This window comes from Acomys minous (assembly GCF_964271855.1).
Source record: "Acomys minous genome assembly, chromosome: 3".
Classification (NCBI taxonomy): Eukaryota; Metazoa; Chordata; class Mammalia; order Rodentia; family Muridae; genus Acomys; species Acomys minous.
The window spans coordinates 67313433-67454267 of record NC_140485.1 but is presented as its reverse complement, the minus strand read 5'-3'; the positions used below and the strand labels follow the sequence as shown (position 1 = coordinate 67454267).

General features: G+C 52.8%; 3 protein-coding genes, 3 long non-coding RNA genes and 1 pseudogene across 8 annotated transcripts; 3 read left to right on the top strand and 4 right to left on the bottom strand.

The window, feature by feature from the left end:
* Positions 1-1284: 1284 nt before the first annotated feature.
* LOC311594957 lies at positions 1285-3927 on the bottom strand. Its single transcript, XR_014778256.1, has 2 exons — positions 2757-3927; positions 1285-2399 (listed from the first exon to the last, which is right to left on the bottom strand). It is a non-coding gene; the product is annotated as an uncharacterized lncRNA (long non-coding RNA).
* A 27150-nt stretch (positions 3928-31077) lies between these two features.
* UBE2V1 (ubiquitin conjugating enzyme E2 V1) lies at positions 31078-56655 on the bottom strand. Its single transcript, XM_084777205.1, has 4 exons — positions 56494-56655; positions 41427-41575; positions 33711-33836; positions 31078-32474 (listed from the first exon to the last, which is right to left on the bottom strand). Exons 1-4 carry the CDS (start codon positions 56513-56515, stop codon positions 32328-32330), a joined length of 444 nt encoding a protein of 147 aa, XP_084633331.1. The 5' UTR covers positions 56516-56655; the 3' UTR covers positions 31078-32327.
* Positions 56656-65970: 9315 nt separating this feature from the next.
* LOC311594952 (small ribosomal subunit protein uS15-like) lies at positions 65971-67453 on the bottom strand (annotated as a pseudogene). Its single transcript has one exon. The product of its transcript is annotated as a small ribosomal subunit protein uS15-like (transcript).
* Positions 67454-70099: 2646 nt separating this feature from the next.
* PEDS1 (plasmanylethanolamine desaturase 1) lies at positions 70100-87675 on the bottom strand. Its single transcript, XM_084777192.1, has 6 exons — positions 87458-87675; positions 79534-79653; positions 73966-74057; positions 72741-72885; positions 71572-71784; positions 70100-71044 (listed from the first exon to the last, which is right to left on the bottom strand). The coding sequence occupies exons 1-6, from the start codon at positions 87579-87581 to the stop codon at positions 70923-70925; spliced, it is 816 nt and encodes a 271-aa protein (XP_084633318.1). The 5' UTR covers positions 87582-87675; the 3' UTR covers positions 70100-70922.
* Positions 87676-89344: 1669 nt separating this feature from the next.
* LOC311594960 lies at positions 89345-101964 on the top strand. Of its 2 annotated transcripts, none has more exons than XR_014778259.1 (3): positions 89345-89542; positions 98852-99013; positions 99662-101964. It is a non-coding gene; the product is annotated as an uncharacterized lncRNA (long non-coding RNA). The 2 variants fall into 2 exon arrangements; XR_014778260.1 differs by lacking the exon at positions 89345-89542 and adding an exon at positions 96328-96464.
* A 46-nt stretch (positions 101965-102010) lies between these two features.
* On the top strand, positions 102011-105200 carry LOC311593924. The gene is made up of 3 exons (XR_014777868.1): positions 102011-102078; positions 102182-102354; positions 103825-105200. It is a non-coding gene; the product is annotated as an uncharacterized lncRNA (long non-coding RNA).
* Positions 105201-110381: 5181 nt separating this feature from the next.
* On the top strand, positions 110382-112036 carry CEBPB (CCAAT enhancer binding protein beta). The gene has a single exon (XM_084775323.1). The coding sequence runs from the start codon at positions 110652-110654 to the stop codon at positions 111546-111548; it is 897 nt and encodes a 298-aa protein (XP_084631449.1). The 5' UTR covers positions 110382-110651; the 3' UTR covers positions 111549-112036.
* Positions 112037-140835: the final 28799 nt, after the last annotated feature.

Below are 140835 nucleotides of genomic sequence, written 5' to 3'. Positions count from 1 at the left end.
ACACATAGTCACACAGGCACACAGTCACAAACACACATACATATACACAGACACACATATGCATAGACAGACAGACAGACACACACACAGAATCACATACACACATATACAGATATATACACATATACAGATATACACACATAGTCACACAGGCACACAGTCACAAACACACATACATATACAGATATACACATGTAGTCACACAGACACACAGTCACAAACACATACATATACACAGATACACATATGCATAGACAGACAGACACACACACACATATACACAGACACAGAGTCACATACATACACAGACATATACACACATACACATGTATACAGACACACACTGTCACATATACAACACACACATATACACACAGTCACACAGACACATACAGTCACAAACACACATACACACACATAAATATATATAGACACACATATACATAGGCATACACACACACACACACACATATGGTGTGTCACCTGTGAGGGCCATTTCTCCCTGATCGGCCTGTGGGATACTGGTCAGAACTCAGCCAGTGACTCACTAGGACTTGCTCTCCTCTGGGACACACTCACAACCCTCCATGTCTGGACTGGAAACCACCTCTGACTTCCTGGGGGGACAGGAGCTAAGCAGAAAGGGCAGAAGAGCCCTGGGCTGGGCCAGGCAGCCTGCAGGGACAGGCACAAGGAAGACCCCAGGCTTGCCATCTGGCCTGTGAGGCCCTCCTGGGCTGAGGTAGCATCGGGAAGGTCCCAGGCACTCTGTTGGATCCCCAAGCACAGCCCTGGTGGGGTGTGTGGGTCCTCACGATGTGTCACACCCACTCATAATGCTTTTCTCATCCTTCGTGGGCTCTGGTCTATTCTAGCATCTTCCATTTCTTTCTATTCTGTTGTCTACTTAGTTGACAAATATTTATTGAGTACCTATTATATTCCAGAAAGTAGGGTATATTTGTTTGTTTACTTATTTTTAAATTTTTATTTATTTATTTATTTGCATTGGTGTTTTGCCCACATGTATGTCTGTGTGAGCATGTTGGGTTCCCTGGAACTGGAGTTACAGACCGTTGTGAGCTGCCATGTGGGTTCTGGGAATCGAACTCAGGACCCCTGGGAGAGAAACCAGTGCTCTTAAGTGCTGAACCATCTCTCCAGCCTCCTACTTACTTATTTTTAAGATAGGACCTCAGAGCTGGGCATGATGGTGCACGCCTGTAATCCTAGCACTCAGGAAGGCGGAGGTAGGTGGATCTCTGTGAATCTTCCAAGTGATGAGTTTAAAGGTATGCACCACCACACATGGGCCAGTGAGTAGTTTTTTGATTGTTTATTCTTTTTTTTTTTCCCAAGATGTATTTGTGTATCTGAGCATTCTGTCTTCCTGTATATCTTGCAGGCCAGAAGAGGGCATCAGATCTCATTATAGGTGGTTGTGAGCCACCATGTGGTTGCTGGGAATTGAACTCAGGACCTGTTGAAACAACAGACAGTACCCATCTCTCCAGCCCCTGATGGTTTATTCTTTTGTTTTATTTTTAAAATGAAGTGTCTCTCTTTAGTCCAGTCTCTCTGCAGTCTCGAAGTCCTTATTGCATTTGTATTATGTTATATTGTTGGTTTGCTTTTGAGAGAGGGTCTCCCCACGTAGCCTCGGATGTCCTGGAACTTGATACCTTAGCCCAGGTTAGTCTCAAACTCATATAGGCCACCCTGCCTCTGCCTTCCAAGTGCTGGGATTAAAGGTGTGCATCACCATGCCTGCCTAGCTTCAGGTGAAGGTCTTGACACGGGCCACAATTTTAGAGGAGCACAGGTCATGTCCCCAGGAGATGGGTGGGGAGCCTCAAAGCCAAAGAGAACGTTCTCACCCTCTGAAGTGATGAAGGAAGGACAGGTGCCCCTCATCTGGAAGGACGAAGGCTCGGGATGACCTCGAGACAAGCACCGAGCAGGATCCTGAAGGGAGTGGGTAAGAGGAGGGAGGCCCTCAGACACCCGAGGGACAGGAAAGGCTTCCAGCCACAGAACAGCAAGTGCAAAGGGCCTGGGGCTGGAATGTGCTTGGTGTGTTCAGGGAGCATCCGGAAGGCTGGAGTCAGAAAGCGGACAACTACGGAGCCAGCCGGGACACCCAGCGGAGGGATGCTGCCTGCATTTCCTACACTCTAAAGGCTTTCAAGGGTCATTTTGCCTTTTCCATCAGCTCTAGCAGCCAGCTCACCACTGAGGATGTGTGGGCAGGCGAGGCCGGAGCTGGACCTGCACACCCGGTTGGTCGGGCTTCCGGCTTCCTTCCTGACCTGGTCAGCTGTCCAGGGCCGGGACTGACACGCCACTCAGTCCTTCCGTCTTCCATTCGGCTCATCCATTCTTCCCCAACTCCTCCTCAGCTGCAGAGTGACAAATGGCTTCAGGGAGGGCTAGGGAGGTAATCGGTATTTACCTACGGTGTACAAAGCCCTGGGACTCTTACTAGTAAAAAAAAAAAAGCTGCATGTGCTGGTGGCACACACCTATTAGCTGAAAACTAGGGAGCCGGAAGAGAAAAATCAGAAGTTCAGGGTCATCTGGGCTACAAACCTTGTCTCAAGAAAAAAAAAAATTATTATATAATTGGGTGGGGTCGTGCACTTCTGTAATCCCAGCAGTGGAGAGGCTGAGGCAGGAGAATTATAGTGAATTTGAGGTCACCTCTGTCTTAAAAGAGCAAAAACAGTTGTTGCAGCACTGCCAGAGAACACCCCTACCCCTGTGTGGGCTCATATCCCTGAGGCCAAGTAAGCTTGTGTTCCAGTTGGTCCTGCTGGCCTGGCTGGTGGTCCTGTCTGTGATGCCTGTGTGAGGAATGCAGGTGTGACAAATGCCAGGCACCTGACTCATGTCACACAGGGACATTTGGCATCGGCTCTGGCTTCATTTTTACATCTGAGACTCCAGGGCCCTAAAAGGGAAGAGCATTGCCTGGAAACTGGCTGCCAGGAAGTGGCTGACCCCAGACTTGAGCCTCCCAAAGTCCTCACACCTAAGTGTAAGGCGGGCAGGCAGAGTCTGGCCCAGAGTGAGCACTCTCAGGCAGGTCTGGCTGAAGGAGGCCTTTGGAAGCTCAGCAGAGCCCCGGAAGTCCCAGGGGCTCCCTCCTTACCGAGCAGAGCTCAAGACACTCAGTACACTTCCTCCTGTGAGACCAGCACCTGCTGTCCCTTCCCCTGCTTTCAGCAGGGTCAGGTACTCGGGCCTGCAGGTGCTCCAGAGCAGGAAGGGCGGGGCAACGGGGAAGTGGCCGCTGCCATGGAAACCAGACAGTCTGAGTATGGCTGGGAAGCTCGTAGGCTAGGATATTTAGCTGTAGGCTCATCAAGGTCAAAAGGGTCCATTCCCCACCCCTGTGCCCCAGGGACTCTGCCTTGGTCTCAGGACTCCCTGGGTGTGGTCCCTGCCAGTGGACTGAGGTTGGAGCCTGAGCCCCCTGGGCACCTTAGAGAAGTCCCGTGTCCCCCCCACCCACCCCAACCCCCCACCCCACCCCATGCTCTCAGAGCTGTGTTCTCTGAGCCAGGCCTGGAGACTTACATATGGAGAGCCGGGATGCAGAGATCCAGGCAGACCAGCAGGGAAGGGCAAATGTCAGTGTCCACCTCAAAGGTCCAGAATGTGGCCAAGGAGGAGGAGCTCCAAAAGAAGCTGGCTTGGCAAGAGAAGGCAGTGATGACATCACCTTGGTCACTTCTGTACACCCAGTTTCCAAGGCACACCCTGGTAGACACTCTCTAAAAATGTGTAAACTAGCCAAGCATAGTGGGGCACACCTTTAGTCCCAGCACTTGAGAGGCAAAGGGCAGGAAGGTTTCTGTTAGTTCACAGGCAGCCTGGGGTGCGTAGCAAGTGCCAGCCTCGTGACAGCCAGGACTCCATAGGGAGTCTCTGTCTCAAAAAGTTAAATAAATAAATAAAATAGATTTGTAAAATAGGCCAGGTGTGACGGCTCAAGTGTGTGATTCCTGGACTCAGAAAGTGAGGCAGAAGGATAGCTTTGAGTTCTAGGTCAGCCTGGACTGCGGAGTAAGACTCGTTGTCATCTCAAAAAACAATAATTGTAAAATAAAACACCATCTGCTCAGACCCTGGGCTATTCCTGTGAAAGAAAGTCATTTTATGTATGAAGAAACTTCACACAGAGAGGTTGAGGAATTTGCCCAAAGCCACACAGCTAGCAAGTAGTAACCAGAGCTTGGACACAAGCTTATTTGCAAAATGCTGCCCTTTTATTTTACTTTAGTTTGTGTGTGTGTGTGTGTGTGTGTGTGTGTGTGTGTGTGTGTGTGTATGTATGTGTGTTCGCATGTGTGTGGAGGCCAGAGGCTGACATCAGGTACTTTCCTCCATCACTTCCCACTTATATATGAGGCAGGACTCTCTCTAGCTGAACCTGGAATTCAGTCAGTCAGTCACCTAGTCAGCCTGCTCTGGGAACCTGTCTGGGCCAGCTCTGTGACAGGCTGGGTCATCTCACCTTCTTTAAGTGGCTGCTGGGGATTTGAACTCTGGCCCTTATGCTTACCCATATAGACACTCAACTCGCTGAGCTCTCTCCCTATCCCTTGTTTAATTGATTAATTAATTAATTAATTATTTTTTAGACAAAGTCTCACTATGAAGCCTTGGCTGTCCTAGAACTTGTTCTGTAGACCAGGGTGGCCTTGAACTCAGAGATCTGCCTGCCTCCGCCTCCTGAGTGCTGGGATTACAAGTGTGTGCCAGCACGTCAGCTGGGAATCCAGCCTAGAGCCCAATCAATCACTCTGCCACTGAGTTATGCACACATAACTCTTTGTTTGTTTGTTTTTGTTTTTACTTTTTATTTTGAGGCAGGGTCTCACAAAGTCACCCAGGGAGGCCTTAAACTTTTGATTTTCCTGCCTCAGAGTGTGCCACCAGGAATAACGACTATTTTCCATGGGCAGGGCTGTAGGGGTTCACATACGCTCTCTTACTTGTTTTTGTCTCTGTGTGTCTATTTTTACTTGGCACACGTTTATATAAATTACAAACACCCTGAGAAGTCGCTTCTTTCCGAGCCCAGTTTCCTCCTCTGTGAAATGGGCTCACTGCAGGGACCGCTGTGGTTTCTGCCCTACAGGGTTGTCTTGACAGTGAGATTTGAGTTGATGAACTGTGTCTCGTTCTAGTCCATCCAGCTGTGTGACTCTGGGCCTTCTCTGAACCTCCTGCGTGAGAAGGGGGATTTGGGTTCTGGGACACTGAATTCTCCCAGATTTGTCTGAGTAGACAGCAACTGGCTTGGGGCTGAAGCTCCTAGCTGGTTCCCTTGACCGGACCCTCCATCCACCCTTGCAGGGTCTCAATCCAGCCGTGACCCCAGAATCCTCCAGGCTCCCTGGGCCTGATCCAGGGCTGACACGTTTGCTGGTACTGTCCCGAGGCTCCCAGGCACTGCACAGCCTCTGAGGTGGATGAACCTCTGGCCTTGTGTCTATTGAGACCAGCCTGGGACCCCCACACCTCCTGAGTGCCAGCCGTCCTGAGAGCTAGGAAGCCTAGAGGTTAGCGTCATGCAGATGGGGAAACAGAGGCTCACGGTCATCCCAGAAGCCGATCCGAAGCCTCCCTTTCCCCACTCCTCCCGCTCCTTACCACCTACCCCTGTGGTTCTGACCACGGCCTAGCCTCTCCTTATATGTCTGAGGTAATGTGCCACCACTGTTATTTTGCTGGCAGAGTCTCTGTCCCCAGATGTAACATCAGGTTGGCCTTAGTCATGCAGTGTCCCCAGACCTTGCACAAGGCTCCACAAGTCCCTGTCTATCGAATGCGCTTGGACGTGGCTAAATGCCGGTATGCAAAACCGCTAAAGTGACATCAGCTCCCTACAGGGAGACAAGTTGGAGGAAGTGGAAAGACACGATCTTGGATTCAAATTCTGCTTGATGTGTGAACATGGGCAGGTGCCCTGTCCTCTCTTTCTGGACTCCCACTGCCAAAAATCAGAGACCATCGGGTTGCTAGGAGGCAGCCTGTCCTAGCAAGTGTCTGTGTGTCTGCACACACCCCATAGCCCCCCAAATTAAAGGGTCCCTACCTGCCTAGGTGATGGGGAGCTGCTGCTGGTGGAGTCTTCAGGGAGCAGGTGGGCCAGCTCCCACCTGTGTCTCCTCCCTAAGCCATCCCTGCACCTGCCCCAGGTCACAGAACACACTGCAGGGAGATGAGGGGGTGAGTGTCTCTGAGAACAGCCTGCCATTGTGCCCTGTGGGTGTGGAGGACTTGGGGGGAGTACTTTGGAAGGGGACCACAGGGCCTGAATGGCTGGGGTGGGGGAGGGGAGGTGGGACAGATGCAGGGCAGGTGCCGAGCAGGTGTCCATAAGCATCGCCCCTAGGGAAGTGCCCTCATGTGCGTGCCCCAGAACCGGCCCAGCTGGTCAGACACCTGCACCAGTAGCTTCTTGTCCAGAGCCAACACAGGTGTGAGCTGGGGGTGGGGAGTGGGATTGGGGGCAGGGCCTAGGGAAGAGGCCATGGGGTCTGAGGCCCTGAACAACCAGTCTCCTCCATATCCTGCATAAAGGAGCTACAGGTTCTTGTGGGCAGCTTCATACCCCAGGGGCCACAGCCCAGCGGATTTTCCAGGCACATGTGTGTGGGATGGGGGTTTTGATATGATAGTGGTTTTGGCTTTTGCAGGTCTGTCCTCAAGGAAGATTTGATCCTTCTCCCCACCCCCACCCCTCTCTCTCTCTGGAGGCGGAGGTGGTGGTGATGGTGGATGGTGGTGGTAAAATAGGGCCTCACATAGCCTAGCCCAGCCTCAAACTCTTGGTGTAGCTGAATTGATCCTCCTACCTCAGCCTCCTGAGTGTGGGGCATGTTCCATCACATCCAGCCTAAGATTTTTATCTTTCACTCAAGAAGCATTTGTTGAGTACCTGCTGTGTGTCGGCTAGGAGCTGGGGGGTGGCTTAGGCCTCTGCGCTGAGGAAGAAGGAAAGCGGTCCATAGGAAGAAAAAGCGGAGAACCTTCCAGCCTGGGAGTGAAGACAGAGATTGAAATAAATTGCTTGTACTCATACGGGGGTGGGGAGGGCTACTCCATCCCGAGAGGAGAATGGAGCACCCTCTACAGAGACGTGGGGAGCACTGAGGGTGAGCCTGGGTCAGGGTCAGCCAGGGCAACAAGGGCACAGACAGAGGTGGGCATGAACTCTCGGCTTCAGGGCCCCACCCCCACAGGGAGCATCAGCTTGAGGGGCTGCTCTGTTCCCAGGAGCCAAGGCCAAGGGCCAGGCTGGAGGAAATGGGGCTGAGGCCCAGCAGCAGACTCTCCCGGGACAGCTAATATCTCTGAGTGCCACTGACAGGACGCAGCCCTGGGTGGCGCGGTGGGGGCCGGGCACTCCATAAACAGCCAAGGCTCATAAAGCTGATCAAAGCAGCAGGCCTGCCCCAGCCCAGGCCACTTCCTGCAGGGGCCCAGAGCCCCTAACTTGTGGGGAGATGGATGTACGGGGGACCCAGGAAAGACTTTCTCAGACAGGGGGCTCCTTGTGTTTAAGGACAGGTCCCTGAACCTATGAGGCCTCAGTTTCCCGGGTTTGTCTTACAAGTCTGGGGACCCACAGTCCCTGGACAGCCTGTTTCTGGGACAGAGGGGCTGAGGGGCCTTCGAACACAGTCCCATTACCTTGTGACCTCAGTCAGAGACACCCCTCCCCTGCACCCCATCCTCAGCTGGAAGATGGGGGTGCCATTGTCCCTCTTCAGTAGCCTCAGGCTATAGAATTTTGTCATTATGACTTATAATTATAGTTGATTGTTGGTAATGCCACTAGCCAGGCCCTGACCGAATGGAGAGGCTATGTCCCCACATTGAGGCTTAGGTGTGTGATACCCACAGCAGGCAGGGACAGAAAGGAAGGTCCTTCTTGGTCCCCTCAGAGTGGGCCTGAAGGTGGGAGCTCCCTAGGCCTGGTAGGTCTGTGCCTCAGCCTGGGAACTCCAGGAACCCCAGGGGTCTCACCAGAACTCGGGGCTCCTCTTCTCCACTGATAGGTAGGATGGAGTTAACTGAGGCTGTGTTGGTGGCACAGGCCTGGAATCCTAGCTATTGGGGGAGGCTGAAGCAACATGGGAAATTCCAGAGCACTCTGGGTAGCTTTTTTTTTTTTTTTAAAGTCCTACCTCAAAGCCAGGTAACACCTGCCTATAATCCCAGGACTCTGGAAGCAGAGGCAGGAGGATTACCAAAGGTTTGAGTCTAGAGTGGACTACACAGTTACTACCGGGTTAGTCAGGGCTGATGAGCAAGACGTTGCCTCTAAGAATGAAGGAAAGCAGGTGGATCTCTGAGTTCGAGGTCAGCCTGTTCTACATAGTGAGTTCCAGGAAAGCCAGAGCTACACAGATTCTGTCTCAGACAATAACAACAAAAGCAAAATTAAAAAGGAAGGAGAGGAAGGAAGGAAGAGGGAGAGAGCTCACTTTAAAATAAAACCTAAGCTGGGTTGTGGTGGCATACGCTTTTAATTTCCAGCACTCGGGAGGTAGAGGCAGGAGGATCTCTGTGAGTTCAAGGCCAGGCTGGTCTACAGATAGTTCCATGATAGCCAGGGCTACACAGAGAAAACCTGTCTCAAAAAATAAAATAAACCCTTAAAAAACAAAGAAAGAAAGAAAAAAAAAAAGAAAAGAAGGAAGGAAGAAAAAGGACAGCTTAGTTTGCTGGTAAAATACCTGCTTAAGGGCCTGGGTTCAGTCTCCAGCACCAAACCTCAGGAGAGTGGGAAGTGACCACTTGCCAGCTGCCCTCCTGCCAGCTGAGATATCACAGTGGCTCCCACCTCCTCCCAGCTCTTCCTCTTATGCCCTCCAGTGCATACTGGGTGGAGGTGCTGAGTCAGATCATATCTCTCCTCAGCTCAGAGCCCCCCCTCTGGCTCTTACCTCAGCCGCAAAGCCAGAATTCCCAAAGCCTAGGCCCAGTGCAACAGACACGCCCTCAGCTCTGTCCCGAGCTCCTGACATCCAAAGGGATGAGCAAAGCATGCTGAGAAGAAAGCTCGGAGCCCAGAATCTCAGCACCAGGCACCTTGAGTCAGGACACTGACTACCTGAGTACCTACTGTGTGCCCAGCCCTACTGTGTGCGCCCTTCTCAGTGCTGGATGGTAACAAAAGAAGTCTGCGTTGGTGGACAAACTCAGCCCTGTGGGGCTCTGCACAGGTGCTCATTGTGTGAAGAACCCAAGTCCCCAGGACCAGACAATAGATATCCACTGACAGCAGCTATGGTCCTGGCTGTCTGTGGCTCTGAGTATGAACTTGGGATTCCATTTCCCCCAGTAAAGGGAGGCCACAGCCAATCACACAGTTCCTCTGTCAGTGTCCTAGTGTCTGGGAACAGGGCCATCTTCACGTTTAGAACCCTTAAGGAGTTTCCCTGCTTTGGGGGCAGGAGGTCTTTTATTGTTTGAAAGACAGGGTCTCACGCTGGCCTGGTTGGCCTCAAATTCACTATGTATATAGAAGGTGAACTTGCCAGCTTTCTGCCTCTTTTGGAGTCTGTGACTTCCCACCATGCCACCTCTGCCACCTGCTGTCACCTGAACTGCCAGTGACTCCCAGCAATAAATCAGTCACAGGTTGACCTCTTCTTCTGAGGGGATATTGAGGCATCAGGGGAGCAGAGTGGCCCAAGGAATTAGAAACCATTTGCAGAGGTCTGGTAATGTGTGTGTGTGTGTGTGTGTGTGTGTGTGTGTGTGTGTGTGTGTGTGTGTGTGTGTGTTGGGGGTGGGGCAATGCTGAGATGGAACCCAGAGCTTCTCACATGTTAGGCAAACATTCTAACACTCAGCAGCCTCCCCGGCCACTGTCTTTTCAGAGCCCAGCCATTCCCTCCCCTGTCCTCAGTGGATGAAGCATGGAAGAGAACTGGGCTGGACTTCAGAGGGCCACAGCCACTGCCCAGGTCACACAGCCCGAGGTAGCAAAGCTTGTTTGGCAGAGCTGCAACTGGGGACTAGACAAGCAATGGGGAGACCAACTGACTGGGGCCCAGAAGGTCAGGCAGCCCTCCTGGGCCCAGGCTCCCGCAGAAACTGGCCCAGAGCTGGCCTCCTGCCTGGCAACCTTGCAGTCTTCCCACGACCCTGGTGGGGGTGGGGGACCACCTGGCATTTCCTGTTTGTTTGGGCAGGGCCCAGGCAAAGCCTGAGGGGACATGCAGAGATTTCCAAGGTCCTGTCACTCAGAAACTAGGCCTGCATTGAGGAGGCAGGGCTGGGTCCCACATTCTGGGTCCTACTCCCTCTCCCCCACTTCAACAGGGGACTTTGTCCCCCACCCTTATCCCAGACTCCTAGTCTCAGAAATTCCCCAGTTCTGGGGATTTACCATCCAACAATCTAATGAACTGACCTCAAGACCCTGGGAGGCCCCAAGGCCATGAACACCCCCCTTCTCCGTGCCTCAGTTCCCTTCTTTGTTAAACAGGGTCATTTTGAGGATGAAGTGAGGAACTGCTCACACAGTATTTGGGGCGCTTTACCCAAAGAGGGGGTTCTGACTTCCCAGACAGAAAACTAAGACCCTGAAGTCAAGGAGGGACCCTACCTAAGGACCTACCTGTTGTCAACCTCCAGCCCCTAGGAGGCTCTGTGGTGCCAAGCAGGCACACCACACGGTGGTACCCAACACAAACAACTTCAAACCCCTGCCCTGCCATTGGCTGGCTGGGTGGCCCCAGGCTGCTTACTCTTAAGTCTCTGAGCCTCAGTTTTCATTTCTGTAAAATGGGAGGGAAACTGACCTGACAACGCGACCTATTGAAAAAACTGGTAGTGCAACAGCCGAACCCGGGCCAGTGACTCACAAACAGCATTCTTCCCAGAAGGAAGCATAGTTTATGCCCTGGGTGGCCCAGGCAGCTGGAGGAAGCCCCCGGTCTCAGCCCACCCCAGCCGGCTTTGTTGGAGGGCCAGCACATCATCTACAGGGTGACTGTCCTGTTTATGCTCCAGGGTGGCCTGGCTAACAGACCTCTCCCGCCCTTCCCCCACCAGGCTGTTACTCAATCACTGTGGCCTCTCCCAGCTCCTCCCTCCAGACTCTGTCACCTTCCACATCAGCACCTGCCTGTCCCTCTCCCTGGTCCCCCCACATTCCATCCTCACTAGATCTTATTTTTATCTACTCTCATTAGAGTCTCAAACAGCATCTCTAACAGATTAAGCAGTCCATAAATATTTGCCCAACAAACAAGGGGTGGTTTTTTTTGGTTTTGGTTTTGGGGTTTTTTTTTTGTTGTTGTTGTTTTTTGAGACAGGGTTTCTTTGTGTAGCCTTGGCTGTCCTGGACTGGCTTTGTGGCTGGCCTCGAACTCACAGCAATCCTCCTGCCTCTGCCTCCAGAGTGCTGGGATTAAAGGCATGTACCACCACACCTGGCCTTTTTTTTTTTAAACTGTGTTTGCTCATGCAGACCAGAGGTCAAAAACAGAGCCTTGAGCGCGCTGCAGAAGTGTTCCATAGTGATCAATAACCCTCCAGCCCCGTAGACCATGCTGATTTTGAACTCATAAAGATCCACCTGCCTCTGCCTCCCAGGTTCTGGGATTAAAGGTGTGGCTGCCACACCTGGCCCCTTCCTTCCTTCCTTCCTTTTTGAGACAGGGTCTGGTTGATTTAATCAATTTATATTTATTATTAGCCCTGTGTCACCTCAGTTTTCTGCTGAATGAATGAATGGATGAACAAGTGAACAAATGAACTCTGGGCTGCCAGGGTGAGATTGGGGCTTTCCTCAGCTTTCTCAGACTATCCAGGTAGAAGATGAAACTGAGCTGGGCCTGTTGCCTCACATCTTGGCATCCCAGCACTCCAAGCCTCAAGCAGGATGAGTGCCATGAGTTCGAGGCCAGCTTGGGCTACCTGTTAGGCCCTGTCTCAAAAGCAACTATAACAACGAAAAAGGACACGGTAACACAGGTTAGGAGGTGTGTGCCTTGGATCCCAGGACTCAGGAAGTGGAGACAGAGGAAATAAGCCGGTGGGAGTGGACAGGTGAATCTCTGAGTTTGAGGCCAGCCTGGTCTACAGAGAGTTCCAGGACAGCCAGCACCACACACAAAAAACCCCTATCTTCAAAAACAAGACAAAACAAGAGTTCAAAAATCATACTCAGCTACATTGTGAATTTTGGGCCACTCTGGGCTGCAGGGGACCTTGTCTCAAAAGAAAACAAAACAAAACATGGAACCAGGCCCCTCCTAGCCCCTCACCCTGTAAATGTTTATTTCACAGCCCTATAGTTAGACAAGGCCTTGTTGACCACACCCACCTATGGGTGGGGCAGGAGTGAGTGTGCAGATGTGTTTAAGAGTGTAAGTATGTGTGTGAGTAGAGTGTGAGGGATTTGTGTGGGGGATGGGTGTATATATGCATATGTCTGTAGGTGTCTGTGTATGTGTGTGAGTGCGTGTGAGTGGGTATGCCTCATCCTGCCTGCATTGCCAGCAGCTTCAGTTTGGAGTTCCTGGGTCTGGAGTCCAGTTGGCTCTCCTGGCTTCCCCCGTGACCTGGCCTTGGCCTTGCTTTCCTCTTAGCCGCCATTTACTTCCTTACTTGTAAAGCGTGGGTCCCACCGGCTGCTTCCTACCTTGCCTGCTGAGAGAACCAGGCAAAGCAGCTGGGGTCAAAGGGCTCCGCCCAATGCCCAGTCCAGTGTGAGTGCCCAGCAAGGGCCAGAACCGGCCTCGCTGTGGCTGTGGCCTCAGTTTCCTCCCTTTGTAAAGGAGACTGAGCAGCCATTTCCTCCTGAGAGGGTGAGGTCCGCTCCACCCACACCGGCTCTTTTCACCTCAGACCAAATGGGGCTTCAGAGAGGCTGGCCACCAGGAGGAGATAGAGGCATCAGCCTTATCTTTCCACACAATGGGAAAGGAAGGCTCCTTGGGAGGTGGTGAGCCACAGCACGCCTTTCCCAGCCTTCCCCACGCACCTGCCATTTGGTCAGACTGGGGCAGCTGGGGACCTGGCTGCTGGAGGAAAGGTGCTTGGCCCTGGGGTATCCCAGCAGCTTAACGATGTTTCCTGCTGCCTGCCTGGAAGGCTCTTGTTCTTTTCCCACAGAGGAGAAATCCAAGGCCAAGGGGCAGTCCCACTGGCCACCCACTCCCAGGGGTGGTGACTTTCTTCCTGCCTCTGCCCCAGCTTTGCCCCGGCTGGGAAAGCTCTTCCTCTAGCGGCCTTCAGATATGTCCCCTTCCCAGTTCAGCACACGCCGTCACTTCCTCAGGGACCTTCCTGATCAGGAACTGCTCGGAGCCTTCAGGGTTTCCGCTTTCATAAGGAGTGCCCTGCTTGAGCGAAGGTCCGGGTCACTGGAGTCGTAGCCTTGGAGCTCTATGCTGGAGCTGGTGTTCACCTGCCCTGTGGGGGTGGCCCTGCCCCTCACTGCACCATCCACAGCTGGACTGTTGCTGCTGCTCACTCCACGAAGCACAAGAAATGTCCGTTCTGAACACCGTGGAACCTCTGATGTGCCTAGCACACAGTAGGTGCTTAACAGCTATTTGTGAAGGTGATAAATCGCTACAATCCTTTTGTTCGGTTTTCCTTTCCTATTTAGAGACGATCTCATGTAGCCCAGGCTGGCCTTGAACTCCTGATGCTCCAAGTTGAGATTACAGGTGTATGAAACCACACCCAGCCACTGTTCAGTTTTTCATTTCCTTACTTGGTACTAAATGCCAGCTGGGCTGGGCTGGGCTGGGCTGGGTGACTCAGGCCTAAAATCCCAGAGCTGGGCAGGCTGAGGCAGAAGAATCGCCAGAACTTTGAGGCCAACCTAGGCTACATAGTACAGCCAGCCTGAGCTACATAGTAACACCCTGTCTCAAGAAACAAAAACAAAAAGAAAAAAACAGGTGCCATCTGGTTCCAGGGAAAATGGTAACAAACTGACCGCAAGAGCCCTGCTTTCAAGGCTCTGACTTTCTCGTCCTTGAAAACAACCACTGTCAGGAAAGGCACATGAGGCAGTCTCAGACAGGGCAGGGAGGGGTGTCCCGTGCTTGCTAGGCTGTCAGAAAGGGTCACTGGCAGAGGCCAGACTGGCTCAGAAACCCCACCCCACCCCCCAGCTGTCGTAACTGTGGACAGATGGAGTTGCCAAACTCTGCCACAGCTGCGTCACCAAGGGCCAGGTTGGACCCAAGGCAGAGGGGGACTGGGCAGGGCCCACACCCAGGCTGCCTTCAGCCATAGAATTAGCCAAAGGCTTGCCCCACGTCCTCTGTTAGTCACTTTGTGGTAGGGCTACGTGGTCGACTCTTTCGACTTGCAGCAAAGTTCAGGAATGGTGTTTGAGCTGCCCGCTCCTGGTTCCCAGGGGACAGAAAGCTGCTGGCCTGCCAAGGCTATGGAAACCCTGAGCATTTCCTTGCCTTATGGGCCCCTTTTCCTCCCTTCAAAAGCTGTGTGTCTATCTCTTCCTGTCCTGGGCCAGTTGTAGCATTCTCAGCCCTGGCTTCCCCATCTGCAAAATGGGATAATAATTATTAGTCCTCACTTTGGAGGAGTGAGCTGAGAATTCAGTAAGAGTTCCTGAGCGGGATATATACTATCACCTGTTGGCCACCATCCAGGAGACCCACAGCTGACAGAGTTTGCCTTTTTTTTCCCTCTAGCTTTTTCTTTTCGCCCCCTCCCTTCCCCCCACCCCCCCTCCACCCAGGCCTGGGTTTTTCTGTGTAACAGCTCTGGTTGTCCTGGAACTAGTTCTGTAGATCAGGCTGGCCTCGAACTCACAGAGATCCATCAGTCTCTGCCTCCCAAGTGCTGGGATTAAAGGCGTCCGCCACCATTGCCCGGCTCTCTTCTCTTCCTCTTCTTTGTTTTTGTTTTTGCTTCCCCCCCCCACCTTTTGTTTGGTTTTGATTTTAGTTTTTTGGCTTTTGAGACAGGGTTTCCCTGACTGTCTTGGACTCACTTTGTAGACCAGGCTGGCCTTGAACTCACAGAGATCCACCTGCTTCTACCTCCCAGAGTGCTGGGATTAAAGGTGTGCAACAAATGGCTTTTTTTTTTTGGCTTTTCGAGACAGGATTTCTCTGTGTTAGCCTTGGCTGTCCTGGAGTCACTTTGTAGACCAGGCTGGCCTCGAACTCACAGTGATTCACCTGCCTCTGCCTTGGGAGAGTGCTGGGATTTAAAGGCATATGCTACCACGCCTGGCTCGGCTTTCTTTTTTCTTTCCTCTTCCTCCTCTTTTTCTTCAGGTTTACTTGTTTTGTTCTATGCATATATTTTGCCTACCTGTATGTATGTGCACTGCGTGTGTGCCTGGTGCTCTCAGGGGCCAGAGAGGGCGCTGGAGTTTCTGGCTGTAAGATGGTTGTAAGCTGCCATATGGATTCTGGGAACTAAACCCAGGCCCTTTGGAAGAGCAGCCAGTGCTTTTAACCACTGAGCACCTCTCCAGCCCCTTTTTGTTTTTTGAGACAGGACTTCACCTTGTTACCCAAGGGGCCACCCTCGAACTTATAATCCTCCTGCCTCAGGCTAGGTGGAGGCTAGCTGATGGTTCTAGTTCATTCTGTTTTTGCCTCCTGGGGGGTTCACCCTGCAAACTAGGCCCAAAGGTCTTGTTCTGTGCTGCCACCAGCCCCATTGGCTTCTGGAAGGGTGGGTTTGTGGTGTGGCTAGGGACTCTGGCCTGGGGGACAGGCCTGACAGGCTATGGGGAGGAACACCTGCTGGGTACAGTGGGCACTTTATAAACCCTTTGTGTCATCCCCTCCTTCCCACCCCTGCTCCTGCCCTTCCTGCTCCAGGGCAGCCGCCTGGGGCCCGGGTAGGGTGGGTTCCCGTACCAATTCCTTCCCTTATCCTTTATATTTCTGGGAATGGAAGCCGGGGCATGCTAAGTAGGCCAGACAGGGTCACGCTGTGTAGCCCTGGCTGGCCTGGAACTCAATATGCACACCAGGGTGGTCTTGAACTCACAGAGGGACACCTCCACCTTGACCCTGGGTACCTCTGCCTCCTGAGCGCTGAGACTACAGGTCTACAGCACTCGGCCCAGCCCTGTGTTGACTTTTTATTTTGACACAGGTTTTAGTCAGTTGGTTGGCTGGTCTTGCCTTACTGTGTAGCTCAGGCAGGCCTTGCTGTCATCCTCCTGTCTCAGCTTCTTGAGTGGCTGGCATGGCAAGCTGCATCCTTGCAGGGGGCGGGGGGGGGGGGCTGTTAGGGGACATACCAGGCTCTGCTCCAGGCCTTAGGACCCATGTAGAAGGGATAGGGAAGACTTTTTGAAAAGCCAGCGTTGCCAAGGACACACTGTGGTCAAGGTTACCTGTACCCTACAGGAAGGCGCTGGCCAGAAGAGGAACTTGTCTTGAGGGGAAGCTCAGGTGGGAGATTGTGTGTGTGTGTGTGTGTGTGTGTGTGCGTGCAGTTTCTACTTTAGCTTTATTTCAATTTATGTGTGTGTGGGTTTGTGTGCGTGAATGTGGGTACCCACATAGATCAGAAGGGGGTGTCAGATTTTGGTCGTGAGTCACCAGGCATGGCTGCTGGGACTTGAACCTGGGTCCTCGGCAAGAGCAGCCAGTGCTGAGCCAACTCCTCAGCCCCTCCCCCTTCTGGGCTGTCTTCTCTCTGGCTGGAGTGGGAGCCTGGGATGGGGAAAGGGCTGCACCAGGGAAGCTGGGGGGGTATGAAGTAAAGAGCCTTGGTGTGGAGGGAGGGAGTCACTTGGCTACATGCCCTGAGGTCTCTGGAAGTGAGCCTAGGACATGGGATTGAGGGCAGGGGTCCAGGTCAGCATCAACAGCACCTCCCCATGGAGGACACTGGGCGGATGGCCCTCAGCCCAGGAAATGGTCACCATGGTGACAAACAGCCCCTTCTGGGAATGGAAACACCCCCGCACCCCTACCACTGCCACAGATGTCATCTGGCCAGCCCACGATGGAAGCAAGCCAGCTGTGCACCACTGGAGGCCTGTCAAGACACCAGTTCTCTCCCCAGAACGTTCTGCAGTCCAGAGAGAGAGAGGCAACATGGTAAGGGTGTCTGGAACTCAGTCCTGGGAGCTCTGCCTGTCAGTCACCCTGTGTGGTATCTCAGAGGCAGGTACCTCACCTGCCCACTTGTTTCCTCTAATGGAGGCAGCGAGGATAAGGACAGCTTCCCGACAGGATCTCCCACCCACGTGATTGGTGCGCGTGGGAAACATCCAGATGTATGGGCTGTGCAGCAAGACCCCACCCCCATGCCTCATGCGGAAGCCGCTAGCTTCACTGTCATGAGCGGCAGGAGCAGCACGGCGGATTCATTCAGGGTCGAGGCAGCCAGGTGTGGTAACACAGGCCTAGGATCCCCCAAATTCAGAAGAGGCAGGAAGACAGTGCAGGCTAGCCTCGGCTACTTGGCGTGATAGCTTAAGGAGCAGCTGGTACGCCTCACAAGTAGACAGCTTGCCCAAAGCATCAGCAAGCCTCTGGGTCCCGTTCCCAGCACCGAAAGAAAAGACAGAGGCTGGAGGCGTGGCTCCCTTGGTAGAGAGCTTGCCCGCCATGCACAAAGCCCTGGATTCCATCCCACACAGCAGAAACCAGTCTTAGTGGCTCAAGCTTGGAATCCCAGCATGCAGGAGATGGAGGCAGGAGGATCAGAAGTTCAAAGTCATCCCCAGCTACATAAAGAGCTTGAGATGAGCCTGGGATACACGAGGAAGGAAAGCTTGCTGGTTTCTGTGGGTGGCTGTTCCCACCAGAGCAAGCGCCCCCCAGCCCCCTGGTGACAGTGGCTTCTGCTGTCTGCCTCTATGCTTTGCAGATGGAGCCAGTGTTCCTTTCTACTTTCAGATTCTGAAAAGGCGTTCTTCCCTCGGGAAAGCCCCAGATCCTGGCCCTCAGCTCCACCCAGAGCCCTGGCCTTCATGTGGCCTAGTTCCTGCCACTGTGGATCATGGGATTCTGAGCTGCTTGGCCTCAGAGCGGGAGTTGGGGGGAAAGGAGGGGGGGGCGTCTCAGAGACCCCCAGCACAGCCTGGGAGCCAATGGTGCAGGGGTGGGCCGTGGATCCCACCGCTGATGAGAACTCCTAATACCCCTTGGCCCAGCTGCTAATCACTTCCAGATTGGTCGGGTCAGGGCCAGGGCCGCAGCCGCCCGGCTCCATAAACAGCCCCGGCGTTCCAGATGGCGGCTGGCTCCAGCCTGGCGAGCAGGTTCACAGGATCGGGGGGGGGGGGCCAGCAGGTGGAGGACCCTCCCCACATCTTCAGGCCCTAGCCAGTCAGGGACCATGGGTCAGAAAGGTACCTTGGAGGTCAAAACTGTTGCTCAGAAGAGGGAAACTGAGCGAGAAGAAGCGGGGGGAGAGGATGGTGAGGCAGAGGGGAGGGCTCCGAAAGGGAAGCTTGCTTCAGTGCTGCGGACCCAGCACACCGCGGACCCAGCACACCGCGGACCCAGCACACCGCGGACCCAGCACACCGCGGACCCAGCACACCGCGGACCCAGCACACCGCGGACCCAGCACACCACAGACCCATGACAAGGACTGGCAGGGAAAATGCCTAGGCCCAGATCTCCTCTTAGGTCAGCCAGGAAGACTGGCGCTGCACCAAGTGTCCAAGCAGTGCTGGGTAAACAGCTGCCAATCATTGCCCTCTCCTCCTCCTCCAACCCCGAAAGCCCAGGCCGCTTCTTCCAGGAAGAGCCCTGACTGCTCCCACATCACTTCCCTTTGTGCCAACCACCATCCCACCGGTGCCCGCTGTCTTAGAGTCTCTCTGAAGAACGAAAACAAAAAACAAAAAAAACCCAGGAGGTCCTGAGGCAGCAGAATGTGCTGACGGCGCAGTGCCTGAAGCCAGCAGACCCTGGGTTTCCTCTGGGAGCAGATGGTGAGGTCCCAGGTCTGCTGTCCCCCAGGCTGGACCTGTGTGATAGATAGTTCACCAGGGGAAAGGACAGAGAAGCCTGCCTGTTTTCCAACAGGGCCGGCTGGAGCAGTCTAGTCCCGGGGTAGCCAGCTGCCAGACAGGATGGAGGTCTGCTCTGAGAAACTGACACATCTCATCAAGGGCTGTGCCCCACTTTGCACCACTTCACCCTAGTGTCTGGCACAGGCTTTGGGAGAGCCCCATGGGATCAGCCACCTAGGGAGCTCTAGGCTGGTCAGCTCCCTTCCCAGCACATCATTCATGGTAACTTCTCGAAGCTCATCAGACCCTCTCAGTGCAGAACAGCTGTATGCCCGGTCTGAGGCGGAGCCGCATCTTTCCAAAGGGCACCACAGCTGGAGCCGGGATCTCAACCCTGTAGGAACTCATGGACACCTTCACCCTCCCACACACACACCCATTCTGGGGGGGCGGTTTCTGAAGCACAGTCAAGGCCTGGCAGGCTCTGGGAGACACTTCCCGGAGCCCCCCTCCACCACAACCTGCGCCTGCCGGGATTCGGATTTCAGCCAGCCTTGGGGTGAACGGCCTGTTCTGCCCTGTGCCCGGGAGGAATGTTCGCGGTGGCATGGGCCCGGGTCCGAGAAGAAAGGCAGCCTTGTGGGCGAAAGGTGAGCCGCTGGGTGGGCGCGGGCGTGTTTACCCAGGGCCGGGCGTGTGGCTCGGGATGGCGCCGCTGTCAGCCGCCGGCTGCCTGGGCCTCTGCTGGCCTCCAGATGTGCGCTGGCTCCAGCCGGCCGGGCCCCCACCCCACGCACAGAGGGGCTTTATCAAAAGCGGCTGTGACGAGGCCCGGGAGGCTGCCTGGCTCCAGCCTGCTGGCTCTGCGCCCCACCCGGCCTGCAGGAGCCAGGCAAGGGCCCAAGCCAGCAGCTCCCCTCCACACGCAGGGCACTCCGGCTTGCGGGGGGTGGGGCGGGGTGGGGGGAATGGACTGGGGAGGGAGAGAGGGACCCACAGAAGACGGGATTTAGGGCTGTGGGGTGGGCCAAGGCCGCCCAGGACTCGCTGGCTGAGTCTCCAGGCTTCTGTGGCAAGAGGTCCCCTCCCTCCACTCTTAGATTGGATGGGGCTGGCAAGAATTCTTTACAGTTTCTTGGTAATAATAATAACTTATAGCCAAAAGGTAAATAAACAGAGACCAGGACTCTTGCCTGCTGCAGCCTCAGCCAGGCTACCATGAGCTAGCCGCTTTCTGCAGCTAGTCTGAGCGCACCACGCACCTTTTTCCTGTTTTGGCTTTTAAGGTATAAAACACAAAATGTTCAAGGCTATGGGTGTGGCAGGGCGGCAGGGACCTCACTCTGCAGGCTCGAGAAGGCCTGAGCTCCACGTGCACGTTTCCTGCTCCGAGTCTGCTCATCTATAGCTCTAAAGCTAAGTCATTTTCACAGCTGTATAGTACTCCACGGTGTGAATTTCCCTGCTTCCTAAGCCTGTGGTGATAGGCGTGTAGGTTGCTCCCTGTGGCACACACTGCAGACTGCCCGCAATGTGCCCTCTGGGTTTACCTTCTGGGGCTGGGCAAGATTTTTGTGAGCTTTATTGGCCGGGTCTCAGCAGTGTGGTAGGTCCTCAGCAGTGTGTCCTCCTCTGAGAGCAGTTGGGCACGTAGCCTCCCTGAAGCCTGGGATCTCAGGCTTGCAGTGCCCAGTGCAGGAGGGGGAGCAGGAGAGAGGTGCTCCCTGCTAAAAGACCCGCCATTGAACCTTTCTAATTTGTTTGAGACAGAGTCTCACTGTGTAGCTTTGGCTAGCCTGGAATTCAACTCACAAGAGTTTCTCTGTGTAGCCTTGACTATCCTCTGGACTCTCTTTGTAGACCAGGCTAGCCTTGAACTCACAGCGATCTACCTGCCTCTGCCTCCCAAGTGATGGGATTAAAGGAGTGCACCACCACTGCCCAGGAGAGAAACTTTTAAAAATATATTTATTTATTTATTTATTTATTTATTTATTGGGGTTTATTTTTGAGACAGGGTTTCTCTGTGTAGCCCTGACTGTTCTGGAACTTGCTCTGTAGACCAGGTTGGCTCCAAACTTCCAGAGACCCACCTGCCTCTGCCACCTGAGTGCTGGAATTAAAGCCCCACCACGCATCAGCATCAGCATCAGCATCATCATCATCATCCGATGAATTAATTAAAACTATGTGCATGGCTGCCTGTTCCTGTGAGCCCAGCTGCCCACAGGGACAGGAAGAGGGGTGTCAGGTCCATTGGAGTGATAGGCAGTTGTAACCAGCCTGACACGGGAGCTGAACTTGGGCTTCCTGGAAGAGCAGCAAGTGCTCTTAACCACTGAGCCAGCTCTCCAGCCCCCAAACCGTTCTTTTGTTAAGAAATAAGTGCTTCCAAGTGGGGCTGGGTGCTGTGGCTTAAAAAACCTGTGTTCTGACTTGTGCAGGGCTCTGAGTTCCATCCCTGGTAACCCACACGTAAAACCCCAGGTCTGTGAAAATGTACATCCCTGTGGACACTGGGAGAAAAACGGAGGGAGCTTGGGAAGCTGGAGGGAAGGGGAGGGCAGGAGAGAGGAGACATAGGTCGAAGGAACCGGCCCGTGTGGAAGGCTGGGCCTATCCACCCACAGGTCAGCTCTTGCCTGGTGGCCTGACCAGGCCAGCCATGTCTCCCGTGGGGTCGGTCTCAGAAGCTATAATCAAAGCCTCATTCAGTTCTGTAATTGTTGGTTCCTCCCCTGCTGGCCCCTTCCCGGAACTGGCTCTCCAAGGCAGACCCCAACCAGGCTGCCCCTTTCCCATTCCGTCCCAGAGCACACAGTAGGTGCTTGTGGCTGGTTGGACTGTGTTTCCTCCAAATCCATGTGCGCCTGGAGCCCCAGGAGGGGCTGTATTTGGAAATAGACTCTCACAGACCTATTCACTAAGGGTCCCAGGACAAGGTTACGTAATTGTAGACCGTGACCCCCACTGAGAGGGAGGACACAGAGACACAGAGAATTGGCCTTGAGGAGATGAGGCAGCAGGAAGCTGGTGTGCTCCTGCTGCAAGCCAAGGAGTGCTAGGTGCCACCGGGGGATGGGGTAGGGGTGGAGGGAGCCTTGAAGGAGCAGCACCATGCCTCTAAGCTTCAGGTTCTTGGCCTAAAATCACGGGGAGAAATGTTGTCTCTGTGGGTCTCTGTTTCTTTGTTTTGATAAGGTCTCCGGTAGCCCGGGCTAGCCTCTGGACTCTCTATGGAGCTAAGGATGACTCTGAACTTCTGACCCTCCTGCTTCTACCTGCAGAATGCTGGGATTGCAGATGTGTGAAGCAGGAAGCGTTTCTTTAGATTCCTGCCAGCTTTTTGTAGTTGCCCTAGTCAGTGCTGTGGGGTGGGGGTGGGGCTGGGGGTGATGTGTCTCCAGGAGGGCCAGGACACTGACTGATGAGTGGGGCAGGGCTGAGGTGCTCACCCTCACCGGGGGACTGTGGCGAGCTGTGACAGGGCTGACCTAGTGGGGAGCTGGATGGGAACCAGCTGGCTACACACTGCGTATTACGGTTAGGGCGTGACCGAGGCAGCACCCACTGACAACCTCACGGCTCTTCTCTCCTGTCTCCTCCAGAGAAGCTGCAGCTAGCTCTTGGTCCCTTCAGGCGCAGCCCAGAGTCAGGCAGGTGGAGGGAAGTTCCCCACCTGCCTGCCCTTAGCCCTTCTTGCTATGGTTCTGGAAGGCAGCAGAAGGCAGTTGGAGAAAGGGCCCCAAAGCCTGACTCTGTCCTGACTGTTTCCCTTCTAAGCCTCAGTTTCCCCCCACTTGCAATGGAGAGAAAGGTTCACCTGACTTGGCCAAGGCTGTTGCGGAGAGTGGAGGCTAATGGCTCTGTAGGTGCTCACTGAGGGACAAGGGTCCTGGAGTTTGCGCTTCCTGGACACGAGCCTGACCTATAACAGGGAGTGGGCTTGCCAAGTTCGGATCTGCCTCCTGCCTGAGGCCTGTCCTGGGGCCCCTCCTGACCTCACAGGGATATGGCGCAGGAGCCCTTGGAGGGACTCAGTCTCTGTTTCCTGCTGTAGAAAGCCTTGGAATCAAAGCTGGCTTAGGTCAGGAGGGTTTTGAAAGTGGCTGAGGTAGGGAAGGGGGTGTAAAACGGCCACATGTCTGTCCCTCTGAGGAGCTTGCTGGCAGCAGACGGGCAGGACTGAACTAGCCACGGCTACTCAAGAGCAATTGAGTTCTATCAGATTCGGGGGGCAAAACTCCCAAGTTTTAGACACGTGGCACAAACATACCTTCCTGGTTTTAGGGCATTACAGGGGGCACTGGTTGGAATGCAGACGCTCAACCAGGCAGGACTCTGGTCTCCACTCTCCACCTGGACTTGCTGTGCAGCGAGGATAGGCTCCTTGACATTTCGTGCATCAGCTTCCTCATCTATCACATGCAGGGAAAGGACATCCCTTCCCTCAGGCCTGTGCTGTGAGTGGCTGCTTGGGACCGCCGGTGTGGCCTCTGGGTCTGCTGGGACTGCCCTGTTAATTTTCCTGCCTCCGCTAACTCCATGGAGACCGTCTTACTAACCCCCTTCAGCCTTGGAGGTGGGACCCTGCACATGCACTGCACAACACACACACACACACACACACACACACACACACACACACACACACACCCCGTCTGTCGTTATGGAAACGAGTGATGAGAGGGGGAAGGACGCCCCGCCTGGGGCCCAGAGCAGGTGGAAGGCAGGGCTGAGGTTCGAACCCTGTTCTAGTTTTCTTTGCGTTGTTCGGATAAACACTGTGACCAGAAGCAACTTGGGGAGGAAGGGTGTATTTAGTTTACAGGTCACAGAGCATCCTGGTGGGACATCAGGGCAGGAGCCTGAAGCCAGGACCACAGCTTACTGCCCACCTTCTCCCCCGCCTAGAAATGTTTTTGTCACATTGTTCATCATATATGTGTGTGCTCGCACATGAGGACACACATGTATGGGAGGTAGAGGACACCTTAAGGGACTTGGTTCTCTCCCTTCCACCATGTGGTACCCAGAAAACAAACTAAGGTCCTTAGCTTTGGCAGCAAGGCCTTTACGGGCCCTGAGTCATCTCCCTGACCCTCAATTGTTTTATTTTATTTTATTTTATTTTTTAATTGTTGCTGTTTGTTTGCTTTTGTTTTTTGTTTTTTGTTGTTGTTGTTTTTTTTTTTTTTGAGATAGAGTTTCTCTCTGTAGCCTTGGCTGTCCTAGATTCACTTTGTAGACCAGGCTGGCCTCGAACTCACAGTGATCTGCCTGCCTCTGCCTCCTAGAGTGCTGGGATCACAGGTGTGGGCCACCGGCCCCGCCGCCGCCCACAGTTGGCTGAGGTCTCCTTCATCAATTAACAATTAAGAAAGTGCCCCACAGACATGGCCACAGGCCAATCTGATCTGGGCAGTTAGTTCTTCAGTTGAGGTTCCCTCTTCCCAGGTGACACTGGATTTTGTGTCAAGGTGACAGCTGAAGCTGACTGTGACAGTCCCTGCCCTAGCTGCTCATGCACACCCCTGCTCCTTTAGGACATGTACAGAGCTCGACAGAAGAGAGCCTTGCTCATTAGCTGTGTTGGCTCAGACCATGCTGGGACTAGGTCCTCTGTGTGTCTGTGTTTGGGGGGTGGGGGTGCTGCCTGGGCACCTGGGGCTCATAGCATCCTTGGTTCCTGCACACTGTAAGCAGTGCCACAGGGGTGACAGCTGACTGACCCTGGAGAGGCTGCTCTGGTGTGGCATGGTTCACAAGCCCCCTAAGGGCCCTCTTCTTGCAGCACGACCCCACCTTAGCCTGAGTCCAAGAAGTCCCTGGCAAGTGAGGTAACAGCCTTGAGACCGTCAGAGGTCCAGGCCCAAACCTGTGGAATACAGTGAGTGTCACACCCGGGGCTGTGTGCCAGGTGTCTCCCTCCGACCCCAGGGCCTGTAGAAAGTCCTGGTTTCTGGGTCAGGGTGTCAAGAAGGAAGGGAAGGTGGCAGAGAAGAAAGGCCAGTCCCCTGTAGCAGCTACAGGACATAGTTCTTGGGGAGACCTTTGCAGTGTGAGGGATTCTGGGGGGCCCCCACCACACTCAGGCCACTGTCACTCAAAGGCCTGCAGAAAACCTGGGTTTGGGACCCCAAAGGTCATGTTCACCATGTCACAGAGCTTATAGACAGAGGTGTGCTGTCCCAGGGTCCTCTGAAGGATGGGGCACGCCAGCCAGCTCTCAGGCCCGTACTCAAACATGCTGTGTCTCTGAGCAAATGGCGCCCCTTCCCGGGGTATCAGAGTCCTTGTTCACCCCAGGTGCAAACAGCTGGCTAAGGCGTTGCTGAGCTCAGGCCAGGAAGGGACAGACTTCAACCAGTGATGGGGTGGGTGGGATTCAGATGCCACCATGACAGCCCTGCATCCACACAGCCCTGTTGGGTCCGTTGGACTCTTGAGTCCCCAGGGCCCCCTGCCCTACTTGGCGGTAGGGCCACCTGGTTCCCAAGTCATCGGTAGCTCTGGCCTTGGGAAGAATGGCTGGGACACCAGCGTAGGTCCCAGCCTTGCTTCAGGGAGGGACATGCTTACTTCCTCGTCCCCTGCCTCCTCCCTCCTGGCTCCCTCCCAGCCACAACTTCAAGTCTAGCAGGCTTCTGCCTCAGGCGCTTTGCGCTAGTTTTCATCCATCTGAAACCTTCTTTTCCCAGATGCTGGCGGACCCCCTCATACTCACATCTTTGTTCAAATACCTCCTGCCTGGCTTTCTCCAACGGGTGACACCTCGGCCCTCTGTCTGTCACTCACTTCCCTGTCCTTATTTCTCCTGTAGCATTTGTTCCTATCATATTCCTGTCCCCGCAGGGCGTACTGCCATCCTACGTCACCTCTGACAGTATAGTGTGTCTGCTGGTCAGCTCTGCTATACCTTTGGACTACTGGTGCGCGTGCGCGAGCGTGTGCACACACCCACACCCACACCCCCCCACAGTAGCTGCTCATTAAACACTGGTGGAACAGGTGAATCCAGAAGTAAGTGTCTGTGTGTTCCTGGCTAAATGAAGTCACTGTAATATGGGCCACTGAATAAACTATAGAGTGCTGTCCTCTGTGGGCCACTGTACAAACTATAGAGTGCTGTCCTCTGTGGGCCACTGTATAAGCTATAGAGTACTGTCCTCTGTGGGCCGCTGTATAAGCTATAGAGTGCTGTCCTCTCTGGATTCAAAGGCAGTGTCAGCATAACCAGAGCAGGGGTTCTGGGAAAGACCACAGCTGAGGACCTGGATGGGCAGGTGGACACAACCAGGTTCTTGGGGCTGGGCCAGGAGGAAGGCCGGGGGCTTTGGGGCAGCAGGTCTCTGCCCTGAAGCATCCACTGTGGCAGAGGGGTCAGGGAGGGAGGTGGTGAGGGCAGTGTGGCCCGAAGGGGCCCAGGAGTCTCCTGGCCTGAACTATCCGGGAGAGAAAAAAAAAAATTAAGTTCCAAGGAAGCTGTGGTGTAAGCAAATGCCAGAACCACAGGGTGCAGTGGGAGGCTAAAGAGGAAGGTGACCCTGCCCAAGGAGTACAGGGTCAAGCCATGGGTTTCAAGTGGGCCAGGAATGCTGGGAGTTCACCCTGATATGGTGAGTGGGTAGGTTTGGCAGCCCCAGCTTCTGCTGTGGGGGATGGGCAGAAGCTCAGGTGTCACCTTGCAGTGTCCATTAAGACAATGGGGGGGGGAGGTAGGCTGGGGGGTGCTGCCCAGCTTGTCAAATGTTCATGTATCTGCTCTTCCTCTGGTACCTGCTCAGTGCTGTATGCTGGGGAATTTGGTGTGACAGTGTGACGTGCACCCTTCAACCGGGGCCTGTGTTCTCAGCCTTCCCCCACCTGTCCTATCCCCCAGCCTCCGTTCTCCATGGGGTACTTGCCGGCCACTGCTGAAGCCACACTGTGTGCACCTGTCTCCGTGTCTCCTACCCTACCTTCCTGTTCCAGTTCACACAGCTCTTGCTCAGCGCACAGGCTTTTACATACAATGAGCACACACACGAAAATGCTTGCTGGGTGAGTGTGTGGAAGGAAGCCAGTCTCCTGGGGGCAGGCGGTTCAGAGCCTGGTCCCATACCGGATGGAAAAGGGGCTGTTTGCCTGGGGAAGGGCTGTTGGGCAGGTGGGAAAGCAGAAAGGGGTTTCTTCTCAAACATTTGCCTCAGGGGAGGGTGAGGCAGCTCAGGCGTGGGAGCAGTGGAGATGGCGACTGAAGCGAAAATACTTCTGACACACTGCTCCCCCCCCCCCCCCAGCAGACACCTCAGCTCACCTGGCTTCTCTCCGTGAGGGGAGAGGCTGGCCCATGGGGCCTGTGTTCCAGACACCCACATTCCCTCTTCTCTGGGCTCCCCCCCCAACCCCGCCCTGTCTGGCTCTAGGTTTTTGACTGCAGTCGACGGCCATCAGAGGCCCCCAACCCCACCCCAAGACCCCACCCTCACTGGAATCTCAGGGTGCTGAGAACAGCACAGGTATGGAGGCGTGGCCTCCCTCTGCTGCTTTTTTTCTTTCCTGAAGGACACCCAGGAGCCATAGACTCCTTTCCTGCTCAGAGGCCACATCTGTCCCCACCTGTCCCTGTTTTAGTCCAACTGGCTAGGAAACGATTCGGGCGAGGTGGCGATCCGCAGCAGTGCAAGTTCGCCCTCTGCTGGCCTCAGTGCGTGCAAAGGCTTGAGCTGAGCCTGGAGGCTAGTATCTCCTATAGACTCGGGACAAGTGAGTTGACCTTTGACACCAGCTGTGTGTGAGCTCCTCGCCACCTAAAATCCTGTCTAAACATTAGCATGAGGTGTGGAGGCACAGAGTGTTTAGTGCACCTGTCTGGAGTCACACAGCAGAGCCTGGCCTTGAGGCCTGCAATGGAGAGCTGGTGACGGCCTTCCTCACTCCCTCAACAATGCCTGTGCACCCACCCACCTAGCATTTATGGAGTGCTCAGAGGCTGCCAGACAGTGAGCCCTGACAATACAACACAATAGACCCAGCCCTGCTGTTGGCAGCTGACACTCACTGGGGCGGGAGGGGCAAACAATAGGAGTAGCTATGTCCCTATCAGGTGTGATAGAGCCTGCCCGTGTGGAGGTTTCAGTCACAGGCCCACCCTGACGTACTTTTTTTGGACACACCTGATACGGTCTTCCCATCATTGCCACACCCCAGCCAACTAAGGGTCACCTGTCACTGTCCTGAAGGTGGGTGACATCACTCCTCTCTGCTGTACTCAGTGTCTCTGGCACCCAGGGGCAGTGTCCCTGCTAGCACTCTGTGAGGAAGCCCAACTGTCTGCCCAGGATCTGCTGGGGACACTCAAAAAACCAAAAAACCAAAAAACCTTATCTCACAAAAAATGAGAGTGTAAATGGAGTCTGTATGGTCAAAACATAATAATATGCATGAAACTGTCATAATGACCCCCCTTTTCTTTTTGGTTTTTTAAGACAGGGTTTCTCTGTGTAGCTTTGGCTGTCCTGGACTCTTTGAAGACCAGGTTGGCCTCAAACTCATAGCAATCTGTCTGCCTCTGCATCCCAAGTGTTGGGATTAAAGGGATGTACCACCATGCCTGACTAGGAAACTCATTATTGCATGTTATTTAAAAAGAAAACTCAAGGCTGGGCGTGGTGGCGCACGCCTTTAATCCCAGCACTCGGGAGGCAGAGGCAGGCAGATCGCTGTGAGTTCGAGGCCAGCCTGGTCTACAAAGTGAGTCCAGGACAGCCAAGGCTACACAGAGAAACCCTGTCTTGAAAAACCAAAACCAAAAAACAAAACCAAAAAAGAAAACTAAGCTGGGTGTGGTGGCACAGGCCTTTAATCCCAGCACTTGGGAGGCAGAGGCAGGCAGCCAGCCTGGTCTACAAAGCAAGTCCAGGACAGCCAGGGCTACACCACAGAGAAACCCTGTCTTGGGAGGGGAAAAAAAAAAAAAAAAAAAAAAAAAAAAAAAGGAAAGAAAGAAAACTAAAATTGACCTGAGTGTCCCCCTGCCACATACCTATTCTTTTCACTGGCACCTCTAGTTTCTCGAAGAGACTGGCATCTCACAGCTGTGTTGATGATCACACGTTAAAGGTATCTTTGTCAGCTTCTTACCCAGCCTGTGAATACAGGTGCCAAGAATGTTCCTGAAAGAGTCCCTAGATGGGGGGGGGGGGGGGAGAGGGGGAGGGAGGGGGCTAGAGAGATGGTTCAGAGGTCAAGAACACTGCCTGTTCTTCCAAAGGTCCTGAGTTCAATTCCCAGCAACCACATGGTGACTCACAACCATCTATAACGAGATCTGGTGCCCTCTTTTGGTGTGCAGGTAACACACTGTATACTCAACAAATAAATCTTAAAAAAAAACAAAAGTTCCTAGGATGATGGCTCCCAAGAAGCTGAAGGATACAAGCCAATCATTGTGGGAGGGCCTAAGTAATGGTAGGTGTCCTGTGAGGAGGCAGCAGGCATGGCCATGGCTGCCACCCCCTCCCACCCACATGTAGGCTGATATGTGGTTGCTGGGAGACTTCACATAAAATAACATTTGTTTCCATGAAAAATTGTGTTGGCTGAACTCATGTCCCAAACCTGAGGGAGACCCTCACACCTGTGTACAGGGGCCCCTCAGGGACAGATGACAGCAGCTGCTACAAGGCTGGCTCTAGGACCAACATCCTTGCAGCTGGTGGACACCTAGGGACCTATATGGACCCCACAGCCCAGAGCCAGGTCCTGTGACCTCATGCTGGTGCCCCCTCTCAAAGGACAATGTCATGTTTCTGCAAGCTCTGCTGAGTGGAGACCCCAGCACTGAATGAACCCCAAGTCCTCCCATTGGCGAGGAAGTGAAACAAGCCCAGGCCACAAGGGACAGTCGCTATCCTTTTGTTGCATGGGAGTCCCTGAGAGGAAGGGCAAGTAGCTTTATTACAGAGGGACTTGTTGACAGAAACAAGTACAGAGAGGGCAGAGTAGTCATCAACCTGGGGTCTGGCAAAACCTTCTGGAGGGCAGCCTGTGGGGCTGGCCCAGCCTTTTCCCCGTGGCCCCATGACCTGAACTGGCCAGCGCCAGAAGGGTATTTCTGCTCCGGCCACAGGCTAACCAGTGTCCACAGGCTGAAGTTCACAGCTCCTGAGTCAGGGCAGCACGCCTTGCATAGTGGACAGCCGTGAGGAAGCTGTCAATCATCAGATCAAAATTATTTGCAACATCGCCAACACATCAGTCTTAAGTCTAGCCAATGGAGGATCTTCCCAATAAGCCAGGAGCGAGAGTATGCCCCCCCAAAGCTACCTAAAGGGGAGATCGTTTTTAGTCTTCATCTACAGTACCTCCCCATCTGTTTTGTGACCTTTAACCAGACATCTACTACTGTAGCATGCTGGGACTCACCAATGGGTACACAGCTGGGGCCTCCTGCCTCCACCCCTAAACATGAGGCTCACAGGTGTGTGCAACCATGCCCAGCTGTTTTGTTTTTCTCAGGGTCTCCTCTGTGAAGTCAGACTCCCCACCTTGCCTCCACCTCCCCTAAGAACCTTTTGGTGGTAGTGGAGTGCAGACCTTTTGGCCCCCGCATGTGGGAGCAGAGGCAGAGTTTGGAGGCCAGCCTGATCTACAGAGTCCTACATAATAAAGACTCTGTCTCTAAAACCAAACAAAAAACCCCAGTTCTTTTGAGATGGGACAACAAACTGGTGCACAAGGCACCACAGGGCCACTGCTTGCTTCCGACAGTCTCTCAAATGAAGGTCAAACCTTACCCACAGATGCCGCCGGACCTAGCAGGAGGTGCTCCTGTGCTGGGCTTTGTGTCACCAACTGGTGAGAGGTCTGTTCTCTTAGGCAGTGATGAAGAGCCTGGGTGCGGCTGGAAAGCCCTGAAAGTTCTTACGAAAGGCCAAGCCTGCCTTCAGAGACCGTGCTGAATAAGCCGGGCAGAAGAAGGGCACAGCCTGCTCTGTATCGACGCACACTTATTACAGTAAAATCAAGTAATGACTGACAGAATGCTGTGTGTTACTGTGTTAACCAACTCACAGGATGCCTCTTAGTGTGGATTCACACATATCCTTAAAACAAAACAACAAAACCCCTTGCAACACAACGAATTGCCTTTATTTCGGTATGCATCCACATTTCAACATTTAGTGGTCCTGAACAGAGTGGGGAACGTGGCAATGAGCCAGGAGGTCAGGCCCACTGGTCTGCAACACGGTGACTCAAGAGCTCCTCCGAGTCCCTGCCGAGGGTCTGAGGAGCAACACTGAAACCTGAGTCCGCAGGGTCAGGGCCTTGAGTTCCCGCTGTCAGCCTCCACATCAGACCCTATGGGTGGCCAGGGTGATACAGCCCTGTTCAAACCTCTTCAATGTGTAAAAGCAAAGCGATTATGGGAAAAGGAACCAGCTCAGAACCGTGTGCACGCAGGACTCTCTGCACGGCCTTTCTTTAGGCGGAACCACCGAGGACCCTGAGGGCTGGCGGGTCTGAGTCATCCCTGACTGCTCTGTTCACCTCGAGACCTGAGCTCACAGCTCATGGGCTGATGGTGGCGGCAGGGCCGAGGACCCGGCTCCCCCTTCCCAGGCTGGTGGCAAGTGAACGAGGGTGGTCCAGAGCTAAGTGAGGGAGGCCAGGCTCTTCCAATCTCATCTGATGGCTTTTGGCCACAGCAAGTGTTGGGTGGTAATGGGGAACAAGGGAGTTGAGGAGGGGGAAAGCAGCACCCCTTGATAAAGGTGGGGAGACGGGAAGCCCTGAATTCCTCACCCACGGCCAATTTCAGAGGGAGGGGAGGATTACAATCTAAGCTCTGGCCAAGGGTGGGAGTAGAGAAGTGGGGACGATGGCTTGGATGGGGCATCACTTAAGACTTAAGAAAGCAGGGGTGCAGCCAAAGCGCCCCAAGCCCAGCAATAGTCCTACGCCTGCCACCCACAGCCTTCCCATCTATTCTAAGGGCCACCACACAGCTGTGGTGGGAGGGCGGGGTGGGCAAAGGCAGACCCAGGCCACGTGCCAGCAGCAGGTGATTGTGTGACGTGTCTGTTCACAGTTGCGTTAGCTGTGCCCACCGCTCCCAGAGGAAACCGATTTCAACACACCTTCTTGATCCCAGAAGTTCAACCAGGCAGACAGCGGTTACACTCAACAGAAGATGGTACACAGCACAACTTAGGGATTTCAAACGGACAAGAAATTAGTATCAGAACAGTGTCTCAGGATGAAGTCTGAGTAGAGCTTCCTCTTCAGTACTTTGAGGTCTACAGATGTATCTAGAAAATTCACTACTGTGGAAAATGAAGACTTGGGTGGATGGGGAGGGGAGCCAGGGCCCTGGTGACTAGTTGCTGTAACACTGTCCTTCTGGCGGCTGTGGCAGCTTCATGTTTTCTTTTGACATCATCAAGCGTCGAAGTTCCTGCAGGATGACTTTGATGCTGTGGGAATTCTGCCACTTGGCCAGCACTGCTGTGGCTCTTGGGTCCACCTGTGAAGAGGTAAACACCCAGTCACCCTGCACCCTATAGCAGAGCATTCCTGCCTTCCCAAGGCCAAGCTGCTGAGCCCACACCATCCCATCAATGCAGAGGCTGTGCCAAGCTGCTCTCTCCAAAGTAGCCAGCCTCCCTCGTCCGGGTCCCAGCATGAAAAAAAGGACAGAGCCTGTGGTACACGGGAGACTTAATCAGCCAAGCTTGGGCTACCCTGACCAACCTGGTGCCCGCGCCCTATCCTTTCTCCACCATACACCCAGGGTGGGGCTGATAAAGATGGGAGGAAGAAGAGCACCCAGGCCTCTCAGGTCACCAAGGGGGTGATGGCTCCAGTCACACATAGGACACGTGGCAAAAAAGTTCACTTCTACTTCTCTGGCCCATCTTCTGAAGACTTCAAGGACTGAGACTGGGCATGGTGCCTCCAGGCCTCTGGCAAGCAACATACAGATTCAGGATTTAATCCAGGCGTGGCTCAGTGGCAGACTGCCCAAACTTGTGTGTGGCCCTGGGCTCTATCTTAGTGCAGCTTTAGCTGGCAACAGTGCTGCAACACTGACTTCCCAAGGCCAGGCTTTCAATGTAACGGAAAGTGGTAAAGGAGGTGGCTGAGACAGGACTGCTATGGGTAGAGGCCAGCCTGGGCTACATAGCAAGCGCCAGGCCAAACATGGCTACAGGGCTACAGAGCAGAATCATCTCCAAAAAAAAGCAAAAAACAAAAAACAAAAGGCAAACAGTATTAAAAATGTCACACAGTTTTTCAACGCTGTGAAATATAAATAGCCAAAACCACTAAGAATATAACATTTATATAATTCCTCATTGTGTCATGGTTCTTCTTGCTATAGGTAATCTATTGTATATATGTGTAATATATAAATGTATATGTAAAAAAGTAAAAAAAAAAAACCCTAAAAAACAAAACAAAACAAAACAAAACACAACAACAAAAACCAAGCCAAACCAAAAAGTCACACTGCAGTGACTGAGGCACAGAAAGGATGTGGGGAAGGTCTTGACTCTGCCGCATGGTGTCTGAGCACTGAGCACTCTTATCTCAGTGACAGTGCAGGCTCCTGGAGTGAGCTCAGATGAGTGACAAGACACAATGGGAGCAGCCCTACCCCAGAGCTGCAGACACAGTGATAATCTGCAGGGATAAGGCAGAGACAGCAACGCCCACGCGCAGGCACTGGACACGCAGCAGGTGTGCAGGGCGGACTTACCACTCCATTCGAACTACTCACGCCGCTCATGTTGACTTTTGTTACAAATCTTACAGACGGGGGTGCTTCTGGGTATTTAGGCCCACATTCTATTTTAAGGCTGTATATTCGGTTTTCATAAATTGTCTGGGGAAAAAAAGGGTACAGAGATGACAGTTACGAAGAGCTAAGAGAGGTACAATTCCGACGACTTCTGGAACACTGTTGCCCTCAGCCCGCACAGGAATGCTCCTGCCGTGCACAGGGGAGAGGAGAGCAGGAGTGCCTGCGCTGGCCTCTGGGAAACAAGCAAAGGGCAGAACACGGAAGCTTGGGTGTAAAAGTGTCAATGATCCCAATGGAGGCCACTTTTGTAGAAACGCCATCTGCTCTCAGAACCCCCTTTCTCTTTTGTAGCCATGGTAACCTAAGAAGCCACCAGCATCAAGTGAGTGAAGCAGGAAGCCATGCAGTTGAGGTACCTGACTGCCAGGGACAGCGTCAACTCTAAAATGCTGACTGTTGCTAGGCGTGCTAATGTACACCTGTAGCCCCAAGAGAGGCCATCCTGGGCTATGTACATCTCTACCTCAAATAAATGAAAATACAATTGCTGAGGGCTGTGAAGATGGCTCAGTGGGTAAAGGGGCTTGTTGTGCAAGCTTGTCTAGGCAGAAGGAGGGAAAAGACTCCTATCCACACAGTTAAAAAGCCAACCACGCCGCCACCGAGAAACACAGGAAAGCCCACGGACCACTGATTGATGTTCAGCAGTCAAGTATGGCTGGCTCAGGCCCCATCCTGCATGGGGCATCCACCCCAACCGGACCCACCAGACAGCCCTGAAGACCTACTCTGTCTAGTGACAACACTGCTGAGGCCTCCCACATGGGAGCCCTGCCCTGGGCCAGGGGCCACCCTTCTTTTATGAGCCCCTCTCAGGCTGCAGTGCCCCATCCTTAGGAGTCTTGCGCAGACAGCAGTTGCTCTTGTGCCAACAGCGACACCTAGTGGTCTTGAGGTCTTCTTTAAAACCCTTGAGCACATGTAAGCCAGCCTCACTTCTCTTTTTTTGTTTTTCGTTTTTTTGAGACAGAGACAGGGTTTCTCTGTGTAGCCTTGGCTGTCCTGGACTCGCTTTGTAGACCAGGCTGGCCTTGAACTCACAGCGATCCGCCTGCCCTTGCTTCCCGAGTGCTGGGATCAAAGGCATGTGCCTGGGGGCTGGAGACATGGCTCAGTGGTTAAGAGCACCGCCTGCTCTTCCAGTAGGTCCCGAGTTCAATTCCCAGCAACCACATGGTGGCTCAAAACCATCTATGTGATCTAATGCCCTCTTCTGCAGATAAAGCACACATATATAATAAATAAATAAATATTTTTTATAAAAAATAAAATAAAATAAAGGCGTGTGCCACCACTGACTGGATTCCATAGCACATGGCAGCATGACATAAGATTATTTTATACACTACTTTTGAACAATACATTAAAAAAAAAAAAAAAGAAGAGAAAAGAACAAATCTTCCAAATGTGCAGCAAATTCTCAGCATAGCTGCAGGTCACACGGTATGCATTTTCCATTTCCATTTACAGAGCTAAGCACAGTGACTCATGCTCCATACAAGGAGGCAGAGGCAGGGGACTGTTATGAGACCCTGTCTCAAAAAAAATACTAATAACCAGGTGGTGGCACTCAGGGGGCAGAGGCAGGCGGATCTCTGAGTTTAAGGCCAGCCTGGTCTACAGAGTGAATTCCAGGTCAGCCAGGGCTACACAGACAAACCCTGTCTTGAAAAACAAACCAAAAAAACCCCCCAAAATCAAATAAGCAAATACATTAAGATATTATAGCAGAAGTCAATGGGAAACCTGGGCCAAGCAGTACAGGCCTGTGACTGAGTTTAGCTGGCTGAGGGCTCCAGAGAGCTCAAGGCTGACCTGGGCAGTGTGGTGAGGTACTGTCTCAAAAACAAGTACATGGGCTGGGCTATAGCTCAGCTACACAGCACCTGCCTGGCTTGCAGGAAGCACTAATATCCATCTCAACACTGCACTAAATTAACAATAAAGCGTTGAGTCCCTCAGGTGTTCTGTTGGGATGCTCTATGAACTGACCCAGCAAGTAAAGAGCTCAAAATCCCTGGGACCCATAGGGTGCGAGGGAGAACAGATGCTTCAGAGGCCTCTGACCTCCACATGCACACTGTAAAGCATGCATGCAGGTGTGTATACACATATAAATAAATTAATGCAAACACTTTACTATTTCTGTGCATTAGTTTGTTTCTGCACAAGTGTCCAGTATCCAGAGGCCAGAGGGTTGCAGCTGAAAGGGCAGCTGTGAGCAGCACGGACGCTGGGGATGGGATTCTGGCGCTCTGGAGCAGCAAGCACTCTTAAGTGCTGAGCCACCTCTCCAGCCCCATAGAGCAGTAAATGCACAGATAAAATGCTGCCAGCCCAACCTCAATTTCAGCACTCAGGAGGCAGAAGGCAGGAAAACGTCTGCCAGTTTGAGATGGCACTGTGAGTTCCAGGCTCAGAAGGACTAAGACCCTATCTTAAATTAAAACAAAAAACTATGTCAGAGCAAGGTGTGATGGACATAGCCACAACATCAACCCTCAGGAGGCAGAAGCAGAAGTTCAGGAGTTCAAGACCAGCCTACAGTACATAAAACAACTCAAAACAACAACAAAAACCAACTCGGTTTTTAGTTTAAGAGCACACACCTTACGAGCCAATCAAAGAGCAGATCAATCACACGGAGAACCTAGGAAGAATAGCTTTTATGAGTTTGTTTTTAGCCTCAGAGAAGAACTAAGTTAACCACAACTTTAGGGATGCCGGAGATGGTCACTTTTGACAATAACCCCATCTTTGGGAGGTTGAGGCAGAAGGATTGCTCTAAGTCCCAGGCTCATTGGGTTTCAGTGAGGCTCTAAAATGGCTCATAAAGCAAAGAGAGCAGCAGAGAGAGCTAGTGACAGTGGGCAGCACACCCCACACACGAGAGAGCTAGTGACAGGGGACAGCACACCCCACACGAGAGCTAGTGACAGTGGGCAGCACACCCCACACACGAGAGAGCTAGCGACAGGGGATAGCACACCTCACACAAGAAAGAGCCAGTGATAGTGGGCCTCACACGAGAGAGCTAGTGACAGGGGACAGCACACCCCACACACGAGAGAGCTAGTGACAGTGGACAGCACACCCCACACACGAGACAGCTAGTGACAGTGGGCAGCACACCCCACACACGAGACAGCTAGTGACAGTGGGCAGCACACCCCACACACGAGACAGCTAGTGACAGTGGGCAGCACACCCCACACACGAGACAGCTAGTGACAGTGGACAGCACACCCCACACATGAGAGAGCTAGTAACAGTGGACAGCACACCCCATACACGAGAGCTAGTGACAGTGGACAGCACACCACACACACGAGACAGCTAGTGACAGTGGACAGCACACCCCACACACGAGAGCTAGTGACAGTGGACAGCACACCCCCCACACGAGAGAGCTAGTAACCGTGGGCAGCACACTTCATACGCTGCCAGCACAACCTTGCAGCTCCTCAAAATGCGGAACAGCTACCAACCCCGACAATGCCAATCCTAGGTGCATAACGCAAAGAACAGAAAGCAGCAGTGTACAAAAAGACCTCTGCCTTTTGCCTGTAAGCAACGAGTGGGCACATTGAACAGGCACACCCAAGATGGAGCTCCTCCCAGCAGAGCCAAGGTACAATGGACTGGGTACAGTCGGTAGCTCCATTCACCTCTACCTGAAGCTCAGGGTGGAAGGGGAAGAACTCACCACCAACAGTTCTTTTATTTTATTTTTTTAATTTATTATTTATTTATACTTTATTTAATTTATTATTTATACAATATTTTGCCTGCATGTACACCTGAACATCAGAAGAGGGCACCAGATCTCATTATAGATGGTTGTGAGCCACATGTGGTTGCTGGGAATTGAACTCAGGACCTTTGGAAGAACTGTCAGCGCCCTTAACATCTGAGCCATCTCTCCAGCCCCCATCAACAGTTCTTTAGGGTGATAGTTCTGTTAAGTGACAGATACTGTGGTGGTCTTGTTAACTGAATGCCATTCCCTCCCTCTCTCCCTCCCTTCCTTGCATGTGTGCGCTTGTGTGTGTGTGTGCGCGCGCGTGTGCTCTGGCTGCCAGACTTGACAGCAAATGCATTACCCCCTGAGCTACCCTGGATGTTGGCAACATCACTCCACAGACTGGGGGCCCAGACCATGAGGAGGAGGAGCACAGCACTAGCTCCTCGCTCCACTCCTGCCCATGGATGTAGTGTGTGCAGCAGACTCCTTTGTATGTCCTGTGTCAGAGCAATGAGAAAAGCAAAGGAAAAAGCCTGGTGGACGGTGCTCGTTATGAGCACACTCTACAGCATGAGTGGCGACACACACATCATCTCCGGGCTTCAGAGGCAGGATCCTGAGTCTGAGGGCCAGCGTGCTACATTATCAAACTATATATCAAAAATCAAGGTTTGAGGGACAGAGGAATGGCTCAGCGGTTAAGAGCACTGACCGCTCTCCCAGTGGTCCTGAGTTCAATTCCCAGCAACCACATGGTGGCTCACAACTGTTTGTAACTCCAGTTCAGGGGACACATCAGACAGACATACACACAGGCAAAACACCAATGCACACAAAAAAGTAATAATAAGCTGGGTGTGGTAGTGCACACCTTTAATCCCAGTACTCGGAAGGCAGCAGCAGGTGGATCCTTGTGAGTTTGAGGCCAGCCTGGTCTACAAAGCAAGTCCAGAACAGCCAGGACTACAAGAGAAACCCTGTCTCAGAAAACAGAAAACAAAAAAGTAGTAATAAACAAAGAAGACAGATAAACAGCAGGGGCGGGGGCGGGGTAAATGTGATGGCACAGGCCTTTAATGCTAGCACTTGGGAGAATTAGAGGCCAGCCTAGTCTACAGAATGAGTCCAGGACAGCCAGGCTACACAGAGAAAACCTGTCTTGAAAAACCAACCAACCAACCAACAACCCACCCCACCCCCCAAAAACCAAACAGACAAATAAAAGCTTGCACTGTTCTTCCAGGAGGACCCATTTGGTTCCCAGCACCTCTGTCATTAGATCATAGCCTCATCTAAGTCCAACTCCAAGGCAATCTAAGCCTCAGGCTTCCTTGGACATCAGAAAATGCAGACATGCGCACACCCACATAATTAAAATAAGAAAGCCCACCAGGCATAGCCAGTGGTAGAGCACCTGCCTGCCAAGTCCAAAGCTCTAGGTCCCAGCATTTGGGAAGCTGGGGCAGGAAGATGCCAAGTTTAAGGCCATCCTGGTCTGTACAGCAAGATATTTTTCTATTTTTGAGACAGGGTCTGGGTATGTAGCCCAGGCTACCCTTTAACCAATACTAAACCTCCTGCCGCAGCCTCTCAAGAGCTGGGATTAGGTCTGAGCCATCCCCCTGCCTTAAACAAAAGATGTGCAGGCCTGCCTGGGGTGAGGTTCAGTGGCACCATGCACTGTCTGCTGAGCAAACACCTGTGAGGGCTAAGGCATATGCTGACCACCGGGCTGCAGTGCAAGTCCACACCCCAGGCCCACGGAAAGTACTGGAGCTTTAGTGGCTCATTCTGCCCACGCCGTTTACAGGAGGGTAAGCTCAGGTTCAGGACAATCCAAGTCGCTTTTGTTTAAGAGAAAGAAGAGGCTTCATATGCAGCCCGAGCTACCTTCAACTTGCAGCAGTCATCCTGCCTCACCTTCTGAGTTTACAGGTGTATGCTGCAGCACACCCAGCCTGAACATTTAGGCAGAATATTTTCTTTTTTCTTTTTTTTTTTAAAGATATATCTTTAATTTATGTGCATTGATGTGAGGGTGTCAGATCTTGAGGCTACAGACAATTGTGAGCTGCCATGTGGGTGCTGGGAATTGAACCTAGGACCTTTGGAAGAGCAGACAGTGCTCTTAACCACTGAGCCAACTCTCCAGCCCCATAGGCAGAATATTTTCAATAGCATTTCTGTCTGTCTGTCCTTTTGTCTGACTCACATACATGTGTGTGTCTCGTGTGTGTCCTGGAGCTGGAGTTACGGACAGCTGTGAGCCTTCCCATAGGTGCTAGGAACGGAGCCTGAGTCCTCTGCAAGAAGAACAAGTGCTTTTAACCCCGGAGCCATTTCTGTCTGTCTGTCTGTCTCTCTCTCTCTCTCTCTTTTTTTTTTGTTTTTTTGTTTTTTGAGACAAGGTTTCTCTGTGTAGCCTTGGCTGTCCTAGACTCACTTTGTAGACCAGGTTGGCCTTGAACTCACAGCGATCCGGCTGCCTCTGCCTCCCGAGTACTAGGATTAAAGGCGTGCGCCGCTGCCACCGCCCGGCTCAGTCTGTCTCTTTGAGACAGTGTCTCAAGGATATAGACTGGCCTGAAATTGGTGGCAAAAGTTCAGCGTGACTGGTCCTCCTGCCTTCCCCACCACACGGCAAATTCATGCTTAGCTCTCACGAGAGCCTCCCAGTGCACCCAGCGCAGCTGCGGCTCGTGCTGCACATACTCTGCTCTCAGCAAGTGACTCCCAGGCTCTGCAGCTGTCCGACCCTGAGCCATCCGCACGTGCTCTGGGGAGAAGGCCTCCAGAGAGGCAAAGAAAGATCTGCAGGGCCACCTACATGTATGTCCTGAGTACTCTACAGAGACTCAGCAAGCTGTTGTTGCAGGGAGGAGGGAAACAGGCATAACCAGACTGTACATATTAGCTCTGTACCTGGCAGCCGGCATCAGAGCTGCAGCCCTGACTCTGGGAGCAAGAGTGAAGTGCAAGGCTGGCCAGTGGCCTCCAAGACCAACTGCAAGTGTCTGAACGCTAACGAGCCCCAGGCAGGTTAGCTTCCTCCTATCTCCACAGAGCACAGGCAGCACCTTGCTGTGGCTGAAAAGGAAGGAAGCTGTCACCTTAGGCATAAACACACTAGACAGGTGTAGCCACACTCTGCCATGGCTCGTCTGCAGGAGTGCCCCCCTTTTAGGGTCTTTATCCTCTTGTCTGTCCTGCACCAAGTCATAAAGACCCTACCACTCTAGTGCTGAGCAGCAAGGAGCACAGGCCTGGCAAACAGACCCAGGTCTGTACTCTGGGCAGGTGACTTCACTCCTGGGTTAGCGTCCCCACCGGTGACCTGGAATGTGGTTACACATGAGGATATGACAAAGACCTTGTGAGCACTAAATGACACATCTGGAGGGCTAACCCTAACCCTCAAACGCACGCTGGCCTCACACACCAGCACTCTCAGAGGCTCACCTTCCCTGCTCTCTGGCCCTGGTTTTTTAAAATACCTTTGGACCCAGCAGAGCTGCCAGGCAGGACACAAAGGCACAGCAGAGCTGGGAAGCGGTGGCTGCACCTCAGGAGTGTTGCTGTCCAGACGTCAGCTGGTTCTGAACTTCAGCTCAGGGACAGGAAGCTCAAAGGCCACTGTCTACACTGTCCTGTAAATGCACATTACTGACTCTGGACTGCTTACCAAAGAGCATTAGACTGCACAAGTGGAGCTCAAATGTATAAACTAAAACTGGTCAGAGAAAGAACAGCCACACCTCAGGGAACACCACTGGTGAGCGTTTGCCGACAAGGCTACCACCATTGCGTTAAGAGGAGGCGCAGTGAACTTAAGACAACCACAGTTATAGCCGCAGCTTGGCGCTTACTCTTGGAGGCCCAATTATCATCCCTGTCCATCTGGTAAGCGTCATGTCCTCGTCGTCCTCTAGCCCCCAGCTAACTGTGCCGTCGCCTACTCCTTTCTGGCCTTCTTCCAGCTCTTCCAACAGTCGGAAATTTCGAGGGACTTTTACTCCTAAAACAAATGGAAACAAGTTCAAGATGCTAGCAAGTCCGAGGGCAGCATGCTCACAGCTCCCAACAGCTGCCTCCCACACTGAGGCCTGGGGAGTCCAAGGAGTGCTCACCACCCCAGCCCCTTCACACACAGCACCCCAACTCCCAGGTTAGCTGTTGCTTCCTCTGGGTCCAAGCTGGCTGAGAAGAATGCTCCAGTGCCAGTTACAAGTGACTTCCAGGACTAGGAAGCAGCACAGGCCTAGCAGCTGAAAGGCCCTGGGTTCCACTCTCACCACCAGCCCCAGCCCCAAGAGTAACTTCTTTACTGCTGGGGGCCCAGCTCAGTGGTAGAGCACATGCTGGCTTCTATTTCCAGCACCACAGAAATTTAGGGCAAATAACATTATCCTAACTCCCATTTATAGTGTCAGTAAAGTTCCTTTTTAAAAATTGTATTTGACTGGGTGTACGGGCGCACACCTTTAATTCCAGTGCTCAGAGAGGCAGAGGCAGAGGCAGGTGGATTGCTGTGAATTTGAGGAACAGCCTGGTCTACCGAGTCCAGGAAAGCCAAGGCTACACAGAGAAACTCTGTCTCAAAAATCAAACAAACGTGTTTAAAGCTCGGTGTGGTGGCACACACCTTTAACCCCAGCACTCAAGAGGCATAGGCAGGTGGGATCTCTCAGTTTGAGGATAGCCTGGTCTACACAGCAAGTTCCAGGACAGCCAGGGCTACACAGAAAAACCACATTTTTAAAAGGAAAAACAAAACAAAACAAAAAACCTCACAGAGCTCTGCCTGCCTTTGCCTCTCCAGGGCTGCTGGGATTAAAGGCGCGCACCACCACCACACAGCACTCCATTTTTTAAAAGCAGGGTCTCTCTGTGGCCTGGTGCTCACGGATAGACTACAACGCTGGCCAGTGACCCCAAGATCCTGTCCCCACCATGCCTGCCTGGCTTCTACTTGGGGGTTTCAGCTCAAAGCCGGCCCTCAGTCACCTGAGCCACATCCAAGGATAAGTGTGAAAGTGAAAGAGCCATATGACTGAAAACAGTAATAGTATATGTGACTCTTGAGATTAAACAAACAGACCAGCAAAAGCCTAACTAGCTTGGAAATCATTAGCATCTGTCACACTCAGTGAGTCTGCTGCATTGTTCGGCTCTCTGAGGTGACATCCTACTGTAAACAGGAAGCTGAAAGAGGTCTGGACATCATAGGCAAAAGGGAAGCAACACAATTACTTTGCTCAGAGTTAAAAAAAGAGGCCTGAGAAATAGCTCAATGGCAAGAGCACTTGCTCTGCAGGCATGAGGAACTTAGTTCAAATCCCTAACACCCACATTGAAAGCAGGGTGTGGGTGAATGTGCCTATGAGCCACCAGCAGGGCGGAGTCAGGTGAACTGCTGGTTCAGTGCGACTGTGTCTCAAGTCAGCAAGGACACTAGTCTGTGCTTTGGCTCCATGTAATGTGTACACGGGCAGGCATGCATGCACACTCACACGCTTGCACCCTGCCCACAGATATACAGCTAACTACTACTACTATTACTATTATTAGGGATAGGGTCTCATTATATAGCCCAGGCTGACCTCAAACTCAGATCCTCCTGCTTCTGTTTCCCCATCGCTGGACTTATGCTGGCTGGTAGTGTGGCGCGTGCCTTTAATCCCAGCGGGGCGGACAGAGTTGGGGGCCAGCTGGCTAATTCCCTCCTTTCTTCTGGCTTTATTACCCAGACATCTATTTTCTTCCTGCTTACCCCTCTCTGCTGGAACTACAGAGCGCTCACTCTGTTCCAGACAAGATTCCACTGGCCAGCCTTTGCCTTTCCTGTTCTCTGTGGAAGACTTTCTTTCTTCAGCCCTAAGACATGCTCCCTCGCCCTCTCTGGGGACTCAGTTCTACGACACTTGACCTCAGTAATCTGCTACTTTCTTCTGTCAGCCTGGGGACCAGTGAGTTGGCTGAGCACAGAAAGGGGCCTGCCACCAAGCCTGACTCCCACCCACTTTCCTCTGCCCTCCACATGCACGGCATGGCACGCACACCACACACATACATTACAAGTACACCAACAGCCCTGGGTATTTATTTTTCCCCAGACTGGGTCTAAAGTATCCACCAAGCAGGTCGTCTTTTCTCTCTCTCCTCTCCCTCCCCCTTCTCCAAGACAGTCTCCTGTGTCCCAGGCTAATGTTAAACTCACATTGGGCTAGGGATGACTTTAAAACGCAGAGCCTCCAGAGTACCTGGATGACAGACCGGCCTGCACCCATATGCCTAGCTAGAGTGTTGCTTTCCGATTCATTTTTCCTTTCTCTCTCCCTCTTTGTTGTTGCTTTGTTTTTTAAGACAAGGTCTTTCTACATGGTCCTGGCTGTCCTAGAACTCACTATGATGATCAGGCTAGCTTTGAACTCACAAAGATCTGCCTTCTTTTGTTGTTGTTTTGTTTTTTTAAGACTTACTTGTTTTATGTTTACAAGTGCTCTACCTGCTTGTACACTTGCATGCCAGAACAGGGCATCAGATCATATTTTAGATGTTTGTAAGACCATCAGGTGGGTGCTGGGAATTAAATTCAGGACCTCTGCAAGAGATGGAAGTGCTCTTAACCACTCTCTTGTCCCCAAGATCTGCCGCCTTTCTGCTTGTGCCACTATGCCCAGATACAATTCATTTATTTTCTAAACAACAAACTTTAATTCACATTAAAATTTTGACTAAAAGTTAGAGTTGGGCCCACAGAATTAGCTAGCTCAGTTAGTCTTTCTGAAGACGCAGGAAACCCTTGTGCTCACCATGTGCACTCAATGTGTGTCAAACTCATGGGCTGGAGTGAAAAACTGTCTAGGCTCTTCACTGGCACATGCCTGCCACTCCAGTACTTTGGAGGCCAATATAAAAGGGCCAGAGGTCCAAAGTCATCCTCAGCTATACAAGGAGTTGAAGGCCAGCCTGGGCTACTCAAGACTCTGTCTTTTTTTTTTTTTTTTTAAATAATTAATTTTATTTTATGTACATTGGTGTTTTGACTGCTGGATCCCCTGGAACAGAAGTTACAGACAGTTGTGAGATGCCATGTGGGTGCTGGGAATTGAGCCAAGGATCTCTGGAAGAATAGTCAGTGCTTTTAACTGCTGAACAATCTCCCTAGCCCCCTCAAGACCCTGTCCTTTTTTTTTTTTTTTTAAATTATGTATACCATGCTCTGCCTGCAAATATACCTGCAGGCCAGAAGAGGGCATTAGATCACAGTATAGATGGTTGTGAACCACCATGTGGTTGCAGGGAATTGAACTCAGGACCTCTCGAGGAGCAAACAGTGCTCTTATCCTCTGAGCCATCGCTCCAGCCCTCTTAATTCCTCTGCTGGGATTTTTTTTTTTAAAGAAAAATATTTATTTATTATTTATACAGTATTCTGCCTGCATGTACACCTAAATATCAGAAGAGAACATCAGATATCAGATCACAATATAGATGGTTATGAGCCACCATGTGGTTGCTGGGAGTTGAACTCAGGACCTTTGAAAGAACAGCCAGTGTTCTTAACTTCAAAGCTATCTCTCCAGTCTCAAACAACAGGATTCCTACACATAAATTATCAACACGTTGAGTGTGGTAGCACACACCTTTAACCCCAGCACTCCAGAGGCAAGTGGCTCTTTGTGAGTTCAAGGCCGGCCTGGTCTATATAGCAAGTTCCAGTCGGCCAGGGCTACACAGCTTGTCTCAAAAGACTAACAACAACTGATAACATGACACAAGAGGAAGAAGCATCCTGCTTTTGTGTGGCAACCCTGTACCTAGCACTGCGCCAGACAACACAGGGAGCAGGAAAGAACATGAAGTCTCAGCGCAGAAAGAATGATCAACTGCAGCTCACAGGAGGAAACCGAGAAACACGACCTACAGCTGAGCAGGATTCCTAGCCGCTCGCCTCCCAGGCTCTGAAGCAACAGCCCAAGGTGTGGAAGCCAGTTTCTTAGTGACTGGCTCACCCCTTAAGGGTAATGTGTGCACAGCTGCCTGTGGCTCTGAGCAGTAGCAGAGAAAAGGTAAACTGAGTCTTGGGCCAATGTCAAGATGAGCCAGCAGGCGTGGTCTAGCTTTGGACTGCTTCTGCCATGGCTCTGCCTGGAGAAGAGGAAGTGACAAACACTTGCCACAAACTCCCAGGCCTGGCAAGTAGGGGGCATGTGAATGTGTGAAAGGGCCTATGTGTGGTGTCACTCTGAGGTTGCCAACAAGGCTATAGGACTTCACAGGCCTCAGATACTCACTTGCTGAAAACCAAGGCTGGTATGGCAGCATAGGCCTGCAGGCCATCTGCTCAGGAGTAGAAAGTGGATTGAGGATACATGCAAGTGTGTGTGTGTGTGTGTCTGTCTGTCTGTCTCAAAGGGAGACAGAGAAAGGGAGAGAAAGACAGTGGACACTGAACCCAGGGTGCACATGTGCCCACTGATCTGGACCCCCACCTCGCTTTTATAATAGCCTTGCTGTTAGCTACACGCTTTCCCTCATCCCAGCAGAGTGGAGGTCACAATACTCTGACCCCTATAGAAGGAGTGAGTCTGGAAAGCTCTGTGGTGATGCCTGGCACACGGCCACTGTGCGGTGGCACTACCTCCCTCAGTGCAATGCCTCATCTTCCAATCCTGGAGCAGAACAAGGCGTCTGTCTCCTGAGGCATCCCCTTTCCAGCTCAGCAGTCACAGCCCGAAGAGGCCACCCAGACAGGAGTCTCATCTGTGGCTCTACTTGAGCTCTTCACCTGGTCGTTCACATCAGGACGTGTTGCACCCAAGTCCCTGGCCTGATGTCACTGCCAGTTCCATGCCCCTGCCCCAGGTTGCTGGCTCTCTCCTTCAACTCTGAGCCCATCCCTTGAGCTCCTGGCAAGCAGGCCTCACTGCTCAAGTGCTTCCACAGGAGCCACAGCTCTAACAAGCAGACTTCAGTTTCCATGCCAACACCCTTCCTCCTAGACCCCTGCAACACTTCCAACAGGAACTCTTGCATTCCTCCCCAAATTACATGATCACTCCTAAATCTGGGGATGTGGCCCCAACATTTTCCTGGCTCCATCTCTCAGTTGCAGTAAGAAATCTCTCTTTTATTTCTTCTTGCCATGTCCATCATTCCACTAGTGACTTCTGGGGACCACCTTTGCCTCTTGTCTGACTCACCCTGCCTCCTCTCCAAGGACAATCCTTTGTAGGTTAATAGACACCATCTCAGCCTCCCAGGACAACCTGGTCTCGATCCACTGAGGCTTCCCTGTAACTGCCGGGCTCCTCCATGATGCCACTGCTACAGCAGGTGCTCTTCTGGTTTCTGGGGAAGCCTGTCTCCCTTCAGCCTTTGTGCTTACTATGGTTTCCCAAAGGCACGATGGGCTGGCTGGTTACTAGCTTCTTCCTGCTCAACCTACACTACCTCTCTTGCCTCCTGCTTAGCTCCTGCAGGGTGACCGACACTGAAAACATCTGTCTCACCCCCATCTGAACACACTCTCTGTCTGCTTTGCTCACTGCCTTTTCTGTACCTGATGTATGCTCAGAAGCCCTCAGTCTTACAGATTTTAACACATTTCTGAAAACACACCCAGGAAACACTCACAGGACCATTAAAAGGGAGACTAATTATTATTGCTGGGAGTTATATGTGAAGACAGGGTCTTAAACAGCCCAGGCTGTCCCTGAGCTAGCTATATAAGCAAGGATGCCCTTGGTCCACCTGCCTCTATTTCCACCACGGTTGCCTTGGGAATCTTAGCAAAGCCCTTAGTGTGGATTTTAAGGCTTAAAAAGAAAAAATTACACATAATGTGCAGAGTGAGGCCAAGAGCTGTCAATGTTCTGGCTGCACAGATCAGCAGAGGCCTGTAGCTGTGCACACTGACCTACCAGCCCTGCCCCATACAACACTTCTTTCTGTTTCCAGTCTTTATTGTTTGCTTTTCACTATCTCACTCCATCTCTGCACCTTTCAGACAGACTTGTGACTCAGCCTGCACCCCCCACCCCCACAACTGGCCTGCTGTCTGGCACATAATGGTGCTCAATAAACGCTTCCTGGATGAACAGAGGAACCTTCTGGTTGTACTGTGAACCCTAAGCTGACTGGGACTAAACACTGGATGACGACATCATACAACTGCGGTCATCTGAGTGTTTTTAAGTTTACTGTGTGTGTGGGGTCATCTGACAACTTTGTGAGGACAGCTCTCTCCTTCCTCTAGCATGGGTTCTGTGGACCAAACTCCTGTCTCCAGGCTTACCTAGCAAATGTCGTTCTTTATCCATGGAGCCATCAACTGGCCCAATTGCAGGGCTGTCTTTCAATCACATTTGACTTATTTTGTGTGCATCACACGAAGCCACTGGAAGAGGTGAGTGGACAGCTGTCAGGGCCAGGTCTCTTCTTCCTCCATGGAGACCCCAGGGACTGAACTCAGGCCGCCAGGCTCTGCGGCAGACACCTCTATCCACAGAGTCACTCATGGGGTTTTTTGATGTATAATTTGGTAGCTTTTACAATTAGTACATTTTAGTGATTCGGTGTGCATTTGGGTGCACTGACGGCAGCACGCAGGGCCAGTTCTCTCCACCGGATGGATCCTTGGACTGAACTGGTCAGTTTTGGTAGAAAGAGCTGGTCCTCAACAATCAATTAAGCAGACTTTGAACTCAGAGACCTACCTGCTCCTGCCTACCTAGCTCTGGGATTAAAGGCATATGCCACCACACTTCGCCCAGTTTTTTAAAACACTTATCTTCAGTTTTTTGAGACAGGGTTTCTCTATGCAGCTTTGGCTGTCCTGGAACTCCACATGTAGACCGGGCTGGCCTCAAACTCAAGAGACACACCTGCCTCAGCAGCGATAGAATTAAAGGTCTGAGTCACCAGAGATGGTTCCAGTAGCCTTCCCTCAATCCAAAAAATAAAAACCTAGGAATCTGAGGGAAACTTACCTTTGTGTGTGTGTACGCGTGTGTGTGTGTGTGTGTGTGTGTGCGCGCGTGTGCGTGCACACACTGTACTAGGGACTGCCTAGAGCTTGTCACGTATCAGGCACTTATCACTCTACCAATGAGCTGTATTATTTCCAGCCCTCTTTTGGCTCACGAAGTGTACACTTGAAATGCTTCTGTGTTGAGGTGAGCCTTCAATTTCTGATCTTCCCATCTTTCCCTCCCCAGTAGCTGAGCTGGCTTACAGGCCTAAGGCACTAGGCCTTGATCAATTTTTTCTATAAACTAGTGTGAACTGGTTCTTTACCAAACCTCCACAAGAGAAAAGGCTCTTTTCTGTGCTGGGCCTGAGCCCAGAGCAAGCATTGCACCCAGAGGACATGCTCACCCCCTAGAGAGGGCTACAGGGCACAACTCCTGCAGGTGTGTTACTGGTGTCCTAAGCCTTTAAAAACTGCCCAGGACTCGGGAGGCAGAGGCAGGTGGATCGCTGTGAGTTCGAGGCTAGCCTGGTCTACAAAGTGAGTCTAGGACAGCCAAGGCTACACAGAGAAACCCTTGAAAAACCACATACACACACAAAAAAAACCTGCGCAGGAAGCTAATGTAAGCTAATCCATTAACAGTCTACAAAGCACTAAATTTTTGTGGCCTAAGGTCCCTCAGTACTTGTGAACCCTGGGGCATGAATTCAAACAGCAGAATGAGTTCACTATCCAGGGGCTACCAAGCCTGACTCCCTGAGTTCTATCCCCAGAACCTATGATGCAGGAGCGTCAACATTGCAAATTCTGAGCCCCACCGCTATGATGTGGCAACTACACACACACACACACACACACACACACACACACACACACACACACAGTGGTATAGGGGGATACCAAACAAATGTAGTTTAAAAAAATAAAAAAGCCCCCAAACCAAAAACCAGTAGAAACGCAGGTGCTCAGAGGGTGAAGGCACCTGCCACCAAGCCTGGTGACCTGAGTTCAGTCCCTGGAACCTACACGGTCAACGATGAGACCCAACACCCGCTAAGTTGTCCTCTGAGCTCCATAAGCATACCACAACACATGCCAACCTCCTAAGCAAGAAAAAAACCAACACACACCACATGCAAGTTGTAAAACCATGAGTACTTGATAGTTTTACATGGCGTTCTAGGGAAACACCACAGTAATGTGAAGCATAGAAACTTAGTAAAGTGGTGGGAAAGGGTTTTGGGGTGCATACACCAGCAATCCCAGCCCTCAGGAGGACTGAGATTAGCCAAGGCTAAACAACATGACTCTAAATAAACAAACTGTTAAAGGGCAGAAGGGAGCTGGCTCAGTTGAAGTGACTGCAAGCACAAGGACCCAGCAAAAGCCAGGCGAAGCTGTCTGTGCCTGCACCCTGCATTTGGGGGGTAGAGGCAGGAGGAGCAGAAGTCTTCGGCCATCCTTTCATTAACAAATTAAGAGGTCAGTCTAAGCTCATGAGAAACAGCCTCAAACACAAATAACCCAGGTGAGCCAGACAGATCTCTGAGCTCGGGCCAACCAAGGCACTACACACCCTGTCTCAAAAACAGAGCCCAGGTGTGGTGGCACTTGAGAGGCAGAGGCAGAGGCAGATGGGTTTCTGCATTGAGGTGAGCTAGAACTTCATAGTGAGACCCCCAACTAAAAGGCAAAAACAAAATATCCTTTGGGAGCTTCTTGCAATGTTTCACATATTTTACTGAGCACTTAAGAGGCTGAAGCAGGGGGATTGCTACAAGTTCCAGGCAAGGCTGGAAAAAGTAAAACTTTGCCTCAAAAATAATAAACAGTAGACTGGTTCACAGAGCAAGTTCCAGGACAGCCAAGGCTACACAGAGAAACTCTGTCTTGAAAAACAAAACAATCCCCCAAACAAATAAAATTAAAATACAAACATCTTTGGAGAACCAGGGAATCACAAAACCATAGCTTGGCTGGTGTGGTGGTGTACACCTTTAATCCCATTGGGAGGCAGAGACAGGACAATCTCTGTGTGTTTGAAGCCAGCCTGATCTATCTACAGAGTTCCAGGACAGAGAAATCATGTCTTGAAAAACCAAAATCAAACCAAACCAAAACACAGAAACCAAAACCAAAACCACATCTCTGGCAGACTGTGTGGCCTACATAGCACAGAGTTTATGATGGTAGACTTTTGTGTCCTTGAGAGACCAGCTACTATGGCTTCTGTGCTTACTCTGGGGAGACAATAGTCTGCACTAGGACCAGAGTGCTGCTCCAGCCTCAGGAAGTGTGGGAGTACTGGAAGGTGACCTGGGATGCAGGATTACTGAACTGGACAGTGGGCAGTGACTTATGTTCTGATAGGATGTCCTCCTCTGGGAACTCAAGGGTGGTCCACCAATGTGACAAGGACTCTTGACCGTTGCAGGAAGAGGTAAGTGGGTCTAGGAGAAGACTCCACGGAAACCTACTAATCTTTCTGTTAGATTTATTTTATGTATATAGATGTTTTGCCTGCTTGTATGTAAGTGTACTATATGTATGCCTGGTGCCCTATGAAGTCAGAAGACGGTGTTAGGGTCTCCTGGAACTGGAGTCACAAGTGGTTGTGGGTGCTGGGAACCAACCCAGCCTGGGTCTTCTGCAAGAGCAGCCAGCGCTCTTGACCACTGAGCCATGTCTCCAGCCCTCATTAACCTATCAATCCTTACAGCTCTGTGTGACAGGATGAAAGTGCTGGCAGCTCAGTGACCAAAGGACCCACTGAGTTTCATCCCTTCCCTCAGGGGTAGTCCCACTGTGAGGCTCACACCCCTGGATCACCCTGGCAAACACACTGCTTCTGGGCCCAATTCACACATCTGGTCAGAGATCTCATTACAACAACCCACAGTGTTTACTGAGTGACTACCTGCTATGTCACTAGGCCTCAGTTTCCTCACCTTCCCAAGAGGTATCTGCCTCAACAGGTTCAGGAAGTGAGAGCATGTGCTCAAACCAGTACCTGGCACCAAGTGAGCCCTCCCAGTGCAAGGTCAAGTCTTGGAGCCAGGCGTAGAGTGCATACCTGCAATGCCAGGCTGAAGGACTTCCTGAGTTTGAGACCAGTCTAGTCTACATAGTGAGATCCTGTTGCAAAACAATTAAAAAAAAAACAAACAAAAAACTCAAAAACAAAACAAAATGCAACAACAACTCCAGCCCCAACAAAACCAAGAAGCCTGAAGGCTGGCCCTCAAATGAGGCCAAGGACCTGCTAACTCTGTATGTGACACACAGGTGCCCTCAGCTCAGCAGATGTGCATTACTCAAAGACAGACCTCATGGTGATGCATGAATTTAGTTCCAGAACTAGGGAGGCTGAGGCAGGCAAATTAGAGTTCGAGGGTAGCCTGGTCTGCACAGTGAGTTCCAGGACAGCCAGAGTCACATAGTGAGACCCTTTTTGGGGGTGGGGTGGGTCACCCCATGCCACACACTGCTCTAGGCATCACGGTGCCTTTTAGGATTAGACCGAGGGCTCCTGGATTGTATTTCCACCTCATCAAAGTCTGTGGAGTTTAACAGAGAGGAAGAAAGGGAGGGAGGACAGAGAGGAAAGGTTGGTGTGATTTTGTTGTTGTTGTTTGATGCTAGGGACCAAACCAAATACTGTGCTAGCCAAGTACTCTACATGAGCTAAACTCTCAGCCCCTTAAGTTAGCAGGAAGGGGTAAAAACTCCATGAAAACTCACTTGGCAATTCTCAAGAGTTACTCCCTGCCCTTTTTTTTTTTTTTTTTTTTTTTGAGACAGGGTTTCTTTGTCCTGGACTCTCTTTGTAGACCAGGCTGGCCTCAAACTCATGGAGATCTGCTTGCCTCTGCCTCCTGAGTGCTGGGATCACAGGCTTGTGCCACAGCACCTGGCAAGTTTCATCTTTAAAAAAAAAAAATGTACGTGTGTAGGTGACACACCTGTGTAGGCGCCCATGGAGGTCACAAGAGAGCACTGAAGCCTCTGAAGCTGGGGTCAGAGGCAGCTGTGAACTGCCAGATGTGGGTTCTGGGAACAATGCTCTGGTCCTCTGGAAGAGCAAAGAACCTTAGACACTGAACCACCTTGCCAGCCATCACCCGGCAATTCTTTCCACACACACAACGCACCTCTCCCCTGCCCCTCCGCCCCACACCCCTGGTTTTTCAAGACAGGGTTTCTCTGTGTAGTCCTGGCTGTCCTGGCCTCACTATGCAGACCAGGCTGGCCTTGAATTCAGAGATCTGCCTGCCTCTGCATCCCAAGTGCTAGGATTAAAGGCCTGTGCCACCACTGCCAGGAGGCACGTAACTGTGATCTCAGCACTTGAGAGATGGAGGCAGGAGGACCAGGGATGTGGTCAAAGTCATCCACAACACCACAATGTGTTCAAGACCAGTCCGGGCTGCATAAAATCCTATCTTAGAACAACAAGACAAAATAGCATCAAAAAGAAAGAAAGAAAGAGATCCCAATTGCACGGGCTCACCAAGTGGCCCCACTGTGGGACCAGCTCCTGCTTCTCAGGCTGAGCAATAGGAAACAGCTATCCATCCTGAAAGCAGGCCATGAAGGGGAAAAGGCACTTGGCTGTAAGGGACCCGACGGGGCTCATAGTGAGGCCTGTGGGAACTGGGGCCTACTACAGGGCCTGGTCTCCAGTTGTTTGGGGGAACACCTTTGAATGGAAGGAGAGACCCAATCTCTACCACCCAGATGGTGACATTTCTAGGAGCTGGATGTGTGCATGAGACCACGCCCTGCGTGCATATTTATAGTGGCACCCTGCCAGGGCTTGTCACTCTGGCACTTGGTATCTAGTTAGCTGTCAACTCCAGACAGTACAGAGTGTGGGCTGCTTGCTGGATGAGGAGGACCTGGCAGCCAAGGGCCACTGTCTGACATCCTGCAGTCCTGACACACAGGAGGGAAGTCGCCTGTACTGCAGACATCTTGAGTGGTTGTGGTGGGCTCAGCTCAGCTCCTCTCTGAGCCCTACGCCAAAATTGTAGCAGCAAATGACGTGGGAAGGTGCCAGCAGCAGTGGCCAAACAACCTGAGCTAGGCCCTTACAGGAACTCCAAGGCCACATACTCGTTTCCTGGCAACCAGGGCACAGAATGAAAGGCTCAGTCTAAAGGTGGAGGGGACAGGGGCTAAGCACCCAAGTTTAACCAATTAACATCCTGTTTCCAGCTGGGCAGCGTACTCTTTAATCCCAGCACTCAGGAGGCAGAGGCAAGGAGATCTCTTTAAGTTCGAGGCCAGCCTGGTCTACGAAGTGAGTCCAGGACAGTCAGGGCTACACAGAGAAACTCTATCTCAAAACAAAAACAAAAACAAAATCCTGTTTCCTACTCTTTATACTCTACAGCCTTTTGGTGCCTTGGGGCTCAAGTCATTTCTCATCACTTCTTCCTTTCAAGGCATCCACCCATCCACCCACCAATCCACCCACCCACCAATCCACCCACCCACCAATCCATCCACCCACCCACACTGAATGCCTGCTCATACCAGACATGTGTTCCACAGCTTCCCTTTGCACTTAGTAAACCCCAAGTCATCTCTCTCCATCTCCTGACGCCTTTAATTCCCCCACCCCCGGACATTTACTTATTGGGAAGGGAGCGCCTATGGAGATTAGAGGCAACTTGTAGAAGGCGGCTCTTTCCTCAAACCATGTGGGTCTTGGGGAATCAAACCCAGGGCCCAGGGTTTGCCAAGGGTCTTTACCTGCTGCACCATCTCGCTGGCCCCATAACCCTCACCCCATCTTTCAACACTACAAGTTAGCCCCACCATAGGGCCAACTAGGGCGCACTGTCCCCTCCCTGCCATCATCAGAGGCCACTAGCTCTTCTCCATCACTGGTCTCAGTTCAAATGTTGCCCCTGAGACGACTGCCTGAACTCTATAGACTCCCTCACCACAGCACACAATTTTCTTCCCAGAACTTCCTGCTTTTTGGAGTCACTGTATTTACATCCTGAATGGCCTTCTGTCTGGTTGGAATAAAACTTAAGGACAGTGCTATGTCTGTCTGGTCTGCTATTCACAATAGGGCACAATAGGCCCCAGTAACCATCTGTGGAATAGAGAAGTGGTGGGAAGCCTGCTCCAGGGCCCCTCAAAGGCTGCCCTACACTATCTAAATCATGCCTGGCCCTCTGGCTTGCTTTGTGCTGCAGGGTTTGGGACCCAGGGCCTCCAACGTGCTACATGACACGCTGCCACTGAGCCACATCCCAGCCCAAGATCCCTTGGATTGCAGTGCACAGCAGCTGAGCTACTGAGGTACAGGCAGGGCCTCTCAGAAGTAAGAAGTAGCTGTCAAACCGGATTGTGAGCCGTCTTCAAGTAACTACAAGCAAAGCTGGGCGGCAGTGCCACCCCAGTACAGGCTGCTGGGTACTGCATTTCCGGGCCTGGGGGGTACCCTGCTCTGAGAGATGCTCCAGGGTCAGCCTACGTCAGCCTTGGTCTTCCCAAGTACCGATGGCCTGCCTCCACTGCACATGGCTTTCTCCAGGAGACCCCAGGCAGTGTGGGATGGGTCACTACAGGCAGAGCCTGTATGCCTCTCATCCCTTTCCCCCACGGTTCTAACACACAAGGAGGGCTCCTTGGAATACCACAAAAGCAATGACCCTGGAAAGATGACTCCCGCTGGTCAACCCACCCCTAACTCCTGGCTGTGCTGCTGCTGCTGCTGCTGTGGCCTCACAGCTCCAAAACACCCATGCCCAGGCTGGGCGCTGGTCCTTACCTCTTGCCCACCTCCACCGCCAGACTCCAGAGGGTACAGCCCCACATTAGAAGGGAGCACTCAGTGTCTCCTGAATCTTTTACAGGGGATTCCCCCTTTCCAAGGCCCACCCCACCTCCTCTAGACTGCCAGAGTTCATGCCAAGTGCAAGCTGCCAGTCCTGAGGCAGCCTCTTCAGTTTTCCCCCCCTGGCCCATCACTGGCGGTGGTACAAGTAGCCTTCTCTTAGTCCACCAAAGACCGCCAGAGCTCCCCTAAAAGCACACCCTTTTCCCTCTGGCTAGTCCTTCCAAGGGTTCTTTCTCATTTCACTGTTCTCCCACCCATCCAAATAATGGGGAGTTTCTGAGTTGAACCCACATATTTTTTCTCAATTATCCAAAGGAGCAGAAGGGGAGTGACAGGCACTTCCTCCATCCGCTCAGTGCAGGAAGAGGTTTTTCTTCTCTGAAAGAACATCTGCGGGACTGCACCCCATCCCACTCTCCCCACCACAGGCGCCTTCCCACCGGTGACACGCCCCTACAGACACCACCCCACCCGGGGCGTCCAAGGCACCTGCTCGTGCCCATCCAACATCGCGCTCGGCTCCCAGCGCGCCTTCTGAAATCTATCCGGGCAGACCCTGGTCTCTGCAAGCCAGGCCTACTCTCGCTGCGGACGCCCTGGCTCAGCCTGTGCAGATGCTCCGATCTCCCGGGGAAGCGAGCACCATGAGGCTCTCCCTTTCGCAGTCCGGATCCTAGATTAGCGCGGGGGCCCCGGGTGGCCTCGCCTGCGGCCCGCGAGGCTCCGGCTCCTTTAGTGCTCCCTAGGGTTGCGCCCGCGTCCCCCGCCAGGCATCCCAGACTCCCCGTCGCTCGGGCCAGCTCCCGGCGGGGCCTCGCCAGGATATTCCCGGGCTCGCTCGGCGCCTCTGCTGGCCTCCCTCCCCCACCCCCGAGGCACCCGCGGAGCCTCCGGTTTGGCCGCACCGCCCACGGCCCCGCTGCCCCCGCCCGGGCTTCCGGCCGCAGTCTACTCGCCCCCGGCCCGGCCGCGCAGCCAAGCGCAACCGCAGGGAGAGCTCGGAGCCCCAGGCGAGCCACCATGGCCTCTGCTAGCCCCGGGCCCAGCCCAGTCACCCTGCACCCCGTCCGCCAACACGCCCGGCGCCTCCGCTCACCCGAGCCTGTGGTGGCTGCCATCTTGCGTCGCTGTCGCTCGAAGGCCGGCCCCTTCTTCACCCCCCACCTTGAGTTTCCCCGGCCGCTGGTGCGCAGGCGCAGGCGTAGGCGCAGGCGCAGACGGCGCCGCTGACGCCCGCTCGGGGTCGCAGGAGCCGGGCGGGAAGGGCTTTACTCTTCTGTGAGCCAGTGTGACGGGGGAGCAACCTGCAAGTCCCGCCCAGTCTCGGCCGAGGGGTGGTGTGCAGGTGCTTGGCGCCAGGGCCGCGGAGTGACCGCGCTCTACCCGGAGAGCAAAAGGGGGAAGGGCTATGGAGCCCCCATGCCTGCTAGGCGGTTTCCTCTCTCGCTACGTCCTCACCACGTAGCGAGCAGGCCATTATTAATGTGAAAATGAAACCGTGAGAGATGAAGTTCAGCTCAGCTGTTAAGTAGCTGAGTCAGATTTTGAACCCAGGCCACATGGTTTTTGTTATGGGGTATCTGAAGAAAAAAAGACCCGTGAGGCCCGAATAGGTCAAATTGTGGACCACAGGTAGGCGGACTGAAGCAGAGCCCTGACAATTACAGTCTCATTTCCCGCAGCGCTACAGGACCGGAGGCAGCCGGGGGTGGGGGGGGGTGGGGGTTGAGGACCTTCCTTTGAGGCGCGCATCCAGCCACCCTGCCTGCAGTCCTTCCTTTTCTTTTTTAGGGGTTTTGTTTGAAGCGGGATCTCAGGTAGCCCAGCTGTCCTAGAGCTCACTATAGAGAGGAGGATGACCTTGAACGCCTGATTCTTCTGCTTCCGCCTCACAAATGCTGGAGTTGCCTGCCTGTGTTTTAGAGTTCTTGCAGATGGAGCCCAGGGTTTGTGCCTGCTGTGGAAGCTCTCTACCAACGGAGCCACGTCCCTACCGCTGCGTCTTTTCACTCTTGCATTTAAACATTCATTCATCCAGATATTTCTTAATCATCTCTTATGCGGGAGAGCTGCTAGGTGCTGGAGATGGCAACATCCCCAAAGAAGCAAAATTCTCTGTCTAACATTCTAGTTAGACGTAGAACAAGTAAACGAATATGGATATTAAGTAAATAATAAACCACTGAGTGGGCAGCAAGAACAATCAGAAAAGGCCTCCGCTGGCCGTCCCATTCCTACACAGACTTTGAGAATGCAAAGACCTTGAAGATGCGTATACAGTAAAACCCATGATGGGGCCACCTTTGATGGGACGCCCCTAAGGGGATATGTGTGGAAATCAAGGGTGCGAAAGGTGAAGTAGCCAGCGGCTGGTCACACTGCTAAGCGCCAGCAGAGGACCAGGGAAGCTGGGGACCCTCACTTGGAACATTCCAGTCGTGACACCTGGTTGGTGGTTACTAAGCATCTCCGCTGTCTTCCCTCTTGAAGAGCGGTAAGCTCAGAATTACCAACCGGTGCAGAAGATGTATGCCAGACGAGGAGACTGCTACAACAGAACACAGAGGGAACCAGGTCTCTAGACAAACCAGGGAAGGAAGGTGACACACTGCATTAGGTTGTGCGCCCAGGACTGGGCCCTTGCTGGGGGCCATGAGGTGTCTGTGGTACTCTACTGTACTTGAGGAGACGTGGCCTCTGTACCAATGCTGTACTTGCTTGCTGAGGCGTGTCTCCAGGTCTGAGTCCACAGGACCACACCAGCCTCACTCTAGCCTTGACCTTACTATGCTGGACACAGGCCGCACCTCCCTAGAGTGGCTCTTTTCAAGGCTGCTGGAAGCTCACGAGGTCTCCCTTTCTTCAGTGCCTTCTGTCCCGCCTATTGTTTCCCACATCCACTTCAGTGTCGCTCCCTTCCTTAGGGAAGACTTCCCTGCTTGCTCCAAGCAGAGCACTTCCAGCTCAGCTGTAACTGGCTCTCAGCATGCCATTTTCCAGCTACGTGCTATCCAACTTGCCATCGCTTTCCCTACCACAGGCCACAAATCAGTCTGTGTCCTGGCTGACTACTGCAAGCTACTGCAAAGCACTGGGACTTACAGCAAGCCTTTGGCCCTGGAGGCTGACTCGTGTCAGAAACGAGTCTCTAGGTTTGAGTCTCAGTTTACTTTTTTGGGTGGCTCCTGCTGAGAGGTTTGTAAAGACAGCTGGGCATGGTGCACTCCTGTAATCCCAGCAGTAGGGAGGCTGAGGCAGGAGGATCAAGAGTTGGGGCCAGCCTGGTCTACATGGTTGAGACCCTGTCTCATACAACAGAGAACATCCCAGAAGTTTGAAACACCTATCTGCTTCCCCATCCTGAAAAGGGGGCTATAGCATCCACCTCCATGCTTTCATGAATCCCTTTGACGAGGAGAGGCTGAAGGGACACCGGGAAAGCTGGCGTTCAACAACCCACGTAGAAATCCCAGGAACGTGTAAGAATAGTCTCCTTTTAAAGATGAGGAAAAGGACGCTGGGAGCGCGAGCAGCAGTTACCAGCATTTGCTGCTCTTGCTGAGGACCTGGGGTTCCATTCGCAGTACCCACAGAGCAGCTCACAACTGTTTTTCAGGCATGTGTTTTACATGCACACAGAAAACATTAAAAGCCGGGCGTGGTGGCACACCCCTTTATTTCCTAGCACTCGGGAGGCAGAGGCAGAAGGATCACTGTGAGTTCGAGAGCAGCCTGGTTTACAGGGTGAGTTCCAGGACAGCCACGGCAACATAGAGAAACCCTGTCTCGAAAAACAAAACAAAACAGAATCTTTTAAAAAAGGGTTTGATAGAAGTTCAGGCCAGCCGGCCAGGACTACAGAAAGATCCTGTGTCAGAAAAAAAAAAAAAAACAAGAAAAGAAAGGCGAGAGAACGGGGACTCAGAACCAGTGGGTGGAGTGATGGCTAAAACACAGCTCTTCATCCCCCTATGTTCATAAAACCTCTGCCAGCAAACATATCTTGCAAGCAAAAGTGGTCATGCACATTCCCACGAGAACAACGCAAGAGGAAGAGCTTAACGCCCTGGGGCGTGCTGGTTATTGTAGTTCAGTAGTGGCATGCTGGGAGTTGTAGTACTCAGAGCGCACGTTCTCTTAGGGAGACTCCGCCCCGTTCCTGGCGTCACAGCGAGTCAATAGAGAGGGATTCCTTCTGCCGCTCACCCACGTTCATTACGCTTGAGCTCAGCTGATGGGCATGAGAAAATCCTGTTTATCGGATTGGTGGGAAGATTAAAGAGGTTAACTACCGAATTTAGAAGAGTGCTCGGCACTAAGTGCTATCTAAGTATTAGTTATTTAATCCTCAGTGACCCTAGCAAAGAAGCTTCGCAGGGCCAGCAGAGGAGCACTTACCGCCCTCATTTGTCAGGTAAGAAAACTGAGGCTGGGTTACACATCGAGGAGTGAAATCAGGTTGTGTACTTAATTTTAAACTGTTTTTGTTGTTGTTTTGTTTTGTATTTGTTTTTTGAGACAGGGTTTCTCTGTGTAGCCTTGGCTGTCCTGGACTCACTTTGTAGACCAGGCTGGCCTCGAACTCACAGTTATCTGCATGCCTCAGCCTCCCGAGTGCTGGGATTAAAGGCGTGCGCCACCACGCCTGGCTTAAACTGTTTTTCAATTTTAAAAAGTTTAATTTTTTTTTATGTTTATGGGTGTTTGTTTTTTCTGCATGCATATCTGTGCACCACTTGGGCCACTTGTGTGCTTATTAGTGTCTATGAAGGTTAGGAGAGGGAATCAGATCCCCCAGAACTGGATTTAAGGATCGTTGTGAGCTGCCATGTAGGTGCTAGGAACAGAACCTGGGTCTTCTGGAAGAGCAGCCAGGGCTCTGCACCACCAAACCGTCTCTTCAGTCCCTTACATTTATTAATTTATGGTGTGTGTCCATGTACATGTGCAAGTGCACAAAAGATGCTCTCTGCAAGGCCTCAGCCAGCATCACTGGCCAGAGCCTCCTCCCCTCAACAGTTGTTATGGGGAGGGGCGGTTATGAACTTTGTCAGTTTCAGGAACTTCTTGTAAATTTTTAAATGTCGGAGCCTTTGTTTGGTTGGTTTGGTTTTTTGAGACAGGGTTTCTCTGTGTAGCAGAGCCCTGGCTGTCCTGGACTCACTTTGTAGACCAGGCTGGCCTTGAACTCATAGAGATCCATCCGCCTGTCTCTGCCTCTCAAGTGCTGGGATTAAAGGCATAAACCACCACCACCTGGCAATGTCAGACCCTTAAAAGTAGCATTTATTGCCTGGCATGGTGGCTCACACCTTTAATACCAGCACTAGGGGGACAGAGACAAGTGGATCTCCGTGAGTTCGAAGCCAGCCTGATCTACAAAAAGAGTTCCAGAACAGACCCTGCCTCGAAAAACAAAACAAAACAAAAAAGAAAGAAAAAACAAAACCAAACAAACAAAAAGTTGCATTTATCAGCCAAGGATGGTGGCATACGCCTTTAATCTCATCACTCAGGGAGGCAAAGGCAGATTGCTGTGAGTTCGAGGCTATCCTGGTCTACAAATCGAGTCCAGGACAGGCAAGGTTACACAGAGAAACCCTGTCTCAAAAAACCAGAAAAAAAAAGTTGCATGTATCAGCCAGGCAGGCATGGTGGTGCACACCTTAATCTCAGCACTTGGGAGGCAGAGGCAGGAAGATCTCTGCAAATTTGAAACTAGCCTGATCTGCAAAGTGAGTTTCAGGACAGACAGGGCTGCACACAGAGAAACCTGTCTCAAAAAACAAACAACCAAGTAAAAGTTGCACAGGCCTTTAATCTCGGTATAGGGAGGAAGAGGCCAGTGGATCTCTGTGAGGCCAGCCTGGGCTACATAGAGAGTTCCAGGACAGCCAGAACTGCCCGTTAGATCCTGTCTCCAGAGCAAAGGTGCCTTGAGCTCCCCAGTCCTACTAAGCCTCCCTCCAGAAGGGAATGCTTCAGTCTGGAGGGAATGGCTCCACAACATCCAGAACCACTTTAAAGCTGATGTCGAAGGCAGGTGTGGTGGCACATACCTTTAATCCCAGCACTTGGGAGGCAGAGACAGGTGGATAGCTGTGAGTTTGAGGCCAGCCTGCTTCCAGGCAGGGATATGTAGAAAGTCTCTGTCTCATATAAACAAACAAACAAAAAATTAATGTGGAATGCTATTGAGGAAAAAGCCTGGTGTTAATTTCTGCCTTCCATGTGCACTCCTATACATGGATACACACACCCATGTGCACTCCTATACATGGGCACACACACACACATCCATGTACACTTACATGCATTCATGCATGCATGAGCAAACACACACACACACACACACACACACACACACACACACACACAGAAAAAGAAAAGAGGCTGAGGATGTGGCAAGTTGGTAGACAGCTCTCCCAACATACATGAAGGCCCCGGGTCAAATCCAGAACCACACAAAGCAGGTGTGGTGGTGCACACCTATGATCCCACCAATGGGGTCACGAAGATTAAAGTGGCTACAGAGGGAGTTTGAGACCGGCCTGAGACATATGAAACTCCTGTCATGGGAAAGAGAAAGAGAGAGAGAGAGAGAGAGAGAGAGAGAGAGAGAGAGAGAGAGAGAGAGAGAGAAGGAGGGAGGGAGAGTCAAACAACTCAACAGAAAACAAACGAACAACAACAAAAAGGAAGAAGCGGCCCATCCTTTGAGAGCACATGTGGCAGAGAATGTGGATTCAATTCCCAGCACCCTCCTGGCAGCTGACCACCCATAACTCCAGTTCCAGGGCACCCAGTGCCTTCTTCTGGCCTCCACAGGCCCCAGGCACTCACAGGGTACAAATATACACAATCGGGAAAAAACTCATTTAAAAAAATCTAAAAAAATAGAAATAAACAGAGAAGGGCCACTGCCAAGTTGGTTTAGCATGTCCCTTAAAATAATAATAATAAACAAAATGTTGTATTTAAAATGAGGGGCTAGAGAGGTGGCTCAGTGGTTAAGAGTGCTTCCTGCTCTTCTTGTTCTCTCAGAGGACCCAAGTTCAGTTCCCAGCATGCACTCACCCATGTCAAGAGACTCAACCCTGTAACTCTAGCTCTAGGAAATTCATCTGGCCTCTGTGGACACTGGCATACAGATGGTGGACACTCAACACACACAAAGACACAAAGATATATATATATATATATATAATTTTTTTTTTTGAGACAGGGTTTCTCTGTGTAACAGCCTTGGCTGTCTTAGAACTCACTTTGTAGACCAGGCTGGCCTCAAACTCAGAGATCTCTGCCTGCTTCTGAATCTCAAGTGCTGGGGTTAGAGGTCTGTGCCACCATTCCTGGCATAAATATTTTTTTTAATAAAAGGAAAAATGGGCTCAGAGGTTAAGAGCACTGACTGTTCTTCCAAAGGTCCTGAGTTCAATTCCCAGCAACCACATGTTGGCTCACAATCATCTATAATAAGGTCTGATGCCCTCTTCTGGTGTGCAGATATACATGCAGGCAGAATACTATGTACACAATAAATAAATCAATCTTAAAAAAAAAAAGGGGAAAACAGGTTTGGTATATGTCACATGCCTTTAATATTAATGCTCAGGAAGCCAAGGCAGGCTAATCTGGCCTACACAGCAAGCTCCAGGCCAGTCTGGAGCTACATAGTGAGGCCTTGAAGAAGAAGAAGAAGAAGAAGAAGAAGAAGAAGAAGAAGAAGAAGAAGAAGAAGAAGAAGAAGAAGAAGAAGAAGAAGAAGAAGAAGAAGAAGAAGAAGAAGAAGAAGAAGAAGAAGAAGATAGAGGAGGAGGAGGAGGAGGAGGAGGAAGAGGAGGAGGAGGAGGAGGAGGAGGAGGAAGAGGGGGCCGGGAGTGGTGGTACACACCTGTAATCCCAGCACTTGGGAGGCAGAGGCAGGTGGATCGCGGTGAGTTCAAGGCCAGCCTGGTCTACAAGGTGAGTCCAGGACAGCCAAGGCTACACAGAGAAACCCTGTCTCAAAAAACCAAAACAAACAAACAAAAAAAAAAAAAGAAGAAGAAGAAGAAAAGGAGGAGAGAAGAAGGAAAGACAAAAAATAAATTCTGTTCTATTAAGGTAGGAAAACACGAGTCTGGAGGCTCGTAGGACAGGAAAGGCATGTGTCAATTAAAGTCACTTTTAAAAGTGCTAACAGTGGGCTGGAGAGATGGTTCAGCAGATAAGAGCACACTGCTCTTCCAAAGGGCCTGAGTTTAATTCCCAGCAACCACATGGTGGCTCACAACCATCTATAATGTAATCTGATGCCCTCTTCTGGCCTGCAGGCATACGTGCAGGCAAAGCACTGTGTACATAATAAATAAATCTAAAAAAAAAAAAAGTGATAACAGCTTATGTTGCTAGCCAAACCTCACACCTCAGCTTCTGAATACACACTCCAGAGAGGAAAGCACATAGTCTCCTTACAGGAAGACCACAGACACTCAGGAGATGAAACAGGACCCTGCCAGGGCCTTGTGGCTGACAGCATTTGTAACAGTTCCTTAATGGCCTCAGAGTGTACCTGGGAGACATTTTAGTAAGTGACATCATTGCTCCACAGCCCAGTCGGGGCGGGGGAGGGTGAGGAGGGGGTGGGTGATGGAGCCGTTCATCCATTCTCCACAGATGAGCATTTCGGACTTTCCCTAGTCATTTCCCGGTGCTGGGATTGAGTCCTGGCTCAGCACTGGGGCTTCTTGGTACACTGTGTTTTGTTTTGCACAGTGTCTGGAAAACAAAACTGGAAAAAGGAAGGAAAAAAGTAAAGGCAGGCAGGCAGGGACAGGCAGGCTTGGCATCTGAGGTGCAGGGTGGGGACAGTGACCTTGCAGCACTTTGAGAAAGAGGATTAAAAAGAAAGCAGGCTGGTTGTGGTTACCTTTTCCGTTAGGTATGCTGAAGAGACAGAAGTGAGGCCAGCCTGGTCTACACCTGGGCTGGCAAGGTGGCTCGGCAGGTAAAAGTGCTTGCCACGTAAGCCTGGCACCTGGAACCTGAAGTCTACCCCGAACCTCTGGTGGAAAGGAGAGGACCAGCTCCCTTAAGTCATCGGGAAGTGACTGCGACCTGAGGCACAAGTCTAAACAGCAGAGCTAGGACTTGAAGTCCCCTCCTCTCTTCCCCCTCTCTTCTTGCTGTGTAGCTCAGACTCATCTCTCCCCTCCCCCCTCCCCTCCCCTCCCCTCCCCTCTCCTCCCCTCTCCTCTCCCCTTCTGTATCTCTCTGTCTCTTTCACCTTGCTCTATAGCCCAAGCTGGTCTTAAAATCATGGCAGAATGTATGAGTCATGCCCAGCAAAACCTAAACTCAAATTTCCTGGCCTCGCTCTAGCCTTTCTCCCTCCCGCTTTCATATCACCCAGGCTGCAGCTGGGGCACTTTTCTGCTGTCTGCTGTGCTTCCGGGATATGATCAGGTTGACCAATACACAGGATGTAGCAGTTCACAGCTACAGGCGCCCGCCGAGGCAGGAGGATGGCAGGGAACCTGAGGCCAACCTTGCCTCCTGCAGAGTGAGTCCCAGTCCAGCTTGGGTTGTGTAGCTACAAAGTAAGACTTTCTCATCACCTCCCCTGCCCCCCAAAAGCATTAGGCATTGGCACACCACTCCTCCGGCACTGTCTTCCTGGAGGATGGGAAGTGGTCAGGAGGAATGCAAACACTTGGTACATTCAGAGACCAACACATCTATTTCTGGAACTCTAAAATTTGTATTTTACACTGGAGCATCTGGGACATCAGGCCATCTCTTAGGGCCTGGGACATGCCCTCTCAGATTCAGAGAGACACATCAGGGGAAATGCAAATTCAAGTGCCTATCAGATGGGCAGAGAGCTGAACACTCGATAGCACCCCGAGCTGGCAGGGGTACGGGGAGACAGGCAGCTGAAATGACACAGTACAGCCTAGAGGAAGACTTTTTGCTGAGAGTGACTAAAGTGGAAAGCACGAACAGCCTTGACTTTGCCTGAGACCTGACCTTGCAATGCCAACCCACTCAGGAGCAAAGCCAAGGTCCTTTGCGACACAGGAAGATAGTCTGTGGTCCCTGAGCCTAAAAAACTATCTCACCCGTTGACCAATGGGCCCAAAGAATGAAGGTGGGATCTGGCAAAATGGCTCCGTTCAGAAAGTGCTTGCCGTGTGAACACGAGGACCCAAGGGAGGATGACCCCCAGCACCAATGCACAAATCCAGCGTGCCTGTAATTCCAGCTGACAGCCCTGGGTCCTCAGCCATCTGCCATGTTCAATGAGAGATCCTGTGTCAAAATATAAGGTAGACAGAAAGGAAGACACCTGACATTGACCTCCGGTGTGTACACACACACACACACACACACACACACACACACACACACACACATACAACTATAAATACAGACTACAGTGTGGTGGCACATCCCATAATTCCCAGCATTTGAGAGGTAGATAAATAAGGATGGTTGTGAATTCAAGGCCAGCTGCGGCTACATACATTTATTTTTTTCACACTTTATTTTTATATGTGTGTGTATGCACCGTGTACAAGCAGTGCCCGTGGAGGTCAGAAGAGGGTGTCAGATACCCCAGGACTGGAGTTACAGAGGACCGTGAACCATCACACAGTGCTGGGAATCAAAGTTCATCTGGAAGAGCAGCCAGTGCTTTTAACTGCTGAGCCATCTCCCCAGCCTTCAAGATCGGTCCATTCTAAAACTGGAATATTACGCAGCTCTAAAAAAAAAAAGTAAGAAACCTTTCTGATCACCAACTATGCTCATACACCAGGCTTTAGAGTCTTGTCAAAGTGATCAGAGGAGCAAAGTTCGGTCTCTACACCCCACACTGAACATGTGTGCCTTGAGAAACTTGGGGGGCCTTGGGAAACTCAAATCTCACCAGGGCTCAAAGCCTTTTCTGCAGAGGGTCACAGTAGCTGAAGTGTCACAGGCCATCTGGTCTCTGTTGCAAGCACTCACTTGAAGCTGAGAGGGTGTGGAAATGAACGGCATGAACAGGCGACAGCTGCATTCAGCAATGACTTGTGCACACTTTTGTGAAACACGCCCTCTCCTCGCCTGCTGTCATTCGGAGAAGGCTCTTGGAGCCTTGGAAAAGCAGGTGGGCTGGATGGGGCCCATGGCTGCCGTCATCTGACCCTACTAGTTAAGGGAGGCCTGGGAGGTTTGGGTTTCATCCAGGGTGGTGGGAGTTAGAGGCACATGGCGAGACCCCCTCAAAAGAGGTGGGCACACATGCCGGACCTAGGACGGCTCCAAAACCCTGCGCGTCACTGAGCCGGCTCTACCACTAGATGGCAGTATAACCCACATAAACCCAGGCTTCTCCACCTAGGCTCTGCTCTACAACTGAGCTTATTTCCAGCCCTTTTTACTTTTGAGTCACTTGATAAATTACCAGTAAGTCTGGCCTTGAACTCCCTCTGTCTAGAACCTGAAACCCAGAATAGCTGGAGGCACAGGCTCACACCAGGCCTAATCTCATTTATTTATTTATTTATTTTTATTTATTTTTTTATTCAAAGTGATTTTCTTGCTGTGCACACAAGAGAATTTATGCCTCTCGAGCAGACGCGGTGGACGGCTCCTATTTCCAATTGGGTGGGAGCACCCGCTTAGTCTTATAGTAACGAGCCAACCGATGAATTCTGCTCTCTATCAAAATCAGGCGGAATTTAGCAACCTTCTCCTTTCTGTTCCTCTCAAGGTGCTTTCGGACAGCAACGGCTTTCTTAATCAAGTGGTAGAGGTCCTCCAGGAGATCAGGGGCCAGGCCTTTGGACTTAAGGATTCTCAGGATTTTATTACCAGTCACAAAACGGACCTGTGCCACACCATGTGAGTCCCTTAGGATCACACCTATCTGGGAGGGGGTCAGCCCTTTCTTAGCTAGTTTGTAAATTTGTTCCTTCAGACGTCAACTTCAACCACGTGGGGACGCTACGGCGGTAGGGCAGCGCCGACTGGGACAGGCCCTTCCCGGGAGCGTGCATGCGACCCATGATGGCGGAGGTTTGGCAGCAAAGAGCCTAATCTTATTTATTATCCTTAGTTGTCTGATGAATAGTAGCAACCCCCGCGCCCCCGCCCCCCCCCCCCCCCCCCCCCGCCTGTAGTGGTTGTGGTTGAAATGGTCAGTGGTTGGCACCTTTTAGGACAATGAAGTGATGGGTCACATTTGACCAATAGACGGTAGATGTGGCTCAACAGTTAAAAATCACTCACAAAGAAGTCATTAGGATCAGAATTGACATGCAGCTCCCATTAATAAGCTGAGTGTCCCATGTATGCCCATAACCCCAGGTCGGAGACGGGGTGGGGGACGACATGGGATGGGGCACAGATGGTCTGCTGGGATACAGCCTAGCCGAGAACAGCAGGCCCAGATTCAGGAAAATACCCTCCCTCAAAGGACTAGGTAGACACTTAACACCCTCTCCAGGCCTATAGACGCACCTTCACAGGTGTGTGCATACACCCACATAGGCACGTATGTATTTTAAGTGTTGTTTTTCAGATTACTGTCAACAGGCCCTCCTTTCTCCTTTGTTAATACTGCAGAAATTAGCCTTGGGTTTTGTTTGTTTTGGTTTTGAGACAGGGTTTCTCTGTGTAGCCTTGACTGTCCTGGACTCACTTTGTAGACCAGGCTGGCCTCGAACTCACAGTGATCTGCCTGCCTCTGCCTCCCCAAGTGCTGGGATTAAAGGCATGTACCACCACGTCTGGCTTGGTCTAGAGTTTTTTGTTATTGTTTTGTTTTAATAAAGATAGGTTCTGCTGGGCATGGTGGCACACACACTCAGAGAGGCAGAAGCAGGCAGATCGCTGTGAGTTTGAGGCCAGTCTGGTCTACAAAATGAGTCCAGGACAGCCAAGGCTACACAGAGAAACCTTGTCTCAAAACAAGAACACAAAACAAAGATCCAAAAATAAAGACAGGTTCTTATATAGGCCAGTGTAGGCTCAATTTTCGTAACCAATATATTTTATTAACGACTTAGTGACCGAGCATATGTCACTTATAACCCGACTAACCAAAACAATAGGAAATGAGGATTAATGGACACAATAACAAAACCGTAAGGATATCAGTTCCGAGGAACGATTCTCGTGGCACAATCCGCAGGGATTTTTCTGCTGGAACCTGGAGTAACCAGAACCCAGAACCTCAGCAGGAGCCGGAGCCCTGAAGCCTTCCCTAGAGTGGCTCTCTCTCGGAGCGTCTCGAAATGCAGCGATGAACAGCCAAAACTATCCCAAGTCTCCAAGAAGCCCCGCCTCCAGTTCTGGGCTCATTTATATATCTCCTCCCAGAGTCTGTTCACGGGATCTTTTCAGCTGGCAACGACTAAGCTCCTGCACGAGGTGGTTGCTCTTCTAGTGGATTAACATCACCTGTTCTCTCACAAGACCATTCTGATCCCACACTTGGAATCCTAAAAAACAGGGTTCTCTCTCCTTCAGGCCAGGCGGGCCTCAAACTTGCTCTGTAGCCAATGATGACCTTGAACCTGTAATCTTCTGGCCTTCACCTTCTGAATGCTGGGATTACAGGCGTAGGCCATCCTGCCTGGAGCCACAGAAAAGCCTGACTACTAAATTCTGCTGCCTCGGAAGTGCCTGTTCAGCTCACCTACCCCGTGTTCAGTGCAGGCTGGTCTCGCTCATCACCTCAAGCTTGCCCCTGCCTCAGGGCCACCTGCCCCTGCCCCTCCTCCAGCCCCAACATCCGCCATGAGGAAACTGCACTGTGAGCTCGCCTCCCAGAGCTTAGGAGGCAGAGGCAGGTGGATCTTTGTGAGTTCAAGGATAGCCTGATCTTCAGATTGAGTTCCAGGTCAGGGCTATATACTGAGACCCTGAATCTTGAAAAATAACTGCATTATGTCTTTCTGTGTTTATTGTCTCTTTCCCTAGGTCAGCACCCACCCCAGTCCTTCCAGCAGTCTGGTCCTTGCTGGTCTGGGTCCAGGCCAGAGCCAAGACTCATACGAGGTGCTAAATTAGGCATTCTGGGACAGGCCAACCAGCACTGCTCTCATGATCTAGGTGAAAGGCCTTGTGATTGGTGGCACACACCTGTGGAACCCCAGCACTTGTGAGGTGAGGGTACAGGGGTCAGGAATTCAAGGCCAGCCTTGGTCACATGAGAAGTGTGAGGCTGGGCTGGAGAGATGGCTTAGAGGTCAAGAGCATGGTTCCAAAGGACCCAGATTCAATTCTCAGCACGCACATGGCAGCTCACAACTGTCTAAAACTCCAAGATCTGACATCCTCTCATAACACATACATGCAGGCAAAACACTAATGCACATTAAAAAATAAATAAATAGATAGATAGATAGATAGATAGTTAGTGAGGTTACTCTAAGTACATGACACTCTGCCTCAAAAGACAGAAATTCAGGGCTGGAGAGATGGCTCCATGGTTAAGCACCTAAGAGGACCTGGTTTAGTTCCTAACACAGCCATCAGTAACTCCAGCTCCAGGAATCCAGTGCCCTCTTGTGACCCCTGTGGGTACCAGGCACACATGTGGTATGTACACACACACACACACACACACACACACACACACACACACACGTGTCAGGGGATAAAGTCTCCTCCCCCAGGCCAGGGCTAACCCTATGTGACCTTCCAGAAACACCACGAGGCAGTCAGGGTTAAGGAGATTCTTCCTTTGTTATAAATATATTATATACATCCAAAACATGACATTAAAATATTACTCCGTGTTACAGAAAGATATTAAGGCTTTCTATTATTTACATTGACAAGCAAGCACCTTTAAAAAAAAAAAACAAACCCAAAATAAAAAAGCCTTTCTCTCCCCTCCTCTGACACACTGGCCAGAAGGAACACAGGGTCCCCTCCCCAAATGACCAAGCCCTTTACAAGGGCCGTGCCCTATGAAGAGATCTTCACACTGGAGACCTCAGATGTGGCTGGACATGTGGACAGGACTAGGGAAAGGAAAGGGAGTATACGAGTGTGGACAGGGGACTCTGGCCTCTCTCTGCCAGCAGCTGCCCTTTGACCCTTGCCTAGCTCTGCCTCCCTTGGGTGGCAGCTGGGGTGGCCCGCCCACCTAGGCCTCTGGGGTCAGTGTGCAGGGCTGAGGGAGGATCATGATCCAGGGACATTTAAGTGTTCCGGGGGGTTCTACGGGGACAGACCAAGTGAGTCAGCGACCCCTAAGCCGGCCAGGGAGCCGGTGAGCAGGGCAAGAGCGCAGGGTGGGGCTGGCCAGCAGGACTGGGCTCCCCTTCTGCAGTCAGGCTTGGCTTGAAGCAGTTCAGTGGCCACAAAGGCCCAAGGAAAGAAAAGGAAAAGAAGAAATGGAAACTTGGTGGCTCAAGTATTCTGTCACTGGGGGTGGGCTAGGGAGTGCCCGGGCCCAGCCCAGGGGACTTCTCGTCACTGGAGGGGTCTCAGGGATTTGGCAGATGGCTTCCGTTCAGGCTGGGGAAGGTTGGCGACCGGAGACTACTTGATCTTCTGGGCCCACATCATGTCGTCCGCTCTGGGCTTCTCGCCCGTCAGGCCCTGGATGAGGTCCTCCAGGCGCCGCCAGAAGCCTGTCACCTCGAGGGGGTAGTTGAGCCAGCCTGCAGCAGACACAGTCAGGGGGCCAAGTGAGGAGAGAAGGTGGGGTCTTCAACGGGCTGAAGACCGTGGGGGGCACAGACACCTTCCACAAGAGGTGCTTGGGCCCCTTCTTCAGGTCTTCCCCAATCACTGGGGTTTTTGTTTTGTTTTTTTTCTTTTTATGGTCTTTTGAGACAGGGTTTCTCGGTGTAGCCCTGGCTGTCCTGGAACTCGCTCTGTAGACCAGGCTGGCCTCGAACTCACAGAGATCCGCCTGCCTCTGTGCTGGGATTAATCACAAAGGCATTCTATCTGTTTTGTTTGACGCTAGATCCTAAGCCCAGCGCAGCCAATAGGCACCAAGTAAGCTGTCTGCTGGCTGGGTGAGTGTCTGGAGTCACAGCAGCTTGAAATAGGGAAGGAGCTCGGGTGTGTTCATGGCCTGGCACACAGCAGGTGCTCAATAAATGTATGTGTACTGAGAACACTGGGTAGACTACGGCTGCATGCCCTTCAACCTCCTGACCCTGAGGATGGCACCACCCACCTGTGGTGATACAGAAATACGTCTCATGGGGCGCCACATGGTGGATGCGATGGTGTTTCCGTGGCAGGATCACGTGCCAGTCCTGCAGGACGGTGACCCAGCATGGGAGCCCGAAGTACGTGTGCGACCACTTGTGGATCTGGTTGGTGAAGGTGCCGAAGATGGTCAAGCAGAAGACGAAGCATTCCCAGGGGTACAGCTGCTCCAGGGTCTCTGTAGGCCAAGGGCATGGGACTTATGTAGTTGCCCGCCTGGCTGACCAGCTCCTGTGCCGGGTGCACCCAGGCCCCCCTCAGCCCAGGGACTGGGTAAGAGTGTGGGTTCGGCAGCCAACTGGGGCTGGGCTGATTCCGTGACACTTGTGGGTTGTGTGAGTTTGGGGCAGGCAGGGACTGGGTCAGGCTCTCTGAAATAGGACTTGAGGACATGCATGTTTTCAAAGGAGTGTCTCTTGAGGGAAGATATCTACAAAGCCAGGGAGGCAGGGCAGAGTCTGAGACAAGGATTTTGTCTCTGTGGGGCCCTGTGGGCTTCTAGGGTGTCAATAGCTCTACAGAGTTCATCTTGGAAAGAAGCGAAGCCACAGGCCTTTGGAGTCCGTTTCTTGGTTTCTGGCTCCTAGGATGGGGAGGGGCTGCTGCTGGGAGACTGTCAGCCCAGCAGTACTCCAGCCCTGCCTGTGGGTGTGGACAGATCTTAGGTTCCTCCCAAAGCGAGGTGCCGCTAGCTTCACCTCACCTGATGCCTGGCAATGAGCAGGCTAGCTTTGAGATCCCTTCAGAAACAGGGCTTGCTGGCCTCAGCCCACAGTCTATATTTTGTCTTTCTTTTTCATTGCTCGAAAAAAACAAAATCCCTCTTCAGGACTGAATCTGAGGTCTGGGCATGTGAGGCTGACTCTCGATACTGGGCTCCACCCAAGTCCTTACAGTGAGAGCCCCCTGACGGGTGGGCTGGCAGTGACTCAGGGAGTGTGTGTCAAATTAGGAGGTCCCGGGAGCCAAAGTGCTCTGAGAAGTTGGGGAACGCGGTCTCGGCCCACCTTTACATGGACCCCACTAATGGAGGATACTTCAAATGACACGAGGGGCCCACACACTGCCTGGGAGGCTCCCAGGGAGCCTTTATCCCTGATGCCCACTCTGCGCAGCCCCAGCTGCAGGTCTCACCTGGGCTTTGGGTTCTGAATTTGTAGGCCATGTTCAGCAGCGGCAGCAGTGTCACCAGGCAGTTGTCACCATTGGTCTCGATGAAGTCGTGCCTTGTGATGGCTGTGGGGTCGATGTGGTGCTCCCGGAATGGACGGATGAAGGCCTGGGTGGGGTGGGGGCGCAGTAATAGGCATTAGGATTCTGCCCCTGCCGGGCAGCACTCGGGAGGGCAGAGGCAGGTGGATCGCTGTGAGTTCGAGGCCAGCCTGGTCTACAAAGTGAGCCTAGGACAGCCAAGATTACACAGAGAAACCCTGTCTTGAAAAACAAAAAAACAAACGATTCTACTGTAGTCTGCCTACCTGTGATTTCTCAGTGTATAGAACAGGTCCACCTCTCTCTCTCTCCTCCCTCCTCTCTCTTCCTGTCTCTGTCTCTCTGGGGCAGCCCTTCCTTCCCCACGCTCATTTAATAAACCTCTCCCTCTAATATCTTCTGCTGCCTGGCACCTTATTTTTTAATTTACTAAAATAGGTATGGTGTCCCAGTCAGCCGAAGGCAGCTGGTGCCATCCGGACCCCAAACACGACGCCTGAGCTCCCCTCCTGCAGCTTCCCGTCCTGTACCTGCCACTGCCACACAACACACCCTCCCTGGGCCGAGTTTGGCAGGGTGCAGTGCAAGATGGTTTCCAACACTGCTGGGGGACCTTCCCCAATCCTTTTGGGCCCCAGTCTCCTCACCCATGCGTGAGGCCCTTGGAGACAACCTCCACCCCGAAGCAGGTGAAGAGGCCCCACATAAAGGGGATCCTGCCTACCTGGCCCTCAAGCTCCTGCTTCTATGAGTAGCCAAGCCTACCCCTCCCCGCCAAACTTCCAGCTCATGCTGCTAAATGGAGCCGGCCTTGAGTGAGCGCAGACCCAGGAATGGCTCACCAGAGTGCATGCATGTCCCTGGCAGTGATTGGCTGCAGGGTGATGACAGTTGGACCAATGGGATCAGGTTCTGGGAGTTTAGCTGCCATTAGGTGAAAGAATTCTCTAGGCAGCCAGGGGTGGAGGCCTGAGCTCAGACCCAGAGGGCATGAATCTGAAAAGGTAGTCCCTCTGGCTCAGTGGGGCTTTAATTTGGCACTGACTGAGTCAGAATCCTTGCCTGATAAAACCAGTTTGGTTTCTTTTTTCTTTTTCTTTTCTTTTTTTTTTTTTTTTGGCCCAGTCACACAGCCTGGCATACGCACCTTTCCCACAATGGGCAGATCCACAGACCCCCATGTATCGGCACCCCAATGTACCAGGCCAGACAGGAAGTCAGCGACGAGAGCCCCAGCAACTGTGGGCAACAAGAGTATAAGCCAGGGCAGAGGCATGCAGACACCCCCAATCCCTCCCACCAGAGGCCACCCCCCCCCCCATTGCCCTTTTGCTATTCATTATCACAGGAGGGTGGGAGGTCCTGGCTCAGGTCTGCACAGAGCGGACCCCTGCTGTGGTGAGAGCAACACTGCCTTCCTGGACTAGGTATCAAGGGCCCAGCACTCAGGAGGCTGAGGCAGGAGGATCCAGAGTTTGAGGCTAGCCTGGGCTACAACAAATAAAAGCAGTGCCTCACCTGCAAATACACCTCCATCCCACCTACCCCAGCTAGCTTTTATCGGCAATGAACTCGAACCTTCAGGCTTTTCCTTTGTTTGCTTTTAATCTGCTCAGAACTAGCCTGGGGTACTCAGGGCGAGGCCAGCAGTCCCCACAGGCCTTCGGATCAGGACCGTACTCCCACCTCTATCACACATGAGCTGTGCGACATCTTAGATGTGACTTAACATCTGTGTGTGTCCCAGTTTCCTCCTGTAAGGCGTGAGTGGTGAAGGTGACAGAGTGCAGTGGTGACTGTTTAAGCAGCAGTGTCTCAAGAGGACTTGACCCTTTGTCTGTGGGGGGTGTCAGAACTCTTTGTCAGTAGCCTTTAGCACATTTGACAGAAGTGAACCTTGGGCTTGGGGAGAAGTAAGGTGGCCAAGTCAAACATGTGGCACAGCTGGCTCCTAACCTGCCTTGAGATCCAAATCTGGCATTAGCAGGACCCATGGGGAAACTGAAGCAGAGTGGCCAGCAGTGTCCTTCCACCATTCTCCCCTCTTGAGGCTTTGGCTAGTCTAGCCTAGCCTGCCAGCTTGCCCTGGAGACCCCGTCTCCACCTCCTCAGGGCTGCGATTACAAGCAGGCTGCTGTATGCACTTGGAGTCTCTATAAGAATGCTGGGATGTGAGCTCTGATCCATCCACCAGACCCCAGGATGACACCTTTTCTTCCTCTTTTGAGACAGGGTCTCACCATGTAACCTTGGCTGTCCTGGACCTTGCTATGTAGACCAGGCTGGCCTCAGACTCAGAGATCCACTGCCTCTGCCTCCCAAGTGCTGGGATTAAAGGCGTGTGCCACTATGCCTGGCTTCTGTTTGATACCACAAAAATGATTTTTTTTGGGGGGGGGGGTGGTTGTCACTTTTGCTTTTAAACCAGCACACCACAGCCTTCTATGGCTCATCTCCGCTGAGCCTTATGGACCAAGGCCAGGTCTGTGTGGTTAAGCTCCTTCCCCTTAACTGTCCTCGGCAGTTAATCCTCTGTGATCGGAACATGGCAGAACAGTATTAGAGTCAAGGCAGGGTGACACAGAGCTGTCAGTGGAGTTAGGAAAGTGCATTGGGCGGGCCTCGCTCTCACTTAAGCTTGGGCTGTGTCTCAGAAAAAATAAATAAATAAAGAGTAACCCAGAAGGTGCTTTCTGCCTCCTGATCCAGGGCAAAGTGACCTCTCACAGTGGCAAGCTGCAGTTGCCTGCTCTGCTGACCTACTCTGCTTATACCAAAATGGCCTTGGAGGGGCATCCTACAAATTCCAAGCAGTGGCCCCTGAGTTGGCCAAGATTGCTGGTAAGGAGTCAGAGCAAGGCAGACTGCTTGCCTAGCATGTGCAAGGGCCTGAGTTCCACCCCCAGCGTTGCTCAAAAGCATAGCAGGAGGCCAGGTGTGGCGGTGTGCCTCTGTAACCCCAGCACTCAGGAGGCCGAGGCTGGAGGATCAGGAGTTCCAGGCCAGCCTGGGCTACACAGAGAAAGCAAAGGTAGCCTGGGCTATGGCTGAGAAACTGCCACAGCCCAGTGATCCTAAACGAGGGGTGTGACAAGTGACCAGACTGTGGTAGCCTAGATGGGGGCCTGGGATAGGAAAGGGGCGTTGGCTATGAAACTAAAGGGAAGTGACCAGCGGTAGAGTCCAGGCATAGAGCAGCCCCACTAGGCACTAAGCGTGGGGCTTAAAAGCCTGCTTCCTACCACAATCCCAGTAAACCTGAATTGGCCTTAAAAAAACAAAACAAAAAACAAAACACCACCACCACACACACACACACACACACACACACACACACACACACACACAAACAAAAAACCACTGCTGAGCTGTGCCCCACTGACAGTTTTTATCTCATACACACAGAGCCCCAGAGTCCCCTGGGTTTGGTCCCAGTAACGCAGAAACAGCCACCACATAATCCCAGCATGCTGAAGGTGAAGGGGTAAGATTGGAGTTCAGGGTCATCTCTGAAGGCACAGGGTTCAAGACCCTGTCTCAGAACGAAAAGATAACCGTCTGCCAAAGCAGTGTTAACTACCCTTCACATCTGGCCTGCCAGAGGCTGCAGAGATCCTGAGGTCGGCAGGGGGGGCTGTCCAAGGTCACACCCATGGAGGAGCAAGATGACTATACTCAGCCTCATGTCCCTTAACTAGCAGCAGCTAGCCAAACAGGTGCAAGGGTGCAGAGCTCTGGGTCCTAGCACGGGCTGCCCAGTGGCAGCTGCCCGCAGCCTGAGCCTGGAATCCATTTGCAAGCCGTGGTCTTGCCACCTGTCAGATAGATGGCTGGCACCTGGCACTCACGGGGACATGCTCTGCGCTGGTGTCAGGGATGATCTGGGCGAGAGACCTTCCTTTTCTACTATATGAGGAAATGGCTCTCAATTCCTGAGGTCTCATTGGTGTTTCTAGGGCACCAATTCCAGGCCATCCGGTTGCCCAAGAGTCTCCTCTAATGGGGGGCAGGGTGGCAGACACGGGCGTACAGAAGTCTCTTTGTTCTAGCCTTGGTGGTGGCTGGCGGCTGGCTCACCCTGGGAGCAGCTTCGGTCTGGTCACCACTCTTCCCTGCAGATACTGGGAAGGGGACAGGGATGGCTCTACCAGCGACACCGACAGCGTGAAGGCTGGGTGGAGGTGAGAGGCGGACAGACTAGGCAGACACAGCATGGCCTCCCTCCTGGTCTCAGGGCAGACGCCTGCTCTCCTGCATCTCTGAGCTGCTCCTTCAAGGACCCACTGCAGTCCCTAGTGTGCTGTGCTCCCCACAAGGGGATGAGTGGCTCCTCCCCACACACTGTCCTTGTCAGTCACCAGTGACCTTTAGGGCCAGGTTCCTTCTCTGCACCACCAGGCCACTGTGCTGCCGGAACTGGTGAAGCCTTCTCTGAGCCCCGCTGCCCTCTCAGTTCTCCCCGTTCCTGGCCTCTGCTTGGCCCTGTTCCTGTTTTTCCAGCCACGGTCTCCCCTAGGCTACTCCTGTTTCTCCCCTGCCACCCGCTCATATCTCGGGCTGAATTTGGGATAAAACCCTTCATATACCCTACCTGCCACTCACCTTCCAACAGCCCGAGTGCCCATAGAGCTAAACTGCACAGCTCCTCTGAGTCTGAAAAATCCACTACCTCCTGCTCCTTGGCTCCCAGCACCAGAAATCATCTTCCCATGGGAAACTCACCAGTGACTCCCCACAGCACTCAAGATAAACCCACGGTCCAGACCCCCAAGGTCCTGTCCCACTCATCCATCCTGGCCAGTGAGCTGCCACTGAGCCTCTTTCCTTTGACTAGTTCTCCCTGGATGCGCTGGCTCACAGAAGCCTCAGGGCCTTTGCACTTGCTGTGCTGCCTCAGACACAAGTCTCTTCCTGCATCTCCTCCTCTCAGGCTGTTAACAACCATAGCTTTATCTTGATCAGCTCAGGCATTGCATCACATAGGCCTGGCTTTACCAACTGGAATCCCTTCAGTTTGAGCTCTGGTTTCCGGGGCTGCCTGGGGCATTGGGAACTGCTGGAGAGATAGCAACAAGCTGGCACAGTGCCTACAGCGGCTACCTGCATGTTAACAGACAAATCAGGGCGGCTATTTAAATCGATTGAGGATTGTGCAAACACTGCTATCAGGGGATTACTTGCTCTTATCAGCCCAGGAGCTGGATGTAGTGGAAGAGCTGGCCACCTCAGTTGTGAGGATGGGGCAGGGAACTGCGGAAACCCAGGTCTCAGGTAGGGAGGGTGTGGATAGAGTGCCTCGGTGAGGGCCAGTAGGCAGAGGACAGCCCCAGGAGACGACACGCCGTAGCCTTAATGTTCATGACATCTGCAGCAGCCAGCCCAGCCTAGTCTGGGCTATAGGAGCCTCCCAACTCTGAGGTTAAGTGCTCCTATTGAGGGGTTCTAGGGGACTCCTGCGGGGGTGGGGGTGGGGGTGGTGCCTGGGCTCTCCAGGATGGAGCAGGTAAGCCTGGCTCTACCCTGGACGGAGAGGGAGCTTGATTAGCAGGCCTGTACACTATTGGCTTAGGCAGACAGAATGCTCTTAATGAGACCATAGAAGCAAAACCACAGAGACTGAATGCCAGGGAGGACCAAGGGTACCACGGCTCCTTGAGTAAATGCCTGAGGCAGTGGACAGAAGGCAGGAAAGGAGGGACACGGAGCCAGCTGGAGCCTGGAATGCAACTGGGAGTTACGACTACGTGTGTTTCAGGTTTGAGGGGGTACGTACCTTGCAGGTCCCTCTTTTGACCCCCTAGTTCCTCATCAAGAACATGCACCTTACCCTCCATGGCTGGCCAGGAGGCTTTCCTAGCAATAGTACCCCGCCCCATGTGCCCTACCCCAACTCGATGAATTCTCAATACCTGCCATGTGCCAGCCAGACCTCGTAGCTAAGGCTGGAGACATAGCAGTGGATGAAACAGAAAAAGACCCAGCAAGGTCAGGGATAGAGTGTGTGGCAAGGCTTTGCTTGTCAATGTATTTTCTGAGATAGGGTCTCACTCTGTAAGCCCGACCAGCCTCAGATTCACAGAGATCTTCCTCCCAAGTATTGAGATTAAAGGTTTGTACCTTGTGGGTGCACACCTTTGATCCCAGCACTTGGGAGGCAGAGGCAGGCGGATCACTGTGAGTTCAAAGCCAGCCTGATCTACAAAGTGAGTCTAGGACAACCAAGGCTACACAGAGAAACCCTGCTTCGAAAAACCAAAAAGGCTTGCCCCTCCACACTCAATAGGGCTGTTTGTTTGAGGGGCCAGGGCTATAGGCACAGTGAACAGCTTGTACAAAGCCTCCAAGGGAGGTGGTGTGTGACGCACGCACGCACAAGCGTGCATGTGCTGAGAGTGTGTGGCCAGTATGGCTGACAAGCAGGGAGTGCTGAGGTTGCGGCTGTCAAACAGAGTGGCCACCATGCCAGCACACTGGACAGGGAAGTGGGAGGCCTGGAAAGCAGCTGGGAGAAGGGAGTGGGGGAGGGGTGGCTGGATTCCAGAAGCATTCTGAAAGAAGAATGCTGAGGGCAGAATGCAACAACAGGACAGGAGCTGGGGGCGGAAGTGAGCCCCAAGATGCTCCAGCAGCTTGTCCTTGATGCAAGACCACCTGGAGCGCTCACCTGCTCGCTCACACAATGGCGAATGACCTCCAGAGGGGCCCTGGCACTTACCAACACCCAGGATGACGAGGGGTGTGTGCTCCCAGCGGGCCAGCAGCAGGAGGTGGACCAAGTTATGGGCGATCAGGCTGAAGCACAGGATCACACAACACCACTCTTGGAGGCGCTTGCCTGTGGAGGGAGGAGGGCAGAGTGAGGCACTGTGAGGCTCCTCGGGAGGTAGTGTGGGAGCGGACTGTGCCAAGCACCCCCAACCATCCATCTCACAGACAGCAGCAACACTGACCTCCAGAAAAGGGGCTTTGGCAAAAGCAGGACACTGAGCACGAGGCACAGGCCCATGAGTCTGGGCCTGTGAGTGCCAATTCTCTGACAGACAGGTCCCAGTGCTGGTCTCCCTTTAGGCTTTCTGGGCACTGCTGAGGGAACTTGAATGACCTCCTTGCATTTTAACTCAAGCTTCCTAGCACTCTCTGTTCCCCGGGTAGGTGACCATCTATAGGGAGAGGTCATGGCTGGTCTTTGATCCCCCAATTGCAGGACATCCGGAGCCTGCCCAGCATCCATGTAGCAGGACAAAAGTATCAGCCCCAAGGCCAAAGAAAACAGGGTGTTGGGGACATTAGGTCTTCCAGGGTTGGCACCTGGATGCCTGCAACCAACCTGGCAGGAGTGTGCCGCCACTCCCCCCCCCCCCCCCGCAAGGCTACAGGTGACTAAAAAGATGCCGGATCTGGGGACTTGATAAGCTTTTTACTTTAAATGCAGTCACAGTTTATAGACACATAAGCTTAGACAAGCAGGGTCATTCCTTGTGGCTTTGGTGGAGGTGACATCACCCAAGTGTCCACAGCTGGGGAGGAGCCAGAGCCCACGCCCCCCCCCCCCCCACGGGCTCTCTGTGTTGTCCAAGTTCTACGGAGATACAGAGAACAACGTGAGCAGACAGAAAAACGGCCATGGAGCTGGACCAGCTGGAAAATGGAGGTTGCCACAAAGCACGGACACTTGAGATCAGTGCATGGATCCCACACATTAGGAGAGAACTGACTCCCGAGAGTTGCTCTCTGTCCCACACATGTACACGCACACACACAACAAATAAGAATAAAATCTGTGTAAACATTTTAACAGCGAGGGATGGGAGTGTCCAGAGCGCAGCAAGAGAAGGCGGAAGGCCCCTATGCTCGGGTGTGGTACCACATGAGACCACGTACAGGGGAGCCAGTAAGAGGCTGCAGGGGGCAGAGGCACTTGCTGCCAAGCCTGATGACCAGGTCAGGCCCTGGGACCTCCTACATAATGAAAGGGGAGAGCCAACTCCCACAAGTTGTCCTCTGACCTCCAGAACACACACACTGTGACACAGGTACTCATAAACACTAAATAAACAAAGGCGTGTGTGGGGAAACGTAAAGAAGACCGCCTCTAGACCACCCGGGGTTGCCTTCCACATACTCTCTTTGATATACCACACCAAGTTGTTTTCTTTTGACAACTAATTTTATTTATTTGTTTGTTTGGTCTTTTTTTTTTTTTTTTTTTTTTAAAGATTTTTCTGATACCAGGCTTCCCTGTGTTAACAGTCCTGGCTGTCGTGGACTTACTTTTGTAGACCAAGCTGGCCTCAAACTCACAGTGATCCTCCTGCCTCTGCTTCCCAAGTGCTAGGATTAAAGGTGTGCACCACCATGCCCAGCTTGACGTTTAATTTTAAATAAATAAATAAATAAATAAATAAAAAAGAAAGAAAAACTACCATGTGATTGACAACTTATTTAAATAAATAAATAAAAACTACCACATGAGTGGCAAGCCTTGTGCCTGTTTCCCAGGCAGCTGGTCCCAGGGGCCAGAAGACCCTTAATGGTGACAATGGGATCACGGTTGGCGTTTAGCATCCAGCCAGCGGTGACCCAGCACCAATAACCTGCCCAGAAGCAGAGGCTACAGACAAAAAGATGGAGGCTCAGCGTGCCAGCCACAGAGGGAAGCTGTGGTCTCCTCCCAGCCACCCCTGGCCTGCTTCTGCAGCCCCTGTGCTGGTCCTGTACTCTATCACACTGCTGTCCTGGTGAAGGCTCCTGTATGGGGTTAGTGAAGGCCCAAGCCAGGCTGCTGCAGCTCCCCCCCCCACACACACATACCTCCCCTGACTGGAGTCTAGAAACCTCTACCTCATCTCCTGCTCTGTGATCCTCTGACACACCCCACACCCCGTCCCATGCTCAGCCCTAGGCAGGAAGCAAAGACTAGACTTCACCTGTGTCCCTTGGAGGAACAGGTTGTTCTTGACCGCTGGAACCAGAGCTAAGGCAGCGGACCCAAGAGAAGGCTGACACTGCGGGAGGGGAGCTCAGGGTCACTCACCCTTTGCCCATATACAGAAGAGGACACTAAGGCCAAGGAAAGGCAAGGCCCCCAGAGGCCACAGGAGCAGACCTGGGCCTGGAGCTTCTTCCAGTCTTTCCTTCTCTCAACTGGTCTGTTTCTAAGCCCTGTTTAGATCACCGCCTGCCTCCCTCTTCCGGTTCCTGCTTGTGTGTAGGGCCCAGGGCTCAGAAGCAGGAAGCCCCAGGGGTGGGAGAAAGGAACACAGGAAGAGACACAGGGACAGGGCACTCTCACTGTCAAACTGCTTGCTTACCTGCACGGAGTGAGAGATGAAAGATAGGCAAAGTCACAGGCAAGGGGTGGACAGAAACAGTGACGATAGCAATGACAATGGCTGGTGCCTGTGGCCGAAAAGTGGGCATCATCACAGCCAAGGAGTAGACTGAAACATAATGGTGACAACGGCTGGTGCCCACCATATGGGGACCAGTTGTGGCTGCCAGCAGGATCCTCTGGTCAGGTTTGCTCTCTCTCCCCCGCCCCCTCTCGGTTTTTCAAGGCAGTGTTTCTTCGTGCAGCCTTGGCTGTCCTGGACTTGCTTTGTAGACCAGGCTGGCCAAAAACTCACAGCCGTCCACCTGCCTCTGCTTCCCGAGTGCTAGGATTAAGGGCGTGCGCCACCATGCCCGGCTCAGGTTTGCTTTTATTTAAAACAAAACAAAACAAAAAAAAACATTGTCAAAAACTTAAAAACATAAACACCCCTTGCTCTTGTTAGCCCTGAAAACACAGGGCTGTAGCTCCAGGCTGGGCAACAGTCACCAAACAAGGGGCTATGTATGGGTTCCAGGTCCAGCAAGTCCCCCAACTGTTTTCAGGGCTGTCTGGCTAGCCTCTGTGGTCAAGAGTTTTGAAATCCAAAGTGAGGCCCAGGCTGAAGCAGAGAGTTGGACGTGGGTCCTTGCCTGGAAACTGTAGGTCTGGACTTTCCCAGTTGCTGAGATGTCCGGTTCTCGCCTTGTTGGGCAGAACGGCCCTGAAGTCTGAGTCTTATCTCACTTTGGACCCGGGTCTGGCTGCGGATGGACCTCAGTCCTGACCTACAGAAACCACGCATACACAACACGCTAACATGCTGCCTGCCCCGCACACCAGCCTTGTGCCTTAGGACGGTCTTCCCAGTGCTGGGGAGACCAAGTAACTGTGTAGGTTGTGACTCAGGCCACCAGCCCTGCAGCCCACGAAGTCGGGAGACCTAAACAGAACCAACTTGACAAATGGCGCAGGCTAGGAAGGTGGGGAGGCCTTTACTCAAGACCCAGGTGTTGCTGGGCATGGTGGCGCATGCCTTTAATCCCAGCACTCAGGAGGCAGAGGCAGGTGGATCGCTGTGAGTTCGAGGCCGGCTGGTCTACAAAGCGAGTCCAGGACAGCCAGGGCTACACAGAGAAACTCTGTCTCAAAAAACCAACCCTCCCCAAAAGAAAGACCCAGGTGTCCTGGCCTCCACCTGAAAGCCTGTTCCTGGCTTAGAGGGACAGGTACAGATAGATAATCTGGCCCAAGGTGCAGCAGTGACTGCCCATGCGTGAGCTGGACGTGGAGCTTGGGCGGGGAGGCAGACCCATCTACCCTTCACAGCACAAGCTTGGCATCAGCCTGCCTCAAATAACCTACACTGGTGCTGGCCTCAGGCCATCAGGAGAACCTGTGCACCACAGAGAGTGGACAAGAGAGACAGAGAGGTCAGGACTAGACACAGGGGACAAATGGGATAAGAAAGCAGAAACCAGGGACATATGAAGATGAGACCATAGGGAGAAGACCAGCAAGAAAGCCTGACCGAGGTGGAGACAGAGGCGCTTAGGCCAGTGCAGTGGGACCAGCCCTGGCCAGGGACAGATCCCACAGTCAGGCCCATTTTGGACTGAAGCCGGTTCTAACTTAGGTCTACAGGCCTGGCCACTACACCGTGGTCCTAAACACCCCCAGGGCAGAGGGTAGTCACAGCTGTCCAGGCTGATGGGACAGTTGGATCTGGCACCCTTCTGTCATCCTTACAGCTGGGGCACCTATGAAGTGGCTTACATGGCAGGCTGCAGCTGGTACCTCTGGCTGCCACCTCACCCAAGAAGATGGGAGGGAGGACCCAGCAAACCCACTAGGCTCCTCTCAGCCCCAGCTCTTGGCTTAGTGCTGGGGAACTCCAACGCAGAGGGGAGCATTGAGCAAGACCTTCAATGGTTCCAACACTGCACAGAACGAAGCCTAATGCCAGGGCCCCAACATCTACAGTAGCCACGACTGCCTCACTCCTGCCCACCCTGGTCAGAACTACACACACACACACACACACACACACACACACACACAGACACACAGACACACAGACACACACAGACACACAGACACACACACAGACACACACACAGACACAGACACACACACACACACACACACAGACACACACACACACAGACACACACACACACAGACACACACACACACAGACACACACACACACACACACACACACACACCAGGCCCTGTGCCTGCCACTAACCCCACAAACAGGCTCCACTGGTATCCTCAAACTTTTGGCTAACTTTTTTTTTTTTTTGGAAACAGAGTTTCTCTGTGTAATAGCTCTGGCTGTCCTGGAGCTCGCTCTGTAGACCAGGCTAGCCTCGAACTCACAGAGATATCCACCTGCCTCTGCCTCCCAAGTGCTGGGATTAAAGGCATGCACCACTACTGCCTAGCCTTGACTAACTTCTATAGCCAAGGTGAAAGCCAGGTAATAGGAAATGCAACCACGTCATCTGTCCTGGTCCTGTGGGTAACACAGCGGAGCAGGGAAGGTTACCATCCTGTGCTAAGCCTCCACAGACATGGACAGGGTGGTCCTAGGGTGCCACGGCTTCCCTGAAAGCCAGATGCCAAAGCTGCAGGCATCCCCTTGCCTTTTTACGGCAGCAGCCTAACCCTGAATAGGTCTGGTGTTTGAAGACACGACAGCACGTGGGGAAATACCTATAACAAGTAAGTGTTCAATAAATGCCACCTTTGTTCATTTATGCTATCAGCTCTTAAGTGACAAACCACCTTTGGTCACAGGAATCTCAAGAATCCAGTCCTGGGACCCAGGGACTTCTCGCTCTGTTCCAGGCCACAGGTTCCTTCTGTTCCCTGGCTGTGCCAGGCACATGACCACCTCAGGGCTTTTCCACTTGCTCTCTCCATGTCCCTTCCCTCCTGCCCTTCCTCTCTCCAGCTGCGTTCCATCGCCGTCCTTTCAACAAAGCTTGACATGGCCTCCTACAGTCAACCCCCTCCCTAATACTCTTCCTGCCACTTTTGCTTCCTGCCATTTGCAACCCCATTTCCATTATTTGGGGGAGGGGCTCGCTGCCTGTCTCCTTAAGCAAAATGCCAGGTCAAGTCTTGCCGGCAGCTTTGCCCTCAGGGCCAAGAATAGAAACCAGAATCCATGTATCATTAGGTGCAGGATCTCCAGCAGGCCCGCTCTCTCATCTCACAGGTCAGGACCAGAGAGGTCAAGGCACGTCTCTAAGAACACACAGCTCGGTGGACAGAGACAGGCAGAGGGAGACCCACTGTGAGGAGAACTTGGAGGAACCAGTTTGACCAGTCTTTCCTTCTCTCCAGGGCAGGAGACAAGGCCTTGACTGAGGGTGTCTGAACCTTCTGGCCTGTTCCTTAGGGACTGATAAGGTAAGGAATCACAAAGGAGGGGTGAGAGGTGGCCCCCAGGGAAAAGCAAGAGGAAACATTTGGGGCCTGTAGAGAGTAGGCTGTTGGGGACAGCACAGCACAGCCCACCCACTATGAATCTTTAACTCCATTTTCAGGTATTAGGCTGTATGCCTGAGGAGCAGCAGGACAAGGCTTGCTCCACGCTCAGAGAAGGGCAGCGGGCTAGGTGAGTCACAGGGACTACAAGGAGGCCCTAGTGCCCCATAGAGGCGTCACTACAGTGGGTGATTGTAAGGACACAGGAGGAGGAGAAACTTCACTTGCTCCCGTGGGCGAGGAAGGACACCAGAGCTGGGGAGTGAGGGAGAAGGCATGTCCCGGGCCACCCAGCTAAGCACTATGAATGCCACCAGCCTCCCTCAGGGAGCGCAGGTCCGGAGGCGGGGTGTTTGCTCGTGAGCCAAGGACCCAGTAGAACAGACCAAGCACCAAGACGAGCTGGAAAAACATGCATACAGACTCAAGGTGGGGTCAGTCCTCAAGGACCTAGGACCCAAAGAGGGAGAGCCAATGGCCCAATAGTACATGCCACTTACAGTTGAAAGAGCACCAAACCCATGACAGTCAGGGCAGGGAGCCAAGCGGGCAGTGGCCTCAGCCCCACCCAGGCCACGGCGGTGCCCGGTAGCTGCCCAACCAAAGAAGAAAGAACAGAGTGTTGAACAACAAAGCCGACTCATGGCGACACCCTGGAAGAGGGGCCTCAGGCTGTCATCTGACCCTGGAGTGCACAGGCGTTTTCTCAGCCTCTGGAGACACCCAGTCAGGCGATGTGATTGCTAAGGGTCCGCTGGAGCACAGGATGGAGCCAGCGCTTGTTAGGCTAAGAGCAAGGCAGGGAGCCAAGGGGACCTGACCTTGGGGGACGGGGTAGAGGCAGGACGAGGGGCTCTGGGTGGCGATAAGGGCTGGGGAACAAGGGTACCCGACAAAGTCCTAATGAGAAGCTAGTACACATTGTGTGGAGAAGACAGAGCCAGAGTGAGTCGCAGCGGTGAGGGCTGACCGGCCCATGAGGAGGGGGAGGGGATAAGTTCACTGCAGCTACTGAAGCAGGCACCATGACGGGCTTGGGCAAAGAGTGCCCCCGTACACTCTGCAGCCGAGATCCAAATTGCGGGCCTAGCAGCTGGAGGGCTGATAGTCCCAGATTGGGGGTAGGTCAGTTTACAACCGAGGGCCCTAGAAAAATGCACAGGGTGTAGACTCCTAACGTGTGTGTGTGGCGGGGGGGGGGGGGGGTTAGGGCAGTATGTGAGTTTAGGCGGCTCAAGGCAGTGCCTGTGTCTGAGGAGCTGTCTTAAAGCTTGGGGGCCTGAGAACCGGAAGCCTTGGACCTGGGGACACAAGGCAGGCCAGGGTGGAGTTCCTAAACTGTTCAACGTGCTCTGGATCTAGGACTCCGGATGTGCCATGCAATGGGGCTTTTCCTCGATCTAGGAGTGTCTTTGCAGCCCCAAAGCGTAAAGCTAGGAATAGGAAAAGGTCTGGTTGGGGGTCCCTAGTCCTGGGTGTGTTCTTTGAAAGTTGGAAGCCCTGGAGTTCGGCTTTGGGTGGAGGCTGGGATTGGGATGGGGGTAGGATTCGGATGGGGATCGATCGGGCTCGGATGGAGTGGGGTTCAGAGCCAAGGGCGTCCAAACAAGCTGGAGTTCAGATCTCGGGCTTTTGGGGAGGCTGCGCGGGGATCCGTGGGGGCTCTAATGGGTTGGGGTTCAGATCAAGGTGAAGTTCGAATAGGCTGGGGTTCTGATCCGTGGACTCCGGATGGGTTGGGGTCCGGACGTTCGATCGCCTGGGGTTCGGTCGGGGCGGGCCGGGAGCCGAGCACCCATCAGCCAGCAGGCCCGCCGCCCCGTCCTACCTGGTGAGTAGAGCGCCGCCAGCTCGCGGGCTCCAGCGTGCTGTGCGCCCCACCGCCGGCCCTCCGCCGTCTCATCCTCGTCCAGCTCCGGCTGCCGGCCCGGCGCGTCCTCGGCGCCCGCCATGGCCCGTCGCCCGGCCCGCCCGCTGCGCTCTGCTTGCGGCGGCAGCGGCGGCGGCCGCGGAACCGCGGCGAGATCACGCCGCCCAATGACCGGCCGGCGCGGGGCGCGGCGGCCGGGGGCGGGGCCTCGGCAGGGCTGCGCGTCACAGCCAATCGGGGCTCGCGCCCGCGCCGCGCCCCGCCAATCGCAGGCCGCCGAGCCCCAGCCTTCCGCGGCACCGCGGGGCGGGATCGCAGCTGGACGCAGCTGGGCGCGGAAGGGAGGGTGGGTGTGCGCGTCCCCGCTGCGCCCCGCAGGCTTGCGTGCCGCGCCCGAGCTAAGGAGTACGCGCCGGTGCATTGGTTTGCGCCTGGACTTCGGCGCGCTCCGCAAAGCGCCTACTGAGTGCACGGCGGCTGCCGGATAGGCATATGCCCGGAAGCTGCTCGGCGGAGCGGCACACCGGCTGCATGCGCTACGTTTCATTTCGCTGCCCAGGAGAGTCTCGCGTTCGAGGCCAGCCTGGGCTACCTGCAAGTGCGGACAACCTGGGCTACATTGCAAGATTCAATCGCAGAACATAACTAGTGACATTGCCTAGAAGAGGCCCTCATGGCCACCTGCTGGGGTGCCCCTTCCTGTGGTCACTGTGACATCACCCCTCACGCTTGTCAGGGCTTGTCATGAGTAAAGTCTTCATACCTTGAAAGGGGTTCCTGAAGGCGCGGGGGGGGGGGGGGGGGGTCGGGGAGGGAGGGGGACTGCTTTGCCTGGCAGACGTTAGAAGCTAAAACGGGTTGAATGAATTCGGACTCACCGAATGTCCCGTCTTTAGAACATCAGCAATTAAGAGAGCTGCAGTCTCTCTCGTCCTTAGAGGGTGAAAAACAGGGTCTGTCCCAGAGACTGCAGGACTGAGACGAGGCCCCGCGGAGGGAACTTAAGATCCGAAGAATCGAAAAACCAAAACCAAACCAAAACAAAATAAACAAAAAGAAAACACAATATAAATCCAAATTATATAATAAATTTGGAGGAGATTTTTTTTTAATCTGAAGAATCTTTTCAAGGCTGCATCTTGGTTCTTGCCAGCCTCCACGCTGCCCCTACCCTGTGCTCCCCCTCCTCCCCGAGGTGTCTCTGTGCCCAGGCAGTTCTCCGCTCCTTCCCTGCTCTTTCTTATGCCCGCCCGACAGTCTCCGGCCCAAGTCCCTCCTGGTTCCAGTGAGGCTGGCAGCCGGGCTCTTGTATTAACTGTACAATTAGATTTGGGGTGTCAGGGTATGCTGACTTGCTTCGGTGGGTGCTGGGTCTCAGATCCTCCCAAAATGCACGTGTGCCTACTAACAAGCAGGCTGAGGTTGCAGATTACTGCTAGATCGCCTCGGTGGCCAAACCCTGTGACTGACAGACAAGGCAGATAAGCTGAACTTACTCTTTGACTATTCTTCAGCTCAGGATCTCTGATGTCTGCTGAAAAGGAAGGAGGATTTTTCTTTTCTTTTTCTTTTCTTTTTTTTTTTTGTGTGTGTATGTGTGTGTGTGTGTGTGTGCACGCGCGCGCGCGCACGCATGTGTGTTTGTGTAGTGTATCCTGCGGCGGTCAGAGGACAGCACTGGGGTTGGCTTGCTCCTTTCGCCATGTGTGTCCCGGGGATCAAACACGGGTTTTCAGACTTAGCAGTAGGTATTTTGACAGATGGCACCCTGTAGGATTTTGAGTAGCGGAAAGACAAGATCTGATTTACATTTTTAAAAAAATTTTTTTTCCCCTTTCAGAACCAGACACTCGTTTATCATCAGAGCACGAAGGAAGTGGGAGCAGCAAGATTAGAAGTTCAAGGTCATCCTCCGCCACAAAGCAAGGCCAGGCCAGTCTGGACTACTTGAAACCAGCAGTGGGCTGTGGTGGTTCACATTTTTAGTCCCTTGGAGGCAGAGGCAGGTGGATCTCTGAATCTAAGGCCAACCAGGGTTACACAGTGAGATCTTGTCTGAAAACCAAATCAAACCAAGCTGGGTGTGGTGGCACACACCTTTATTTAGTCCAAGCACTCAGAAGGCAGGAGCAGGCAGATCTCTGTGAGCTCAAGGCTAACACCATCTATGTATTAAGTTCTCGGGCCAGCCAGAGCTACGCAGTGAGATCCTGTCTCAAAATGAAACAAAAATGTCTTTTCTTTTATTTGTTTATTTTCTTTCTTTTTTTTCTTTTCAAGACAGGGTTTCTCTGGAACAGCCCTGGCTGTCCTGGAACTCACTCTGCAGACCAGGTTGGCTTGGAACACAGAGATCCACCTACCTCTGCCTCCAAAGTACTGGGATTAAAGGCTTGCGCCACCACACCTGCCTCTTAATTTTGTTTTTATTTTTCGAGTCAGGGTTTCTCTGTGTCACCCTGGCTGTCCTGGAACTAGCTCTGTAGACCAGGCTGGCCTCGAACTCACAGCAATCCACCTGCCTCTGCCTCCGAAGTGCTGGGATTAAAGGTGTGTGCCACCTGGCCCTGGCTCTTAATTTTAAAAGTAAGTCATTTACATGCTTTGAAAATAAAAATTGTATAACAACCTCCTCTACCCCTGCCAAAAAGTTCTGCCCTCAACTCTGCTTGATTGCCTTTTTTTTTTTTTTTTTTTTTGAGACAGGGTCTCTCTGTGTAGCCTTGGTTGTCCTGGACTCGCTTTGTAGACCAGGCTGGCCTCAAACTCACAGTGATCCACCTACCTCTGCTTCCCAAGTGCTGGGATTAAAGGTGTGCGCCACCACGTGTGGCTTCTTTCCAATTATTACAGACTTTATTTTTATTCATGTGTATGTGCCTCTGTGTGCATGTGCTGCGCGTGTGTGTCTGTGTGTGTGTGGGGTGCCCTTGGAAGCCAGAAGAAGGTCTGGTGTCTCCGGGACCCGGAGTTACAGGTGGCTGTGAACCACTCAGAACACGGATGCTGGGGACCGAACCTCTGTCAGAGTCTCGAATGCTCTTAACTGCTGGGCCATCTCGCCAGCCCGGGCCTGTACGTTTCCTACCTGCTTCTTCCACACTCTTCCGTGCTTCTGTGTGCGTCTGTATGCACACATACCTGCACGTTCTATGTTTTGTGAACACATCCATGCATGCTCACGCAGGCAGGGGAGTCAGTCACTCTCCACCTTGTTTCCTTGAGAGGGGGATCCCTCACTGGACCTGAAGCTAACCTGGCCTTCGGGAAGCCTGCCATCCTCCTGTCTCTGCCCCACATTGCTGAGTTTACAGACATGGTGGTGGTCCCTCCCAGGGTTTTATTTCTATGTGGGTGCTGGGATCTGAATTCGGGTCCTCGAGTTTCTGCGTCGGGTGCTCTTACTCCCTGAGCCCTCCCTTCAGCACTGTGAGCAACCATTCGCATCGTCCTCCCCTTCTTAACACAAAAGAAGTGGAATATTCTATCTTGGCTCTTTTGTTTTACACCTGTCCCAGAGGCACACAGACCGCCCGGGAGAACAACGAACTACATACTATTTGTTCATCTGTTGTCTGGAGCGGGGTCCCTGCTACCCCAGGCTGGCCTCAGGCTCACTACTTAGCTGAAGATGATCTTGAACTCTTGGCGAGCCTGTCTCTACCTCTAAGTGCTGGGGTCACAGGCGTGTGCCGCCCTCCCAGCCCTGTTTTGTTTGTGAGACAGGATCTCACTGTGCAGCCCAAGATTGCCTGCCTTACCCTGCCAGATGCTGGGGGTCACAGGCTTGTGCCCACCTCAGTGTGCCTTTGGTTTACATTTCCCTAGTGGCAAACATTTCTTGTGCTTCTTGGGCATTCACGTAACTTTTCACATAAATACTCATTCAAATCTTTTGCCTATTTGAAGAGTGGGGGTTTGTTTGTTGTTTTTGAGAATGGGTCTCCTTTGGTAGCCTTGGCTGTCCTCCAACTCAGAGATCCGCCTGCCTCTGCCTCCTGAGTGCTGGGATCAAAGGTATACAGAAAAGTTGACTTTTGATGGAGTCTGGCTTATTGACATTTTCCCTTTGGTTTTCTGTGTTTCAGATGTCACTGTGCGTGGTTTCCTCTTTGCACATTATAAGCCTCATATACAATGTCATTTTTGCATGCACAGGGAGATCCACAGGACACACATGAGACATGGCGTTACTCAGGCAGATGTTAAATGCCTTGATCATTTCAACCGATGTGGTTAGTCTAACTAGCAGTGAGGAAGAAACTGCCCCTGGAATGGTTTGCTGGTTTGTACTCTCCCCAGCCACAGCCTTGTTGACAGCATGGCTAGTAAATGGCTTAAAGACTCTCAGAATGTATTCCTCCTGTTTTGCTAGGGTCACGTCATGTGCTCAATGGTAGCCTGAGGCCGGTGGCTGAAGATCCAGATCAAACCATCTGGGGCACGTCCTTCAGGACAGAAAGAACCTTTAGCTTGAAGGATGGACAGAAATGAGGGGAGGGTGGTGTCCTCGTTAGCTTCTCTGTTGCTGCGATAAAAACACCATGGCCAAAAGCAACTTGGGGAGGAAAAGGTTTATTTCATCTTATACTTCCGGGTCCTAGCCCATCTTTAAGGGCAAGCAGGCATTGCAGGCAAGACTCTGGAGACACGAACTATAGGGGAATGCTGCTTACTGACTTGCCCCCTTTCTCAACTTACTCTGGGTTGTGTTAACTATAAACATGGACCACGTCATCCCGCCTCGGACCCAGAGATCCACCTGCCTCTGCCTCCCAGGTGCTGGGATTAAAAGGCACGCGCCACCATGCCAGGCATTATAGCCACAGAGTCTTAATTCAGACACATCGTGTGCATGGCCCTGATAGTCTTTGAGAGACTCTCACGTTTCCTGAGCCTCCGCAAGCCAGGCCTCCATTGTCTGCATTACTCTCAGCGTTGCAGAACAGCTCGCCAAATGCCAGGCACTCAATGGCATTTCCAGCCCAGACCTCGCACATCTTCACACAGATCTCTCCCCAACCACACGGTAGGTCATTTCAGCAGCACCCTGCACCAAAAGCAACTCAGGAGAGAAAGGGCTTACTGCATCTTATACTTCAGGTCACAGCCCATCTTTGAGGTCAGGCGGGAACCGCGGAAGCAGGCTGCTTACCAGGTTCACGCTCCCCTCCTGGGTAACTCTGGGTTGTGTCTGCCCAAAAACAAATGACCTGCTCAGGCCAGAGCAAAGGCCAGAGGCAGGGAGCCCAGCAGAAGGCTTGACCTCTCACAGCGGGTGGCTTAGGGCACAGGACTGTGTCTCTGCTGTCCATCTGTGAATTGGAGAGACATGGCTCCTTAGGCTGCACACTGAGGGGTGGGGTAACAACCACAAATGAATTTGGTGTCATGCACAGGAATCTGGACTCAGCAAAGGAGCCTTGTGGGGAAGGTTAGAGCTGTGCTTTTGGAAGAAGCTTCCAGCCACAGAGGCACTATGCGCCCCTCTCAGCACCCCATGTGTTGTACTTGACCCACACTCTCCCCTGGCATTCAACAACCCTTTATCCTACTTCCTGACACCTCTCACTTTTTTTTAATAATTTTTTTCCTCCTTTATTAATTTATTCTTGTTACATCTCAATGGTTATCCCATCCCTTGTATCCTCCCATTCTTCCCTCCCTCCCATTTTCCCCTTATTCCCTTCCCCTATGACTGTTCCTGAGGGGGATTACCTCCCCCTCTATAGGATCAGACACCTCTCACTTTTAAAGGATACTTTAAGAATGATTTATTTTAATTTTATGTGCACTGATGTTTTGCCTGTATGTATGTCTGTGTGTAGGTGGGTGTCAGGTCCTCTGGAACTGGATTGTGAGCTGACACATGGGTGCTGGGAATTGAACCTGGGTCCTCTGGAAGAACAGCCAGTGCTCTTAACCACTGAGCCATCTCCTCAGGCCCCTTAAGAGATACTTTTAATATTTTGTGAAGGTAGAGGACATCTCAGAAGTGTTGGTTCTCTCCTCCCATCATGTGGGGTTCTGGGGATCACATTCAGGCTGCCAGGCTTGGCAGTGGACTCTTTACTGACCCACCTCATCAGCCGCAGACTTATGTCTATAGAGCAGTTTTAGATTCATGGTCCAATTGAGACAAAGTCTCAAGATACCCTGCAGGTTCTCATAACACAAATACACACCCACACTCAGTATCTGTCATCCTTACTCATCACTAGGGTGACATGTGTGTCACACCTGATGAGCCTACAAGGACACTGTTAATACCCAGAGGCCACTGCTGACACCAGGGCACTTGGCATTGCTTACTGGGAGACCTAGACCAATGTACAAAGATACTGTATCAGTCAGAGGTTTTGCTTTGTTTATTTTTATTTATTTATTTTTAACAAAAGTATAGTTTTGAGTATGTGGTGGCACACGTCTTTAAAACCCCAGTACTTGGGAGGCAAAGGCAGGTGGATCTCTGTGAGTTCGAGGCTAGCCTGGTCTACAGAGAGAGTTTTAGGCCAGCCAAAGCTATAAGGTGAAACATGTCTCAAAAAACCAAAACCAACCACCCAAACAAACAACCCCCCCAAAAAAAACCCAAACCAAAAAGAGCATAACTTATTTGTATTTTGTGTGTCTGTGTGTGTGTAAACATGCCATAGTGTTCCCGAGGGATTGGGGATTGGCAGGGGCTGCTTGCCTGGACGATAGAACCTTCTGTTTCCCAGCATTCTCTGCAAAATGTTTAATGTCTCCAGGGGCTGCCACCTCTATCCCTCTTTGTCTTGGCTAGTTTATTTATGTCACTTTGACTTTAGAGTTATCTGGAAAGAGTGAACCTCAATTGAGAAAATGTCTACGTTAGACTGACCTGCAGGCAAGCCTGTGGATGTGTCCGGCTTACTGTGGGTGGGGCCATCTGGGCACGTGGTCCTGGGCTGTGTAAGGAAGCAGGCTGAGCAAGGTGTGGAGAGTAAGCCAGTAAATGGTGTCCTGCCATGGCCTCTGCTTCAGCCCCTGCCTTGAGTTCTGGCTCTGGTCTCCTTCAGTGAGGGAGTGTGACCTGAGGATTGCAAGCTGAATCAACTCTTCTTCCTGCATGCTTTTTTTATTTTTTTATTTTTTTGGTCAAGTTGTTTCTCACAGCGATAGAAACCCTAACTCATCCTTCTTTGTGGAAATGGTTCCCTGAAATTTAGAGGCCCCTTTCTTGTTCCTTTTGAGGCCTCTGATTAGCATGAGATTGACTTACCTTCATATAAGCTAAGCAATGTCCCCTATGCCCGGGGACACAAGGATCAGGTCAAAAGTGACTATGTGACTTCAGAAGACTCATTCACGTGAACTTCGGGACCTTGGCATGTGAAGGAGGCTGGTCTCATCAGGACCTGCTGGCACAGGCCCGGGGATGCGATTCAGTGGGTAGAGGCCGTGCCTAACATGCACCAAGCACGGAGTGTAGTCCCAGGTGCCCCTGGGACACACCGATGAGCCCGGCACTTCTACCTCCCCGTTCCTGTAGACACTCCTTGAGGCTGAGATGGAGCACGGATGACTAAGGTTCTCAGGTTTATATGTGGCCTTCAGTCCCAGGTCTGGACCCGCCTCTGCACCTGCTGCTGACCAGTAGCCTCTGCGCCTGGCTGTCTCCCAGACTCCTTTCTTCCGTTTGTTGACCCAGGCAAGTCAAACAGCCCAGGAGCGTCCAGGAACTTGGCTGCAGGCAGTGCTGCTGAGGTTACCTTTTGACCCATGGGTAAGCAGGAGACAGATGGACAGGTCTCATTCCAGAGGCACTGAGCTGCTGGGGGAGGGGCTGGTGCTGGAGCCACAGGGGCCAGCATGATTATTGGTCTATGGAACTGTCTGTGTTCTTTCTTGTGCCCTCTCTACCTCTCTCCCCTCCTTTATTTTTTTCTCTTTTTCTTTTGGTTTTACAAGACAGGGTTTCTCTGTGTAGCCTTGGTTGTCCTGGACTCCCTTTGTAAACCAGGCTGGCCTCGAACTCACAGCCATCTGCTTGCCTCTGCCTCCCAAGCACTGGGATTAAAGGCACGCAGCACCACACCTGGCCCCCTCCTTGCTTTTAAGATTTCCTTACATTTATTCATTTAGTGTGCGTTGGTCTGAGGACAACTTGCCTGAGCTTGGTGGGCTGTTTAATTTCACCATGTTGCTCCTCAGGCTTGGCAGCAAGCACTTTCACCACTGAGCCATCTCAAAGGCTCTTCCTGCGCCCCCTTCCCCCCCCCCCGAAATTTATGGCCATCTTCCTACCTCTGCTTTCTTTGTACAGGGATGACAGACAGGCCTGTGCCACCATGCCCAGCTGGTCCAAGTTTTCCAGTGGTGTTTGGTGTCACTGCATGCTCTGCAGCTTGTTTCCAATGGCCCTGGCCTCACTGTCATTAGATGTCATTGACAGTTCTTCTTCATGGCCCACATCATCTGTTTTGTTTTTTTGAGACAGGGTTTCTCTGTGTGTATAGCCTTGGCTGTCCTGGACTTGCTTTGTAGACCAGGCTGGCCTCGAACTCACAGCGATCCACCTGCCTCTGCCTCCCGAGTGCTGGGATTAAAGGCGTGCGCCACCACCCCGCAGCATCATCTGGTTTTTGAAATTGAATCTTGACACCAAGTTCTAGTCACTCGCTGTTGGAAGAGTGCTGATGGAACCGCAGCGGAAGGAGCAGGCTCACCGAGGTGTCCTCTGACTCCGCACTCATACCCCCCAGTAAGAAAACAACAGTGAGGAAAGGAGGGAGGGCAGGAGGGAGGGGAAGGAGGTGGGACTGTGCGTCCCTAAGCGAGCCCCTCTTAGTCCTCCACCCCTGGATCCCCAGCAGTTTGTCTCTTTGAAGAGGAAATGATCATCTAGTGCCTGGTGATGCAGCAGTTCTGCTCTGGTGCGCCCCACCCCCACCTCAAAATGCAAAGCAAGATCTCAAAACACTACAAAACAGCTGCTGGGGTGAGTGCCCTGGGAGCCCTGGGTGGCTGGCAGCTGTCTAAATGGGCAGCCAAGGGGAGGGGGGGGGAGTGGAGCGAGGGAGAGAGAGAGAGAGAGAGAGAGAGAGAGAGAGAGAGAGAGAGAGAGATTGACTGACTGACTGACTATGGAGACTGTTTAGCCTCGGAGTCAGGCCAGCTGGGTACCAGCTTTTATCAACTGAACAACTGTCCCAGAAGGTCATAGTCTGGGGATGGTGGGGCCTCTGCTGAGTCACCTTAGACTCCTATTGAAAACATCAACCACTTCTTTTTTCACTAGGGCTTTAAATTATTTATTTACCCATTCTTATTTATTTATTCAACTTTTCTACGTGTTTTACCATAGATTTAGTATTTATTATTATTATTGTGGTGGTGGTTGCTGTTGTTGACAGGGTCTCATGTAGTCCAGGCAACCCTCAAGCTCTTTAGTAGCTGAGGACGACTTTGAACTCCTGATCTTCAGGTGTCCCCTTCTCGGGGATGACAGGTGAGCATATCCAGGTTTTGTAGTTGTGGGATGGAACCCAGGATTAGGCTACCACCTGAACCACATCCCCAGCCCCAGATCACCTCAACTGTAAAACCCTAAGAAAAAGCTGGACATGGTAGTGCATGCCTGTAATCCCAGCACTCAGGAGGCAGAGGCCTGGCCTACAAAACGAGTCCAGAACAGCCAGGGCTGTTACACAGAGAAATCCTGGCTCAAAAAACCAACACAGGCCGGGCGTGGTGGCACACGCCTTTAATCCTAGCACTCAGGAGGCAGAGGCAGGAGGATTGCTGTGAGTTCGAGGCCAGCCTGGACTACAAAGTGAGTCCAGGGCAGTCAAGGCTACACAGAGAAACCTTGTCTCGAAAAACAAAACAAAACACACAAAAAAACCCAACACAACAACAAAGCAAGAGGAGGGGAGTGGGAAGACACACACACACACACACACACACACACACACACACACACACACACACAGAGAGAGAGAGAGAGAGAGAGAGAGAGAGAGAGAGAGAGAGAGAGAGAGAGAGAGAGAGACTTATGTAGTCTGGCCTTGAACTCTATATCTGACTTTTGAATTTCTGATCCTTCTGACTCCATCTAAGCGCTGGACTATGGATAACGCTTCTTGAAGTTTTATGCTGGCTGGGGACTGAACCCAGGACCTCATGCATGCTAAATAATCTCTCTATTAACTGAGTGGAGGCCCCAGCCCTTCACTATTAGGAATATACAGTTTAGGGACACAAAACATATCCAGGGTAAGCCTCACAACCCAGCTCCAAAACAAAACAAAACAAAAACCAAACCAAACAACCATCTCCCCAAAGAAAATAAAAAGCCACCCCAAAATTCTTATTTTGTTTGACAAGTTCTGGTTATATAATGCAAACTGGTCTGCACTACCAAACCAGGTTCTACAGCTTTTTGCATCTTGGCCCCACTGAACAACTTCCCATCTGCCCCTCTCTTCTACTGACCCTGTCCTGCCTCCCAGGGACTCACAGCCCCAGTCCTGTGCCCCTGGGAGCCCGCGCTGTGGCACTTTCACGATGCGGCTTGCCTCCCACACCTTCCATCGAAGGTGGAAAGTTTTGCCACTCAGGTCATGTGCCAGAGAATGCTGGGGTGCGTCCATGTCTTGCTGCTGTGAATATGGGCGTGTCAAGACCTCCAGTTTTCAACTCAGTTGGGGACCAGAAGGGGAAATGCTCAGTCACAGGGGATCCTCAGTTTAAGTGTTTGAGGGACCCCCACCCCGTGCTTCCTGCTCGGGGAGCCATACCTCTCTCCCAGCAGCCGCTCACAGCACCTTGAACTCGGCTCTCATCAACCCACGTAGCCCAGGCTGCCCTCGAACTCACCTTGTAATGGAGGATGACCTCCAACTCCTGAGCCTTCTCAGTGCCGGGTACCACACCTGCCTCTCCTTTTGTTGAGTTTTGAACTCAACTCCTGCAGCTTTGCCCTCCTTCTCTCCCGGCTGCTCCCCTTCCCCCTCTTCCTTTTTTTCAACATTGTCTCATGCTAGCCCTGGCTGGCCTACCCATCGCCATGTAGACCTAGCTGACCTGAAACTTCTGGTGATCTTCCTGCCTCTGCCTCCCTGCGGCTGAGACCGCGACATGAAACTCCCCTGTTCATCTGGGCAGCTGCTGCTGCTGCTTCTGTGTGTGCATCTGCTGGTAGCTAATGCCTCCACTTTCATGGGCTCACCCTGTAGCCCAGGCTAGCCCCAAACTCATGGCAAGCCTCCTGCCTGACACACTTTAACTTCTGGTCACCACCATTGCTTTCCTGTTGAGTGTGTGATGCCAGACACCGGCCCATGCGTTGTCTCACCATCGAACTCCTGATTGCGTGACTCCTAGGGCACCGACCCATAAGGGAGGCCCTCCTGGCAGCACACCATTGGTGGAGAACGGGCACCATCCTCCTTGGTGAAAGAACCCTCTAAGGCAGCCTGGCCTGCTCTGTACACTAGTGGCTGCAACACTGGGCTTAGCTCATTCCCCACTCTGGATTTCAGAAAGGTGAGCACACACCGCGAGAGTGTCAGGAAGCTGATTGTTTTTGTTTTATTTTTTGCTTCTCATACACTGTAATGTGAATATGATGGCAGAAGCTAGAGCAGCCATAAAATGGAAATTGCCAATTGCACACAAGGCAGAAAGACACTGACTGGGTCTCTGAAAGCAAGAAAATGCATCACTGCACTCCAGATAGCTTCCCTTTGTCTTCTGAACGGACAGGAGAGGACGCCCTACCCCTCCCTGCTGCAACCCATGTACAGAAGAAATTCATGGCCAGAGAGAAGCAGTTCTTAGGCGGCGCGATCCACTAGTTTGCTGTGTGTCCTTGGCTAACCTTGTGCACTCTCTTGGTCCTACTTTACTTAGCTGTCAGCCAGTTTGTGCCACTCAGTGCCGGATTTGTGTAGTGCCACTGTGGTGGGACTCCTGGCGACACCTGCTGGCAGGATTCAGTACTGCACCTTGCGTATCTGGGTAATGGGTTTTTCAGATCCAGCTTCCCTTCGTCCCTTAAGGGTAACTGAGGAAAGAGCCAAGGCGAGGAGAGAGAGGTCCTGCGAGTAGAGTAAAACCACGTATCTGAGCTCGAATTCCCGCCTCTGCACCGGGCGCTCGTGGGCAGACCTACCTTTGCCTACTTTTTCCTAGGAACCCTCCTCTGCTCAGGGAGCACCTAGGACTGGAGGGTCTCTCCAAGCTGTTAAGGATACAGGCCTGGGTCCTGTCCCCTGGAGAATAAACCAGTGGATGTGACCAGTGGGACATTGGAGGCGGGTGACAACTTGTCAATATGACATAATCTAGAATCATTTGAGAAGGCCTCTCAGGGATGTTTGTGAGGGATGTCTTGACGCTAAAGGCTGTGGATGGCGCTATTCCCTGGGCCTGGGGACCCTCGGCTATGTGAATGTAGCGAGGGGGCCCGGCACCAGCACACGTACATGCACCCATTGCTCTCTGCTGTCTGTGGATGTCATGTCCAGCTGCTTCTGGCTCTTGTCCCCTGTGACATCCCCAAACGATGGGCTGCGACCACCTGCACTGTGCGATGAGCAGACCCTTTCTCCCTTAAGCTGCCTTTGTCAGGGTGTTAAGGAGTCGGACTCGGAAGCAGGCAGCTAGACAGGGAGACGGGCCATGGCTAGGTAGTCAAGCGGTGAATTTCCAAGGTGGCCAGCCTCTTCCTCAGCCTACTGACCGGAGACAGAAGCCTGGCTCTTGTCTCAACGATGATGAAATGGCTCAAAAAGTTCAAGGCCTGAGCAGGACATGGTGCACAATAGTTCTGGGCCAGTCCACCATCTGATGTGCACCTAAACACACAGACAGACAGACAGACAGACAGACACACACACACACACACACGCATATAGAAACAAACACACAGACAAACACAAATACAGAGACAGACATAGGCAAATATAGACAGACAAACAGGCACGCGCACACACACACACATGCACACAGACACAAATACAGACAGACATAGACAAATGTAGACAGACAGACAGACAGAGATACACACATAGAGAGACATGCCAGACATGCATATAGAAACACACAAACACAAATACAGAGACAGCCATAGACAAATACAGACAGACACACACATACACAACTTCTGAATGTTGGTTTTCTGCTCTGGCGAAGGGGACACGGCAGGAGGGGACTTGAGGTCCTCAGGCTTAGAAAGATTCCTGCTTCCTTCTTGGTGTCTCTGGGGACAACAGCTTCTGTCACCAAAATCCTGTGGCCAGGCAGCCTGTGCGACGCTGAGCTCACAGCCCTCAGCAGCAGACCTGGTGTGCCCAGGTGGAAGCTGCAGGGCTCTGCTCCCATGGACATCGCAGGGCTGTAAGAGCAGGCAGGCATGATCCGTGACCTTCCAGAATGGCAGGACAAAAAGGAAAGAGATGACTCATGAGCCTGGCCCTTGGGAGGCTGGGCTAGGACTGTCCTGAGTTCTAGGACAGGCAGGTCCTCAGAGCAAGACCCTAGCAAAAATAACATAAAAGGAGGAGGAGGAGGAGGAGAAAGAAAATGAAAGAAAGGAAAGAAAAGAAGAACCTTGTCCCAGGCACAGGACAGTAAAAGGGTGACAGAGACAGGCAGATCATACTTGCATCTTAGAGAACATTGCTAGGGCCCGTGGTGCCATCTGAGTGAGCAGGAGTCACGGGAAGCCTTGGTCTGTCTTAGTGAAGCTCTGTTCTCAGCAAGCCTGCTGAGGCATTCAGAGTAACCCTGGCACTCACACCTTAACAGCTCAGAAAGAAATAATAAAGCCTGTGTTTGTGAAATTAAGCATCAATGGTAATAACATAGCAGCTTCATAACTCTTCTCTAAATTACACACTGTTTCATAATCAAAACATTTAAAAGGTGGATGGACCAGGGGCGGGCTCAGTTGGTAGAGCGCTCTCCTATCCGGTTCAAAGCCTTGGGCCCATACCCAGAGTCAAACTGGGTCTGCTGGTGCACACCTGTAATCTCAGCACTATGGAGGCAGGCAGAGACGGCTGGCAGGATCACCCCCTGGCGGCGACTCTGTGCACTGCACCTGCAGATGCGCCCAAGGCGGTGGCCCTTCAGGCTTGTGTGTGTTGGGCGTGGTGTGTGTTCTGGCGTGGTGCCCTCAAACCACTGCCGCCGACCCCACTGTACACCTTTGGGATAGGTGGAAACACAGAGACCAGGCTAACACCGAGGGAATGCCAAGAAGATGGAGGGGTAGTTTATCTTGGCCAACCAAGCACAGAAAATGGTGATGGAGGGCACAGAATGTCTTTCTTATCCACCCGTGTTGTGGTCCATATCTGAAGAGTCCTCCAGAGGCTGGTGAGTTCACGTTTTAGCCCAGCGTTGGGATGGGGGTAGGGGGAGTGCTACTGAGATGAGGCTAACCCAGGGAGGGCTCTGAGGAGGCGGGGCATCGTCCAGAGCATTCCTTTTCCCTCTGTCTCTGCGTTCCTACAGCTTTATTTACCTTTCCTCTGCAGGTCTTTCTGCCTGGCCTCAGACTCTCCGCAACGGAGCCGATGACCCAGGACAAGAATTCTGAAACTGTGAGACAACACAGAGATTCTTTTCCCTGTTAGTTAAATTCATTTATTATGTCTATGTTTTTTAAAAAAATATTCATTTATTTATTTTACATCCCGAACGCAGGTTCCCCTCCCTCCTCTTCTCCCAGTTCCCGCTCTCACCTCAACTCCCTGCCATCCTCCAGTCTTCCCTTTCTCCTCAGAAGATGGCTCAGAAAAAGGGAGGCCTCCCATGGATACTCACCTTGGCATGTCAATTGTAGAAGGACTGGGCGCATCTTCTCCTACCATGGCGAGGTGAGGCAGCCCAGTTAGGGGAACAGGATCCAAAGGTGGGCAACTATATTTTTTAAAAATTGTTTTTTAAAAAAATGTGTATAAATGTGTGCCTGTATGTATGCCTGAGCACCAGGTGTGCAGTGCTTGCAGAGGCCAGATGAGGGTGCCAGATCCCCTGGAATTGGACTTAAAGATGGTTGTGAGCTGTCTTGTGGGCGCTGGGAACTGGGCCAGATGTCCAAAGATCAGCCAGTGCTCTTACCTCTGAGAGCATCTCTGCAGCCCCATACGCTCTCTACATTTTTTATTCTTTTTAATTTTATGTGCATTGGTGTTTTAACTGCATGTGTGTCTGTGTGAGGGTGTCAGATCCCCTGGAACTGGAGTTACAGACAGTTGCGAGCTGCAGTGTGGGTTCTGGGAATTGAACCAGGGTCCCCTAGAAGAGCAGCTAGTGCTCTTAACTGGTGAGCCATCTCTTCAGTCCCTATATTTTTTATTATTTTATTTTATTTTTAAATTAATTAATTCAGATTACAACTCAATTGTTATCCTATCACTTGTATCCTCCTGTTCCTCCCTCCCTCCCGCTTTCATCCTATTCCCCTCCCCTAGGTCTGTGACCGAGGGGGACCTCCTCCCCCACTATACGGTCATAGGTTATCAAGTCTCATCTTGGTAGCCTGCTTATTCTTTCTTTGAATGCCATCAGGCCTCCCCAACAAGGGGAGGTGGTCAAATATGGGGCACCAGAGTTCATGTCAGAGTTAGTCCCTGCTCTCCACATAACTTTGGAGAATGTCCTGTCCATTGGCTAGATCAGAGTAGGGGTTCGATGTTTACTACTTGTTTTTTAAAAAGTTTTTAAAATTTATTTATTATTATGTATACAATGCTCTGCCTGCACATACACCTACAGGCCAGAGAGGACGTCAGATCACGTTGTAGATGGTTGTGAGCCACCATGTGGTCGCTGGGAATTGAACTCAGGACCTCTGGAAGAGCAGGCAGTGCTCTTAACCACTGAGCCATCTCTCCAGCCCCCCGATGTTTACTACTTGTATTGTCCTTGGTTAGTGCAATAGTTTGAGGAGACTCCCCTGGGCCCCGATCCACCCATCAAGATGTTCTTCTTGTAGTATTTTTAAATTTTTTTTGTTTTGTTTTTTGTTTTTTGAGACAGAGTCTCTCTGTGTTAGCCTTGGCTGTTCTGGACTCACTTTGTAGACCAGGCTGGCCTCGAACTCACAGTGATCCACCTGCCTCTGCCTCCCGAGTGGTATTTTTTAATTCTTATGTAGCACAGGTTGGCCCTATCCTCATGGCCCTCTGACCTTGGGCTCCTGAGAGCTGTGATTACAGGCACGCACCACCTTGGAAGTCAGTTCTCTCCTTCCACATGAATTTCAGGGATTGAACTGTGGCCCTCAGGCTGCAGTAACTTTTACCTGCTGAGTCACATGATCAACACCCCTCTTCTTCCATTAGGTCATGTGCATCCGAGGGATCTTGTCACAGTGATGAAAAAATCAACCGGAAGGTCACAATGGTGGGGTGTCCTCTGCCTCAACCTTATCCTGACATGAGAGCCAGACGGAGGCTATAACCTCTGTACTGGTGGCGTTCTCGGGTTTAAGCCTAGGAAGGTCCAGTAGCTTCCATTTCTGTACTTCCCACTACCCACTGCTGTGTCAGAAGAGTGTGCTGGAAGACAGGGAGGGTGGGCCACATGGGGAAGACACCAGGAGCGCCAACATGGACCACATACCGAGGTCACATGGAAAACCATGTGGGGAAACCGCATGGGGAGGAAGCAGCTATTTGGAGGGCAGCTAGGGAACAGAAAACTGCAGTCACAGACACATCATCTATCTGTCCATCAGCCGTGTGGGCCACCCTCTCTGAGGGCTGTACTCAGGGGTGAAGACGCCACCTTGTGGATGTTCCAGTGGGCAACTGGCCCTGCCCTGCCCAGGCTCTTAGACCCATGGGACCTTAGAAGGATAAAACAATTTGCTTTTTCTTATTATTCCCCTGCCACCCCAAGACAAGGCCTTACTCTATAGTCTAGGCTAGTCCCAAACTCATTAGGTAGCTGAGGCTGGCACTCTCTCCTGTCCCAGTCTACTGAGTGATTTTTTTTTTTTTTTTCTGAGACAGGGTTTCTCACTGTAGCCTTGACTGTCTTGGACTCACTTTGTAGACCAGGCTGGCCTCGAACTCACAGCGATCCACCTGCCTCTGCCTCCCAAGCGCTGGGATTAAGTGATGGGTTTATAGGCAATGAGGTAGGCTAAAAGAGAGGTCAAATCAGTGAACTTTGGGGTGAACTGCCTGGTCCCCATCTGCATGGCTCCTACTTTCTTGTGTCTTTCATTTCAAGCAGGAGCTTCCACCTTCCCTCAGAAATACAGCAGGAGGGATGGCTCAGCAGTCAAGAGCACCCACTGCTCTTTCAGAGGACCAGGGTTCAATTCCCAGCACCCCCATAGCAGTCACAGCTGTTTATAGATCCAATTCCAAGAGATCCATTCAATACTCTCTTCTCACCTCTATGGACACCAGACCCATAGAGAGACAGACAGACAGACACACAAATATTTATAAGATACAGCAGGTTTGCACCTCACAGGTTTTTTTTTTTTTCTCTAACAAGAGACCACAGAGGGAGCTGGACAGATGTCTCAGTAGTTCAGAGCACTGGCTGCTTTCCCAGAGGACCCAGGTTCAGTTCCCATATAGAAGCTCACAGCTGTCTGCTACTCCAGCTTTAGGGAGTTTGACATCCTCTTTTGGCCTCTGCAGACACCAGGCATACAGACAGACATGCAGGCAAAATACCCACACACATTAAAGGGGCGAGGGAAGAAGAGAAACTGTAGATTGTAGGATTTGTAGAAGACTGCCTCTCGGTACAGGGGTCACCAGCCACAGGAGAGAGCTTAAACACTGAAATTCAAGCCAGGTGCGGGCGGCTCACACCCTGCCATCCCAGTGGAGGAGGCCTGGGCCACACGAAGCGGTCTCAAAAACAGCAGAAACAAACAACCAAACAAGAATGCAGTAAAAGTCTCCCCCATGGCATCGGCCAGGTCCCAGGTGCTTGGGAGCACATGTGGCTGATGTGACACACAGGGAGAGGCTGTTCCAGGCATACCAGAAAGTTCTGTTGAACAGCACTGCCCCGTTCCTCCCCCACAAAGACACCTCATCCTTTTACATTCTCTGTAGGGACAACACCCTTGTGACGTCATGAGCGCTGGCACGTGTCCACCCGTCTCAGAGTCTTTTTGTACGTGAACTGGCATTTTCAGGCCAGAGATATCCAAAGATATCCTCTCTTCCATTTATTTCTGAGTCAGGGTTTCACTGTTCCAGCCCAGGCTGGCCTTGAGCGCAGAGAGATCCTCCTGCTTCTGCCTCAGGAGTGCTGGGATTGAAGGTGTGCGCCCCCAAGCCCCGAAACCTTGACCTCTTGCCTTTTCTGCCTCCACTTCCTGGGCGCAGGGCCCCAGGCTTTCGTCACCATGCCTGGCTCTTGTGGAGTTACTTATGAGGTCACTTTTCCTCTCATGCTTTGTGATTCTCTTGTAAAGAGGCCACCAACTCGCTGTGACATAGACACCCAGTCACGCTCCAGCCAGGGCTTTAGAAGAGGAGATGTGCCATACCAGGGGTAGTGACATTTGAAGGTGTGGCAGTGGCCTTTATACAGGAGAGGGGGACCCCAGATCTCCTCAGAAGACCCTGGAGGGAGGCGAGAGGCAGTATGGGCTCTGTGTAAGACGGCTTCCTCACAGTGCTGCCATTGTTGGCCAGTGGACGGATGCATGCTCCTCTCTGTCTCTGTCACACACTTTTGTCTTTTGACCAGGGTCTCACTTATGTAGCTAAGACTGGCCTTGAAAACCCAGAGCAACCCCTCCCGAGGGCTTCAATACCGGTTATGAGTAGCCACTGAGAGGAAGCTCAGCCTTTGCTGTAGTCATTCGTCGAACCACTTCTGCCTGTGGATTGGACCCTAGAGACGCAGCGTCCCATCGTGCATGTCAGTAAAGCTCGATGGTCTCTTCCTCAGTAGAGGTCCTGAACGGACCGCCTCTCACCAGGTCCACCCTTACTTCCTCATGGATGTCTCTCCCTCGTTGGTCTGTACCCCCCTTCATCTTCCGTCCCCTAACAGCCAGCCAGTAAAGCTGTTTGCGATATGGCCTCCAACACAACCCTGCTGAGGCGGGGCCTTTGCTTGGTTTCACTGCCTGGTACAAACCCACAGGCTTTACTCGTGCCACTCCCCCCGCCCCCACCGACTTCACCTATGAAATTGAGATGCCCATTCTTCCAGAGTCTTCCCAAAGCCTGAAACGGGCGATTTTATTCATGGATCGTGTGTCTCTAGGATCTGAACAATAGTTTTAAGGTTTGACAGTTAACTACACGAAAGCTTTCCTCCATCTCTTGGAATCTGTGCTTCCCTTAGCGGCGTGATCATGTCCTGTGAGCGCAGTACCTAGAGCGCCAGCCTCTCCGCATCAAATTCTGGCACCCGGTTGGTTTCCGTCCAAATTACCTTCAAGTCACTCCTGCAGTTCCAGTTTCTACCACTCGGTGGCAGCATACACACAGGCCAAGTTTCACAGACAGCGGGTAGTATGTGGAGGCTCTACGATTGAAGACTGCTGAGTACAGCAGGGAAACTGAGGCATCAGAGCCGAGGCCTGGTGGTTTCCTTTTCTGCCTATTTTTCTTGGTTGGGAAATGAAACCAAGTGCTCTACCCAGGTAAGGCTCAGATGTGGCGCAGGGGATCCGGCCCTTACCAGGTACGTGGGAGAAGTTGCAAGCCACTGGGGTCTGTTTCCTCATCTGCCCGCTGTGTAGGGTTTTTATGCTTTGTCACCATCAAGGCCTGTGGGGGGCTGCAGGGAGCTGAGCCGCCCTCACCTGTCAGGAGAAGGCCACTCCTCTCACCCCCCCCCACCCCCCACCCCCACCCCCCCACCCCCCCCACCCCCCCCACCCCCCGCCCCATGCCAGGAACGGAGGCTGAAGACTGAAATGGCCAGAGTACCAACATAAGGACAGAACAAACTGGGTTCCCGGGCCCCTCTCACCACCAGTTGTCCTACCTGCTGCTGCCAGCTGGCTGAGGTGGAGGTGGGCTCCGCTTCAACCTCCCCTTCCTGTAGACGGGCATGAAGATTTAGTTCCTAAGTGCCCCCTTCCCTGAGTCTGGGGGCAGCAGATGGGGTGTGACTCACGTTGGAAATGCCCATTGCCTTAGCAACCACCACGGTTACACTCCCCACACCAGAGAGGCCAGTTCAGGCCTCCAAGTTTAAAAGACCTGGAGACTGGAGTCCTGGTGTGAAGTCTCTGGTCTTTACATGTTAGGGACGAATTCACTTAGAAAGACAGCTGGGGCCCCCGGGAGTGCAGGCCTGTGATCCCAGCTACTCCGCAGGTCGAAGAAGTAGGATCCTAAGTTCAATGGCAGCCCGGGCAACTTATCAAACCTCTGTCTCAAAAGTAAAAAGAGGGCGGGTGTATAGCTTACTGGTGGAGCCGTGGCCAGCACGTGAAGGCCGGGGGCTCCAACTCCAGCGCTGTAACAGAATAAAATGAAAGGAAATCCCAAGCACACACGGTGGTGGCCAGCTAACCCATTTCTGTGTTGATCTGGCCGCAGCGTGGACCTTTGCAGCCCAGGTACTGCACACAGGAGGGTGGTACAGGGAGAGGGGAGGAGCTGGGCCTGGCTGGATACAGGAGGCTGGCTGTGCCAGCTGCTCAGGCCTGGTGGGGCCTCAGAGCCCTGGGGAAGGGCTGGCAGCCATGGTGAGGCGGCGGGCACAGCCTGTTGAGCAAGGAGCCTGGGATACCAAGGGCGCACTCCTCTGGCCTCCCTGTGAGAGGCTTGGGTCAGCTTCGGGTGGGTGAGTCCCAGCAGGGAGGCTGCTGTGGGGCAGGCTAGCCCATTCTGGAGGCCAAGGGGCTGAGCTCTCTGATGAGGTGCAGTCTGGTCTTCAGGGCCTGAGTCACCCCCTGAGTCCCTGTGTGACCGAGTCACCCTTTCTTTAGACTTCAGTGTACTGTTGGGGTTGATTACCACCCCGAGGGGAGACTTTCTCCATCACCTTTTCTCTACTGCGAGGACCTTGAGCCAGCACCACATTCTGCCGAACCTGTTTCCTTACCCGTAAAGTTCAGGTGGCAGGACTAGCTCCCACAAATTACCAGGAGGGTTAAATGAACATAAAATGTCACACAGCAGATGCCTGAGTTGCCGTACAGCCCTCCTCAGGTCTTGCTGTGTTTTCCCCATAACTCTGCTGAAATGCCGGGTAGGAAGCTAAGGCTCAGAGAGGGCAGCCAGTTTGCCTGAGGCTACACTCAGCTGAAACAGCGAGCAAAGGAGAGACCTCAGGCCAGTGAGACGGCTCGGTGGTTTAAGGTACTTACTGGCAAGCCTGAAGACCTGAGTTCAGTTCCCAGGACCCACATGATGGAAGGAGAGACCTGCGAAGGTCAGAGAACCTTGTGAGTGCAAGTTGTGGCATACAGACACACAGTAAACAAGTGAATAAAATATAATTTGAGGCGGGGGGGGGGGGGGGACAGGGCAGTGGCAGGGACAGAGGAAGAGTGGTCAGGTGAGCTGGGCTTCCAGGTTAGGGCCTTGGCAGTCAGAGTCTTGGTCATCCTAGAGGCAAGCTGGGCTGAGACCTGAGGAGGGGCTGAGGGACAGGGTTCAGCATCCCCAGGGAACAGGAAGTGTGGGGATCATGGTGGGCTACGGACTTCACCCTGCCAAGGCCATCCCTCCCAGAGGCTGGAAAGAACAGTCACCAGTGGTGGCCGAGGGAGGGCCCGACAGTGGAGCCCCAGTATCCCACTTTATAGCCAGGCCTGGCTGGGTGGCCCTGGGGATGTCACCACGCCTCTCTGGGCCCTGATCCCTTTCTGGCCCAGAGGCTGCTGGGAAGGCCAGAAAGCCGCAGGCAGGGCAAGAGTGTCTTATCCTTTCCCTCCCTGCCCCCCACCCCCAAGGGCACCGGGAGATGTCATTTCTCCAGCTCTTGGGGGCGGAGGTCACCCCAGCTCAGCAGATAACACCGAAGGTTGAGCAACGCCCGGCTGGCTTGCTGGGGCCAGGGCTGGGGTCAATGGGTCGGGGGTCAGCCCCAGACAGGCTGGCAGCTCCTGCCTGAGTGGCCTGGCTGGGAGTGGCATAAGAGTGGGCCCCAAGAGCTGCCCTGGGCCTCCTCAAAAGGGTCCCACCAAAGTGGAGGCTGGTGGTCCTGGGGCCCGGTTAAGTGCACGAAGAACTCTCTTCTTCTCCAGCTTGCGGGGTGACCGTTAGGTCCCTATGGCTGGAGTTTGGTCTAGCAGGATCCCACCTCAACCACCTGAGAAGTCTGCAGCCTCTGGTCAGGGCTGTGCAGGTCTTAGGGAGGCAAGCGCGCCCCTGGTACGCGGGGTCCATTTCTCTGACACCCCAACACCACTACTTCTAACACCACCAACAACCTCCACGGAGGAAGCTAAGAAGTGAAGTGACTCATGCACAGACACAAAGTGACAGAACCCCCACCCCTGGCTACCTTCGCAAAGCAGCGCGGCGGGGAGCGGTGTAGGCAGGTGCAGTGGGCGGGCCATACTTAGGATGGAGGGTTGGGAGGCCAGGACAGCAGGCATCCCGGCGTTGGGCGAGTACCGGGTGGAGAGTTCTGCTTCCCAGGAGTTGGGGGCCGAGAGACGTGGGCAGCACCTTGGGGCGGGGCGCATGCACTGGGTGGAAAGCTACTTCCCGGGAGTTGGGAGCCCAGGACAGCGGGCAGGATTCAGGGGCTGGGGTCGAGCACCGGGTGGACCGTTCTGCGCTTCCCAAAAGTTGGGGGCCCGGGACAGCGGTCAGGAGCGGGGGACCAGCCACTGCGTCCTCCAGCAGGGGGCGGGCGCCGGCCGCGCTCCTCCGTGTCCCCGAGGGGGCAGGAAGGGGGCGGGCCCGCGTCTCCCGCGTCCGGGGCGATCGCGGGGCTGGCAGGGCGCCCAGGACACCGCTCAGTACCCGGCGCGCGGACCCCCGCCGCGCCCCTCGCCCCGCTCCCCGCCGCGCCCTCTCGCGCTCCCGTGGCCAGGCAATGACGCGCACCGGCCGGGCGGCGGGGCGGGAGGGACCGGGGCGGCCCCGAAGTGACGCAGCTAGCCCCGTTGCCAGGCGCCGCCTTATAAACCTCCCGCTCGGCCGCCGCCGCGCCGAGTCCGAGCCGCGCACGGGACCGGGACGCAGCGGAGCCCGCGGGCCCCGCGTTCATGCACCGCCTGCTGGCCTGGGACGCAGCATGCCTCCCGCCGCCGCCCGCCGCCTTTAGACCCATGGAAGTGGCCAACTTCTACTACGAGCCTGACTGCCTGGCCTACGGGGCGAAGGCGGCCCGCGCCGCGCCGCGCGCCCCCGCCGCCGAGCCGGCCATCGGCGAGCACGAGCGCGCCATCGACTTCAGCCCCTACCTGGAGCCGCTCGCGCCCGCCGCGGACTTCGCCGCGCCCGCGCCCGCGCCCGCGCACCACGACTTCCTTTCCGACCTCTTCGCCGACGACTACGGCGCCAAGCCGGCCAAGAAGCCGGCCGACTACGGTTACGTGAGCCTCGGTCGCGCGGGAGCCAAGGCCCCGCCGCCCGCCTGCTTCCCGCCACCGCCGCCGGCCGCGCTCAAGGCGGAGCCGGGCTTCGAACCCGCGGACTGCAAGCGCGCGGACGACGCGCCAGCCATGGCGGCAGGCTTCCCGTTCGCCCTGCGCGCCTACCTGGGCTACCAGGCGACGCCGAGCGGTAGCAGCGGCAGCCTGTCCACGTCGTCGTCGTCCAGCCCTCCCGGCACGCCGAGCCCCGCCGACGCCAAGGCCGCGCCCGCCGGCTGCTTCGCGGGGCCGCCGGCCGCGCCCTCCAAGGCCAAGGCCAAGAAGGCGGTGGACAAGTTGAGCGACGAATACAAGATGCGGCGCGAGCGCAACAACATCGCGGTGCGCAAGAGTCGCGACAAGGCCAAGATGCGCAACCTGGAGACGCAGCACAAGGTGCTGGAGCTGACGGCGGAGAACGAGCGGCTGCAGAAGAAGGTGGAGCAGCTGTCGCGAGAGCTCAGCACGCTGCGGAACTTGTTCAAGCAGCTGCCCGAGCCGCTGCTGGCCTCGGCGGGCCACTGCTAGCGCGGTGGGGGTGCCGTGGGGGTGCCGCGGCCCCCGTGGGCACCGTGCGCCCTGACCCGCGCCCCCGAGCGCGCCGAGGGCCCCGAGCGTGCACCGCGCGCACCTGCACCTGCACCGAAGGGGCACCGTGGGCACCGCGCGCACGCACGCACGCACGCACCTGCACCGCGCACCGGGTTTCAGGACTTGATGCAATCCGGATCAAACGTGGCTAAGCGCGTGTGGACACGGGACTGACGCAACACACGTGTAACTGTCAGCCGGGCCCTGAGTAATCACTTAAAGATGTTCCTGCGGGGTTGTTGCTGTTGATGTTTTTGGTTTTTTTGTTTTTGTTTTTTGTTTTTGGTCTTATTATTTTTTTTGTATTATAAAAAAGTTCTATTTCTATGAGAAAAGAGGCGTATGTATATTTTGAGAACCTTTTCCGTTTCGAGCATTAAAGTGAAGACATTTTAATAAACTTTTTTGGAGAATGTTTAAAAGCCTTTTGGGGGCAGTAGTTGGCTTTTGAAAATTTTTTCTTTCCTCCTGACTTTGGATTTATGCGAGATTTTGTTTTTGTGTTTCTGGTGTGTAGGGGGCAGCGAGTTATTTTTGGTTTGTGTGTGGTGGTGGGTGGGGGTGTCCCATCTGGGTTTTTCTCTTCCCCTGGCAGATGGGGTGCCAGCCCCTCCCCCCAGGAGAGGGAGCAGAGTGCTGGGTCAGGAATTCAGGGTGACTCAGCACCCCTGGGTGCTAGGGACCTTGCTGGAAACTCTTCTTGAGATGGGACTGGCCTTTGGGCTTGGTTCTGAGTGTCAGGCTTGTGTCAGGCAGACAGTGACTCTATAGGACGGGCTGGTCCAGACGGCCCTGTCAGGCAGGTGCTTTGGTAAGTACCTTGTACAAAGTACTGTGTGTTTGATGGTGCACAGGGACCTGGCATGTCTGTTCTCTGTGTCCTCAATGTAGCTGGAGGAGAGCCTGGGGCCAAGTGGAGGGTGAAGGGGACAGTTCCTACTCTGGTCTTTTTTCCCCACCACCTTTGCCCAGACGGGAGTTGGAGCCTCCCTCACCTCACCTGGCTCAAGGTGGCTGAGCCAGGACTTGAACACAGGACCACCACTTGGATTTGCTGGGGCAGCACCGATTGCTGCAGCCGGGCTGCATTAGTGAGAGGTGAGGGTGTCCAAAGAGTAGTGGATATGCTGTGTCCCGCCGTGCCTGGCACGGTAGGACTGTTACATAAGCGTTTGCTCTTGTTATTATTTTTGATGGGAGGCTCCTGGCATTTGGTGTGGAGTGCCTGCCCAGGGCCAGTGTCCTGCAAACCCTGGGCCTGCCCGTATCTCCTTCAAGCCTCATGGAAGGTGGACACCACTGAGTGTCCTTTGCTTTATGGATGTGGATAGCTTATGGCTGTCAGGTCCCTGTGAGCACCCTGCCTCAAGGAATTCTGGGTAGCGGGTAACAGAGTGGTTTGCCAGAGACCTTGGGGAGCCTGAGGTCTTGAGAGTGACCAGTGGCACTGGCTTGAGAATAGGTAGTGCTTTTTCTTCCTTTTCTTTTTGGGAACCTGGAGTGTTAGGACTGGTCACCTGTGGCCTTGCACTGTCACAGGGCTGAGGACTGAGGCTCTCCCTGCCTGCCCAATGCTGAGGTGACTGGAGGCTGGAGGCCTCAGACACTTGGAGCTTCCATTTAGCCCCTTTCTAGGCCTAGACAGATGGACAGACAGACACTTGACCTGATGGGCCCTGGGGCCAAGGTCAGTGCAGCCCCATAGCCCATTGTCTTGGGGACTTCTGTTTATACCAGTGGTTGCTCATCAGCTCCGCTGCTCCAAGATTTAACCACTTAGAAGCCAAGCCTGGGCTGGACCTGGGAAATGTGTGTGTGTGTGTGTACGCGCCCATGCATGTGTCTATCTTTCCAGGGACGGGAAGCTTTCATGTATCTGTGCAGCCAGGTGGCCTTGCATTCATTTCTCGGCATAAAATAACTTGACGTCTCAGAGGTTTCGCAGTCCCTCAAGGTGTATGAGGCTCTACCTGCTATCTTCAGCAAGTTTGGGGTTGGTTTGTTTTCCCTGTCCCCACCTCAGATCCTCCACTCTTCTTGGTTCATTTCCTGGGCCCCCCAAAATCAGGTACCCATCCCCCAAGCAGAGTGGCAGCAGACTGGAAAGCAACTTGGGGGTGGTAAGATGTGAACCCAGGCCCATAGGATAACTCCAGGATTGGGAAAAGCAGTGGGGTCAAAGGCTTTGACTGCTATCTGTGTGGACCAGTGTAAGAACACCGTGAACAGTCGATGTCACTGATGGGAGCACATACGCCACAGATCAGATCACCAGGGCTCACCTGGACCAAAAGCCTGCAGACAGAACAGCAAGATGCAGGGGAGGGGGTGGGGGCAGGGGGGTCGGGGAGAACAGCGTCCTGAAAGATATCTGTGGGGAGAGAACGGCCCAGAGCTGAAGTGTCTCTCCAGGCCCTTGTCACAGGTGGGCTGCTGGGTCCTCCTGCTCCCAGGGCTGGCCAGCCATATTGCCCCTAGCCCCACTGTCATTGCTGAGACTTGGCTAGGAGCAGGGGCAACCAGAGCCCTCCCCACGCCTGCTCAGAATGGGAGCGTTCACAAAATGTACTCTCATCTTATTGTCCTACGCAGCCACCCACAACCCAGTGACTTTAACCAGGAGAAAAGTGGGTGTCAGAAAGGGAAGATGGAGGCCGCACTTGCTGCCGTGATCGGCTCAGCCTTGGCCATGGCTTCTGCTGTGGGGACACTTCTGCCTGGCACAATCAGGAAGGGTAAAAGTTGGCCTGGGAGCTCGGGGGACTGTCTCTTCCAACCCTCTGAGGAATGTTCCCTTCCCCCATATCCGGCCCTGACTTGTTTGTTCTTTATCTCTTAGACATTTATTTGCCTGGGTACTTTTCATTTATGTAACAAACATTTATTGAGCATCAGCTGTATGCCAGCTCCATTGTTGGTGTTGGAATTGGGTGGTGACAAAGACGGAGGTGACAATTAACAAGGAGAGAAGAACACTTAAATATTCAACCACTGGAACAAGATAATGACAGGTGGAGACAAAGAAGTTGAAGGCGCTGGGCGTGGTGGCGCACGCCTTTAATCCCAGCACTTGGGAGGCAGAGGCAGGTGGATCTCTGTGAGTTCGAGGCCAGCCTGGTCTACAAAGTGAGTCCAGGATAGCCAAGGCTAACACAGAGAAACCCTGACTTGGGGAGGGGAAAAAAAAAAAAAGAAAGAACTCCCCCGACAGAAAAAGACTAAAGGAAGAAAAGTGGGGCAGGAAGGGGTGGGGAGGGGTAGGAAGTCCCTGAGGGCTTCTGAAAGGGGGTGTCTCTCCTCAGCCAGCCTAGGCTGGGTGGGGAGCCCAGGTTACTGTGTGCACTAATCACTGAGCTGTGTGCTACGTTTTATCCTCAACTCCCCCATGAGACAAGTCCTAGTTCCCACCTCCTGAACCCCATGGGAAAAGCCAGGCACAGAGGCAAAGTCACCGTCCCCAGAGCTGCTGAGCAGCTAAACCAAGAAGAGAATTCCCACCTCAGTGTGACCCCAGAGGCTCTTCAGCTGCCCTGCAGTGACCTTAGACCTCCCCTTAGAGCTCCTATGCCAGAAGGCTGACATGGAGGGACCCCAGGGCTATTCCTCCAACCACTCCTCCTGTGGGGGTTCAGATGTTGTCATTTGGGGGCAGCGGGAGAGGGATCCTAGGCTGGGCAAAGCAGAGGAGCCAAGAGTTGGTGACCAAGCCTCTCCTGCGTCCTATGAGGCAGTAGCCTGGAGCCCTGTTTTGTGATGTGTGAGACCTACAGCTCTCTCTACAGGACATTCTTTACTTAAAGGGCAGTGTGTTCTGTCTGTCTGTCTGTCTTTTTTTCTTAAATTCAAGATTATGGGGTAACTTAAAGGCACAGGATTTGAAGGGAATTTAAACCAAGCCAGGAGTGTGTGCGGCAGGTGGAGGGTACCTTCGTTGTGGAAAAAAGATGGGCAGTGTATATGTGTTGGAAGACACTGCAATGTTCAGTGCCAGAAGACCAGTGTTGATGGAGCTGGGTTTGAACCCAGGTCAGCTGGTCAGTTCAGACCCCTCCCTGCTGGCCTGGCCATGTGGTGAGGTTGACAACAGGCACACACAACCTCTGAGGGTAAGATGTGCCCCAGGACCCATGGCTCTGAGCTTTCTCTCTCTCTCTCTCTCTCTCTCTCTCTCTCTCTCTCTCTCTCTCTCTCTCTCTCTCTCTCTGCTTGTTTTTTGAGCTTTGTCTCTTGATGGCTGGAGACATCAAGCAAAGCATTTGGCTTCTCTGGCTAGGCTTGGCTTCCCTCATGGTGGACAAAAGACTCCATCTGGTTAACCAATGTCAAGCAAATGCTTGCTGCCAAGTGAGGGGGAAATTACCAGCGAGTAGAAACAATGTTGGGTGGTACCTGGTGGAGTGGCACTTGCCTGTTATCTTAACACTCAGGAGGCGAAGGCAGGAAGGACAGGAGTTCAAGGTTATCCTTTACTACATAGGAAGTTTGAGGCTAGCCTGGGCTACATAAGACCCTGTCTCAAACTCCTTACCCCTCAGAAGGAAGCAATAGCAAACTGGTACATTCATTCAGACAGCAATCATAAGACTGAGAAATGGTAGGAGTTGCCTGAGGATGGGCCTCAGGGGGTCAGCAGGTGCAAAGGCCCTGAGGCAGGCTGGAGGGGTGGCATTGAAGGCTGGAACTTACAGAGGAGGATGGACGGTGGTGAGTTCTTTCTACATGGCCTCCGATGCCAGGGTGAGGCCAACAGACGCTGTTTGAAGATGGCTGAGTGGGTATTCCTGCCAGAACCTGGCACCCACTGAGGCCCTGATAAGTCTGTGACGAACAAAACAGGCCCCTTGGCCCTGGAGGCTAGGCAAAGTGCAGTGGGTGAAGGAGCAGAGTGCCTGCCTGCCTGCCTGCCTGGCCCAGGAGAGCTCAGAGATTTGAGCCTGTGACCCAGGGCCTGGAGCCATTCGAGCCCCGTGCCAGGCAGGAAGAGGGGCCAGGCTGGCCAGGAGGGACTGGGAGAACAAAGGCTGGGAGCCAAGACAGAGAGCAGTTCTCTGGGAAGCTTTGACTGCGGGACAGAGGTCAGCTGCCTAGGGGTGGGTGGTGGGTGGGAGACAGGCCATGCTGCAGAGGGAAGCCGGGCCTCTGGTGGCCTTAGGATTGGGGCACAGGCAGGAGACTGGACTTTCAAGAGGCCTTTTGTTTTTATTTAATTTCCAGAGAATGTAGATAGCTTAAAAAAAAAAAAGTCAAAAGCACTCATATTTTAATACTCAGAAATAAACCTGCTAACTCTTGCTGTGTGCCCTGGGGTATGTTACTTTGCCTCTCTGTGTCTCTGATTCATTGCTTATTAAGAGGGATGATAATGAACAAGCTCCATTAGGATAAGGATGTAGCGAGGACTGAGTTGGTCCACATGATATATTTAAAATGGTCCCCATCCTGGTACAGGGTGGCTGTTAGTCATTCTTCTGTACAGTGCAGCCGAGTCCACTGTGTCCTAGACATGTGAATTGGGCAAGCAAGCTCTTCCTTTCCCTGGCTGTGACAAGAAAATAGCAGCATTCCTCGGAGTGTTTTGAAAAGACTTGACAGGTTAGTTCATGCAGAGACCTCTGGAGATGGCATTTGTTTAGTGTCTAGAATTTTCTTCCATGGCTTTTCATCCCATCCCCCTTCATCAGAGCTAACGTTGCCAGTTCAGTGGCTACACCTCCCCGGCTCCCTCAGCAATGGGACTGCCCAGTTTCTTAGGGACAGCCGCTTTGTGGGGAGACTACCTTTCCCCCCAGCTTCTCTTGCAGCTAGGAACGCGCCCCCAGCTGAAAACCCTAGGAGGGGGCTGCCAGGAGTGTCACCGCGGGACTCAGCTGTGAGCCACACACACCTCTGATTTCCCTTTCTGCTTCCTGGGATCCCTTATAACCTGCTACGTTCTCCGGGGACTCAGATGTGATGGCTAGGGCCGCAGAGGCCGTCTTGAACCCAGAGGCAACACTTGATGCGTGGTGGCAAACCCAGAAGATGAGAGGCGGTTGAGCCCTGGTGGTGGCAGAGGGACCACACTGGTCCCTGCTGGTCTTGCTCTGTGCTTGCTTAGGCGGAGAAAAGATATCTCTGCTCACTGAGACCGTTGTCAACTGGTTTCCTGTTACTGGCAGCCGAAATTCATTTCTGACACATTTGCCCAAATGGCATAGAGCTGACTGGGCCTCTTTTGTCACCTGTGTTTCTTAGTGGTGGCCTAGTGCTTCCTTGTCTAGGCTGTTCTGCTCACAACATGGCCCTGAGAGGAGAAAAGGTCTCTCTGTCAGATGAGGTGAAAGGGTTGATTTAATTCATTTGAGTTACAGAAGTCATGTGTGAAGGCGTCTGGTGTCTCTCCAGATGGCCCTGGAATCTCAGCGTGCTTTCAGGTCAGGCGTGACCCAGGGCCCTTGGGCTGGGTAGAGACTTCTTAGCTGGCTTCGTCTGGCTTCAGCTGCCTTCAGACCCTGCTTTCCCACCACAGTGTCAGAGAGGCTCAGGGTCCTGCCGCGGTGTGGTGCGTAGAGCTCGTTGTCAACTGTGTAGGGCCCAGATGTCACCCGGAATGACCTCTTTGCCCTAAGCCCCAGCCACTAGCACCTGCTCCCTTAGAGACGCCAGCCTGTCAGGGCTGGAAGGCACCTTCACCAGCCGCCAGGGCCAGCCCACCGAGATCACCGTGAGACGAGTCAGGAGGCCAGGGAGCTGGCTGGGTGAGTTATTATTTTTATAGCTGTCACCAGATCCCTGGCCCAGCCCTGCAGCCCTGGCAGGGACTGAGGTAGCCAGGGAGGAGGAAGACTCCTCAGGGGCCTGGTGGCCAGGCTGTGGCTGTGGAGGAGAGAGCACTGGGGCAGGTCAGGGCTGCCAGGCCCCAGCCTCTCCTGCTCCACGGTGTGGCGGGGTGGTAACTGATGGACAGAAACAGCGATTCTTGCCTTGGTTCTTGGCCCTAGGCACATGCCACAAGGTTCCAGAAGGCCGTTCAAGGGCTGTGATGCATCTGGCTTGAGTCCCTTCAGGGCCATTTTGCACTTGTTTTACAGCCTCATCCTGTCTGGCCCATGTGGCCATCTCCTGCGGTGTGTCCCTCTTTTTTATTTTATATTTTATTTTATTTTATTTTATTTTATTTTATTTTTGTGTCCCTCTTTTTTAATCTACTGTTCTCACCTGCAAAGGCACTTAGCTTTTCTAGCCTGGGACCTCTTTGGGCCAACCCGGTACTCAAGAGCCCCTCCCTACACCTATGTTGTCAGTATCCCGATTTCGTTGATGAGATAGTATGTCCTGTAGCCCAGGTTAGCCCTGAAATTCTGATCTCCTTTCTTTTACTTCTTGAGTGCTGGGATTGCAGGTCTGCGCTATGCCAGGTTTCATGAGAACGTGGGGATTGAGGATTGAACCCTGGACCTTGCGTGTGCTAGGTGTGAGTACATTTTACCCAGGGGAGCCCCAGCCCCGGCCCCAGCCCTGGTACCTTGCTTTCTGATAGCAAGAACTGGCTTACCTGTTTCTGTAAATTGTGTTAGAGGAATCCCATACCATGGCTCCATGAGTCCAAGCTGACATTTCCCCAAGTGGCAGTGTGTGGCTCCCTTGTCCTTTTTATTTCTGAGTGGCCCCTTGTTTAATAGTTTGGGGACCCATTGGTCCCCTCCTGGGCTCTTTAGAGGTGGCTGAGGTGGACACTGTACAGACAGGTCTTTAAGTGGTCCAAAGAGTGGACATCAGGGCCACACCCTTGGGAAACATAGGAGATGATAGGGCTGTTTAAATTCCCTCTCGTGCTAATGACATCTGTGTGTGTGGGGGGGGGGCATTTAAAAAACACCATTTTGAAAAAGACCTAAGTTTTATAGGAAAATGACAAACTCTAAATAATGGAGAATAAATCACTGAGTTCACTTCAACCTTTCGCAATTTGTTTCTTTTAACATTTTTGTTTCTTGCCAGGCAGTGGTGCAGGCCTTTAATCCAGCACTCGGGAGGCAGAGGCAGGCGGATCGTTGTGATTTGAGGCCAGCCTTGTCTACAGAATGAATTCTGGGACAGCCAGGACTACACAGAGAAACTGTCTTGAAAAACCACAGTACAAAAAGAAAATAAAATACAATTGTTGTTTATTTGTTTTCTAGACAGTCCCACTATGTCGCTCTGGCTGGTCTGGAACTCACCCTGCAGACCAGGCTGGCCTTGGGGGGGGGGGGCCTCATCTCCTCACTGTCCTGTGCCTCATCAGGCCTCTGTCAAGCGTGGGGGTTGGAAGGACTCCAGGGGGCTGTTTGTGGCTTGGTCCTCCCAGCAACTGCACAGGTCTCCTGGCATGTGACTCAGGCCCCGAGCTTCTGCAGGACCCAGAGGGCTGAGTGCTCGCTACTCTGTCCTAGTGCTGACAGTCACACTCTGGTCACCTGATCAGAGCAAGTCCCTTCAGGGCTTCACTTTCGGTTTTGGTTTAGGTTTTTGAGACCAGCCTGGCCTGGACAAACACCCCTGGCTGGCCTCAAACTTGTAGTCAGTGCCCAGTTTCTGTCTTTGGAGCTCTGGGCTCACCAGCGGCCACTATAGCGGGGTCAGGGGTTCAGACTTAAAATGTAGCTTTTCCTTCTTTGTACTTAATAGGCATTTGGGAGGGACTTTGAAACAGAGTAACTATTTTAAATGGTCTCCAAGGTTTCCCCCCCACCCCCACCCCCCATTGAGTCAGGGTTTCTCTGTGTAACAGCCCTGGCTGTTCTGGATTCTTTGTAGTCCAGGCTGGCTTTGAACTCTCGGAGATCCACCTGCTTCTGCCTCCAGGGTGCTGGGATTAAAGGCGTGTGCCACCACTGCTGGGCTGGCCTCCAATTTTCAAGTATTCATTTATTTGCATATTATTATAAATGTATATCATATAAAGGCATATTATTGCATTTTTATGATATTTATTTATTTGTTTGCTTGTTTGTGTGTGTGTGTGGAGGTCAAATGGCAGCCTGTAGGAATCCCCTCCATGTGAGTCCAGAGAATCAACTCAGGTTGTCAGGTTTGGTAGCAAGCACATTCACCCACCGGGTCATCCAAACGGCCGCTTCTAGTTATCTATTTATTGACTGTGTGTGTGTGTGTGTGTGTGTGTGTGTGTGTGTGTGTGTGTGTATTCCTCTGGTGTGTGTTCATCTGGGGGGGGGTGCATTCACACCTGTGCGGGCTGCAAGTCACAGTCAGGTGTCTTTCTCAGCTTCCCCCCTTGTTTTTTTTTTTTTTTTGATTTTTGAGACAGGGTCTCTCTGTCTCCCATGTGCTGGGATGAAAGACGTGCGCCACCACCGGCTCTTTCACTGACCCTGGAGCTCATGGATTTGTTCGGCTGTCTGGCCATCCACCGGACCTAGGGTCTTCCTGTTTCCACCTAACCAGCACTGTCGTCACGGGCTTACACTGTCTGTCAAACACAGCTTTGGTGTTTGTGCTGGGCCTCTGAACAGAGACCCTTAAGCTTGCAAGGCAAGCGCCTTACCCTGTGAGGCATCTACCAGCTCCTCGTTTATATTTCTCCATACAGAAGCCATGGTTTCTTCATTATCTGGGGGCGAGGGTCAAGTCATTACCACCATCGTCGTGATAGCATCATCATCATTTTAATGTATTAATATGCCAAACTTGCCTGGGATTCTTGGATCCTGGACCCCCTGCCCTTGTGTTCCAAGGACAGGACTTGGCTGCCCTGTAAGACCCTCACTCTCGGCTTCCCAGAGGTTGGGGGTTTTCAGCCTCTCTGAAGCGTCTGAGGGCTTAGAAAAACAAAAACAAAACAAAACAAAACCAAAAACCCATTATCCTAGGGCTCCTTCTCCATAGGATGAAATTGTTCCTCAAGTCCTGGGTGTGCGGGATGTCACATGCCCTTTCCTCTTCTGCCACTGGACCCAGGCAGAAAGCAGAAGGCAGCGATGGTGACACCTGCCTGCCAGCTCATGTCTTCTTCACCTAGTGGACTTCACTGGCTTCTCCCTCCAGTGGGGTCTTAAACAAATGGTGATCCTCCTGCCTCAGCACCCTGAGTGCTGAGATTACAGGAGTAAGTAACCACTCTTAGATATTTTCCCCCTTTGTTTGGGACAGGATCTCCCTGCGTAGCCCACATTTGCCTTAAACTTGCCATCCTCCTGCCTCAGCCACTGAAGTGCTGGGCTAACAGTGTGAGACCCCCCCCCAACCCCCCAAGCCGCCAGTTGTTGCTTGGAGGTAAAACTGCCTTTGGTTGAAAAATTTCTGGTACCGAAGGAGATTGAATATCCCTCGGCGGTATGTGAGAAGCACCTGTCTTCTCTGGCCTCTGTCCCTGTCACTTAGTCAGGAGGTCAGGCAGAGCCAGCACCAGCTTTGCCTGCAACCAGGTGGGATGGGTTCCAAGCTCTTTGTATCCTTGTCTTTTTCTGGGTTGGGTGGAAATTCTGGGATACATCTGGGGACAGGGCCCAGGAGATAGGTCAGACACAGGGAGAGAACATTACAAAAGCAGACGTTGGGCTGTGTCTCACTTAATCCTTGAAATCGCTCAGTGGGGGTGGGGATATTTCCCTGTCCTCATTTTCCAGCCATGGGGCAAATTGCAGGTGTCCTCACAGGACACTCAGAAACCTGGTGTCACTCTGGTCTCACTCTGTTGTCGCTGTGCAGAAGCAGAGAAGTCCAGTTCTAGCCCTCAGGGAATGCTGGCTAAGCTCAAGTCAAGGAAATGCCCTGATGGAGCCTGACACCCTCCATCAGGTGGAGTCTGTGAGCGGTGAGGGGACACCAAGAAAGAAACCTGCTTCAGACTATGAGACCCAAACACAACTGAAGGGACGTATGTCACTCTGGACCAGACAAATGTCAGAAGACCCATGTGGGGACAACTGTGATGTCGACTTGAACTCAGTTTTAGTCCTGTGTTTGTATGTGTGCGCGCACATGTGAATGCACGTTTGCTGGTGTGTGCACCCACGTGCACAATGAGTGTGATGGAGGTCAGGAGACACTGGATGGAGAGTGACGTCACATCCAGCCAGAAGTAAAAACGCAGATGGGAGGGGCGATGAGAAGCTGGGTCTGGCAGCACATGCCTAGGTTACCGGCACTGAGGAGGATGGCATGTTCCAGGCCACCCTGGGCTACACAATGATTTGAGAGTCGGTCTTAAAAATAAAAGGAAAATGATGAGGGAAGAGGACCAAAGTTCTGTGGGAAGCTGTGGGAGGAACAGCCCGGGGAGACAGCCTGGAGCCTCACACGATTCTTCCCATTTCTCTGCATGTTCAAAATGATACCAAAAGAAACTCTGACCTCCGGTGCACCCAAGAGAAAGAAAACACTTGCCTGCAAAGAGGCTTGTGAGCGAACAGCACTTAGAGCTCCCATAGCCTCAAACCCAAGCCAAGGAGCAGCCCTGATGATAGCAAAATCACAGCTGAGCTGTGGGTCGGAGCATGTGGCTGGTGAATCTTGAAGGTGCTCGTTGAGTGAAAGAGGCCAGATACAAAATACTCTCTGTGTTAAGCCCTCTGCTACAAAACTGGAGGGCAGTCACCGACCGACCAGGGAGGCCGAGGTCCCTCTGGCAAGTCCCTCTGTGGGCAGGGCAGTTACCGCCTGCGTAGAGGTATCAGAAAGCCTTGTGTACAGTGGAGACATCTCTGGATCTTACCCACAAAGGTGGTCCTCCATCCACATCAAAACCTGCCTGTAGAACTGTACAATGGCCCGGGCTTGGTTGGCATAACATTCAGCTGCTGTGCAAGAGGCCCTGGGTTCCATTCCCTGTGCAAAAAACTGGGTGTGGTGGTGCACACCTGCCATCCCAGCACAAGGGAGGTGGAGGCAGAACAGGCAGAGGTTGAAGGTCATCCTTGACTACATAGGGCGTTTCAGGCCAGCATGAGCTACTCGAGACATTATTTTGAAAAACAGCCGGGTGGTGGTAGTGCACGCCTTTACCCCCAGCACTTGGGAGGCAGAGATAGGCGGATTGCTGTGAGTTCAAAGCCAGCCTCATCTACAAAGTGAGTCCAGGACAACCAGGGCTACACAGAGAGACTCTGTCTCAAAAAACAAAAACAAAAACAAAAACAAAAACAAAAACCCCACACAATTAAAGCTCCACTCAGAGTAATGGGAGAATGAGGTGGACAGAGAGGTGGATGTGGTCTAAAGGGGACAAAGCAAGGAAGCAAGCAAAGGGGCCTGTGCAGGCACTCATGTCTCCAGGGGAAAGGGTGCCCTAGGCACCTGAGCTTAAGGAGAAAAACTAAAACAAACCCAGAGTTCAGAACGGACGTGCACATTGCTGGAGGTCACACATGGAGTGGTGGCAGGACCTGTTTTGAACCCAGGTTTGAGGATACCGGTGTGTGCTCCCTCCCTGCCTCGCTGGCCTCACCAGCAGGAACAGCCCCATTGCAACCTGGGAGGCTCCCCAGGGCCCAGTGGAGATGACGAAAGCCCTTTGGCAAAGCAGGTCCAGCCTAGAGCTGCAGTTTCAAGTGGGGAGGGAGGGGGAGTCAGTGGGGGTACAGCCACCTCTCTGCCCCCCCTGCCCCCCCCCCCCCGTTGAAGCATCTATTTCTCCAGGCCCTGAGCAGCCCCAGCCCCGGCCTACCTCCCATGGCCTTTGCCTTGCTTCCTGGGTCAGAGCGTGGGATCTCTAGGTCCCCGGGCTTGGGTACAAATCCAATTTCATCTGGCTTGGTAACATGGGCCTAGGGCTGGCTTTAGAACCCCAAGCCCAACTTCTTAGCATCTGCCTGGCTGCATGAAGGTCTCAGGAGAGGGTGGAACACACTCCAGTGCCTGGCTGATCTCGGGATTGCCTAGGTAGAAGGGGCACTCTCAACCCCAGCCTGCCAGAATGGCAGAACAGAGTGGAAAGTTCTAGGAAAGCAGCTATCTGCCTGCCTGGGGTCAGAAAGGACTCTTAACTGACCACGGTGGTGTTTGGGATGGCTCTCAGCAGTCTAAGGGGGCTGGGGCGGGCTCCTGGGACATTCTCTGTGCTCTCCAGGGCAGCTTCAGGATAGGTCCCAATCCTGGCACTCAGAGGTCCTGCAGGATGATCAAGAGTTTGAGGCCAGCCTGGGCTGCAGAATGAGATCCGGGTTTAAAAAACAAAAAGGGGCTGTTGAAATGGCTCAGTGGGCAAAGGTGCTTGCTGCTAACATGATCACTTGAGGTCACTCTCCAGGACCCACACAGTGGAAGGAGAGAACCAATTTCCACATGCGCTCTTCCACACATGTATGCTCTCTCTCTCTCTCTCTCTCTCTCTCTCTCTCTCTCTCTCACACACACACACACACACACACATACACACACACAAATGTAATTTAAAAACAGGCCAGGTGTGCTGGCGCACGCCTTTAATCTCAGCACTCAGGTGGCAGAGGCAGGAGGATCGCTGTGAATTCGAGGCCAGCCTGGTTTACAAAGTGAGTCCAGAAGAGCCAGGGCTCCACAGAGAAACCCTGTCTCAAAAAACCAAAAACAAAAAAACAAAACAAAACAAAACAAAAACCCACCAAAGCAAAAACAAAAACATAACAACAAAAATAAGAAGGAGGAGGAAGAGAGTGTTGGTCCATGCAAGTTAACATCAGCCTGCTGCCACCATCTTGAAAATTTTAGTGGGTCTAGTAGGCCCGGCCTTTCCATATGGCTGGTCTGCTAAGTCACCTGCACTTTCACCTGAATCATCTCTTTTGAGGTTCAGTGATAAGCTGAGGACAGCAGTCCCTGCCATTCACCTTGCTGACCTGTGCCCTCCCAAGGAAGGCCACTGCTGGCAAGGGTGAACCCTGGGCTCTACCCTTGCAGTGAGAAATATGGGCAAAGAAGAAATCGGTAGGGCACACAGTAGCCCTGGGAGTGTGAGGGACGCTCAATCCTTAGAAAGTTCTCTTGACTCCTGCCTGGCCTGTCTTTTCTTCTTCCTCACTATTATTATTATTATTATTATTATTATTATTATTATTATTATTATTATTATTATTATTAATGCACGCTCCTACATGCACACAGGTCAATCTCAAGTGCGGTTCATCAGGCACCATCCACCTGTTTTTCTTCTTCTTTTTTCCCCCTCTAGACAAGGTTTCTCTGTAGCCTTGGCTGTTCTGGAACTCACTTTGTAGACCAGGCTGGCCTCAAACTCACAGCGGTCCTCCTGCCTCTCCCTCCCAAAGTGCTGGGATTACAGGCTTGTGCCACTGCACCCCCAGGCCTCCCACCAGCTTGGGGCTCAGCAAGTAGGCTGGGCTGGCCAGCGAGTCCCAGGGAGCCACTTGTCTCTGCCTCCTTACAAGTGTGATGCTACCAAGGTTGGCTTGTTTACACAGATTCTATGGGCAGACACTTTACCACCTGAGACCTCTTCCTGTGGTGGCTGAGCAGAGAAACTCAGTAGATTTCCTGGTGGGGAGGTGGTCTCCGTGCTCCCCCCCACCCCACTACCTTCTGTGATCTCTGGAAGGCAGCAGGGTAGGGAGACAGCTTGTCCCAGGCGATGGGCAGGTGAGTGAGAGGGAGCTGGTGAAGCAGGGGAGGGGGGTGGTTCCTTTTTTTTAAAATATATTTTATTAATTCATTCATATTACATCTCAGTTGTTATCCCATCCCTTGTATCCTCCCATTCCTCCCTTCCTCCCATTTCCCCCTTCCTCCCTTCCCCTATTACTGTAACTGAGGGGGAACCTCTTCCCCCTCTATATGCTCATAGGGTATCAAGTCTCTTCTTGGGGTTCCTTATTTTTTAATTGTACATTTTTAATTAAAAATTTTTTAGTTTTTACATATACATTTGGGGGATGATTTCAGTGGGAGGCAGGCCTTAGCTGGGGCCCTGGGATGGGCAGGAAGTGGGTCAGACCCCTGCAGAGGTTCCCAGCCGCCCTTACCTAGCATCCTAGGAGCTGGTTCCCGGTTGTGTGGTCCCTCCATTGAAGTTCTTCTCACGGCTCTGTTGCTTTCTACACTCTGGCTTGGTTGATGCTTTCGCCATATTAGCTCCCACTCTCTCCGAGAACCTCAAACACACCAACAAGGAGAAGGGGGCTTCAGAAGAGCTGGGGCTCTGACCATCTGCAGCCCCAGGAAGCTTGCCAGCCAGAGGCCTAGCTCAGTGGTCCACAACCTGCTCCATTCTAGTCCTCCCCGCCCCCCCCCTTCTGATGGTCATGGCCAGTATCCTCTAGCTGTTCCGGTGGTGTCAGGAGCACGCCCAGAGACCTGTAGTTTGACAAGGTCACCTGCTGCCCCTAGTTATGACTGTGTGCCACTTCCCACAGTTCTTCTGTCCGATAGTTCAGCAGCCTTGGAGGTGTGAGGTATGCATATGTGTGCGTATATGTATGAGGGTATGAGGAAGCACAGTCACTTCCTGTACCAGAAAAGACTGGCGTCTACTGGGATGCTGGGAGGAGGCCTGGTGGGAGCTGTCAGGGTGCTGCCACACCGGAGGTAGGAGCTTTGAGTCAGACAAGCTCTCTGGACTCTCAGTCACTGCGCAGGTGCAGAAAGAGTGGATTGCTTCCCTAACCTGTGTGAGAAGCAGGTGGTGTGTGGATGGTTCTGGAAGCACTCCCAGGACAGGAGGCCCAGTGGCCTCTGCGGAAGGAAGCTGGGGGGTGGAGGGGGAGGGAATCTCTCTGAAGCCCTGCCCGAGGCCCGGGGTCATGTTCTGCCTACAATTAGCTGTGTGGCCCTACGCCAGTGGTGCTCCCTCTCTGAGCTTTAGTTTCCCCACATAGGGGTCCTTCAGGGAGGCTCAGCCCTAGTCTTTCTGCTCAAGTGTGTGCTCCCGGGAGGCCTTAAGTCACACCTCATCTTCCCACAGCCCTGCAGGTTCAAGGTGGTAGGGCCTGGGATGGGTTGACCTAGCCAGGGCTGAGCTGGAAGAACCGAGCAGGTCCATCCTCTCCTGGCCCAGAGGAGGCTGAGAGGAAGACACCAGTCCCTACCCTGTGCCCCTGGAGCTAGGCAGAAGAGTATCTACCCAGACTTCAGGCTGGAGACCAGGGGCCAGGAAGGCTGGGGGCCTCTCTAGAGGGAAGCTGAAGGCTGAGATAGTCACAGCCTGGAATGTTCTCTAGGAGGTCCAGGTGGGGCTGAATTGTCTCATCAAGTCTTGAACTCCAGAGCCTCATGTATCAGGCCAGGGCACGCCCCTCAGGTGCTAGAACATTGCTGTCTCTGGTGGTGGTCAAGAGTGACACTACCACACCACACTTGACAGGTCTTGTCAGCTCCCAGCTTTCTGTGGCTTTGCATGGCCTGAAACCAACCTCCTCTGCTCTGTGTGGGGGCCTGCATTCAGCTTCCAGCTCTGGCTTCCCTTCCCATCTTCCTCTGGGGCTTGTTGCTTTTTTTTTTTCCTTTTGCTTTCTCTGAGACTAGGTCTTTCTACATTGCCATGGTTGCTCTTGCACTCACTTTTAGCCAGCAGACTTTGAACTCATGGCAATCCTCCTGCCTGTGATTACAGACCTGTACCACCACAGCTGCTTGACCTACTGCTATTTTATGAGGCTCCCACAGTTGGCCCACTACAGGACCCTTGCCCAGGCTCGGCTCTCTCCCAAGCTCTGCCTGTGCATCCTTTAGACTCCAAAGTCTGGACAAGGGAATCAGGGAGGCCCTGGCTCCTCAGCGTCCTCAGGCTCCTCAGGCCATCCATGCTTTTTCCTCCTCAGAGCTAAGCACCCCCTGCTCTCTTGTGACTGTTGTTTTTGTTTAGGCCAAGCTGACTTGAACTCACTCCATATCTAGGGATGATGCTGATTCCTAATTCTGCTTTTACCTCCTGAGGGCTGGGATCACAGGTGTGCACCATCATGCCCAGATGCTGGCCTTTTTTTCTTTTCATTTCATTTTTTATATTTTACTTTCTCATTTTGTTTTAAAGTCAGGGTCTCTCATGTAACTCAGGTTGTGTTTGACTGTCCTCCTGCCTCAGCCTTCTGAGTATCTGGGAATAGAGCTGTCTATGGCCAGGCCCAGGTGTTGCTTTACAAGTGACTGGGGCCAACTGCAGCAAGGCTGAGGGGGGAGGGAGAGGGTGAGGGTGAAAGGTGGGGGAGAGGGAGAGGGTGAGGGAGAGGGTGAAGGTGAAGGAGAGGGTGAGGGTGAGGGAGAGGGAGAGGGTGGGGGAGGGGGAGAGGGAGAGGGAGAGGGAGAGGGAGAGGGAGAGGGTGGGGGAGGGGGAGAGGGAGAGGGAGAGGGAGAGGGTGGGGGAGGGGGAGAGGGAGAGGGAGAGGGAAAGAGTGAAAGGTGAGGGAGAGAGTGAGGGAGAGGGGGAGAGTGAGGGTGAGCTGAGGAGGTTTGAGCCCTTTCTGATCTGGACCTGTGGCTCCGTTGGTGTAGTGCTTGTCTAGCAGGTAGGAAACACTGGGCTTTTCCCTCAGCACTCCATAAGCCAGGGGTGGTGGCACAGGCCTGTAATCCTAGCACTCAGGTGGAGGTGGGAATGTCAGGATTTTAGGATCACCCTTGGTTAACACAATAGCTTCTAGGCCAGCCTGGGCTATGCAAGACTGTCTACAAAATGTTTTCTCTCTCTCTCTCTCTCTCTCTCTCTCTCTGGGCTGTGTGGAGTGCGCTGCTGCCCAGGTTCACAGGCAGCCTCCAGCCTCCAGCCCTGCCGAGCTCCCAACTCACTCTGTCTCCACCCCAACCTCTGCCACAACAGGAGTAGCTCTGGGTGAATCACCCATGAGTCCTCTGGCCTCCAGCTGCTCTCTTGCTCCCATCCCATACTTCTTTCTATGCTCTAGGTGCCCTAGACAGCCTGACGGAATGGGAACTGGATCGTGACCCTCCCTTGCTCCTCCGGAGCCTCCCATGGCTCCCACTGCCTTCAGCGTCGAGACTAATCTTACAGTACAACCTGCAGATGCTGCAACATGAAGTGGGCGACTCCTCCTCTCCCTCCTCCTGTCCCTCCTCCTGTCCCTCCTCCTCCTCCCTCCCCTTCCCATCCTGACTTCTGACCCTTTCCCCTCCCCATCCCTCTTCTTTGACTGCACCACCCTGCCCCCCACCTTGTCCCTGGTCTCCAGCTGAACTTGCCTTGGTTTTCCCAGCATACCTGGACTCCTGCTTGCCTCAGGGCGTTTGCACAGCTGCCCCCTCCACAGGCACGCTTTTCCTTCCTTCTTCATCTAGCTGGGGGGGGGGGAGTCTTTGACCAGGGGTCCCTCTAGTAACAGCCCACCCAGACTCTTTCTCAGGTCCCCAAGCAGCCATCTATGCTGGTTGCTATGGGCTTCGAGCGAGGCCCATTGCTGGAGGACTCCTTCTGAGAACAGGCGCCTTCTCATCTGGGACCAAAGGGGGGAAGTCGGGGGGCCAGGTGTTCACCCTCTGACTTGTTCATGGCAAGAGAGCTCTGAGAGGGTCTCTGAAGCCTGCCTACAACCGAACCCCATCCTTTCAGTACTGCCTGTGGCCCTCTCCCCAAGCCTCTCCAAAGCAAGTTCTCGTGAACTGCATTCACTCCAGCCCTGACTTAGGCTCCACTTCTGGAAACCTAAACAGACCTCTATTCCCCTCCCCTCCCCTGTGGCACAAAAGACTCCTTTAGCTGATGTTGTCCCCACCCCCCACCCCCCAGGATGCAAGGCAGGGATCCTGATGACGGCTTTCCTCGTGTGTCCCCAGTGCACATTGCAAGGCCTGGCACATGGCACATGCTCAGTAAATGTTTGTTGAGTGGCTGAGTGAATAAATAAATAGCTGATTGAGTGGGAGGTTGGAGACTGGACATGAGCAAGGCCACCAGTTCTTCCTAGCCACACCCAGCCTAGTTCCTCATGGTGCCATGAGAGCTGCTAAAGCGCCTGCTATCACTTCCACATGCAGCCAAGGCCGAGGCAGGAAAAAGTTCTTACATATCCCACTTGAGAGTGGAGAAATCAGCAGGGCGGTGGTATTGCACGCCTTAATCCCAGACACTCCAGAAGCAGGCAGAGCTCTGTGAGTTCAAGGCCAGCCTGGTCTACAGAGCTGGTTCCAGGAAAGCCGGACTACACAGAGAAACTCTGTCTTGAAAAAAAAAACAAACACAAAACATTCCCTCCACCATCTCCTCTCCCACTGCCACCCCAAAGAGTGACGATATCACTCCCAGGAGGCCCCTGGCCTCTCGGTAGGACTGGCCACCTGTGCACTCTCTATCCAGCCTTAGCTTACCACTGAAGGGTCAGGAGAGGGTCACTTTTAGCTTAGGCAAATCATTGAGGGTGTCCACCCTTATCACTGAGAGGACCGAGCTGGCCCCATGCTGTGGAGTCCCCTGAAGGGGGGGGGGCGTGACACACTTGCAGTGTCCCAAGAGCTGAGGAATTCCTGAATGTCCTATTCTTTTCTGGGAGCCTTTCACCCAGTTGATAGTTAGAGAGCCAGGAGTGGAGAACATGACACGGGGTGGGAGGGGGGGGGGAGGAGAGCACAGGGACAGAGAGACGGCGGGGAGAGGCAGAGACACAGAGAGAGATGGCGGGAGACATGAGGACAGGGAGAGGAGAGCGAGGCAGACAGAAGGGCAGGCTGAGAATGGAGACCCCACCAGGACAGCCCACGCTGTCACCTGCCTCTCTTCCCCCTAACCCCGAACAAAAATGGAACTTTCCACAGGTCTGTCCTCAGACACTGTTCTCTGGAGTGACCCTGGGCCCTGTGACACCTGTAACTTGTACATGGCCTTGGGCAGCAGGGGAGCCACGACCTCAGAGAGCAGGAGGAGGAGGAGGAGGAGGAGGAGGAGGAGGAGGAGGAGGAGGAGGAGGAAGAGGCTGGTACTCAGGTTACAGCAGGCTGTGGAGAGGGGCTGTCTGGGCAGAGTATTGGGTGTGTGCTCCACAGCTTGGGAGGAGCTGTGCGAGTCCAGGGCACAGACTGCAGCTCTGGGTGCCACAAGAGCCACCCTACTTAATAACCACAGCAGCCAGGGGCCTACCTGTTCCCCAGATGTGGGGCAGCCCCAGGGAGGAGGGCCACTTGAGTTCAGTTGCTGTTCTCACTTTACAGAGGCAGCAGTGGGTTTGGAGATCCCTGTGGTCTCCTAGGTAGAGAGCAAGCTTGGGACCCGGTGGCTTGGGTCTGAGTCCTTGCTACATCACCTGAGTGTCTGCTTGCCTCGGGGATTTGTTTGTTTTTGAGACAGGGTCTTGTGTAGCCAAGCAAGAACTTGGAGCCCCTGTTCCTCCTGCTTCTACCTCTGAATGCTGGGGTGGCAGGTGTGTGCCAACAAGGCTGAGAGTTGAAGGCCATGGGTGCTGAGGCTGTACGCTACCCATGAAAGCCTGATCCCGATGGAAGCTCAGAAGTTTTCATCTCCTCTGGTTTAAAGAGACACTCGTGGCCTGTCCTGATGTTCCTGTGGCCTCCTGTTAGCTGTGGTCACCCGCTGGGCTAGTTGCGAAAGCCCTTTCTCCCTCTCTTTCTCTCTCTCTCCCCACTGTTGATAAAGCAAGGAAATCACTAGGCCTTGCGTCATCCTGTGGCCAGCTAGTTGCCCCTTTCCTGCCTGGAGGCTTGGGTGGGGCTAGCTCCTCCTTCTCCCTCAAGGAGGTTAGATGGATCCAAAGGGGGCTTTTGGGGCAGCGAGAAGGGACAGGTTGGAGTGTCAGGTCTTCCACCACCTGCCACACTTGGATAATGGTGGCTCCAGCTTGCCTGGTGTCTGTCTGGGCAGGACTCATGTATCTTGAACCAGTCCTGCTCTGTGAGTACGAACTGAGCTGTCTTTGAATTCACCCTGAAGCGTAGCAGGCTTCCCCAACCTATTCCCAACTCAGGCTCCATCTCCTCTCCCACCCAGTCCAAAGCAGGAGCCACCAAGCCCCCCCCCCCCCCAACAAGGTTTCTCTGTGTAGCCCTGGCTGTCCTGGAACTTGCTCTATAGAGCAGGCTAGTCTCAAAATTCACATAGATCCATCTGCCTCTGCCTCCCGAGTGCTGGGATTAGAGGCGTGTGTGTGTGTGTGTGTGTGTGTGTGTGTGTGTGCGCGCTCGTGTGTGTGTGTGTGTGTGTGTGTGCTGCCATCACCACCAGGCTCCTGTTGCCTCTTTCAGTCCCACTTTCCACATGCAGCCAGAGGGTCCCTCTCCTGGGCTCTTGTCTCAGAGCAAGGCCCAAGGCCTTTCCAAGGGCTGCAGACCTTTGCCTGTCTGTGCCTCTGGCCTTTGACTTCCCCAGTGTTCTCTGTCTGCCTTGCCCCGTTAGCTCCAGCCACCTTGGCTCTTTGCTGCAACACACAGGGCCTTTGCACCTGCTGCTGGGATGCGCCATTTGCTCACAAGTCTGGCTTTGCTCCTCCTCCAGTCTCACCTTGTGTTCTCTCTCAAGCATCACCTCCGCTGTCACCTGGCCCTTCTGTCTTTCTTCACTAGTTGCCACCGTTTTTATACTCTGTACTATCTGTTTAATGACTCTGTTCCTCCTGGGACTGTCACTGTCCTCAGCAAAGGGACCGTGGTCTGCTGTGTCCATGGTGCTCCACAGCCCTGCATAGGGCTCTGCAGAGATGGGGTAGGAGCTCCTGGCTGCCCAGTCACTGCTGCAGACACCTCCAGCACAGCTTCTTTGACTGATGACTTGAGGATGAGACCCACAACTGATGTCACCCTCTTTCTTTGTCATGCCTCCCCACCCCCACCCAACAAGAACTCACCCCTCTCTCAATTTCCCTACCCTGGATTGCTTTGATTTTTTTTTTTCAGTATCTTTTCCCTGAGAGGACCAGCTGAGGACACCTTGTGGGGTGTCAGTGACAGGTCTGTACGGACATCACAGGAGCTGGACAGTACTGTGCCAGTGGTCTGCTAAGTCAGAGGGAGAAGGAAGCCCCCCCTGCCCTGCCCCCCCCCCCAGCGTGTGGCTCTCGAGGCTACTCCGGTGCTAATGATACGTTGTTATAATGGGCACACAAAGAGCGCTAATCTGATATTCCGCGTGCGCTTTTTACAATAGATATAATCAGAGCCGCAGTTAGTTAAGTCTCTCTCCACCTATCCGCACACACTCCACCAAGATCATTATCAGCTTCCTTAATTAAGAGCCCGGTGAGGCTAGGCAGCCCACAGCCCAGCTCCAGGGGGTTCCACCCAGTGGGCCCTCCCTAAGCTGGGATAATAGCTACCCCCACAAGGCGGGGCAAAACCTTGTTGCCTGCCGCATCCCAGCTTGTCCCAGGCTCCAAGGCCTGGGGAGTCAACCGCACCTGCCATTCAGGACTGCGGCAGGCAGCCCCTGGGCCAGGCCAGCCAGGAGATGTGTTGGGTCTGGGGCGTGTGGCTTATGCTGTGCGTTTACATGCTTGGCCCACGCTGAAAATCAGGCTACAGTCTGGCTTCCCTGGAGCAGTGGGAAGATAAGAGAGCCGTGTCTGCACGAGCCAGGCCAGGGTCACATTCGCCTACTGCCAGTTGCGTAGAACATCCCTGCCTGGAGCCTTTAGGCCACTGAGTTTGAAGGCTCTGCTCTGGTGTACAAATCCAGGATTCATTTGTAAGATAGGCCACCAGGCTCAAAGAGGCAGTGAGTTAACTGATTGCACAGCGAGCCTTGGACTCAGGCTGGGGTGTAAGCAGTGGGGACAGAGGGCCCATGCCAACACATAGCTGGGTTGGTGTCTTTATGGCTGTGTGACAGTATTTGTTAGCAACTGGCTCTTTCTGATCCTCTAGAAGTAGGAGAAGAAGGGCCAGAGGGCTGGGGACGGAGAATGGGTTTGAGAAGGTCAAGAGATTGGAAGCTGCCATTTTGGAAGGCAGCTCAGTGACATCATGGCAGTGATCCTCAGCCTGGGTTCTAGAAAGGAGGAAGTGGTGTGAGGATGGAAGGTGGTAGAGAAAGTTCAGTATCTAATGCCACACAGAGCATGGAGTCTGTCCTGTCCCATTGAACCAAAGGTGAATCCAGTAAAATTGTATCTCCTATCATGACCTGTCCCTGTCCATCCCGTGTGTGTGTGTGTGTGTGTGTGTGTGTGTGTGTGTGTGTGTGTGTGTGTGTGTGTGTGTGTTTTGTCTGTCCCTTCATCCCACTCTTGAACACAAGATGTGGGATTCCAAATGCTAACATGCCCAGGCTGCCTAGTCCAAGAAGAAGGCTTTGATTCTACGTACTGGGAGCAGATTCCATCTAAGCTCCTCTACTCCGTAGCTCCTCTTCTGGCTCGGAGGAGGAACTGCAGTCTGGAATACCTCGCGCCCCACCAAGGTCCCTCAGTTTTGGACCTTGCTAGGGTCATTCTGACCCCAACTGGCCAGTGTGGGCCAGCCAGACTCCCAGGACCCAATCTGAAGAGCATCCAGCACTCATGGCCAGCTCCCCGCTGACGAGGGAGACTGAATAACAGCCTCAGCCGTCATGTGCTTTTTCTAAAAATAAACTTGACATACTTTTGCATTGGGAAAGAACGCAGATTCCAAGCATTCTCAAAGGGCAGAGAGGGGGAAAAGAAAGAATGGAAATTGGGTTTTTGAGCTTAGTAATTAATTAGTGCCTGTAAACAAATGATTCATGCTTTTTCCTGGCTATTTTTTTTTCTTTCCATTTTGCGTGGTATTTCGTAGGGCCAGGAGAGCAAAGCTAGAGGGGCGGAGCCCAGACAGGATGTGTTAGCAAGCCTTAGCCAGCTGTAAAGGGACGGGGCACTCAGTGGTGGTAGGAATATGGTGATGTGTCCTTTAGAACCGAGGGACAGGGGATGAGGTCACATGGGTCCCCACGATGCTCTCTGAGAGGTGTGGTGGCCTTGCTATGGTATCACACTTATTCCTGAGTCCAGGGGAGGCACAGTGGAGGTTTGTGCTAGAGAGGAATACCATCTAGCTTACAGAGTGCAGGACCAGAGGGTAAATTCTTTCATTCTTTGTTTTGTTTTGTTTTTCTTTTCTTTTTTTGTTTTTTTGAGACAGGGTTTCTCTGTGTAGCCTTGGCTGACCTGGACTTGCGTTGTAGACCAGGCTGGCCTCGAACTCACAGAGATCCACCTGCCTCTGCTTCCCGAGTGCTGGGTTTAAAGGCGTGCGCCATCATCGCCTGGCTTGTTTTCTTTTTCAAGCCAAGGTTTCTCTGTGTAGTCCTGGCTGTCCTGGAACTCGCTTTGTAGGCCAGGTTGACCTTTAGGTCCGAGTACTGGGACTAAAGGTGTGCACCGCTGCTGCCACCACCACCACCATCACCTTCTCCTCCACCTCCACAACTACTACTACCACCACTACCTCCACCTCCACCATCACCTCTTCCTCCTCCTCTTCTTCCACCACCACCACCATCACCACCACCACCACCATCACCATCACCACCTCCACCACCATCACCACCACCATTATCACCACCACCACCACCACCACCATCACCATCACCACCTCCACCACCATCACCACCATCACCATCACCATCACTACCACCATTATCACCACCACCACCACCACCACCATCACCATCACCACCTCCACCACCATCACCACCACCATCATCACTACCACCACCACCATCACCATCACCACCACCATCATCATCACCATCACCACCACCACCATCACCACCACCACCACCATCACCATCACCACCTCCACCACCATCATCACCACCATCATCACTACCACCACCACCATCACCATCACCACCACCATCATCATCACCATCACCACCACCACCATCACCACCACCACCACCATCACCACCTCCACCACCATCATCACCACCATCATCACTACCACTACCACCATCATCACCATCACCACCACCACCATCACCATCACCACCATCATCATCACCACCATCATCACCACCACCACCATCACCATCACCACCATCACCACCACCATCATCATCATCACCATCACCACCATCACCATCACCACCATCACCACCACCACCATCACCATCACCACCATCACCACCACCATCATCATCACCACCATCATCACCACCACCACCATCACCATCACCACCATCGCCACCACCATCATCATCATCACCATCACCACCATCACCACCATCATCATCACCACCATCACCACCACCACCATCACCCAACTGAGGACAGTTCTTGCTGTTGCTGTGTTGCTGTGTTTTCCCAGGCCAGGGAGAACCTAGCGGCCACATTTCTCAGAAGGTTGCATGTTAATAATGTCTGTTTCCTTCCTACAGAACACCAGCCAACTGTCATCAGGTGCTTCTCCCACCCTTAGCCTCTGCATTCCCAGGGCCTAGGATGTGGTTGCCACCTTGCCCTAAAGCCAGGGCAGAGAGGTCTCCCAAGGCCAGCATGGCATGGTCCCTGGGAGAGGCAGCTTTTATTAAATCCAAACTCCGGGGGAGTATGATTGGAAAACTGCACCAGGCTGAGCTCCTCAGCAATGGAGGCATCCAAGCAGAGCCTGCACCACCAGCCCACCCCAGCACCCTTTCTGATTGGAGATAGTCTTTCGCTGGATTACAGAGCCCATCCAACAATGACCAGTGAGGCTGGGATGTTGGTATGTCCACTGCTCAGAGAAAAGAGGCCCAGGGAGCACAGATGCAGCCACAGGCACTGGTTATAGGTGGGGACCTGGTGGGGAGTGCACGGCTGACTGGGGTGTCTCCTTTGAATCTCTTCTTTGAGGTAGAGGTTGGTTCAAGTGCCAGCTCTGACACACAGGTGCTGTGTGTCCTGGGGCAAAATGCCTTTGCCTTCCTGAGCACTTGTGTTCTTCCTACTCCTTTCAGTGGGCATAAGCACACTTGTTGATGGGGGGGGCTGGGGGGCTGTGTGGGGTCTGGGAGGTCTGAGCTGCTACAGGAGTGTAGGCTTCCAGGCCCTGTCCAGGTGCTGTGCCCTCAGGCCCTTCTGGCTGGTGACCCCTTTTCAGTCAGCACTTGATTCTCTCCTTCGCCCACTCAGCCTGGATTCACTCAGGCTGGGAGCCTCTCACCTTCTGCCAGGGGCTTCTTCTCCTTTTTCTGAGTAAAACCACTGCCTTCTCTGATTGCCAAAGCTCCCATCAGGGAGCAGGCAGGCAGGGGCCCCTGTCATCCCACAGAACTGTCCCCTCAGCTTCCCCATCCCGTTCACCCTGGCTCTGAGGAGGGCTGAAGTCACCAGGCATGGGCCCAGGACTGGGGACACGAGGGCTTAGATAATCATCATGGGGTGTCGAGGCTCTGCCTGGAGTTCCCATGAGGGGGGCAGTTAGGCTGGTGGGAGTGCCAGGGCAAGTTGGAGTAGGGACTTGTGGGAAAGTTGGCAGCCACTGCACAAGGCAAGCGAATGTGTGGGCAGGCTCACCCAGGTGCAAAGGGGAGGCAGAGTGGGGGTGTGGCTTGAGGATGTGAGGTGCACCAGGGGAGCTGCTTCATGGAGAGGCAGCTGTTAGTGGGCACACTAGGAGAGGTGCCCTAGGAAAGGCAAGGCAATGAGGGGTGAGTTACCCAAGATGTGCCAGTGAGTGAGTGTCACATGCTTTTAATCTCAGCTCTTAGGAGGCAGAGGCATGAAGATCTTGGTGAGTTTGAGGCCAGCCTGGTCTACAATAGTGAGCTCCAGGCGAGCTAGGGATGTGTGAGACCCTGTCTTAAACAAAACAAAAAAGATGTGTGAGTGAGCACACGCCAGGGTGTACACCAAGTCCACCAGGCACCGAAGCAGAAGGGTTGTGCATCCTGCAGGCTTCACGGAGGAAGCGAGCCTAGGGGCAGGCATGTGGCGGGAAGAGCCAGACCCGGCCTGAGAGTAGCTCTCCTGGGCTTGCTTCTCAGTTCTGTTGCTGTCTTGCTGTGAAGTGGGTCAAGTTCCCATGCTAAGCCTATGTTTTTTTTTTTTCCTGTGGAAAGTAGAGCTGATATTGCGAGGCTTTCCTGGACCTGGTGATGGTTCAGTGAGAGATCGCAGATGGGTGGAGGGACGGAGCAGCAGGTATGCAGCTGGTACGCAGGGTTCATCCTTACGTCAGTGTGGTGGGAAAGTGACAGAGCCTTGGGTTTTGATGGAGGTGTATGAAAAATAAAATCTCAGCTTCCCAGATTCTAAGCTGGTCTCCTCGATACAGAGTTCATTTGGAGCTGGCCTGACTTTCCGAGGTGTGCTGTGTGTGCCTGATTGTGCTCTTACAGCAAACACACCATATGCTGCTGGCAACAGGATGCCTGATGCTTGAGAGCAAGACTTGAGGGTTGAGCACTTGCTACACAAGACTGAGGACCTGAGTTCAAATCCTCAGAGCCTACATAAAGTCGAACCTTCTAGCATGTCCTATAGACCCTGTGTTTTTATGGAGGGGGGGCAGAGACAGGAGAGCTCCCTGAAGCTCACAAGTGAAACTGACATACACAGTGGCGAGAAAAAACAGTTACTGTCTCAAACATGGCGAAAGGTGAGGACCAACACCCAAGGTTGTCATTTGACCTCTATACGTGTGCTGTGGTGAATGTGCGTGCTCACACACACACACACACACACACACACACACACACACACACACACATGATTTAATGATACACACAATGAGTTTCTTGAGAGAGACCTTGGCCTGTGAGAGCTGCATCAGGATGAGGAGGTTACTAGGTCAGACTTCTTGATGTGGCACCTGCTGCACAGTGAGGGTGCACTTAGAATGAGAAAACCTGCAATCTTCATTTTCCTCAGGACCCTAGTGAGGCTGGCTACTCTACATCCCCATAAGGTAAATTTTTGTGAGACAGAGTGGTTCTGTCCTGTGTATGGGGAGGAAACTGAGGTGAAAGAGATGATATCACCAGCCCAAGGCAACACTGGGGCCATTTGTCCCTTGGCCCTGTCTTCCTGAGATAGGGTTGCTGGGGTGCTTTCACTGTGTAGAGTGTCCCTCAAGAGTGTAACATATATCAGGAGAGGAAACAGCCTTGGTGGACGTCCTAGGTTCAATGTGGTCAGGGCCCCATTCCAGACTGAGGATGGTGGTGGCTTTGTGTGCACGGGGGCTTGGCTTGGGGTGAAGGTGGATGGCTTCCAGAAGAGCCAGTCTCTCCTCAAACAGTCCTTCTGCCACTGCCTGGCTACTCCACCATTGTTACCATGGGCTCTCTGAGGCATTTCCTGCAGCTGTCCATACTGTGAACTTCCGGTGTGCAGAAGGTCTCTACTCCACGTGGCTGAGCGAGTAGGGATACCATTTTGCTTCCCTTGCAGCTAGACCATGGGCATACGGCCCTGCTTGGCCAATCAGATGCATCATCCTAGGCTTGGAGGACGTGCCCATTTGTATCCATTCAGAGGTCTCCATCTTTGTAGGCAGGTCTTGGGACTCTCCTGCTCTGAATCCTCCCATGGCTCCCGGGACTCCTCAGGATAGGGGTCCTCCTCCTCCTTCTCCTCAGGTACTTGGCTGATCCAACTTCCTTCTTCTGGGGTTTCTGGTCACTAAACTCACGATCAGAGTGCATACTTGCTCTAGAGCTGTGCACTAGCAGGTTTCTTTGGTTGTTTTCATGTCACATGTGAGGGTGTGGGGCTAGAGTGGGGATCCAGAGCCTTGCAGGCTGGAGGCAGACTAGGAAAAGAGGCAGGATGATCTATGAAACATCACAGATAGACAATCTGTCTGAAGCTTTAGCAGTTTGTGGGTGACTAAGAAACAGATACCTGATGCTGAGTACAGCGGTGCACACCTTTAATCCCAGCACTCTGGGAGGCAAAGGCAGGCAGATCTCTGTGAGTTCAAGGACAGCCAGGTCTGCAGAGCGAGTACCAGGATAGCCAAGGCTGCACAGAGAAATCCTGTCTTGAAAAACAAAACAAAACAAAACTTCAATTAATCAAGAAACAGATACCTGGAAATGCCCTGGACAGTGGTTCTCTTGACTCAGTTTTACTCACCTTGGTTAGGGCTAATAATGCAGTTCTGTAATCACAGGTGAGGTAGAATGATCATAAGTTCAAGGCTAACCTGGGTTACAGAATGAGTTCAAGGCCAGCCTGGACAACTTAATAAGACCTGTGTCAAATTACAGAGTGAAAAAAAGGCAGGTCTTATAACTCAGTGGTAGAGTGCTTGTTTGGCCAGTGTGAAGACCAAAGTTCAATTCCTTGTACCATAACCAATCAACCAACCAATCAACCAAAAGCCAACCAACCAATCAACCAAAAAACAAAAAACAAAAAACAAAAAACAAAAAACCAACCAACCAACCAACCAAAAGACCAACCAATCAAAA

Bases quoted from the DNA above. Each gene is read 5' to 3' on its own strand.
- PEDS1 (XM_084777192.1), bottom strand. From the start codon at position 87,581: ATGGCGGGCGCCGAGGACGCGCCGGGCCGGCAGCCGGAGCTGGACGAG. The intron at 74,058-79,533 runs GTAAGTGCCAGG...TGTTGCCCACAG, and splicing joins CCTCGTCATCCTGGGTGTTG to TTGCTGGGGCTCTCGTCGCT. The intron at 71,045-71,571 runs GTGGGTGGTGCC...TGTCTGCTGCAG, and splicing joins GTATTTCTGTATCACCACAG to GCTGGCTCAACTACCCCCTC.
- UBE2V1 (XM_084777205.1), bottom strand. From the start codon at position 56,515: ATGGCAGCCACCACAGGCTCGG. The intron at 33,837-41,426 runs GTAAGCGCCAAG...TTTTTTCCCCAG, and splicing joins TGATAATTGGGCCTCCAAGA to ACAATTTATGAAAACCGAAT. The intron at 32,475-33,710 runs GTAAGTCCGCCC...ACCTCTTCACAG, and splicing joins TGAGTAGTTCGAATGGAGTG to GTGGACCCAAGAGCCACAGC.
- CEBPB (XM_084775323.1), top strand. From the start codon at position 110,652: ATGCACCGCCTGCTGGCCTGGGACGCAGCATGCCTCCCGCCGCCGCCC.